General features: G+C 32.0%; 15 protein-coding genes, 1 long non-coding RNA gene and 1 pseudogene across 20 annotated transcripts; 11 read left to right on the forward strand and 6 right to left on the reverse strand.

The window, feature by feature from the left end:
- Positions 1-2,370: 2,370 nt before the first annotated feature.
- Positions 2,371-3,544, forward strand: LOC142556628 (F-box/kelch-repeat protein At3g23880-like). The gene has a single exon (XM_075668110.1). It carries the CDS (start codon positions 2,507-2,509, stop codon positions 3,542-3,544), a length of 1,038 nt encoding a protein of 345 aa, XP_075524225.1. The 5' UTR covers positions 2,371-2,506.
- A 3,186-nt stretch (positions 3,545-6,730) lies between these two features.
- On the forward strand, positions 6,731-7,807 carry LOC142556637 (F-box/kelch-repeat protein At3g06240-like). The gene has a single exon (XM_075668120.1). It carries the CDS (start codon positions 6,731-6,733, stop codon positions 7,805-7,807), a length of 1,077 nt encoding a protein of 358 aa, XP_075524235.1.
- Positions 7,808-13,780: 5,973 nt separating this feature from the next.
- On the reverse strand, positions 13,781-16,394 carry LOC142556647 (uncharacterized). The gene is made up of 2 exons (XM_075668129.1): positions 16,385-16,394; positions 13,781-14,442 (listed from the first exon to the last, which is right to left on the reverse strand). The coding sequence occupies exons 1-2, from the start codon at positions 16,392-16,394 to the stop codon at positions 13,781-13,783; spliced, it is 672 nt and encodes a 223-aa protein (XP_075524244.1).
- A 5,244-nt stretch (positions 16,395-21,638) lies between these two features.
- On the forward strand, positions 21,639-23,384 carry LOC142556653 (putative E3 ubiquitin-protein ligase WAVH2). The gene has a single exon (XM_075668134.1). The coding sequence runs from the start codon at positions 21,639-21,641 to the stop codon at positions 23,382-23,384; it is 1,746 nt and encodes a 581-aa protein (XP_075524249.1).
- Positions 23,385-24,178: 794 nt separating this feature from the next.
- On the forward strand, positions 24,179-25,394 carry LOC142556662 (F-box/kelch-repeat protein At3g23880-like; annotated as a pseudogene).
- A 5,973-nt stretch (positions 25,395-31,367) lies between these two features.
- Positions 31,368-31,926, reverse strand: LOC142516996 (low temperature-induced protein lt101.2). Its single transcript, XM_075619897.1, has 2 exons — positions 31,768-31,926; positions 31,368-31,609 (listed from the first exon to the last, which is right to left on the reverse strand). The coding sequence occupies exons 1-2, from the start codon at positions 31,846-31,848 to the stop codon at positions 31,526-31,528; spliced, it is 165 nt and encodes a 54-aa protein (XP_075476012.1). The 5' UTR covers positions 31,849-31,926; the 3' UTR covers positions 31,368-31,525.
- Positions 31,927-35,626: 3,700 nt separating this feature from the next.
- LOC142517012 (putative RNA-binding protein ARP1) lies at positions 35,627-38,484 on the reverse strand. The gene is made up of 5 exons (XM_075619898.1): positions 38,114-38,484; positions 37,838-38,018; positions 37,147-37,316; positions 36,544-36,778; positions 35,627-35,938 (listed from the first exon to the last, which is right to left on the reverse strand). The coding sequence occupies exons 1-5, from the start codon at positions 38,312-38,314 to the stop codon at positions 35,919-35,921; spliced, it is 807 nt and encodes a 268-aa protein (XP_075476013.1). The 5' UTR covers positions 38,315-38,484; the 3' UTR covers positions 35,627-35,918.
- Positions 38,485-45,825: 7,341 nt separating this feature from the next.
- LOC142517028 (uncharacterized) lies at positions 45,826-47,592 on the forward strand. The gene is made up of 2 exons (XM_075619899.1): positions 45,826-46,402; positions 47,376-47,592. Exons 1-2 carry the CDS (start codon positions 45,859-45,861, stop codon positions 47,435-47,437), a joined length of 606 nt encoding a protein of 201 aa, XP_075476014.1. The 5' UTR covers positions 45,826-45,858; the 3' UTR covers positions 47,438-47,592.
- A 107-nt stretch (positions 47,593-47,699) lies between these two features.
- Positions 47,700-51,456, reverse strand: LOC142537171 (protein RETARDED ROOT GROWTH-LIKE). The gene is made up of 7 exons (XM_075642729.1): positions 50,936-51,456; positions 50,733-50,844; positions 49,944-50,103; positions 49,081-49,229; positions 48,852-49,003; positions 48,213-48,327; positions 47,700-48,051 (listed from the first exon to the last, which is right to left on the reverse strand). Exons 1-7 carry the CDS (start codon positions 51,325-51,327, stop codon positions 47,911-47,913), a joined length of 1,221 nt encoding a protein of 406 aa, XP_075498844.1. The 5' UTR covers positions 51,328-51,456; the 3' UTR covers positions 47,700-47,910.
- A 2,200-nt stretch (positions 51,457-53,656) lies between these two features.
- LOC142556671 (floral homeotic protein APETALA 2-like) lies at positions 53,657-54,948 on the reverse strand. Its single transcript, XM_075668155.1, has 6 exons — positions 54,793-54,948; positions 54,573-54,718; positions 54,377-54,421; positions 54,165-54,273; positions 53,963-54,056; positions 53,657-53,730 (listed from the first exon to the last, which is right to left on the reverse strand). The coding sequence occupies exons 1-6, from the start codon at positions 54,799-54,801 to the stop codon at positions 53,657-53,659; spliced, it is 477 nt and encodes a 158-aa protein (XP_075524270.1). The 5' UTR covers positions 54,802-54,948.
- A 14,489-nt stretch (positions 54,949-69,437) lies between these two features.
- On the forward strand, positions 69,438-70,080 carry LOC142517044 (uncharacterized). Its single transcript, XR_012812810.1, has 2 exons — positions 69,438-69,723; positions 69,754-70,080. It is a non-coding gene; the product is annotated as an uncharacterized LOC142517044 (long non-coding RNA).
- A 1,876-nt stretch (positions 70,081-71,956) lies between these two features.
- On the forward strand, positions 71,957-78,149 carry LOC142537174 (mitochondrial hydrolase YKR070W-like). Of its 3 annotated transcripts, XM_075642739.1 has the most exons (12): positions 71,957-72,061; positions 72,152-72,257; positions 72,631-72,666; positions 73,085-73,158; positions 73,248-73,288; positions 73,757-73,828; positions 73,992-74,193; positions 75,202-75,297; positions 75,640-75,707; positions 77,094-77,301; positions 77,418-77,501; positions 77,929-78,149. In XM_075642739.1, exons 1-12 carry the CDS (start codon positions 71,957-71,959, stop codon positions 77,983-77,985), a joined length of 1,149 nt encoding a protein of 382 aa, XP_075498854.1. In that variant the 3' UTR covers positions 77,986-78,149. The 3 variants fall into 3 exon arrangements, with proteins under 3 accessions (XP_075498854.1, XP_075498848.1, XP_075498850.1); XM_075642733.1 differs by lacking the exon at positions 71,957-72,061 and having other exon boundaries at positions 72,155-72,257; positions 73,029-73,158; XM_075642735.1 differs by lacking the exons at positions 71,957-72,061; positions 72,631-72,666 and having other exon boundaries at positions 72,157-72,257; positions 73,029-73,158.
- Positions 78,150-81,610: 3,461 nt separating this feature from the next.
- LOC142537189 (uncharacterized) lies at positions 81,611-84,814 on the forward strand. 3 transcript variants are annotated; one of them, XM_075642754.1, is made up of 4 exons: positions 81,611-81,679; positions 82,104-82,148; positions 82,549-83,349; positions 83,953-84,814. In XM_075642754.1, exons 3-4 carry the CDS (start codon positions 82,645-82,647, stop codon positions 84,049-84,051), a joined length of 804 nt encoding a protein of 267 aa, XP_075498869.1. In that variant the 5' UTR covers positions 81,611-81,679; positions 82,104-82,148; positions 82,549-82,644; the 3' UTR covers positions 84,052-84,814. The 3 variants fall into 3 exon arrangements, 2 of the variants coding, with proteins under 2 accessions (XP_075498869.1, XP_075498860.1); XR_012818492.1 differs by having other exon boundaries at positions 82,104-83,548; XM_075642745.1 differs by having other exon boundaries at positions 82,104-83,349.
- A 1,109-nt stretch (positions 84,815-85,923) lies between these two features.
- Positions 85,924-89,110, reverse strand: LOC142537207 (leucine aminopeptidase-like). The gene is made up of 4 exons (XM_075642764.1): positions 88,034-89,110; positions 87,150-87,383; positions 86,716-87,042; positions 85,924-86,571 (listed from the first exon to the last, which is right to left on the reverse strand). Exons 1-4 carry the CDS (start codon positions 89,015-89,017, stop codon positions 86,275-86,277), a joined length of 1,842 nt encoding a protein of 613 aa, XP_075498879.1. The 5' UTR covers positions 89,018-89,110; the 3' UTR covers positions 85,924-86,274.
- Positions 89,111-91,905: 2,795 nt separating this feature from the next.
- Positions 91,906-95,326, forward strand: LOC142537218 (disease resistance protein RGA2-like). Its single transcript, XM_075642774.1, has one exon. The coding sequence runs from the start codon at positions 91,964-91,966 to the stop codon at positions 95,309-95,311; it is 3,348 nt and encodes a 1,115-aa protein (XP_075498889.1). The 5' UTR covers positions 91,906-91,963; the 3' UTR covers positions 95,312-95,326.
- Positions 95,327-106,856: 11,530 nt separating this feature from the next.
- LOC142537229 (leucine aminopeptidase-like) lies at positions 106,857-109,951 on the forward strand. Its single transcript, XM_075642782.1, has 4 exons — positions 106,857-107,913; positions 108,492-108,725; positions 108,833-109,159; positions 109,304-109,951. The coding sequence occupies exons 1-4, from the start codon at positions 106,903-106,905 to the stop codon at positions 109,598-109,600; spliced, it is 1,869 nt and encodes a 622-aa protein (XP_075498897.1). The 5' UTR covers positions 106,857-106,902; the 3' UTR covers positions 109,601-109,951.
- A 9,674-nt stretch (positions 109,952-119,625) lies between these two features.
- On the forward strand, positions 119,626-122,404 carry LOC142537239 (disease resistance protein RGA2-like). Its single transcript, XM_075642793.1, has one exon. The coding sequence runs from the start codon at positions 119,711-119,713 to the stop codon at positions 122,387-122,389; it is 2,679 nt and encodes an 892-aa protein (XP_075498908.1). The 5' UTR covers positions 119,626-119,710; the 3' UTR covers positions 122,390-122,404.
- The last annotated feature ends 3,073 nt before the right edge of the window (positions 122,405-125,477 follow it).

A 125,477-nucleotide genomic window follows, 5' to 3' on the forward strand; every position in this document is an offset into this window, starting at 1 on the left:
TGTTAGTTTTAGTTTTATTTCATCCTAGTGTGACGTGTTATTTGACAAGTTACTAGTTTTTTAGTGTCGCATCAGTATTTTTTAGTGTCACGTCAATATTTTCTGATGTTACATCATCACTTTGACGATATAAGATTAAAACCTAACCAAAAAAAAACAAAATTTCATAACACTCATTTTAACAAGTTAAAGGATGAAAATAGAAAACTTGACATTTTACGGGATGAATTTGACATTTGATTGTAATACGTGAAGCTTTTTTTTAAATATATATATATATATATGATGATGATGATGATGATGATGATGATGATGATGATGATGATGATGATGATGATAATAATAATAATAATCTATTTTTTTTTTACAGCAAAAACTTGTAATTTTATTGAGAAAGATCAAGAGTTACAAGATTTACTAGCCACAGAGGAAACTCGCCATTCTTCCAGACAAAGGATGAGTGGGAACAAGAAGAAAAATGAGCAATACTGTGGGCCACATTATTAGCCAATCTATTCTCATAAGTAAGACTTGACACTACCGGCTTCTGGACCAGATCTTTGATTACCGAAGCCCGTAATCCTACATAGATAATGTCATCCTTAAAGGTCGTGACTGCTTGCACTGCCAATAAGGAATCTGTTGTAACTTGGACATCATGGATTTGTTTGTCATATAATAACTTGATACCTGCATGAACTGCCTTTAGTTCTCCCATAAGCACTGATATTGGTTTCGAAATTTGTTTCCCAAAGGCCAGGAGTAGTCTACCTTGGTTGTCTCGTAGTGCTCCACCTATACTGTATCGATTCAGGTGTTCATTGAAGCATGCATCAACATTCACCTTTAAATCATTTGCTTCTGGTGGCTTCCATTTGCTGGTCAGAGCTCGCCCTTGAGGAGGACTTCGAGCAGTCGATTTAGCAGCTTGGAATTCGGTTAGAAAGGTATTGCTCCAAGTAATTACCCTTTCATTGAGTAGCCCGTCATTGCCATGTAAGATCTTTAGCCTTTCTTTCCATACTGCCCAGGATAGTATAGCAAACTTTTCAAAATTCTTATGGGATAATTGTTCGCTCATCCAACAGCACAAGTCCATCGTGCAGGCTCTTTTGACAGATTTTAGCATTGAGTAATATTCTGTGTCCTTCCATAGCTTCTTGACAGCCTCACAAAAAAATAATGAGTGGCATGTAGAATCATGCTGGGATTAGCATAAGTAACACTGCCCACTAACTGGCACATGATGGTGGAGTAGATTTAGGTTTGTGGGAATGATATCATGGGCTACCCACCACCAAAAAATGCGTACCTTCAGGGGTATGGAGAGGCTCCAGATAAAGGACAACCATTTTAGCATTGAATGCTCTGATTGGTTCCCCGGGGGTGAAAAAAGACCTCTATGTAGACGATAACCATCCCTCGCGAAGTAGTGACCTTTCGTATCAAAATGCCAAAATCTGGTATCACCAGTAGTGTTGAGCAAGAAGATGAGTCTGTATTATTTTCTCGGCAATGAATGGATTGAAGTTGTGCAATATCGCCGAAGTGTCCCAAACTCCATTTATAATCAATGACTCTACTTTCGCATCATTCTGCCATATTTCATTGGGAATGCATAATTTTGATGTCAAACCTGGAACCCAATTATCCTCAAAGATTCTTATTGAGTGTCCATTTCCAACTCGCCAAATCAATCCCTTATCAAGAATTTCTCTGCTCCAGACAAGAGATCTCCAAATAAATGACGGATTGGTACCTGTCCCTACGGTCATAATATCTCCATGTCGAAAGTACCGTCCCTTAAGGACTTTGGTTGCTAGGGATTCAGGATTTCGCAATAGTCTCCAGAATTGATTGGCCAACAGTGCTCGGTTAAATTCATCCATTTTTCGAAAGCCGAGTCCTCCCCTCATTAATTATTGGTTCAACGAAATTTATTAAAAATAATATGCTATAATTAAGTACAAAATTTATAAAATTATATAAAAAAAATTTCACAGAAATCTATAAAAATCTTGTAAAGAAGCCTACACGAATCCACATAAATCTGTGAGATTCCGTAAAACTCAATAAAAATGTATCAAATCTATAAAAATCTATCATTTGAAAAAGTCATTACAAATCATCAAAATTCTCAATTGAATACACCCCACTAAATTAAAATTATAAAATTTCTATAACAGCTTTTAATGAAAATTGAACGTATAACGTTATATATGACTCTGTGTGTGGTCTTGTTAAAAAAATTAGAAATTTATTTGGAAAGGTTAAACATCGAATTTAAGTTTTTTTCTAAATTTTTAAATGTAATTTTTATACAGATAATAAATTCCAAAATCAATAATGATCAATAATTTTCCATATATACATCTAAGATTTCTACTAGCTACCAAATACGATGACATGGGGAGGAGTTTTAGTTTAATTCAACTACAATACTTCAATCTTATTTAAACAATATTCACGCAATTCACAATTCCGTGTTCTCTTTTCTTGAAAAACAATGGCGACCCAAGAATCAAATCCTTTCGAAAATCTTCCACAGGACCTTATCACCGACATCTTATCGAGACTCTCCGTGAAATCTCTTCTCAGGTTAAGATGCGTTTCGAAATCTTGGCTTTCCCTCATCTCCAGCCCCGAATTCCAGACCAACTACCTCGAAGTTTCGACTACTCGCCGCCGAAGACTCGTCTTCGGCTCTGCTACTAAACTTTATACATGGCCGCTTCACGGTATCTCTTATGAAGATCCTCCTGTAGATGATGCGCCGTGCGATTTCACTGATGTTCACCGATATCATAGCATTCATATAGTGGGTTCTTGTAACGGGTTGGTCTGTTTAGTTAATCTACACACAGGTCATATCTTCGTGTGGAATCCGGCGATAAGAAAGTATAGGAAACTACCTTTTCCTTTGCGGTTAAGCTCTCGGGAACCCTACGGGTTCTTTTACGATGCGTCTTCAGATGATTATAAAGTCGTGCACATAGTTGAAGAGCCAAATTCCAGACCATATTCCAGAACTTATAGCTTAAGAAACGATTCGTGGAAGTCGTCGGATTGGTCTCATGGCAGGACGCCGTTTGGTGGAACATGTGTGTTTCTCAATGGGGCTATTCATTGGATAGTTGGATACAATGATAATGGTGCCAAAGTTATGGCCGTGGAGGCGCAAAGCTTGGCAACAGGAGAATTAATTTGGAGTGTGGCACTTCCGTTGAAAAGATGGGCCTTTCTGCAAGTTTTGGGGGAGCGTTTGTGTGCGTGTTTCCAATGTGGTTTTCGAATCGAAGTTTGGGTGATGAAGGAGTATGGTGTGGAGAAATCTTGGAGCAAAGTGTTTTGCTTGGACGAATCCGGATTGAGGAGGAGGCCTTTATTAGTCACAGAGAAAGGGGTTGTCACGACCAAGACTTTTAAAAGATCTATTTCATTCATATTTCTTGAAAATGACGACGTTCTTCGACATTTAAAGTGTAGATATGTTACGGCTACTACCTATGGCGAGAGCTTTGTGAACCCTAATAAAACATGGTAGAAATTATTGGTTCATTATACATTGTTATGCTTGATTATTACTTTATACAAAAACATTGAATATTACCTCTTACACACTTTATGGTTTGTTTGCACCCATATGTTTTGTTTTGTTAACTGAGGCGAAGTTCTATTACAATTTATTCCAACATATGATCTATATCCTAAGAGTAGATCCAATGGTCAAAAAATGAGTCACGTTTGGCTTCCGAAGTTTTAAGAAATTAATATTACAACTATGTGATACCTTTTTTTTGGCCATTTAAATTTGGATATACGTACAAAATTGTTACTCTCAAGAATGCTTAAGAAATTTAAATCACAAAATCATTGTATCGGCATCGAAAGTTTGACGTGAAATAGAGAAATATAATTTTAAAAAGAGTTTGAAATTTTTTTTATGCATTACAACCACGCAATTTTAACTCGGTGTATTATTTTGTACTTAAAATTGTATTAAGTTAATATATAATTTTTTTAGGATTGTCAAGATTATCAAAAGATATATGTGAACATTAAATATTTGTGTGCACGTTATCCAAAGAATTCGAATTTCAATGGAAAACTATACTTAATTTTCGATTTTTGGTATTGATATACATAGATCATGATTATTCAAGATTTAAAAATTAAGATAGAGAGATATTGGATATATACATACATGTATTTTGAATTTTATGGGTACAGTTTCAAAATTTGTTGAATTGAAATACAAGATAAAGGGGGATTTGATGGGTAGATAGCGCAAAGTCATTTTTTTCCAAAATTATCGCATATTTATGGATAGATAATTCGGATATATATATATATATATATATATATATATATATATATATATATATATATCAAGAGTGATGGATAAATTCTACACGATAAAAAGAATTAAAAATGAAAATTTCGAAATCCTATTTATCAAAGAATCAAGAATTCCAACCCAGAAGATCAAGAAAATCAAGAATCCTATCTTGAGTGCAAATCATCAAAAATTTCTAAAGGATAATTCGAATTTTGATGGCACGTGGATTAAATTTTTACTACAAAATAAAATATTTATCGGATATGAAAACATAAGCATTAAGATTTCGAATCCCAAGTGAACTAACATGGAGATTTTCGAAAACAATCTACTCGTCGAATAGATTGTTCTCGAAAACTATTCCACGAGTAAAATTATACTCGTGCAACACCCATATTCAAAATTCATACCTAAAATTATTTTCGAGAATTTGCTCCCTGGTGTCGTTAAGTTTCAGAGCTTTTTGTGAGATGAATTTCTGTTAGACTATTGTCAGGATTTAGGCTATTATTTCTTCACGTATTCATCACCCAATAATCAAGATAATTGGACTTGTTTTAAAATTATAAATTTCGTTTATGGCTTATTTCATTTTCGAAAGTTTCGATCGAGCATTATTATTCATCTTCCCCTTCTTGTGATATGATAACCTCTGTTTAGATGGTGTGAAGATTCAATTGTATATGGGTGGGAATCCGAAAATACGATAAGTTTATGGCACGTTAAGAAATTATTATTACTCAAGAATTTTGGTGAGTGACAAAATCAAAACAACACTTCACTGTTTATAGGGTGATTATTAAAATAATTGGATATGATATAGAATAATTATGAATAAATAATAAGATTAAGAATGTAATTAAACAAAAAATTAACAATTTTGGGTTAAATTGATTTATCTACAAAGTCAAGAAATTCGCAAATTTTCGACAACACTAGCTTTAACCACCATCTATTTGGTGTTTTCTGACAAAAAATGGACATTCTATTTATGGCATTTGATTGATCAAAATAACCAAAATTCATAAGTTATTGTATTAAAACCAAAAATTAAAAAGTTAGTGGATCAAAAATGAAGAAGCAACAAGCTACTAAACCAAAAAGTTATTTTTCCTTTTTGTTTGTATTTTTAACTTTTCAAGATTGAGTACTTGAGTTTGATTATGAATGTCTTTTGTTAGTTTTAGTTTTATTTCATCCTAGTGTGACGTGTCATTTGACAAGTTACTTGTTTTTCAGCGTCGCATTAGTATTTTTTGGTGTCATGTCAATATTTTATGATGTTACACCATCACTTTGACAATACAAGACAAAAACCTAACAAACAAACAAATTTCCATAAGACTCATTTTTTAACAAGTTAAAAGGATGAAAATAGAAAACTTGACATTTTACAGGATGAATTTGACATTTGGACGCTTTTTTTAATATATATATATATATATATATATATATATATATTAAACATATAATAAGAGAATCTTGCGATACACACACACACAGACACACATATAATAAGAGAATCTTGCGATACACACACACAGAGACATATACATATATATATATATATATATATCTAATTTTTTTAAACATATAATAAGAGAATCTTGGGATATAAAAAAAAACAGATCTCTTCCATATATTTGAGATTTCTATTAGATAGGATGACATAAGAGTATTAGGTTAACTTAAATACAATATTTCATCCTATCAAATAATATATTTATAATATATTTACAAAGTTGAGGGCTTAGAGTATGGCTTAAAATAACAAACTTTAATGTTTTGGTTTTTTTTTCCTCAAATTCCAGAAACATTCAATTTTTATTTAATGAAAAAAATCATAAAAACCTATTTTAGTAAATAATATGTCTTATCTAAAACTATCATATTCTAGCAAATTATATTATATCTATATTTTTAAATTTTAAAATAATTGTGAGTATAACGATAGAACCTTACAGCAAAGTTGAATAATAGTATAAGGATTTCAAGTTTATAATACATCGAGTGAGTATAAATAAGAACAATTGTTATTCCCAGATATGTTTAAGAAAATAATTTAAATTACAAAATTTCTCCATCAGCTTTTAATGGAAATTGAACGTATAACGTTATATATGAAGGTGTGTGTGGTCTTGTTAAAAAAATTAGAAATTTATTTGGAAAGATTAAACATCGAATTTAATTTTTTCTAAGTTTTTAAATTTAATTTTTATGCAGATAATAAATTTTCAAAATCAACAATGATCAATAATTTTCCATATATACATATAAGATTTCTACTATCGTATGTGAGGAGTTTTAGTTTAATTCAACTACAATACTTCAATCTTATTTAAACAATATTCACGCAATTCACAATTCCGTGCTCTCTTTTCTTGAAAAACAATGGCGACCCAAGAATCAAATGCTTTCGAAAATCTTCCACAGGACCTTATCACCGACATCTTATCGAGACTCTCCGTGAAATCTCTTCTCAGGTTAAGATGCGTTTCGAAATCTTGGCTTTCCCTCATCTCCAGCCCCGAATTCCAGACCAACTACCTCGAAGTTTCGACTACTCGCCGCCGAAGACTCGTCTTCGGCTCTGCTACTAAACTTTATACATGGCCGCTTCACGGTATCTCTTATGAAGATCCTCCTGTAGATGATGCGCCGTGCGATTTCACTGATGTTCACCGATATCATAGCATTCATATAGTGGGTTCTTGTAACGGGTTGGTCTGTTTAGTTAATCTACACACAGGTCATATCTTCGTGTGGAATCCGGCGATAAGAAAGTATAAGAAACTACCTTTTACTTTGCGGTTCAGCTCCCGGGAACCCTACGGGTTCTGTTACGATGCGTCTTCAGATGATTATAAAGTCGTGCACATAGTTAAAGAGCCAAATTCCAGACCCTATTCCAGAACTTATAGCTTAAGAAACGATACGTGGAAGTCGTCGGATTGGTCTCATGGTAGGACGCCGTTTGCTAGATCCGGTGTGTTTCTGAATGGGGCTATTCATTGGCTAGTTTGCAACAATGATAATGGTGCCAAAGTTAAGGCCGTGGTGGCGCAAAGCTTGGCAACAGGAGAATTACTTTGGAGTGTGGCACTTCCGTTGCAAAGTAGGGCCTTTCTGCAAGTTTTGGGGGAGCGTTTGTGTGCGTGTTTCCAAGGTGGTATTCAAATCGAAGTTTGGGTGATGGAGGAGTATGGTGTGGAGAAATCTTGGAGCAAAGTGTTTTGCTTGGATGATGAATTCGGATTGAGGAAGCCTTTATTAGTCACGGAGAAAGGGGTTGTCACGACCAAGACTTTTAAAAGATCGATGGGAGGGGAAGGGATTGTGACGACCAATAATTTTAAAAGATCGATGCCATACATATTTCTTGAAAATGGGGACGTTCTTCGATATTTAGAGCGTAGACATGTTACGGCTACGACCTATGTTGAGAGCTTTGTGAACCCTAGCTATTAAAACATGTTAGAAATTATTGGTTCATTATATGATTATTACTTTGTACAAAAACATTGAATATTACATCTTACACACTTTATGGTTTGTTTGCAATTTTTTAACTGAGGCGAAGTTCTATTCCAGCGTATCTATATCCTGAGAGTAGATCCAATGGTAAAAAAATTAGTCACGTCTGGTATCCAAATTTAAATGGCCAAAAAGGTATCACAGACACCAAAAACTAATTGGATCCTTCCACACTGAACTCAATTCAAATATCTCATAAGCAAATCCAAGTAATTGATCATTGAAAATACATTATAACAAGTCTGCTAATGATTCACCACCAATATTAAATAGATGTATAAATGATTGAATAACTAATTTCGATCTGCTCCATGGAGTAAAATTTTAATCAAATGAAGCAAGCGTACGTATATAATAATCAATCATATGCAGTAACCAAAAAAATTACAAGCGTTTGGCGACACCAATTATTCACAACCTATATTAAATAGAACAACACTATTATTACTAAAAAAAAATAATGGAATTGTAGTTTTTATAAGGGCATCTCTATATAGAAGAGGAAACTCCTTCAACTTACCAAAATAAGCACAAGTATACATTATCAAAATAAAAATTTGTAATGAAATTCATATCATTACAATCAATCATATTTATAATGACTTCTTCGAATGTTTCAGATCAAGATTTATAGATAAAAATGAAATTCAAAATATTATGAATGAAAAATCAAGATAACAAATTGAAAATTTGTTGGCTCTCGGCTATTTCGCATTGTCATCATAACATTATAACTCTGTATCATTTTTCTCAACGTATTTTTACTTTTAGACAATCTTTTATTCGAAGAGAGTCCATAAATTTTTTGGACAATTGAATTTCTTAGATAATTAAATTAGCTAAAACTTAATAATTAATTTTTCTAATCTAAAATTAATATATACTTTATTATTTTTCGGGGCCTTATTAAACGTCTTGGCCTGAGGCGGATGCCTCTTGGGCCTCCCCTCAGGTCGCCATGTTGATGCAACTCTAACATGACATCGACATAGGGACTACTACTACATTAACACTAACGACAAAAAATATATTAAGACTGAAATTTTTGACAACACAATTAGATTAAGTGCACAAAAAAAATGAATATTGTTGTAAAAATAAGATTTGATAATAAAAAATTCCATAAAGGTACATTTTCTATAACTTACATGTTTTTCATTTTAATCATGCTGCTGAATCATTCTACCAATTTTTATTTTTTAAAAAAATTTAGTCATTTTTCACCGGAGTGCTGATACGACGCCAAAAATTATGACTTGTAATAAGAAAATGATGACATGGCACAGAAATTTGTTTACATGGTGTTGTACATTATTGAGATTGCATCGACTACGTCATAAATCTTATGAAAAAGGAATAAAATTACAACCAAAAAAAAAAATCTAAGTAAACTAAAATATAATCAAATAATAACATGACAAAAAATATAAAACATGGAAGTTACAAGACAAAGAATTTAATTTTCTCATAAACTAATCTATCTAGACCACCTTACAATAGCGAGTATTGAAATTCTTTTTTTTTTTTTTTTTGTGTACATAAAAAATTGTGATAATACCTAATGCTCCGTGTTTATTTCAAATGAGTGATTTTCTAACATTTTTATATTGTATACTCTCAAATTATACTATCTTTTTCTTTAAAAAAATTTATGAATCCCATAATAAATATTCAGACATGAGGGGGGGCATTACTTACAACTATACACGACTTTTGTGGGATAAAATTAAATAAATATGAACCATATATATAATTTTTTAGGCCAGCCTCCACACGCTTTCATGCATTTTGTGTCCACCAGCCCAACATGTTTTATATTAACATCGCATTTGCGTATAATATAACAGCTAATCATTATTTTTTAAATATATTTTTTATTCTGAATTACGTGCGGGGTACCTTGTTCCCGTGGAGATGGAATAAGAGTGTTAATTCGAGTGGATTAGGTCGGGTTAAGCAATAATATTTTAAAAAAATTGCTCAACTCGAACCCGAGCCAATTTGAAAACTCTCAACCCGAATCAACATGTATAACCCGATTTTGAATTTTTTTAAATAAAATTAAAAAAAATAATAATATTTTAATTTAAACATATAATAACAAAATCTCTCACATATATATATACTTTAAATTTGAAAGTCTAACTGTAGAAAAATAAAGTATATGTACTAAATCAAAAAAACTTTTGTTTAAAAATTAAAAAAATGTTCAAAATAAATATTAAATTATGAAAATTTATGATATAAATATACAATAAATATTTTTTCAGACATACAATACATAAAAATGTAGGCAATATTTATTAATTATATTTTTTAAAAAAATATATAAAATTTTCGGGTTGACCCGAACCCAACCTAACCCGATCATTTTTTTCGGGTCAGCTATCGGGTTCAACCCGATCTGACCCGAAACCGAAAACCCTAAACTCAAATCTGATTTTTTTTTGTTAAACCGTGTCGAGTTGGTGGGTCGTGTCTGATTTTGACATCCCTAAGATGGACACAAATTTCCATTCATTTAATTTTATGTTTTTTTTTTAAATTTATCGGGTCTAATCTAAAATTATATATGATAGAAATTGTAGTTTAAGAAGTATTTAAATAAATTTAAATTTTTAAAGTGTTTTTATTTTTTTTTAGAAAAAATGATTTTGACGTTTGGCTACAACTCTCATACTATGGCTACATTAGTGGGTGAATGAATCCACCTACTTACTGCCATTAAATCCAAATCACTTCTCGTGAAAATAACATGATTAAGATGCCCTAATTTTGATTAGTCAGATGACCACAATTTAATTATGATCAGTTGATGACAAGATATGAAGAGAATTGATATTTTCCCAATCTTTTATATAATGACATTCAAAATTTTATTCCACAATATACACACAAATAGAAATGTGTCATACGCAGATTAACCGAATTAAAAACATGACACAAAAAATACTATAAGGCGACATCGAAAAAACAACTTGTAATTGTATGATAATCAAGTCGTCTTCCTCATAATTCACAATCTTGATGTCTAAATGGTCATGATGATACCAAAATTTTTACATCGAGTTCGATTTGGTGAGCGGATATTCGAATCTTCCGAGCTTTGTGGGGCGGGTCGGTGATATATGGTCTGCACAGACAAAAATAAAGTTAGAGGGCGTCAGGGATGTTTCTGCCGTGACCTATCTGATGTTTAAATCAGCGCTATGATTATGAATTAAAAACCAAAGAGTGTGATATTATAAGTGTTAGGTGAGCATGAGAGTATGAATAAATAAAATCGTAATAAATTTCTGATATTTATAGTAGCAAGAGGGGCTAGTTACCTTTCTAAAGACTGAAGTAAGATTTTTGTTGAGATACAACTCTGCTTAAGGTAAGATAAGTAAGATTCCGACTTATCTTCAAAGGTCTTTATACTTTCTCGATACGTACTCGTTCTCAGATTGGACCAGGAACTTTTGGTCATTTGGTTGTGGAAGGGTGAATGAAAATTGTCCAACTCAAAATAAAAAATCTAAATTATCCAATTACAAATTATTTCCATACATTGATGTTTATTTAAAGGCAAAAACTTGTGTGAGACGGTCTCACGGGTCATATTTGTGAGACGGATCTCTTATTTCGGTCATTCATGAAAAAGTATTATTTTTTATGCTAAGAGTATTACTTTCTATTGTGAATATGGGTAGGATTGACCCGTCTCACAGATTAAGATCCGTAAGACGGTCTCACATGATACCCACTCTTATTTAAATTGCGTTTACTTTCACGGATAGGTTTGTGAAGATATTAATTTATAGGGTGATTATTAAAATAATTGGATATGATATAGAATGATAATGAATAAATAATAAGATTAAGAGTGTGATTAAAAAAAAAACTAACATATTTTTCCCTTTAAATATGATAGACTGGATGGGATTGAAGGATATATTGTTGGAGATTTAATAAAATAAATCTATAAATCATGTGATTAAATACATATATCACAACACGCGAGGAATTCATGTCGAACTATAGGAAAATATGAATAACAGTAAACACGTACAAAAATCCATTGTTCGATCTAGCGTCAGAGTTATGGATCTTCCAAGGCAACAGAGAATCGACCACCTTATTCTTGCCTTTGATGGGAGAAGGAGAGAGATCTAGAATACGTGTGTCATATATATTCTGTGTTATATTCTCTGTGCCTTGGGGACCATAACCTTATATAACCTTAGCAGTCTTCAACCCGTCATAGAAGACCTAATTGGGCTGGGTTTCTACACATAAGGTGGACCATACCAATTTATTTAATACTTTGAAAACCCATAATTAATTAGATCACTTTATTGAGTTCTTTATTAGACAGCTTGTCCATGTACAATTAATTAAATTATGTGAGCCCACAAAATAATTCCAACAATCTCCCACTTGGGCCACGTAAGTTATCCGGATAAAATACATGCAAAAACTGGATTGAGCTCTTGCTATCTAAACCAAAATATTCCTTAACAATCTGGTCTATCAATTACACCAATATTGAACCAAAGCAGTCATCGCTACATTTAAAATCACTAGACCCATCAATGATCACAATATTAGCATAATCAATAACATAGAGCAAGTATGGATGTGTAGCATGGAAATACATAAATGTGATCCCAGAATAAAACCTGCATTTCAAACTGGTCCTCCTAATGACTCAAAAAGTCCAATAACATATTTTCAACCAAATGCCAAACCGCAATCAAAGTCATCACTTTATTTCAGAGTAATTCAAATAAACTTTAGTCTGTACAGAAACTCAAATCATGTCAAATGAGTCAATGCTTAAATCGAATACAAACTCCCACTGTACATGCATATTAACTATATGGACAACACCAATGTGTGTCACATGCCCAAAAATCTTGGGTGGCCAACCCATGATAAAAGCATCCGCAATTATAGAGTTTGCAATAACATGCTCAATTGACACACAATCACTCTGAATTATTTCCTTCCAACTAGAAACTTCATGTCAATATCTTTTGACTTTGACAAGTTTCAGTTGTGTTTTAAATATAATATAGCGGCTTTATTATTACAATTGATTTTCAATGGTTTCTTAGACCAATGATCATTAACGGTGATAAAATTACGCAACTTTATTCGGATTCCAAATATCCAACTATTTCCAAATGTCAGATTTCGATGTGTGAGCATAAAATCCTCAGTTCACTTTATGTACCGCATAACCCGATTAATAATCCAATATCGGGTTTCTTAAATATCTGCCCAACATTCTAATGATGTTCACAATATCTAAACAATGTTCTCTATAAATCTGAATGAGATTACCACATGATAAAATTTATACCACCACATATATGGACATAAACATCAATATATTCTTCTCAATGTTGACTTTACAATTTACTCACTCTCACTAAAGTCAACATACGAAATTAATTTGCATTTAATTTCAAAATTTCATGAATGCATAATGTCAATGTCATTTAAAATATTGATGTTCAATTTATCAAGTTTATCAATCAAAGAACTCATACCGAATATATTTGAATTTCGAAAAATTAAAAATACCACATGGATAAAGCAAAAACTTGATTTGATCAAACATGAAACTAAAATCAAATTTTTTTTTTCAATTTCAAGTACAAGGAAAAAAAACTCAGTTCCTAAATAAAGCTTAAAAAAACACCAACAGTTTTATTGTCATTTTCCATAAGATGTATCTTTCACCATCAGTTGACAACCGGCTCTTTAGGCAACCCTTTCTTTGCACGCCAATTGGCGTATTAGGGACAATCCTTCTTCACATGTCCATGAGTCTTTTTGCAAAAGAAACAAGTGATCACTTTATCTTGTTTCTGTTGCTCCATATGCTGTGAAGTCCCGAGTTTCCTTCCTTAATTCTCATTTTCTTTTCTTATTGATGCAATTACCTTGATAGTTAGATGTCAAGTGAGCACTTTCAATCACATCTTGTTTCAATCTCTCCTCCTCCTGAACGCACTGCACAATAAGCTCATTCAAAGTCCACTTTTCCTTCTGGGTATTATAACTTATTTTGAATTGATTAAATTGCGCAGGCAGAGAGATCAAGACTAAATGTACGACTATGTCTTCCGACAATTCCAACTTGAATGCTTTTAGTCGAGTCACAAGATTTGACATTTCTATTATGTACTCCTTTATGTTCCCTTTTTCTTTGTACCACATTAAGAAAAGTTTATTCAGAATAGTACTTGTCTCGACCTTTTCGTTTGCAGTGAAACGATCTGCTATTTGAGTAAGGAACTTTTTGGCATCTTTTTCTTCGGGAATTGCACCCCTTATAGTATCTGGAATGGAATGTTTCATAATCATCAGACTCATGTGATTTGATCGCTCCCACTTTTCCAAAGAACCATTTTGATCAGCAGTTCCTGAACTGGTCAAAAGTGCGGGGCGATCTTCCCTTAGCGCATAGTCCAAATCCATGCAGCCGACCACTATCATAACATGCTCTTTCCATTTCTTGAAGTTTGAGCCATTAAGTACTGGAAAGTTGTTCAGATTGGCAGATATAGAAGATGCTATAACAAAATAGAACAAAAAACTCACAGTAAAATATATTTCATGCATATATTTAAATTAAATAAATCACAAAATATAAGCATGGTGGTGGTGGGCCATAAAAAAAAGTACCTAGCACAACATTGATATTTAGTCTTTGATAAAAAATAACAATTTGTAAGTGATACACTCAAACATCATGGTTATTAAATATTGATAATAAATCCGGCCAACAATATGCATTTCTTTGGACCAACAATTGCATGCATGGATAAATCCAAAATTATCACATATTATGAAAAAATTTGGCCAGAAAATGACATTCTTTTGGGCCGATCATTTTTCTCATAAATGTAACACAATTTAATATCATATAATGTGTCTACAATCTGACAAGAAAATAATCTTCCTTTGGGCCGATTAATTTCTGCATAGTTTTGACACGCTGTAAGACCACTTAATAAGTACTTATAATCTGGCCAAAAATAACCTTCCTTTGGGCCAGTTATTTTCTGCATAGATATAAACACATTTTTTGTTCACTTATTATGTCTGCAATCTGGTCAAAAAATAGTCTTCTTTTGGGTCGGCTATTTTTCGCATAGATATAAATGTACTTGAAGAAAATATATTGAATCTTAAATCTGGCCAGAAAATAGTCTTCCTTTGGGCCGATTATTTTCCACATAGATCTAAATGCACTTTAAATTCATCTATTGTGTTTGGATTTTGGCCAAAAAATAGTCTTCCTTTGAGCTGATTATTTTTCGCATAAATTAAAACACAATTTATTTTGAACTTTACCAATATCTACATATCTCAAAATCACTTTATTAACAATAATATAAATTTAACCAAATTTGAGATACAAGACATCAACTTAACTTAAAATTTTCACAAAAAAATTTAATTTACTTTAATTGGGCCAAATAAAACATAAGACCAAATATGCAAGAAATAAAATATTTGCACCTCATAATTATTCACCCACAAATATTTTATCGAAATAAACAAAGGCGATAAAATAACGAATAAATCCATATTAATTTTATTTCATGCAATTAAATTTTGAAATGATCTAATTTAATTTCACAAATCAGAATTGCGGAAGTCAAAATTTAATAAATGGTCAAAATTTTGGATTTCAAATCTGGTTTAAAATTAAAAAAAAACAAAACCAAACAAGACCTTAAATTAAACCAAAAATCCCCAAATCCCGAAACCCTAGCCCTAACTCAGAAAAACGGCGCCGCCACCTTCTCCGGCGATACCAGTGGGCGGCAACCATTACCCAGGCATCGCCTTACCACGGCAGACCACCTCCATACCATCATCGGTCCGTATTAGGCCGGAAATCGGCCAGAATCAATCCAGATACAAAACACACATGAGATCGCGATTCAGAAGAAAACGCGACCGATCCGATCGATACAGAAGCTTTTACGGGAAATTAATGGAGGGTTATGGAGCGTCTTCGTGTTGCGAACAAGACGCCTAATAATAAGCCTGCCGGAAATTGGCCGTAGAACATCCGATTTGCAATGAATTCCGGTAGCTCTTCCCAATTTCGAAAAAATCGAATTTTTCATTTTCGTTTTTTTTTTAAATCGAAAATTAATCTGAATTTTGGATATAAAATTCGAAAATACTAGATTCAAAGAACATGAATTTATTCAGATCCAAATTCAGAAAATTTAAAAAAAGAATCAGATCTGAATTTAAAAATTTATAGGCAAGAAAAACGTTTCAGATCTGATAAGAGAACATATTTTTTTTTTTTGTGTTTCGATCCATCAATAAACAAAATTCTCATAATTCAACATGAACGTGCCTCTGATACCACTTGTTGCAGATTTAATAAAATAAATCTATAAATCATGTGATTAAATATATATATATATCACAACACGACAGGAATTCATGTCGAACTATCAGAAAATATGAATGACAGTAAACACATACCATAATCCATTGTTCGATCTAGCGTCAGAGATATGGATCTTCCAAGGCAACAGAGAATCGACCACCTTATTCTTGCCTTTGATGGGAGAAGGAGAGAGATCTAGAATACGTGGGCCGTATATATTCTGTGTTATATTCTCTGTGCTTTGGGGACCATATCTTAGTGGGGTGTATTCAATCAGAGTTTTGATGCATTTTTAATGACTTTTCAAATGATAGACTTTTATGGATTTCATAGATTTTTATTGACTTTTACAGAATCTCACATATTTATAAACAGATTTACGTAGATTTATGTAGAATTTTTTGCAAGATTTTTATTGACTTTTACAGAACCTCACAGATTTATAAACAAATTTACGTGGATTCATGTAGATTTTTTTGCAAGATTTTTATAGACTTTTGTTAAATTTTTTTATAGGAATTTATAAATGTTGTACTTAATTATAACATATTATTTTTTATTAATTTCTTTGAACTAATAATTATTTGACATATATAACATATTCAGTTTGAAATAATTTTTTAATATTTATATTAATAAATAAATTTACTTATTTAAAGTAAAATCATTTAATACTTACATGTGTATATATGTGGGTTTGTACACATATTTGTAAATTTTTAAAAATACATCAATTGATTAATATGTAATCTTGTTTTGAATTGATAATATACATGTGAAAAGAATATTATTTATCATTGTGTGGATACAATTTTGTATAAAAATATCATAGCTTACATAATAATTGAAAATGCTAAAAAGAAATTAAAAAATCATGGTTGTTGCGAGACTATTCAATTATTAAGAATTAAGCGGCGTTTTTTTTGGGTCATCTTTATTATTATTGAATATTACATTAATTTGTATAAATTAAAAATCACAAAATCAATTCTATAATTTAAAATTTCCTATGATATTAAAATAAAAAATTATTAAATGAACAATCATCTAAAAATGAAAAATTTGAAAGGAAATATGAAAATATATATAGAGACACATTTTGAAAATTTGAGAGAGTGATAAAAATAGATGAGAGGAGAAAAGATAAGATAAGAAGAGATGTGATGTGAAGCGACAGAGGGAAAAATAAATAGCTTGTGTACGAGTTAGAAGTTCTTAAAATCCATCCAAATCTTTGGATTGAACCTAATACAATTTTTGACAATTTATAGTTGTACTTTGGGCTTTAATGTTTGTATATTAATGAATTTCATGAAGTTATTAAAAGTCTATTGAAAATTTAAATACCTCTAGACTTTTATAGAGTTTTAAAAAGTCAATGTTGAATACCTCTAGACTTTTATAGAGTTAAAAAGTCAATGTTGAATACTACTTGATTTTTTAAAACTCTATGAAAGTCTATTTTGAATACCACTAGACTTCTATAGAGTATGCAAAAGTCTTAATTGATTACATCTAGTTTTTTAAAATCTACAAAAGTCATTAAAAGTCAAAAATTCTCCTACATTGAATACACCTCCTTAGATAACCTTAGCAGTCTTCAACCCACCATAGAAGACCTAATTGGGCTGAGTTTCTACACATAAGGTGGACCATACCAATTTATTTAATAGTTTGAAAACCTATAATTAATTAGATCACTTTATTAGGGTTCTTTATTAGACAGCTTGTCCATGTACAATTAATTAAATTATGTGAGCCCACAAAATAATTCCAACATATATTACTATTAGGAGTTTTGTAATTTCCTTTTTCATTTGTACATACCATAGTTATTTATCAGTATTGAAATTAATGATTAAAAATAATGCACAAATTCAATCATTATTATAAATTTTGATTAATTAGATTACAAACTCTTTCGAGTTGATTGTTACAGAAAATTTGTAAGATTATGCATGAATAATCTAATAATTTAATCGAAATATAACATTCATAATATAACATTTAATAAATACATTATAAAAATAATAATTAAATTCAATCAAACTTTAATAGAATTCCACCTTCTTAATCATATTTAGTTTTTATCGAAAAATTTAAAAGTGAATTTTTAACATTTAGGCTAAAAAATATCCAAGTACAAACTCCATCATATTCTAAGTATTTTAAATTTATTTTTTAGATGAGTTTTTTGGTATGAAAATTCAGTAAAAACGAGTTTTCAAACGAGTATATTTTTTGGTAACCGGATCGATATCTAAAAAGGAAAAAAAGTATTTATTTATTTTTTTGTGCGAAGAAGTTGGTTAAAATTGGACTAGAATACTTGTAACCAAACCAATAAATATAGATTTTTTTTTTTATTTTTTTTTATAGATTGAAGGTTAACTCGACCCAACTCGTCCTAACACATGACCTTAAAAAGCTAACCTATTTTGCCCCACTTGTGCCCAACCCAAATTTTTTGAGTGTTGGGTTCACAACCCAACATAATTGATCCATTTTAACATCTATGATTTAGTTATGTTATTTACCACATTCTTTGTAGGTAAAAATTTAGAATTTTTTTGGTTTAGTTCATTATTTTTAAAATTTTAGGCCTTAATACAATAATTTCTAAATTTCGGATATTTTGATCTATCTACCACCGAAATATTCAATTTTTTTCCCAGGAAAACTAATTAGGTGATTGCTAAAACACATTTTGGTGTCAGAATCATTGAATGATTATGATGGAATACATAAAACTTGCAAAGTTTGCTTCATTTTTTGAAATTTTTTTAATGTTAAATTGCTTCCAAATTATTATTCTAATTTTTTTTAAACATATAATAAGAGAATATTGTGATATATAAAAAAAAACAGATTTCTTTCATATATTTGAGATTTCTATCAGATAGGACGACATAAGAGTTTAGGTTAACTCAACCACAATATTTCATGCTATTAAATAATATATTTATAATATATTTTCAAAATTCAGGGCTTAGAATACTTAGAATAACAAACTTTAATGTTTTGGTTTGTTTGCTCAAATTTCAAAAACATTCAATTTTATTTAATGAAAAAAAATCATAAAAACCTATTTTAATAAATAATATATCTTATCTAAAATAGGGATGTCAATGGGTCCGGGTTTTACCCAGACCCGCAATGAACCCGTGTGTATGGGGTGTGTTTCGGCATACTAAATCGGTCATGGGGTGGGTCTCGGGTCCAATTTTTCAGACCCGTCCGGATATGGGGCGGGTCATGGGTTCTATAATACCCGCCTCATACCTGCCTCATATATGTAGATATAAATATTCTAGGGTTTTAGTTTTATTGATTTTCATTTTTTTATTAGCTCACCTCAACCATAACGATCTTAGTTATTCCTATGGCAACTGTTGCATTTGAATCTGCTTTTAGCAATAATGGAAGAATAGTTGGTCCTCATCTTAGTAGACTTAAAATATTGCCTACTCGCTGATTTTATATTGATATGTTTAAATTATGTTATGATTTATTTTTGGGGATGTCAAGATTTTTTTGGAGAGCTAGTAACTCTTTTTTTATGTCGTGAAAATACTTTGTTTGTTATTATTAAGTGTGGTCGAAAACATGAATTAATTTTCCACAAGTTTGTATTTAGAGGCTAGTCTGTTTCATAATTTAGTCATGTGAGAAGAAATATTACTTTTTTATTTTAAAAAAATTCGGGTCTCACGGGTCTACCCGGCCCCGTTTCGTATTCGAGGTGGGGTGGGTCCGAAGAATATTTAACCGGGGTGGGGCGGGTAATGGGTCAAAGTTTTTTTCATGGGGAGGGTCTTGGGTTTAGCCAAACCCGCCCCATACCCGCCTCATTGACATTTCTAATCTAAAACTATCATATTCTAGTAAATTATATTTTATCTATATTTTTAAATTTTAAAATAATCGTGAGTATAACGAAAGAACATTACACCAAAGTTTAATAGTATAAGGATTTCAAGTTTATGATAGAGCAAGGGAGTATAAATAAGATTTTTAATAGAAATTGAAAGTATAACGTTATATATGAATGTGTGTGTGGTATTTTTAAAAAAATTAGAAATTTATTTGGAAAGATTAAACATCGAATTTAATTTTTTTAAATTTAATTTTTATGCAGATAATAAATTTGCAAAATCAACAATGATGAATAATTTTTCATATATTCATCTAAGATTTATACTAGCTACTACATACGATGACATGAGAGGAGTGTTGGCTATAAAAAAATTTTGGTCAAAGTAAAACTTGTAAAGCAAAACTCAAATATAAAAGATAAATATTATGTAGCATTAAAAAATATTTGTAAAAAGATCAGATAGAAGACTTAAATACTGTAAATATTTATTTTAATGCCGTTTTGATAATAAAATACTCGAATTGTAAGGATTTTTTTTTAAAAAAAAAACACGTGGATCTAAATATAATTAATTTTGCAGAAAGTTTTTTATTTTTTAAAAACTTTTATTTTATTCATAGGGGTGTAAGTTGTAACCTGACACAAGATTATCTCATTTTTACCGCTAAAGAAAGCCAAATACATATAGACACTCTTCGCCATCTGTTTTCTCGACGTCACTCCACTGAAGCAGAAACCCATGCAATCACCGCAACGCCAAGTACTCCACTGCAGCGGCAAAACCACGAAATAAGCTCAAGGATAGAATTGCCCGCACACAACAGAGATAAGCCACCGGCAAGAATTCCATGGGTGATAATGTACACTTTTTTGAATTATTGATTGAGTTTCTTTGTTTCTTTCTTTTTCTTCTGGTTTTGCGTTTAATGGGCTCTATCTTGTATGAAAAATTCTAGTCATTATGATTAACTTGGGTTATTTGTTATGCTCAACTGGGTGGATTATAAAGGTTGGCACTATTGATTTAGTGATTTCTTGTTTCTCGGTGTTCGTTAAATCTTGAAGCCATGCTAATGTTTTTATTAAAGATTTTCAAAATTTTCATCATGGTTGGATAATCTCACAAATGCATTATGGCGATTAACTTGGTTGGCTTCACTTTTTGTGAAAAATTTTCCTGGTTAAACACAATTTGAGTGTATGTCTCTTTCATCGTTTATTTAGTAGTGTTCTTTGTTGTACACAGTGAAATCTGTATGTTTTCTGCAACATATTTTGTTGGAGATTGTCTGGTGCATTATGAGGGGTGGTTAACATTCGGTTTTGACTAGCCTAGTGATCTGCAAAAATTATTGTAATTTGTAGTTCACCTTCTGAAATTCAACTGTTAAGCAGAAGTTAAAGTTTCATATATTCTCATACTCGCAATTTTATTTTCATTACAGAAAAAATGTGCCATTTGCTTGGGGCCTATGGAAAGGGGGCAAGGTCAGGCCGTCGTTACTCTTGAGTGCGCTCACTCCTTCCATTCTAGCTGCGTAGGCAACAGTGGTGGTGTTACATATGACAATTACATTTGTCCTGTTTGTCCAGCTGAATGGAATGATGTTCCAAACTCTAACACCGTTACCGATAGCAATTCCAGCCCAAATCCGTTCAATCAAGTTCCTGAATCCCAGTTCCCAGTTCACTCTCATGTTATGTATGAGCCAGAACCAATTCGATTTTCTGATGATGAATCGCTCCCTATGGTCACTGAGGATTCTATGTCTTCTGCTCCACCTGCTGACCTGCAGATTGTCAGAATCAAGGCCATTCCAGAACGGGTCGCTGTAGCTTCTTCGGAATCTGTTTCTGAATATGATGTTCTTATTAACATAACTGGACAGCCACCGTCAAAAGAGTCCCCTCAGTTCCATCGTGGTCCTATCGATCTTGTTACTGTGCTAGATATCAGTGGCAGCATGCATGGGTCGAAATTGGCACTCCTGAAAAGTGCTGTTGTCTTTTTTATCGATAATTTGGGTCCTTCTCACCGACTTTCGATAGTCTCATTTTCAACAAATGCTCGCAGAATTTTACCCTTGCGCAGAATGACTGAGGAGGGACGCGAAAATGCTAAATGGTGTGTGAATTCACTTTCCGCAAGGGGCTCCACCAATATTGTGGAGGCTTTAAAGAAGGGAGTTCAGGTTCTTGATGAAAGGAGGCACCAGGATCCAGTTTCTGGCATCGTGTTATTTTCAGATGGTAGGGACACTTGTTACCGTGACACACATTTTCCACGTACAGGGCATCATCCACAATATTTGCATCTATTGCCTGGTTCTCTCAATCCTGAAATCCGAGGAATGGAAGATCATGACCAGCTACAAACATATCCAGTTTATTCACTCTGCTTCGGTACAGATCATGACCCTTTCTCAATGCATGCCATATCTGTTGTATCAGGAGGTGGTTTTTCCTATATCGAATCTGATGAATGTGTGAAAGGAGCTTTTGATAGCTGTATCGAGAGTTTATCAACTGTGATAGGTCAGGAGCTTCATTTAAGGGTGAGTTCTGCATCACATGGTGTCCGAATTAGATCAATATCTTCAAAAATATATGGAAGTGAAATCTCTAATCAAGGATCACGAGGTTCAATAAACGTTGGGAATATTTGTGCTGATGATGACATAGATATTCTCGTCAACTTAAGCATCCCTGTATTTGGGAGTATTGAAGACGACGAAAATGATTCCAACACTATGCACCTTTTGCATATTACGTATTCTTACACAGAATTCGTGTCAAAACAGTTGGTACAAATTGATGTTCGCCCAGTCACCATAAGGAGACCGAAATCTCTATCCCCACGTGAGATGACAGTACATGAGGATGTTGATATGGAAAAGAACAATCTCCTGGCAGTAGGAAGCGTCACAGAGGCTCTACAAATGGCAGAAACAAGTGATTTAACAGGCGCGCGTACTCTTCTGCAGGATCGAAGTTTGATTCTTACTGCTTCTTCATCTTGGCAAAAAGTTTATGGATTTCCTAGGAGTCTTGAAACCAAGTTGAAAGATCTGCAGGAAAAAATGGAAAGTAGGGAGTTGTATGAAAGTGATGGCCGAAGGTGTGCTCTCGAATACATATACTTGTATGGAACACCTAATATGGTGAACAAATTTCTTCAACTTAGCAAGAAAGTGGGAAGCCCTCCAAGTAAAGAATGAGTGATGTTAGCGTTTTGTTTTCTTCTTCTTCTGGTGCTTGATAATTGAAATGTACAAGTTCAGCAATAACAACACTTTTTCTGTTTGCTGATCAGATGTCTTTCTTGAAACTTGATGAATTGTTTGCCTTTCAAAGCTAGCTGGTAGTGTACGTTTATGAGAGTGTTTTTGATATCTCATGCATTATGAAAGTGGATTCTCATATAATTACGTGTGCATGCCATTAAATACAGGACCTCAAAACGTTCCGTCTTCACTCTTCACCTGGTTCTGCCCTGATTAAGCATAAGTAATTCGAAACTTTCAGGATTTGTTTTCATATTTATCATACAACTCTTATATTTGAAATCCCTTGATCAAAATTTGCAAAATCTCGCACGATAAATTTTTGTTATTTCTCAAATTAAAGATAAGACTAAATTCTTGATAGTGTTTATGTTCCACTATTTAAAAGATGTTAAATATGTTTGGTATAAACTCTTAAATATATTTGATAAGCTGTCTCTTTAAATTTGTTTGACAATTTTTTTCCAAAGAGCTTATAAACTGTCAAAAAAATAAGTTGTTTGAAGCCGCTTTCAAAGAAGTAGTTTCACCCCTATTTTTTTTAGAAAATATCTTATCTTAATATTGTACTTATCAATATTATCCTTATATATTTTCTTAAATGTTTGAAGGTATTGTCATAAGAATAATGGTGTAATATTTAGATCGGTTTTTTGGTATATATGAAAATTTAGTATGATGAGATTTGATGGCATTATTTTCTTCTCTTAAATATTGGGAAATACAACCAAAGAAATCTTGGGAGATATATTCACCAGATATTTTCCATGTATACATCTTAAATTTCTACTACATACGATGACATAGGAAGAGTTTTAGTTTAATTCAACTACAATACTTCGATCTTATTTAAACAATATATTCACTTTGTGAATTTTCACGCAATTCACAATTCGGTGTTCTCTTTTCTTGAAAAACAATGGGAACCCAAGAATCAAATCCTTTCGAAAATCTTCCACAGGACGTGATCACCGAAATCTTATCGAGGCTCCCCGTGAAGTCTCTTCTCAGGTTCAGATGTGTTTCGAAATCTTGGCTTTTCCTCATCTCCAGTCCCGAATTCGAGACCAACTATCTCGAAGTTTCGACTACTCGCCGCCGAAGACTCGTCTTCGGCACTGCTACTGCACTTTATACTTGCCCACTTAACGGTATCTTTTATGAACTTCCTCATGTAGATTATGAGCAGTGTGATTTCACTAAGGATTACCGACATGATAAGATTCAGATGGTGGGTTCTTGTAACGGGTTGGTCTGTTTAGTTTATCCATTCACAGGTCATATCTTCGTGTGGAATCCGGCGATAAGAAAGTATAGGCAACTACCTTCTCTGCGAGTCAGCTATCGGGAACCCTGCGGGTTCGGTTACGATGCATCTTCAGATGATTATAAAGTCGTGCAAATTGTTCATAAGCTAAATTCCACACCCTATTCCAGAACTTATAGCTTGAGAAACGATTCGTGGAAGTCGTCGGATTGGACTCATGGTAGGACGTCGTTTGGTGGATCAGGTGTGTTTCTGAATGGGGCAATTCATTGGATAGTTGCTTACGACGAGAATGGTGCCAAAGTTTGGGCCATGGTGGCGCAAAGCTTGGCAACGGGAGAATTAATCTGGAAGGTGGCACTTCCGTTGCAAAGTTGGGCCTTTCTGCAAGTTTTGGGGAGCGTTTGTGTGCGTGTTTCCGATGTGGTTTTCAGATCGATGTTTGGGTGATGAAGGAGTATGGTGTGGAGAAATCTTGGAGCAAATTGTATTGCTGGGATGAATCCATGTTCATGAGGAAGCCTTTATTAGTAACGGAAGAAGGGGTTATTACGACCAAGACACGTAACAGATTTATGTCATTCGTATTTTTTAAAAATTGGGACCACTTTTATTTAGAGGGTAGACATGTTACGGCTACGACCTATGTTGAGAGCTTTGTGAACCCTAGCTATTAAAACATGTTAGAAATTATTGGTTCATTGTATGATTATCACTTTGTACAAAAACATTGAATATGGAAATTGTTTTTTTTTTTTTTTTTTTTTGGTGAGAGCTATGCCATTTCATGGATTTCTATGATTGTTTGTTTGGAGTTCCAAATTTGTGTTTTGATGCTCAACGTGGCCCTTGAAAGTAGAGACATGAGTTTCATATAACGTGAAATTAGACATGAGAAAATACAAATTGTGCTTTCTGGGATGGTACACGATTCTAAAATTATCCTGTACGTCACATACCAAGGAAGCATTTATACACACACGTCAAATCAAATCCGACCCAACATATATGTACATATTTATGTAATATATTTACCAACGTTTATATGAAAAACTCAACATATATATATATATATATATATATATATATATATATTAACAGGGTTTTTTATTATTAATAAAAAAATTCAAAAAAATTCTATTTTCCAAAAGTACCTCAGTCCGCGCCTTATAAGTGCGGACGTTTCACGTGGACGAGCGTCCGCGCTCCACGTATTATTATTGTTATATTATTATTATTATTATATTATTATTATTATTATTTTTAATAATTAATTTAATTCGAATAAAAAATATAATATTTAAGTTTTATTATTATTATTATTATTATTATATTTATAATTTTGAATAATTAATTTAATTCGAATGAAAAATATAAAATATAAATATTTATAATATATGTTAATGATTAAATATTTTGTATTATTTGGTTGGGTGATTGAAAAATTAGAGATATGAGAGAATTGAAGGGAAAACGTACATAAAATCAACATTTTAAAAATATGAGATGATTGAAAAAATATTTATTGTTCCATTTTAAATTATTGTTCTATTTTAAAAATATGAGAGGATTGAAAAAATATTTATTGTTCCATTTTAAAAATATGAGAGGATTAAAAATATGAGAGATATGATAGGATTGAAAAATATTTTTTTATTTTTAAATTATTGCTTCAAGAAAACGTAAATAAAATCAATTGGACAAAAGGATATTTTAAGAAGACTTATTTCGAATTCTCTCAAAATTATATAAACACATATTTCATTAAAAAAAATTAATTGTAAAACATATAATTATATATAATGGGTTTATAATTATTAATAGATTTATTAAATAAATCAATCTATAAAAATGAGAAGGCCAATAGTGAATAAAGCAAGCAAGCATTAATAATTACTTGTATATTATATTAATATTATATTTTTATGTTGTGATTAATATTTTAATTTAATGTCGTGATTGAAATTCAATTAATAATAATAGCTTAAATAGAAAATAAACAATGTACATTTAGGAATAGAATGAAAATATTGTAATTCAGTGTAAGTTTTATCGATAAAATATGCTAAAGTTAAACATCTTATTGATGTATTGATGAAAGACTACTATTTTTATTCATCTTAATTTTCTCCCTTCAATCATCTCATATCTCTAATTTTTCTTTCACTCAACCAAATAATACAAAATATTTAATAATTACAATATATTATAAATAATTACAATACATAGATACGTCCCCCCATCGATCCTTTCTTATTTATAGTGGTATTCGCGAATAATTTTTCTATTGGAAAAGCCGTGATTTAACTCGGTGTATTATTTTTGTACTCGAAATTTGTTATAAGTTATCAAATAATATTTTAGTATTGTCAAGATTATATAAAGATATATGCACGTGATCATTAAATATTTGTGCATGTTATCCAAAGAATTCGACATTCAATAGATAACTATATTTAATTTTTTTATTTTTGGTATGGTTATACATAGATCATGATTATTTAAGATTTAAGAATTAAGATAGAGAGATATTGGTTGTGTACATACATGTATTTCGAATTTTATGAGTATAGTTTCAAAATTTGTTAATTAAAATAAAAGATAAAGGGAGATTTGATAGGTACATAGTGTAACACCATTTTTTCAAAATTGTCACATATTTGTGGATAGATAATTCGAGAAGATCAGGAAAATCAAGAATCATATATCTCGGGTGCAAATCATCAAAAAATTCGGAAGTTTCAAAAGGAAAATTGGAATTTTGAGGATAAATGGAGTAACTTTGTACCCCAAAATAAAAGATTTACCGGATTTCAAAACTTTGGGTCATCTCGCAATCCCGTTCAAATAAGTTGTTTATAGATATCAATTAAATAATGTTTCATCATTTATCATCATGTGATTGCTAGTGTTTTACTATAGCGTGATGAATTATGTGAATGCCAGAGGCATAGCTAAAGCCCACCCTGAGCACAATGTGTGTGAGGCCCGGGACCGAAGAGGGCGGGGGGTGATCGCCGGTGCCATCAGTTGCACGAACAATGAGCGGCTCCTGGCAGGCTTCTAGGTGGAGGGAACATGAATGAACCCACCCACACGGGAATGAGAGGGATTCCGAGACTGTTCAATGTAATGGACTGTACAGTTGAAGATGGCTTAAAAAGATTTGATTGGTACTACTCATATCACGAAGGTGCATCTTCTTTTCGGTAGCTTATCACATAAGAACTCCAAAATTAAGCGTGCTTGACTTGGGGCAATTTTGGGTGGGTGACCTCCTGGGAAGTTTCTCAGGGTGCGTGTGAGTGAGGACATAAGCACGCTGGAAAGACTCGTCTTGATACAGTGAGGACAGTCGTCAAATCTGGGGCGCTACAATGTGTGTGTATAATTCTGAAGGAAAATATATTTTCTTTATTTAATTGATATAATTTTTTATCTTAAATAATTTTTTTAATATTATCTTTATTTTTTGATTTGATTGTGTAAAATATTTAATGAGATTTTACCTATAATGAGATTTTACCTATAATGAGATTTGTATGTTAGTATTATTATGATATGGTATAATGTTTAAAAGAAGAGTTTATTTGCTAATCAAATTTCACCCTTCCTTATCTTATAGATTTGATTGTGAGGAATTTGATAAATAAGAGAAGGGAGGATAGTCAGGACGGGCGATCGATCAATCATATACTCACGCTCGTGCTTTGTGGAATTTCAGAAGAAAACATTCTTCAAGAGACGTGAAGTTTTGAAGTGTGCAGATACTGCGTGTTGGCTTGAATATTGGAGACATCTACAGACAACATCCGTGACGAAGTTGGCTGAAGATCGTTTTTGTTGCTCATGTTTTGGCATCACGTTTTTGTTTGCTTTCTTGACTATGTTTATTCTAGCTATTTGTTTTAGAAAGCTGTTTATTTTCTCAACGTGTTGAGGAAATTGATTTACGTTAAAATCACTAGTGATAGATTTTCGTGTAAACTATTGGTTTTCTAGTGATTAATATTTTGTCCTGATGTATCGCACAAGTATTTATATTTGTGCATATTTAATTGTGTCTATCGTTTTTATTTAAATTCAATTTGTGTTACAAACTTTAATATTCCGCTGCATGTTGTCTTAAATATCGTAACATTTGACACAACATTTAATCTTGATAAAACACAAATTTATAAGTTACACACATCTGTCAAGCAATATTCCTTTCAAGTGGTATCAGAGCCTTCTCTTGATATACTAAGTGCTGATTCTGGTTTTATTTTTGCTTTGACAAAAAATATCTAATGGACACATCACTTGCAAACGCAGCACTTCGACCACCAGTCCTATATGGAACCAACTACAGTCTATGGAAAGTTAAAATCAGATATTACATAAAATTTATAGATGAAAGGGCATGGCAAAGTGTCATCAACGGGTGGACTTCACCGATGATGATGGATCAAGATGGTGACAGCATGCCGAAACCGAAAACTGACTGGACTGCCGATGAAGTGCATAAATCTAATTATAATTCAAAGGCTTTGAATGCGATATTCACTTTAGTCGATATGAATATGTTCAGTTTGATCACAAAATGTACTTCTGCTAAGAATGCATGGGATACTCTCCAACGACACTGTGAAGGTTCTGAGAGTGTGCGACGAGCAAGACTGAGGATGCTTAATTCCAAATTCGAGATGATGAGGACGGAAGAAAATGAGAACATACTGGATTATGATCGTCGCCTACGGGAAATTGCTAATGAGGCGTTCAGCCTTGGAGACCCCATCTCTAATGAACGATTAGTTAGCAAAGTTCTTTGTTTTTTGCCCGAAAGATTCAACGTAAAAATCTGTGCAATCGATGAGGCTAAGGACACATCTCAGATGGCTCTGGAAGATCTTATCAGTTCACTTCGTATCATCGAAATGAACATGGACATGCAGAAGAAGGATAAGGGGAAGACAATTGCATTCCAAGTCTCAAATGACTCTTATAATGATCTTCTTCAAATATACCAAGAGGTTAATGAATCAGACCTTTGTGAGGATTCCAATTATTTGAAAAGAATCGGGGACAAAAAGAAGTCTGAGCAACCATCAAGGTTTTCGAGTCTTCCAGCACCTAAAAAACCACAAAAGTTTCATGTTCAAAGCCAGTTTCGACCAAGGACACTGAAGTGGAAGAGTCTTCTGGTGAAGCGGATGAGGGGAACTGAGATGTATTTTGGTTTTTGGTTGTGGTTAATGTTTTATGCTTACTGTTTTATTTTACTTTATCAGTTATCAGTGTTGGGATTTGGTCTGCGCCTGATGCAGTGACCCCTGAGGCACCGCAAATTGATTTTACATTTTTCAAAATAATTTGGCCCAAATATCAAGTCAAAACTACTGATATGCAATATGTATTATATATGCTAAATAAATTTTAACGAAATGTATTTATTAAATAATATTTGATTAAATAAGAAGTTTCTCGGGATTAGAGTCTCACTTGCGTGGGTTTAGATAGAGATAGATTTTTCTAACTCTTACTATATAAAAATAATAATAACTCAATAATAAAATAATAACTTCATTGAATAATGTATACTATATACTATTTATTTTTTGTGTATTTAGTTAAAATACTGTCATGATATATTAAATTTAACATGTATGTCAAATCATCAAATTAGTAAGAATGATTTTTTTTTCCCAAATTAAAAATGTATTAGTTGTATATAGTTTAGTTATTCTAAGAAAAGGTCGACGAAAAGCTGCCTAATCGATTTTTATTATATATATATATAAATATTTAATTTTTTGTTCATTTTCATATTTTTTTAATAATTTATCTATATTTATTATATAATTCTTCGATATCGTATTCAAAATCCAAAAATCAACAAGATAGATTAAAATTTCTCTTAACAATTTTATCTATATTTCTCATATAATTTTTCGATGTCGAATTCAAAATCAAAATCAAAATCAAAATCAACAATATAAAAGATATTCATCTGTTCTAAAATACCGCCCTGTCATAAGATATTGGCTGATTCATGTTATTCTAAAATTAAGTGATTATAAAATATTCCCCAAAAGTTACACACTTATTTGTATGATCATATCTCAAATTAAACACGATCGGTGATTAATCAATCAATATATATGATTGAAGTGAGTTTTATTTGAGACTGTCTCACGGATTTTAATATGTGAAACGGGTCAACCCTACCCATATTCACAATAAAAAATAATACTCTTAGCATAAAAAGTAATACTTTTTCATGGATAACTCAAATAAGAAATCCGTCTCACAAATACGACTCGTGAGACCGTCTCACACAAGCTTTTGCCATATGATTGAACACCAGCATATCCAAAGATGACAAGAATATCGAATCAAACGTCAGTTTTCCTATTCGAGATTTTGATTTAGTGATCTTCCTAATTTTGATTTTGGTACAAAACTAAAATTTTTATTTTTTTTTATCAAGTTTCAAACAATTCGATATATATTAGATGAGACAGACTAATGTGGCATCAAAATTAGTAACTTAAATGTTATCCCGTCAACAATCTAATGAAAATAAATCTTAAATTAAAAACCCTTGGAACAAGATCGAAGATAACATACAATTCTTAGTGAGCCGTGCCATAGACCTTGGCACGAAGATCGAATCAAATTGGAAGAAGAGAATCTTATTCAAGATCACAAAGCATCGTCGATTTGCACCAAAAATTGAATACAAACACGCGCACGCACACTAACAGTGAAAAACCGAGTGGAGTAGTTTTTGGGATCTAGATTACAATTGTTAACCCCATCATTGGGACTATGCAACCAACACGTAAAGGGCATATAAAATCCCAGGTATGTATCCCAAGATCGTCAGCAACAAGCATATCCAAAATTCCACCTGCATCAAGGTACAGAAAGTTTGTTGAGAGAAAGGTCACAAATACTGTTCAATTTTATGGCTCACAACAAATCAAATACTAAAACAAGGTCGCTATAAAGTTATACTTGCATAGAATTTATCAAGAAAAAGGAAATGGAATGAGAGAAAATACTTACTCCACAGCCAAATCTGAGGAAAACACCCAGAGGTGGCAAAAATATGGCCAAAATAACTTCGATGAATGTTGCAGAACCCATTGATTTGATTAGTAGAACAACAATGAAGAGAAGCCGGTTGTCTAAATAGCAAACAAAATATAACACAGACAAGGGGAAGGTGTTAAACTGTTATAAACGAAAGGTGTCAACAGTTGAGGAGGGAAGGAGCCCAAATGCAACCACGTGGAATCTGTGGTCACTACGTGGGCAAACTGAAATATAAACTTCTCATATAATTATATGCAATCAAAAAACTCAAACGAGTTGATAAATAGAATTTTAATGCATATTCTGAGTATCTCATTTACGAAATCAAGGTATTTACAAACTCAAACTAGGTACTTCTCAAGTAAAACTAAGTACTTTTAAATTTTCATACTTATTTGAGAATTTTTTTACCTAAAAAAATATTAAATAAGATGAATATGTAATCCATGATTAGTGATCGAGCAAAACTTTCATTGTAAAATTCTTAGTAAAAATTAATAATATTCAAGCTCGAAATAGTCGCAAGTGCACGATGTCAAGTAATAATATAGTCATTGACTTTCAATAATCGCAAGTGCATGATGTCAAAATGTTCCATGCTTAGTGATTGAGCAAAACTTTCATTGTCTAAGGACTGTATTTCTCAATTATTATTATCAGTTATTCAATTTTTAGCAGCGATACTTCAGATGATTGTTTACTACTACGATTATTAAATAAAAACTCAATGAAATGGTTCAAGGATTAAATGATGAAATAAATAAGCTAGAATGATTGATTGAAGTTCAATGATAAATGAATTTGTTGTGAATCTCGATTCACCTACCTCTCGCTAATCTACTTAATTCGTTCGACAATGATCTATGCTTTCGACGAGATTTCATATCCAACTGAACACGTCCTCTCAAGATATGTCAAACTAATTCAACTCAGTGAGTAATTAAATCTCTTTAATTATTTATCAATAGGTGAATTGCATGTCGTTTTATTAAATCTCATAGCTTTCGACCTACTGAACTATGACTATCGACGTGTATCCGATCTTCATATTTCTCTGTAAATTGTAAATCCACGGATTATGCTACTCGTTCCTATCACGGACTATTCTCTCGAAGAACATTGTCCGGAAATCTTCAAATCTTCGCTCTAAGCCTTTTTTTCTCCTTCAAAGCTTTGTGGCTGCTGAAATGTCCTTGAACATGTCATCCAAATACATCTTACGCGAGCACTTGATGAACTTACGTTACATATTCGAATATCCACTATTTTAATACTCATTTTGAGTATCTCATTTACCAAATCAAATATTTTAAAACTGAAATTAGATATTTCGCAAATAAAACTAAGTACTTGAAAAAGTTCAATACTTAGTTGCGAATTTGTTTTTTTTTTTTTAACAATTAAAAAAATATTAAATGAAATGAACATGTCATCAAAATGTATCTTGGATGGAAATGCGAGCACTTGGTGAAGTTACATTGCATATTCGAATATTCAGTATTTTAAGACTCATTCTGAGTATCTCATTTACCCAATCAAGTATATTAAAATTGAAATTAGGTATTTCGCAAGTAAACTAAGTATTTGAAAAAGTTCAATGCTTAGTTACGAATTTTTCTTTTAAAAATAAAAAAATAATTAAATGAAATGAACATGTCATCCAAATGCATCTTGGATGGAAATGTGAGCACTTGGTAAACTTACATTGCATATTCGAATATCCAGTATTTTAATACCCATTCTGAGTATCTCATTTACCAAATCAAATATTTTAAAATTGAAATTAGGTATTTCGCAAGTAAAACTAAGTACTTGAAAAAGTTCAATAATCAGTTACAAATTTGTTTTTTTAAACAATAAAAAAATAATTAAATGAAATGAACATGTCATCCAAATGCATCTTGGATGGAAATGTGAGCATTTGGTGAACTTACGATGCATATTCTAATATCCAGTATTTTAATACTCATTCTGAGTATTTCATTTACCAAATCAAGTATTTTAAAATTGAAATAAGGTATTTCGCAAGTAAAACTAAGTACTTCAAAAAGTTCGATGCTTAGTTGCGAATTTGTTTTTTTTTTAACAATAAAAAAATAATTAAATGAAATGAACATGTCATCCAAATATATCTTGGATGAAAATGCGTGCACTTGGTGAACTTACGTTGCAAATTCGAATATCCAGTATTTTAATACTCATTCTGAGTATCTCATTTACCAAATCAAGTATTTTAAAATTGAAATTAGGTATTTCGCAAGTAAAACTAAGTATTTGAAAAAGTTAAATGCTTAGTTGCAAATTTGTTTTTCTTTTAAAAATAAAAAAAATATTTAAATGAAATGTACATGTCATCTAAATGCATCTTGGATAGAAATGCGAGCACTTGGTGAACTTACATTGCCTACTAGAATATCCAGTATTTTATTAATTTTTATGAGTATCTCAATTATCAAATGAAGTATTTAAAATTGAAATTAGGTATTTCGTAAATAAAAGTAAATACTTCAAAATGTTCAATGCTTAGTTGCGAATTTTTTTTTTAAAAATAATTAAATGAAATGAACATGTCATCCAAATGCATATTGGATGGAATGCGAGCATTTGGTGAACTTACGTTGCATATTCAAATATCCAGTATTTTAATACCCATTCTGAGTATCTCATTTACCAAATCAAGTATTTTAAAATTGAAATTAGGTATTTCGCAAGTAAAACTAAATACTTGAAAAAGTTCAATGCTTAGTTGCGAATTTATTTTTTTAACAATAAAAAAATAATTAAATGAAAAGAAAATGTCATCCAAATGGATCTTGGATGGAAATGCGAGCATTTGATGAACTTGCGTTGCATATTCGAATATTCAGTATTTTAATACACATTCTGAGTATTTTATTTACTAAATCAAGTATTTTAAAATTGAAATTAAGTATTTCGCAAGTAAAACTAAGTATTTCAAAAAGTTCAATTAGTTGCGAATTTGTTTTTTTAAATTTAAATTCAATTTACATGTCATCCAAATGCATTGGGAATGATGAGTGGAAAGAGAAGATGACCAATAGAAATAGGTATTTATATCATTTTTTATTAATTAAAAGGGTAAAAAGGTAAAAATGCATAAAACATGTATTAAAAACTAAATTGATCTTTTATCAGGTATTAAAATACAAAAAAAAAACTCCTGGGTACTGAATCTTAAATAAATCATAGACATATTTATTTGTCTCCAAATTGCCCAAAACTCAAACGAGTTGATAAAAAAAAAAATCTAAAAAACTTTTTAACGAGAATATTGACGTTAATGGTGTCTGTCATATTTCTTGTTCGTATTGTAAAAATTAGAGAGTTAAAATAAATTTATAAAAAGCTATAATGAATTTCTATTTTCGTAAAACCAAACGAATACACAGTAATTATTACAAAGAATCATTACAGACATTGGCTCGAGCTCAAGACATGACAGTGTTGCATTGATTTCACATCAACAATATATATATAAAAAGATCGAATTAAAAATAAAATTTAACGTCATAAAAATCTAAATCCCAAATGAACAAAGGTACGTACCAAACAAACAACTTTCCCTGATATTTTATTAAGGATGGTGAAAATGAGCATTTAAGTTGTAGACAGATAAGCATATAAGAAAACCATGGAAGTTGGGAGAAGTTGGTACTTGGTAGAAGGATTATGAAATTATATAGTATGATCTCGAATCCTTTTGAAGTCCCTTCGAGCAGCGTCCACGTGTTAAAAAAAGAAAAAGAGAGTTCGAGGCCTTACGAGTCAAAATCAGAGTGGTCCTGATATTAGAAAGTGAGCCTTCGCATGCAATTTGGTCCAATCAAGGCATGAAAATCAACTCATGCAATGTGAGAAAATATTCATTACAAGAACAATTGAAGTTAAGACATTTCTTGAAATAGATGACAATGAATAAATGTGAATTCTAAATACCTAAAAAAAATTAAAAAAAATAAAAAAAAAAAAGTCGGAAAGAAGAGCCACTGCAGATCTTTGATAATAAACTTGTTCTGAGAAGCCACCAACCTTCCCTTTTTATCATTTGCCTAACTGCTCTTATCCACCATTCTTCAAGTGCCCCCAAACAGTACCTCATATTATTCTACAGCCAAGCAAACTGCAAATTGGAAGTTTTAAATTCTTGTGAAATATGACAGCTATTAAAGTTCCAAATGTAAAATGACAAATTTTTTGCATTGATTCCATAAGCTATTTCACATGGTCAGGTTAGGCCTTTTTGCACCATGTGATTCAAGATTCTTCTTCTCTTATACACATAATATATATACTAGTGCATCATTTGTCGCAAAGGTAGTGTAAATCGAAACCCTATTAATAGATATGAACACATTCCAACGCGTTTTGAGTGTTTGTACAATCTTTTTTTATAATTAATTTGATTTATGTTCAAATAACGGTTATATCAAAATTGTAAAAAGTAATGAAATGTACTACTCCAATTTGAATTGATTATATTCATACAATGCTCATATCATAATCGTAAAAATTAATGAGGAACTAAACTGCAATCTAAAATGATTAAATAACAAAAACAAAGGAATATGAGCCAAAATATGATATTTTGATTTTTTTTTTCTCCCTCTACATAAGATAAATTATCATGTTTAACTTAGTTTTTTTTATTTTTTTTATTAAATTACCAAATGTGACATGAATCTTGAAAATAGGATGATGAGGCCACAAATGAGTTGATTCATTTACCTGCATTAGGATGGGGAATAGATGTGGGTTTGGACATGAGAGGTGGGATAGTAGTGGATATTGGGCTTGCTGCTGCTTGTGAAAACATATGGGCTGGAAGGCCCAATGTATGTGATTGCTGGAGATGATAGAGAGGGTACATGGGCATATATGTGTTTCCACCAATAATGGCCTGACCTGGATACACTTGAGGGAAATGCCCATTCATGTATGTCCCACCATGGAATCCCAATTTCTGCACCCAAAAATAAAACAAATAAATAATAATAATAATAATTATAATAATTATAATAAATTACTCAAAATAATATATTAAGATATTTGGCATCCATTATTCCATGTTCATTTGCACCTTCTATGAATTCATAAAAGCATGTATATTAGTAATGACCAGTGTCATCTAAACTCCGAATTAGAAATTGCTCTATGTAAATTAAACTCTTCTATCGATCCAAATGCGATCTAAATAGAAGTTCATCGGTATGTATATGTATAAATTTATTGGTTGGATTTGGAAGAATTTTAATACAAACACGTAAAAACATGTATAGAACGGATTTTTCAGATCAGAGAAACACATTATGTAAACATATACGTACTTACATGATTGTAGTTATAATCGGTGGTTGCGACATAGGTCGGGGTGTAGCCATAGTAAGGGATGGCTTGGTGCGAAAAAGGCGAAGCCATGGCTTGAGCCCTCGAGGGATAGTACCATTGCACCTGATTTCCTTGTACAAATGGTACCGTCACTCTCGATCCAATATTTGGTCCTTCAAAATTAACAAAAATATAATAAAATAATAAGCGATATATTTTGCTGTTTTGTTTCATGCAAAATTTATTATTTTACCAAAATCATGTGCATTTTAAATTTTTTTGGGTTATTTTACCGTAAGAAATTTATAAAAATGAGTCAAATATTGCACAATTAAAGATATTAATTATTGAGTGTGCATGTGATATTACAAAAATGTCTGATATATACAATTACAACTAATCTATAATTCTCGTGATGACAACTCACCTTATGGTGGCAAATCGATCCCATTAAATATATTATCTATTCAACTCTTCTTGAAAGTTGCTATTTTGACGTGGCACATAGTTTTGAAATAATTTTTTAAAAAATAAAAAATTTTATTACAGTAAAATGTATGACTTACATTTAAATTAAGTTTTGTATTAAAATCATTAAAAAAATTGTTATATGTTTCTTATAATTTTTACCACCCCTCTTCCTTGCTGAATTGTATATGGTATGTGTATAAAATGTACATATGGCATTGTTTACCTTGTTGAGGCGGCAGAGGAGGAGGGGGAGGATTTGTAGCAGCGGGGACGGCGGCGTTGGTGGCAGACTTAGGACGTTTGGCGCCGAGCGCAGCCAGATTGCAGTTGGCTCGCCGCCCGTTAATGATCGGCGCGGCGTCTTCGCAGGCCTTCCTAGCCGCCTCCACATCCTTAAAAGTCACCTACATTGTTGAACCACATTTGCAAAACACAAACGTTGGCAATTTTATTATGTAAAAATACTTTCTAAGGATAAAAGATTTCGATTAGTACGTACGAAGCCATAGCCTTTGGATCTGCCGGTGAGCTTGTCGGAGATGATGACAGCTTCAAGAATCTCCCCATACTTGTGGAAGTGATCTCTCATGGTTTCCTTGGGAGTCTCCCACGCCAGCCCTCCGACGAAAACTTTAGTCAACGTCGTATCCACGACATTCCCGCTGTTATGGTTGTTGTTTCCACCCACCATCATCGTCATCGTCGAAACAAACCTCGATTAACCGATTTCTTGAACCGTTGGAATGAGAAGATAGTGTGTGGAAAATGGATAGATACAAGGGCATAAATATATATGTTATAATGTGGGGATTTATATTTGAGGGAATATAATAAAGCGTGACAGATGGATTCTGTTCAATCTGGGGTTGAGGCCAACATCTAACCCCAACGTGCTACCTTAATGCTTTCTTTTCTTTTCCTATTTTTTTTTTTTTTTTAAATTTCCCAACAAATTGATACTAAATATGTAGATGTAGTCGAGTTGATACAACAAGTTTAGTGTATGTTTGGGTTAAGTTGTAGTGTCAATTTTTATATATAAAGTTGATGTGGTAGAAAATTTATGGTGCACGAGCTCGCTCGATATATTCATTTGAATCATGAATTTTAAATGACTACGACTTATATATTAGGAAAAGAAATTAGTCGGGTCCATGATTTTTAAATTATTCAAACGTACAATTTGAATGGATTTAAGTTAAGGATTCGAAATTTAAATATATACTTATATGTATAGCAAATTAGTCACTACAAATTTACATGAAAATTGTGGAAAAATAATAATAACGATGTTTATGCAGCAGGCATGCTGTTTCTTTTGTTTTTTTGTTTTTTTTTTTTATTTGTAATGAGTTTTTACCAAATGAATAGCATTTACCATCTTATATGAACCCAAACAATCACATAATTCCTTATGTGAAATTATCGATCTTTTAAAAGCATGCTTTTTTAAAAAAAAAATTAGGTATAAAACCTAAGCAAATGTGCCTGATTATTAAAATTATGGGGGTCATATTTATGAAATTCCATATTTTTTTATATTTCACGAGGTATTTATTACTGTTTTCCCGAGTTTTTTTTTTCCTGTCAAGGGTAGTTTTGAAAAGAAAAAAAATAAAGTGGTGAAACCTATATCGAGACTCTATACATATTAAATATCGTAAATAATAATTATATGAAATTGGACTTGAGAAATCAATTTCATCTATCTACCATGCATCTCTTCTGTTAGCTACATATGTTATCACCACGTTTATTCAGCGTTGAATTAATTTGATATTAATTTTAGCATATTAATTTAAGATATTAAAAGATTTTATAAATGGTGTAATTTTCCGGTCGCCATGAGTTGATGATGACTTCATGACCTGGTGGGCTAATATGAAATACAATTATGGGCCTGGGCATGAAACGTGTCCACGATACAAATTTCCCAGCCCAGTATAAACTAATTTTTTTAAATAAGTATAATTTTTATATAATTTTCCTTCCTTTAATTATTTAGTATTATATAATTTATTCTGACACAAATAATACTACTGGTGTGAGGAGTAGACAGCTTTTAGATCCTCCATGCTTTGTCTCCTTTTTTTATCCCTCCAGAATGTAACATGGCCAGCTGTTTCCCAAGCAAGTGCATTCTTGTCAATTCACCCACCCCACTTTGACCGTTGACCAGGGTTTTTTTAAATAAAAATAAAAATAAAAATAGAAATTTACTCCAACAATGTGTCATAAATTCAAAAAATCACGCAAAGGTTCTTGTCTGTCATTAGACAAATGCGTGGATGTTAGCTGGAAACCCTCCTGGCTTAGGTTGGCAAATATTAAAGTGAGGGCTTGCGAATGTGTGCTTTGCATATCGGTTTCTATTTCGATTTCGCTCATGCATAGGCCCGATTACTTCGAAAAAAGGGATTCATATGATATCCGATATATCGAAATTCGGTGAAAATCAGATACCGTTTAAACAGAAATATCATGTGATACATCCTTTTCGTTTTTTATTAATTTATTATTTCCTGGGATATGTTTTAATCAATTCTAATTTTTAATACTTTATATAACTCATAGTTTTATTGAGTTTAGTTTATATTATTGATTTTATAATTTTAATATTGATATATACACATGTATTGACACATTAGGGTAATGATTAATTAATCGGCTTGGATTTGCAAGATCACAGATCCACTCTGTTAATCATTCAAAGGATTCATATCTGTCTCAATCCGTTTAAATCTAAACCTGCAAAAACTTATGTGAGACGGTCTCACGGGTCATATTTTTTGAGACGGGTCTCTTATTTGAGTCATCTATGAAAAAGCATTAATTTTTATGCTAAGAATATAACTTTTATTGTGAATATCGGTAGGATTGATCCGTCTCATAGATAAAGATTCGTAAGACTGTCTCACAAGAGACCTACTAATCTAAACCTTAACACATTTCAATCTACACGAATTTTGATGGCTTCAACCCCATCCGATAATTATATTTGTAATAATTTTTTTATATTCTTAATTATAGCAGAAATAAAATTAAATAGCTCAAATTAAAGTAATTCTGGTGACAAAGCAAATACAGTAAATTAACTAGTCGATATCTACTATCATAGACGAGTCAGTAAAAAAAATCTCTAATATGTAAAAATTAAAAAAAAATACTACTTAAATGATTATATATTTTTTTAGCTTTATTTTTATATTTCGATGTATACCTACAAATTTGCTTTTGTAAAGTATTCAATAATGGGAAAAGAAAACTGATCACAACTTATTATTTGATCGCAAATTTTTAAAATTCGACTCAGACCCAAAAATTATCAGATACAAATACAACTGGTCATCCTATGTATAATCGTGCATCTATCATGTAATATCTCAATTTTTCATTTCTTTTTCGAAATCTGTCATTAAATTATTTGGAATTTGTGATAAATACATATGAAATGCAGCATGCTGCATGCATGCATGTACGTGCTATTACATAATTTAATCATATTAAAAACGTAATAGAACTAATCTTAAAGTTATTTATATTTTTTTTTAAAAAAAAGTATAAAATGCTATTAATTTTAAAAATAACAAAAAAAAAACATAAATAATTAAATGATAAAATAAATTTTTGAAAATTTATATCTAAAATTATTTTTTTTCGTAAATATCATAATATATGCCAATTAATATAGAAGGCAGTAGAGCTCGTGCGGGCAAGAAATGATGGGAAGGACGTGAGAATGCGTGTTTTACAACTGTATATCCTCAAATCATGCCTCCCTCTCACATTGCCACGTGACTCACTGTCGATGGACACGTGATTGCCACGCTGACAAATTATGCAAATTGACTCCTTTTTTAAAAAAATAAAGATTTGTTGTTCAATTTTAACCAAATTTGATATAACTTGGAAGGAAAGTTTGTTATACGAAATTATAATTCAAGTTTGGCTAGAAATAATCGAATATGTATGTCGGCTAGTTACTCGAACCATTGCTTGAAAATGAACACTCTAAATTATGTAATATGTAATTATATTGTATTAATAAATATTAAAGTTTGTGGGTATCTCACAATTACAAAATATATATATATATATATGAGCTTGAGTTTGGCTTAAAAAATTCGAATATATTCGAGTTTTGTTCGACTCGGCGGTCCTACATATATAAAGTAACTTGAGGAAAAAAAAAGAAGAAATTTTAATATTTAAGGGTTCATGAAAACCCAAATACATGTGATGGGGTTAAATCTTTGATTTCAATTACTCAAACCGATCGTCGAAGCAAATAGAGATAGTAGGCCATTTGCCCATTTGAGATGGTACGATGCGAATAAAAGGTTTGAGATCGAGTCCATTGTACTTTGTAGGCCTAATTGATAAAGGACGAGGTCCAATATGAATGAATAACCGATTTAATGCTGGTATTTAGCTTGAAATTTTGAGTCCAATTCAGAGGGAAAATTTCTAATCATTCAAGTGTTAACTACATTACTTGAAAATTTGTCTTTCAATCATGTAAACTGAACTTTAGATTTTAGTCATATAACTTGTTAATGTTTGATTTTCATCTAATAACTCGAGTTTTTGGTATCTTTTAGTTTTTTCACACGAAGTCACTAAATCTACCAAACATTGCTTATTTGACATTGATGATCTCATGCATGGATAATGAGAAAAAAAATAAGTTTATATCACACACAATAAAATCTAGCGATAAAATATAGATGAACAAAAATATATAGAAACAATAAGCATTATGGCGAAGCAAAACTAAAAAACAAAAACAAAAAATCAATATACTTCACCAAGACCAAACTTTGACTGCTTAGAGGACAAGAAACGGAAAATAAGCAAACTTACAGGACCAATTTGGCTATTTTACCAATATATAATGATATATATGTTATAATCTACTAAAATTATAATTGATTATCATATATTATTAAACAGTATAATAAAATACTTCAGAAATGTGTGAAACATTATCTTCCATCAAAATAATCAAGACACACAAGTTTTCAATTGTTTTGTACATTGAAAATCACTTGCTGGAGATGAGTTTAACAAATACGTTGTGTTTTTCATTTTATAATGGAAAATTTTCCTATTTTTAATTCCTTAAACTGTAAAATAATGATGAATATACATAAATTTATTGTTTAGCTATCACAATTTTAAGGAAAAAAATATTAATATGAATTATTTTTTTAGGAAAAAAATTGGATAATAAAAATATGCGTAGTGGGTATAATTACATGCACCACAAATTAAATGAGAGAGTTCTGCTTGCTGCAAATTTTATGGGATACATGATCATCCATCAATATATAATCTTGTAGATTTACAAACATATTCATGTGGATTACTGTAAACGTTTTTACAATATTTTTATAGACTTTTGTAAAAAATTTATAGAGTTCTATAGATTTATAATAGTAAATAAAGTTATTTTTTTAAAAGTTAAATCATTTAATCTTTACATGTATATATGTGGATTTGTATGTATGTTTATAAATTTTTAAATATAAATCATTGTATTAATTTGTAACAATATTGTGTTTGAATTGATAGTATCACTACAAGAAATTTCAGAATCAACAACACACATACGACAACAGTTTAATTTTAACCGTCGCTAAAGTTAGCAACAGTATCATGTACAACCGTCGCTAATTTGAACTTAGTGACGGTTTAAATAAAAACATTTGCTGATATTTGCGACGGTTGAAAGACAACCGTCGCAAATTTCAAAAATTCGATCCCGCCCAACTTTCCCTCTATTTTCTTCCATTACTCTCTATAAATACCTGTAAATTCGCTCCATTTTCTTCCACTTCACTTCACAACACTTAAAATTTTTCTCACTTACACGATTTTACAACTTCACAACACTTAAAATTTTTATGTCTTACACGATTTTACTACTTCACAACACTTAAAATTTTTATCTCTTACACGATTTTTTTACCACTTCAAAACAATTAAAATTTTTATCTCTTATTCGATTTTATCACTTCACGACACTTAAATTTTTTTATCTCTTATACGATTGTATCAATTCACAACACACATTTATTAAATTCAAATTTTTTTTATTTTACCTAAAATATTAGCGACGGAACTCGTGTAAACCGTCGCTAAGTACCGACGGTTTTTCACATAAATACTGTCGCTGCATTTAGCGATGATTGTGTGAATATAATTTTTTTTATAAAAATATGATAGCTTACAGATTAATAAAAAAATGCTAAAAATATTTTTTAGTCAAAAAGTAACAAAAAAGTTAAATTTATTTTTAAAAAAATCAATATTAATTTCAATTCTATGAGCCAATTAAATTTTATGCTTTTCTTATGACTAGTGTAATAATTTTATTAAAAATTCATAGTTATAAATTTAAACCTTGTAGAATTTCAAGATTAACAATCATAAAATTAAAAAATAAAATGTAACTTTTAAACAACAAATTATTTGATCAGTTACATCATAAAATTTCTTAATAAATTAAAACTTGAAATCTTAATTTTTATTTTATTTTTTATCATACTTGTTGCAAGGCTATTCAACTATTAAGAATTAAACGACGTTATTTTTTGGATCATCTTTTGTTTACGTTTGTTTGTATATATTGTAAAGCTCATGGGCATGCCCCTTTTGGGTCCTGCAATCATAACCCTTGTGATTGCCCATGATATTTTATTCACAGAATTCTCCACTCCTGGCAGTGAAGTACGTGCGTCCCCAGTCTCGAACTCAAGACTTCTGTATGGGCCATAAATACCTGGTCAATAAATTAAAGAGTAATAAAAATAGATGAGATGAGAAAAGATGTGAAGAGAAGAGAGGCGGTGTGAGGTGGAGGGACAAAAAGAAAGAGCTCATGTATGAATTAAGAGGTTTAAAAATCCATCCAAATTTTTGGGTTGAATCAAAGACAATTTTTGACAATTTATAGTTGTACCTTAGACTTTAATGTTTGTATGTTAATGAATTCTATGAAATTATTAAAAATCTATTGAAAATTCGAATACATTCATACTTTTATAGAGTTTTTAAAAGTCGATATTGAATATCACATGACTTTTTAAAATTCTATGAAAGTTTATTTTGAATATCACTAGATTTTTACCGAGTGTACAAAAGCCTTGATTAAATACCTCTATACTTAGAAAATCTACAAAAGTCAAATTATTAAATCTCCTACATTGAATACACCTCTCAGTCTATACGTCTCCAACAGAAGATAAAAATATTTAAAATTAGTGGTTTGCGATAATAAACAAATTAATAAGTAAAATTCATATTTATCGAAATTCGATTATTGTTTACTATTAAAAAAGTCAAAATCCATTCAAACAATAATCAAAATTCAATTGATTTGTATGAAAAGTAATAAGGGAGTTATTGGATTTTCCTTCATAAGTCGTAAATGGATTGCAAATCACATTTAAAAAAAATGATTTTAAAATTATTTTATGTATTATTTTACTTGAGATAATTAATATTATGTTAAAAACTATATATAGTACTTAACCTTGAACCTTCACCAGCTTCTATACAATTTTGTTTATGTATATTTGTTTTTTTTTTTATTTGCAATTTGTATCGGTTTTCCTTCTTAGTTTTGTATAATTTTTTTATCACAAAACTTCTATGATATTTTCTCACGAGTCAATGTTGTAAGAAAAATCTCTTATCCGACTCAACCCGTGAAAATTATTTTTTATTCTAGGTATTGATCAGATCTACCCGTCTTACGGATATAGATATGTGAAAAATCTGTCTCATATGACACCTTCTCGTTTTTTATTGTTGACAATTTTACTCCTCTTTTGGTGATGTGCTGACATGAAATTGCACATTTAAGCGTCACGCCAAGGCTGCACCGGATCCACAGCGAGAAAATGAGTGAAGTTGCAAAAAAAAAAAGCTCAAATTTAACGATATAAAAAACCAAAGTTAAAAAAAATTTAAAAACCAAAATTACAAATTTCCCCGACTTCTAAATATCAAAAGATCAGCATACAAAAGGATAATGGGACGAGTTTTAACTTTTAATAGGTAAGTTACCATTTATCCACAACTCTTAGATTTGAAAAAATTATACAAAAAAGAATCAAGATTCGCCCACGTATCACGCATGATCGGAGGCCCAAATCTCAACAAAAAACCATAAAACCCTACGACACCAAACCCCTGCGCCATTAGAGAAAAAACTTCAAGAGTTTTCAACAAACAAAGATGAACCGGCCTCTAATTAGACCTTGTGCACCTCTCTTGGAAATCCCTTGCGCGCCGCTCACCGAAGAGCAATTCAATCTGTTCCACTCCTTAGACCGCGAACTCTACGCCCGGCTAGCCCTTTCCCTGCGTCGCGAGCCGTTCGTGTCGGTAAAAGTTGTGGCATTCTGGATGTGGCTGGAAAGGGAGAGTCACGACATGAGATTGATGAGGAGAATCTTGTTTCTTCAGCCGGCGGAACTAAACAAGCTCGCGGATGAAACAGTGACATGCTTGGAATGCTTGGGCTGCAAGAATGGGTTTTTGCTTGGGAATCATGATATTTCTCTATTGCCGAATCTTCTGAGTTTCTGGTTTAGATTGATGTTTAGCCTCCGGAGTTTGCATGAGAGACGGGTGGAAATAATTATGGAGGTTGACAGGATTATTGATACTATTTGTTTCCGGGCTTTTAGAGACATCATGCAGCAGGTTTCGGATGAAAATGCCACCATGCAAGCCGTGGCGGCCGCGGCTCAAGGTGGTGGAATCAGTCTGAAAGAAGGTGGGGATATTCAAGGTTCTCGTACACAGCCAGTACTAGGAAGTTCATCGTAAATTAATAAATGTATTTTTGTTTTTACAATATTGTTAGCTTTTTTTTTTCAGATGATTTGTTTGTCTTGTTTGATATAAGGATGATAAGTTAATTTGGTAAACCTTTTTATGTGTGTAGATTTACCTACGACAAATTTAAATCAGGTGGGCAGAATTTATTTCCATGTACAAGTATATGCTGTAATTAACATTAAAATGTCAAAGACAATTCTTATAATTTTGTGTGATAAATATGTAAAACAATTATTTAATTTGAATAATTTTTTTTGTAATTTTAAAGTTTGAAGTACTTTTAAAAGAATTATTTCGTAGATTAAGAGTGAAATGCTCATTGTGAATGCACGAGAAAACCAAAAAGATTATTACTATATACCCCTCGTATATACAAGATAGATAGTATGGATACACATTTTTGAATTTCTTATTTTATTTTTGTAGTTAGCATAGTTTATTTATTAATTTTATTTTCTAAAAGATACCCCATCTATCGTTTTAAATGATTCTTGATTTTTTGTTTATCTTGATTAGTAAAAGTTATTAACTCCACCTCATAAACTAGGGTAAGAGTGCAATTTCTATCTTACATATTGTATTTTTTTTTTCAATTTCAGCACTTGATATCGTCAGATTTCAGTTTTAGTCTACTATCTTTCTATTTTTTTTGTAATTTTAATCATTTTTCCAACACGTCGTTGATGGAACAACATGATTCTGATCTGATATCAACGTTAAGCTCAAGCCTTGCAATCTTAGCATCAAAATGGGGTGGGGTCGTTTGGCAAATAGCAGAGATCAACTTATGATATTATTATAGTTCATACTTGTTCATATATTTGCTTTTAAAACATCAATTAGTACTAAATGAATCAAGTAAATAATTTTATAGAACAAATAAGTGACTTGTTTTTTTTTTTTTTCAGGTAATGGAATTGGAGGGCATGCACCTAAATGGGCGCAACTGTTATTGGAGCTGCTATACTGATGGGAGTTATATTGTGCTTTTTCATAAGTCATTTTGTAAGAAAAGGGATCGTAAGTTATATCATGCCATATTAGAGCTTTTGCATAAGCTGAATTTTTCTTGATAAAATAATTTTAGATTGTTTCGTGTTTTAGTTGGGTGCAATGTATGGATCGAAGCAAATATTTCTATATTGTTGAGAAGAAGTTGGTTCATGGTTGATCTTGAAAGTACACTATTTTCTTTTATTTGTTTTTTTTTCCTTCCTGGTATAGAAGTAATAATGTGACTTATCGTCAATGTAAAGGGTTCTCAAAATTGGAGAACATGGAGGGAAAACTCATATTTGTCAGCCCTGGTTATGGCAAAATCAAATTTCAAAATTATTAAAAGTATACATCAAACGGAAATGAAACTAGATGGTGATAACACTTGGTGTATATACACAAGAAATCCAATTCAAAATCGTATGTTATCTCTAAAGACTGTTGGCTCTATAAAGATGTAATTGAGGACTTGTGAAGTATGTCATAGAGAGATATGAGGATTTCAGCACCTATAAGTATGATGATCAACCATTCAAGAAAATCTGATTTCCTGTTCTGCAGAATCTCCTGAAGGAACCGAATGTTATGCTGCAATGGGGAAAAAAAAAATCAACTACGAACGATATAGCAAGTTTCCAAGAAAATGTTTTTCGAAAAAATTGTTTAGTTTCATTGAATGTCATGTATGTGGTTGAATGAGAAGTCTTCTCTAAAACAAATTATTCAAAAGACATGTTTTTGAAAAATACCTCGACAAATTTCAACTTGAAATCAAGGCTTGCAAATCTTTGGGTTAATTCAAATTCATCGCGGAGGTACTCCCAAATCTGGGCATACTTAGCATCCTTCCACGCAATATCCGATCTGGGATCAAATAAATAACTTAACGTCAGCAGCTAAAGCCATAGAACATCCCACACAGGTAGATCATGAAACAGAGAAGTGTATTTAAGAGGAAATCAGCAAACTACTCTTATAGTCTGTGTACATGTTTATCTTAAAATATATAATAGAAATGAAGTAGAAATTTATAGATATAAAGGTGCCTCGTGTTTTTTCCAGAGAGTGGAAAGTATTTATAAACGGCAATTTAAGAGAGAGAGAATACAAACAAACTCCCCTGCATTGATTCACAAAAGAAAGAATACTAACATAGATTGCTATATCAAAATCCTAATCTCACTAGCTAAAGGCTTGTTCTCGTGCGTTAACAAAACACATCTTTCAGAAATTTCTATATGGCTTCTCATTCAGAAATTTTTATGCAGCTTCTCATTCCTCTATTGCAAATTTCGAGAAGAGTAGCTTCAAAAACAAGTTCTACATGTGTTGCTTACTGGAGGAGGTTGGTGAAGTACACAACTCTTACTAAGCATTTTGAATATTACCTTTCGAAAAGTCCTAGCTTAAGAATTACATCAGCGAGATTGGAATTTGCCTTTCCAACCAACTGAAAGAGCTTTTTTCTTTTCATAGTAAACGTTCCGGTTTTCTCCATCCCCCTATTTATGTCTGTAAATTCTGCAACCATTCCATCAACCTGAACCATCATAGACAAAGATTCTCAAAAATAAAAATCAAGGAGCACTGTCATAAAAATTTGAAGTTAAAACCAACCTGGCGGACGTAGTAATCAAGAGCAATACTTTGGCCGAGAACACTACCAATTGTGCGAATCCCATCAATGTTTAGGTACTGGAGCATTATGTAATCAAGTCCACCTTGCATCCAGGTGTTCAAAGTTGGCTTTTCTCTCACCTCATATTCTATTTTTCAGATCCAAACCATAAAGTCAGGGCATCGATCGAAAGAGATACAAAAAAAGACGATTCGACAAAAAGACACAACAAATTATTATCATGCATAACATTAAGTGGTGTCCATGAATCAACAGTTGATGCATAAGTTCACAACTTCAATTCAAAAGCATCAATTAGATGAAATCAGTAAAGCAGACAAGGCAGTGAATGTTTTGAATTTCAATATAGATGTTGGTTTAAACTTAAAAGTTAAAACAAAGGTACAACACTTTAACTTAAGGATTACTGCATCCAACAGGTATATAAGTTATACAAATAAGTTATATCACAGTATCCCTTCAAAGTAAAAGCAATTACTTGTTAAAGTCAAGGTCAAGTATCGCATCCTAAATCAAGTAAATCGTTCTTTGTCAACAGACCTGACTTTTCATTTCTATTGGCAGGAGAAACCAAGTTGGTTAGAAGGCTATGCACATTACAGAGGATAAAGATTATGCATGAGAATCATGTATTATACCGCTCACAACCCACTATTAATTGGAATAAACTTATCCTGCAAGCAATATAACAGACCCCATTAAATCAAACACAACAAATCAACAAACCTCGGATAACCCATCTTGCATAATCAAATTCTTCAACCATGGCAACAAACATGAAAAAAAGAATATAAGGGGCCACAAGTGATGCATTTAACATTATGATTTCAAATGGGCTTACCATCCTTTCTCATCTCAGGAAGCAAGCCTGAAGCATGTCTTTCGACAATTTTTAGATACCCATCAACTTCATGATCACCAACATTGAATAGGACAATTGACCCGTACTGAAAAACTACCATGTAACAGCAATCGTTTCCACCTAAACTAGAACTCAAGCCCTGAGATGACAACAGTGCAATATACAATTAAAAAGGAACTAAGAATAATACGAATCAAAGTTATCTGCTCCTAAAGAGAAAATATGCATGATACTGAAAATGCTGACTTGACTTCACTTCAAATAAAAGGGAAGCCCAAGTTGCACTCAGTATTCTAAAGAAAAAAGGTTCATCTAAAATTGAAACCATGTTTATGTCCTCAAAATAAAGTAGCTACTTTATACTTTTTATCATCACTCTACTTAAGAGTTGGAGAATGTTGTTCCATCAGCATCACAGACTGGGGAAAGCTAGCAGGGGAGTGTCTAAAAATACATCCTATTGTTGCCTCTCGACCACTCGAATGCTATCACAAGAAACCCATTTCATGTTTAGCATCACGCTATTACAAATAAATTTCTTGCTTCGCCTTGATGACACTCGAATGCCATCGCAAGAAATCCGTTTCATGTTAAGTGTCAGGCTATTACAACAGAGTACCATTTTTTAATCTATATTATCCTTCATACAGCCATGTTCTTGTAGCAGTAATTCAATTTACACAAATTGATGCCAACGAATGACAACAGATGATAACACATATCAATCGATAATCCAATATAATGCAGACAGAAATGGCTCCAGCTTACATGAGGGTCAGATTCTAGATCACCAAATCTCAGAACCACATAATTAGTCATTCGAGATGAAGGTGGAATAAAATTCTGCTTATTCTGTTCCAACAAGGTCCTTAAATCCACACTGTCTCCACAAACACACAAGCCATGATCTCACAAAGTTAGAGTAAAAACTGATTCATTACGTTTTTATAAAAACTAGAAAAAAAAAGAACCTAGTGGAGAAGAAAAAAGCCTTGACTGAAATACGAGCCTTGAAACCCTCATTCACATCATCCTCCTCCTCCAATCCCACCTCAGTCACTCCAGCACCAATCTCGGAGCACGAAACTACGTCATTCCATTCAATCATGTCGGCAGCCGACGACGAAATCGACGAGGTGCATTTAGAAACTGCGAGCCCGGGGTTCCTCTGCAGAAACGAAACCTTGCGAGAGGAACTCAACGAGAGAGCAGACTGGAATGAACACGATTCCCGGCGGAAGATAATCGAGTAGGATATAATGGGTTGGGGTTTTCGGAAGAAAGAGGAAAACTTTAGCGGGGAGTTAAGAGTGGGCAATGTAAAGATAGCCTTTCCCCGGGAGGTAAGAACAGTAAACCTCATCTTCCGACCAGCTCTGCCGCCGCCGCAGCTATTCGTGCTTAGCTCTTTCCGGTGCTGATTGTTCTCTGCTGTAACTTGATTTCCAAGATTCTACGTTTTACACACCAGTCGTCAACAATATATTTGATTTAGTAAAAATTGGGATTTGGAAGCTTTGGATTTTGATTTTAAATTATAGATTTGGAATTCCATTTTGGTTTTGGCAAAAATTTAAAATGTATTCAATTTGATTTAACAATTAAAAATAATTTATTTTATATCAAGAAATTTTTTATTGCATATTTTAAAATGATTAGTGTATTAATAGTTTTATATAAATATTCATAAAATTTGAAACTATGAAAATATTTTTTATTAAATAGCTTTTTTACAAAATGAAAAAATATAAAGTTTTTCAAGATTAAATTAAAAATAAATTTACAAAATTTGATAGATTAGGTTTTGAGTATTAAAACAATGAAATTTTAAAATATAAATAAATGATTATCAATTTTTTTAATAAAAAAATATGTTTAATTGATTTTGAAATAATTTTCTCAAAAAATACATAATATAAGTGTGTGAATTGCTAGTATAGATTTTTTGGATAAAATCATAAATGATACTTTATAAAAAAGACTTTATGAGCAAGTTATACAAATTTATTACTAAAAATAATTTTATTTTCATTTAGAACTCAAATACTATGAAATTCTACAAAATTTCAATTAGGTAAATTTACAAACATAAAAATAGTATTTTCAATTCCAAATTTCCTCAAACTTTTTACTACCAAATACAACGTAAGGAATACAAAGAATTACATTAAACTGTGGTGTCAACTCAATAAATTAAAAAATTAAATAGTAGCGTCTGTAAGGATTCGTTTTCTCTGTTTTATTGTTTGTGCCAAAGTTGTCAAGGATCACACTAAACCGGGTGGTAATGATCAAACCTAACGAAATCTTATGGTATACCATTTGAAATTGTGCTGCATTTTGTTCAAACAAGTCTCGTTTGAATAATTTATTAAAAATTAAAGGTACTAGACATTATGAATGAAAAAAATATAATTAATCGATAATTATTGTAAGTTAAGATAGTTTATCCAAGAAAGTGCTAATTGTTGTGGTAAAATGTAAAAATTTAAAATGAAATTGGCATATTTTTAAAATTATTTCAATCCTAGTTCATTGTTTTTTTTTTTACTTTTATTTATTTTTACGACGTGGGATTAACATAACATATGCATTGTCACGTCAGGTCCAAAAAATATTTTAAAAATATATTTAACACAGAATAATCAAATATCAAAATTGTAAATTTCCCCTTTTGTTAAACTAGTTGATTTTTAAAATTTGTTGGGCATTTTAAATGTAAAACGAGGATAAAATTCTTTGCATCATAAGACTTAATGTGCTCAGAATTTCACACAGACAAAAATCACAATCCAAGTTATCCATGGCATTAAATTCCTCAAACAAACCAAAATCGAAGTCCGTTACAAATAGCAGATTTCTGTAGAAATAGTTGCAAATTTCCCACCATGGATGAATTACTTATCGTAACAGACAAAATACAGAAAATTATTTATACCAGCTATACATGATTTCATGTGTTCTGTGACATGTTATTCTACTGGAGGAGAAACATACCGGGGTGGTGCGCGAGTCTAACTGGAATAGTCACGGTCTGTGGCGTTTGCACAGGTCAATGAAGGATGTCGACCTTAGTTGCAGGAAGATACAACCTGGATGTCGAGGAAACGAGGGAATTCGAATTAGGAGTGGCGGTGGTACTGGTAGAGAATCCTGATGATACTGCTGCAGAAGATAAAAGTGGCACAGGAGAGGTCATGATGCCGGCACTTCGCATTTTCCATGGCCGGTTTGGGTATGGAGGCGACGTAAAGGCCATTAATAATTTCTGTCCGTAGACATCTATAAATTATTATACCATACATCTTTGTCAGTAATTGCATAGGACAGAATGTAAAGAATATGCGAGAAGATCAATAACAAGAACTTGGTCGGTAGACAAGAAATGAGCAACTTATTAAGGAAAGCTAGTGTCAGAAGTTTATTGTGGTGTCATGAGTCCCAGGAGCTCGAGTACATCGAGCATGTGTATGCATTTTATGCTTCTTCGACTGAACTAATGTGGGAAAAACATCTTCTGGTCAAGAAAATTGTTGCTTGCTCTCTGTTTACTATATCACCAATCATATATTTCATGTAGGCAAAATTCATAATTCGAGCAAGTCCAAGGTTGAAAAACAATAGCAGATGAGAAAATTCACCTTATTATTTGGGGCAAAACCAGAGTACATGCCAGCCCACATGGGGGAATACTAGGATGAAACTAATCCATGAGGGGAAACGAACGGTGTTCCAACCTGTGAATTTGTGGAAAGGGTATTAACACCTACATATGTACAAGAACATATGTTCAGGAACATGACACTCGACAGGACATTGAATCCCGGGAACGCATGTGTAACAAGAGGAGTAATTGTTTCTTTCCCATGTTATTTACAATCTAATTTGTGTTACCCACAATAGACTTACATGTACAAAACTTGTTCATAAAGTTGAGTGCACGTGACGAAAACTGAGAGCAAATAACATCACTCTTGAAACAATATAATAGGTCAAACAGCTTTTACCCAACTTTGCTGTAATGTCATCCCCATGCGGACCATTTGAAGCTAAAGACATTCCAAGATTGAGATCAAGATTGCCGTCAACTACCTAAAAACATCATCAGTAAATCCTTTTACACTGAGTCTATTTTTCGCACAATATAAACAATGGCAAAGCAATTGGAGAAGGACGAAATTAGTAAAGCAATGTTTATACTGTACCTGCATCTCTGTGGTGAATGTTTCTGTCTGTCTCATAGATACTTGGCTCAAAGTTGGTCACAGCTTCGGTGCCATTACGTTTGATGGCTGCTTTATCATAAGCCCTGGAAGAGAAATTAGAATGGAGGATCGTTGGATGAGATCAATCTAATAAATTGGTCCTACTCTATACGAAGTCTAAAATGGTATGATCGCGATCACAAGAACCTTGCAGCTTCGACTTTGCTGTCGAATAACCCAAGATACATACACCTGCAACAGACCATGATAAATTTTCAATATAAATGTAGATTTATACTTTTTGAATTAACTGTCTAAACTTAGCTTCAGAACCTATCAGAGATCAATCACTGCCCAGAAGAACCATCAAAACAACCTGTACAATGTAAAAGTAGATTTATACTTTTTGCCGAGGAATTGGCCCATTCGTGCTTCCCAGCGACCACATTTGTGCAGGGTTACACCTCTGTACTTTGAGCTTCCTCGAGAAAACCCGTTGCTTCGGCGGCGAAGAATGTGAACAAACTCTTCTTTTGTCAAGTCTTTCATCTACAAAAAAAATCAACTAAATAAGATTCATTAATTGGAACTTTACAAATCATCAGTAACTATCAGAAGCGAACCTGTTTCATGTCCTCTTCATATTCCCCTAGTTTGAAATTTATTTCAGCATCAACCCCACGAAACTTGATTGCAGCACGATCATATGCTTTGCATGATGAAAATCAGTAAGAAGAGATCAATGTTACAAAATGTCCACAAATCTCTAATGCACAATAGAAGTTTTTACCTTGCTGCTGCATGAGCCGTGTCAAATCCTCCTGAAACAAATTAGACTGCTGTTAGATTAATTTATTTAAGTTCATAAAATAATTTAATTATGATCAACAAATTTTATTATGATAAATATGTAAGACGTCTCGTCTCATATTTAAAGGAAAGTAAATTAAGAAAATATTATTTATATTAACATGATAAATATTTTGAGATTTGATTTACGTTCGGCATCCATGAGCAGTCGACAACTTCGCCGTGGGCGGCAGGTGAATTGAAACTAGGACTAGGGTTTGTTCAAAATTGGGGTTTAACTATGGGGTTTTTTGAAAATTGAGGATTTTTTTATTTAAGACTATGTTTGACTTTTGGGATTTGATCGAAAATATTGAAATATTGACTTCAAGTTTAGGGATTTTGATTTCCCAAGAAATTTGAATTTTAAAAATTAATTTTAATAGCCAAAATTATTAATTTGATAATTTAATTATCAATTTTCAGTCTTAGGTATTTCCAAAAGAATTATCAAAATTTTGAATTATATATATGTTTGGATGGTTTATGCAATTTGTGAAAATTCGAAAAGTACTTGATTTTAGAAATATTATTATTCCGAATTATACATAATGACATGTTGAGAAGTTATTTGGATTAGATGTATCAAGCCAAAATTATGTGTAATTAATATTTATCTGGCTATTATGAAATTTTTAATATTATGATTATATTTATTGTCATAATCATGCATGCAAATAAAAATTAAGTAATTGTAATATTGAGATTAACATTTTGTTCATATTTAATTATTTATTTTGTTTCTTATAATTTTATATGAATAAATTTATAAGTTAAAATGTAAATTATAAAGTTACCAAAAAAATTGGCTGATAAAGATCAACATTATGGATCATTTAATTTGGATAATAATTATAAAGTGACGACATATGTAAGCATCATCTGATGAGTTGTTCATAAACCGTTTTAAATTGTCTGGACTTGTCTCTGTGATGAATGTTGTTCTAGTCTAGGAGTTAGGTATTTAACAAGTCTTAGCTCTACCTATCTATCCTGATAGCATTCTTAGAAAGTGTTGATTGTTATATTAAATAATTATATATAAAGAATTGAGTAAAAGCTAAAATTACGTCGAGTGAACCCGTATAATTTTAATAATTAAGTTTTAACTACAACATCCTTAGTTATCCGAAATTATACATCAAGTGGTTGAGGATCGCACGACTGACTTTTATTATGGTAAATATTAAAAGCATAAATATTTATGAGTTTGTGGTTTGAATGTCTTTCGTACAAGTGTGCATAAGTTAAATCGGATTCCAATTGATGTTGTCCGTAAGATAAAATTTGAATTATGGGAAGGTTGGAAATCGAGTTTGAGAAATATACATATTTGGATATGATTGTTTAAAGTAAGAGTCGATATTACACAAGAAATCATGTAAGACCCAAGGACCACTCATGGATAATTCATTGGATATGCCAAAAGGTCCGAAAGATGTAAATTTTTCCAAATGATAAGGTTGTGGAATCAAGAGATGCAGAATTTCTTAAGAATGACTTGATTAGTGAGAGCAATCAAATTCAGAATATTGATTATTATGATGTTCATTCATTTACACTAGGTATATATATTAATTGTTATTCACAACATCCATCAAGTTTTTGATTATGATCCCATGTAGATCTTAATTCTCACCCAGGTATCAAGCATTGAGTTGAACAAACACAATCTAGCTACATTGAAAATGTTGATATGCAAGCATTAAGAATATCTAGTTGAATTAAGATATCAACAATTTTAAGTGTTTATATTATGTATCTTGAATTTTACTATTTATTTGAAGCCGAAAATGATTCTGAAACATTTTCTCACAAACCATCAACATAAAAAAATATAATTTGCGTTATAATTATTATGAATGATAAGGATTTAGATAGCAAATAATGAAGTCTAAAAGTTAGTTCAGTTGTCATTTATTGTAGACGAATCTTCAAGACAAATAAATTCTCATTATGAAACATTGAACAACATAAAGATAGACTCGCTTATAAGGTATTCCGTAAATGATTTAATTCTGCTCCTATTGTTAGAATTATTATTCTTCATTTTTGTCAAGTCATTTATTTATAATATTTTGGTTTTTTTGGCAAATAAAAGAAGTTTACCAATTTCTACTTTAACATATATTAATTTAACAAAAGTTTTGCGGTATTTTACATTTGTTATTTCCTTTCAAAATCTGAACTTTTATCTGACACATTTGCATCTTCACTGATATGACATATTTGAATATATGTTGCATATGTATTTAAATCTGGAGATTCATACATGGTGAACACGGATGATGAAGGCGGGAATCCAACCAATAGTGTCCATACATAGCCAACGTCGCTGGCTTTTAAAATTTTTGAATTACAATAATAAACTTGACCTAAGCATGGATTTACTAATTTATTATTTCCTTTGTTCTATATATTTAATTTGTTTATTTCTACTTCAACTAAAACAAAACATAGTTTGTGTATTCCGTAAATGATTTAATTCTGCTGCTATTGCTAGAATTATTATTCTTCATTTATGTCAAGTCATTTACTTACAATATTTTGGTTTTTTTGGCAAATAAAAGGAGTTTGTCAATTTCTACTTTAACATATATTCATTTACCAAAAGTTTTGCAGTTTTACATTTTGTTATTTCATTTCAATTTGTAAATAGAACGCGTTAATAGATTGTTCTATTTATTTTATATGTTTATGTTGTACTTGGGTATGATTCTATAAAAATGAATATTTTCTTATTACGCTAGAACAGAGAGGGTTTAACTTATGCATAAAATACATAAAGAAAAATACATCTTTATTGTTTTATTATCAATTTATTAGCTGAGATGATATTACGGCTTCAAAAAAATATTATTTTTTATGATCAAAACCTATATCATGTAAGGTAAAAAATTGAGTTTGACAGATTTATTAAAGCTTTGGAATTCACTGTCTTTCATGATTCAAGTACAAAATATTTTGTTGTGATGATGGCTAAGTGTCATGAATGTTTAATATATTAGCTCTATATATTCATGACACACGCAACGCGTGTGCCTCAGTGGCTAGTATATATATAAATGTTTGCTCCTCTGGGCCAACCGGCCAAGTCATTCTTATTTGGGCCTAAGCGGATCCGAGAGATCCAAAGTAGTCCTGATATGGGTTATATTTGCTACTGTATGACATTATTTTATATACTCTTAATGATGATATAAATGAAGAATTTAAAATAGTATTTATTTAAATGCAAAAGCTTAGTTCAAATAATATCATTTTCAACCATTTATTTATTCGATCGATGCATTTCCCGATTTCTAGATTTATCCTTTACTAAAATAGATTGAGTCAACATTCCTAAAATCCATCTAATTTAAGATCCAAAACTAACATTTGTTCTTGGGTTAATTGAATTATATAGCTTTCGATTAAGTTTGGGGCAAAATAATTGATACAATAGAAATATATTATATAAATATTGAAGGTGATCCTTTAATAATATATGCTTTATTCGATCTAATCAAATTTGAATCTTAAACCAAGGGATTATAAAATAGAAATGTTTCATAAGTCTGTTTATACCTTTTTTTTTTCCATAAATTAAAATTAAACTTCTTAGTGATATGTTTAAGTAACTTGCCTTTTCATTCTCCTTAATTTTCTTTCTTTGATACTTTTCTTCTTTTTCTAATATTCAAGGCGACGGTAAAACCTCGTTCGTAACGCTATACAGACATCACGATATAAAGTTATTTCATATATAAAATCAAGGTATGCCGAATACATAACGAATATTAACATCTGAGTGAAAGTCGTATGTGCCAGATCGATTCTGATGTTAGCTTATTGAGAAATAGCAAATTGTGATCGCACATTGGCTATGAAAATAGATGCACAATGAATAATAAGTTTGAGAGTTTCCCTTCAACCAATTTAATGTACCCATAGAGTGAATGCTTAATTTTGCAATTCATTAACAAATATACGTTTTTAGTCAAACATATATATAGATGACTCGTAACATTTCTTATAAATTTACTAATATGTAATATGATTTGCATGAAAAAATTCCAAAATAAACTAAATAATGAGGCATGACGTCTTCTAGTAAATGTTAGACTTTTTCATCTTTTATCATCACACGGGAAACTCACTCACAATTTCAACACATAAATTGACTAATCATATGTGATGACAAAAATACCAAAGTTTCTTGATTATTTCTGTACTTTTCAAAACTTAAGAAATCCGTTAATTTTCATTTGGTGCTCTTGAATAGGCTAAAATTTATTTTATATATATATATTAATACTTCTGTACATTTTAATATGTTCGAACCCACGTAAACGCGAAAAATTATATGTCCCAACGTCGTAAATTGCCAATATAATTGATATCGGAAAACCCTAATTTGTTTTTTTTAATATTTTTAATACACATTGTTAATTATTTTCTTTCTTTGACAAAAAAAAAAAGGCTTGGACTTTTGTCAATGTCACATCTAGGCTTGATAATTTAGTCAAAGTGCAGAAGTGTTGTTTGTGCTGGGAATTAGCTGTCTGTATGTGAACAACTTTGAATTTTTCGAATCACAATTCTATGTTCACATTAAGGTGTGAAGTCTTTTGACCAAGAGAAATATTTTCACTTATTAATTTATTAATAAATATTTTGAATTAATATGCTTTACTAGTATATAAATAGATGGCATATAATTCCCTTCCCTATTATTTAATAAAACTTAGCCTCATTTTGATCATCCATTTACGTGTGCACTTGCACTGAAAGTCTGAAACTACAATGGCAAACGAAGACACAAATTTGCTGAAGAAACAGAGAATAAGGGTTCCACCAAGAAGGGGGAAGATTAGAGAAAAGATTTTCAGTGAATTGGTCAAAAAACTCAAGGATTGTTGGAGAAATATCATTTTTGGAAGAAATTGAGATGGTTTGTTTTGTGCAACTGCACTCTTCATTTTCTCTGAGTTTACGATCGAGCAAACATACTGTTTCTATGTAACACGGCTTATAGTCGATATGATAATCGGTTTACGCGGGTTTTGGGATTTGATGTTGTCTGCTTGATATGGTGTAATAAGCTATGTGAAAGTAGTTTGATGATCATCTTGTAGTTGGCAATTCTCAAATACATATGAATGCGTGAATGGTTTTGATTTTAATTGCATTTTCCGGATTACTGCTGAGAAAAAAGTCACGAATTTAAATTATAAAATATTCCCGTAAAAATTATCGTTAGGCCTAGCTTTCTATCGTTATATTGAATAATTTATCTAACAAAAAATATACATAATTTATTATTATTATTTTTGCATTTTTAAAAAGATACAAAAATTCAAATTTTCTAATAAAAAGAAAGCGAGCCGCCCTAAATATAATATATGCGGACTTCCAAGTTTCTAATGTCTTTATTTGTTTATTTATTTTTCCGAATTATGATCGCTTTCCTCGCTCGAATATTACTACTGTATGATGGTTGGATGAATTGATTTTTTTTTCCATTCACACGTGTGTGATAAAAATAAGAGTAATTTTGTTTAATAAATACTTTTCAAGTAATAATTATTTTGCTTTGTTGTGGTTTCTTTCCGCACATAATTTTTTCACGCAAGCAAAATAATTTTTTTCTTCTCCACTAACTTACGATTTTGGGTCAATTATATTTTTAAATTTTGGTTTTAGTATTCTAAATTTAAATTTTCAGCCATTTCGATCAAATTACTTTTATAACATCAAAAAAAATCAACAAACTTATCATGCAACATTTGTATTTTTTCTGATGTCATATCAGTATGTTTCAGTATCACGTCAATACTCATTCCAAATATGACTGGAAAAAAAAATTATTTTTAAAAAAACGAATTTGGTGTATGAAAATCAAAATATGAAAACATAGTTGACCAGACCCTCAAATAGGAAAATTTAGGGGAACAGAAAGTTACTCTTTCCTAAAAAAATTATTATTACAAGTATATTTTTTAAGAGAAGAATCGTGTCTTCTTTTTTCTTTTGTCACATTACAACAATTTAAAATTATTTTATTCTAGAAATATTTGCGTTTATATTTTTCAACTCACACGTGTATAGATATTTAAAAAAATTATAATTTATTAGCTCACAACTTGTTTTCAAGCTTGACTCTGCAGTGCATACTTCTAGTTCAACCAAACGATCGGGGGCACAAAAAGCACGAGTACTAATTAATAATACACGTGCCTTATTGACCGCCAATTTTCAAGTGAAAAGCCCGGAATTTAAACAATTCAATTTGCATTTACTTTGGAAATTAAATTAAATTTTGTGTTTTTAAATTCAAATGATTTTTTATACCTTTTTTTTTTAACGAAAGAAGTTGTATTGATGATTAACTCAAAAGATCAGTAAGTACAGCATTAAAAGGGAGTATATGTATCCTCCCAATCAAAATCATGCTTAGCATCTAACACAAGTTTCACCACCAAGTGAGTGAGAACATCAGTTGAACATCCGTGAGACGGGTCGACTCGATCTAACATGAAAATTAATATTTTTTGGGATAAAAAATTATATTTTTCACGAGTTGAATCAATTTCGAGAAATTGTTGAATAAATACTTGTGGTGGTTGTTGACTTAAGCGACAAAGATATGCAATGGTAGAAACTTAGAGTTGCAGGTTGAGGAAAAATTAGAGATGTCATTTTTTATACTATAAGGATGCGTTTGGTAGAAGTATAAAATTAACTAATGATTAGTATGTAAATGAAAAAAAATGATTGTGATATAAATGTAATATATGATGTAAAATAGTATTATGTTTGGTACGATTTTTAAATATGGGATAATTTTGAATTTTATGATTAAATGACAAAATTGTCATTTTCTTTATTTTTTCTTCTTTACTCCGGCGACAGCCCGTCAACGGAGGTGGTTCGACGGTTGGCATCGAAGGCGGTGGTCCGGCGGCCGGCGGCGGCCCGGCAACGGCGATGGTCCGACGGCCGCCGACGGAGGTTGGCGGCGACCCGGCAACGGAGGTAGTCCGACGGCCGGCGGTGCCCGGCAGCGGTCCGGCAGTGGCTCGACGGCGGTCCCGTGGCGGAGATGGTCTGAAGTTGGTGAAAGAGAAAGGGTAAAATTGGAAAGAGGGTAGAGATAAGAGGAAGGATAAATAATCCTAGGAGGGAATGAGGTGTTATTTAATCACAGCTAATACAACCTAATCATTCATAGGAGGGATTGAGTTGGTTAAATAAAAATCGTACCAAATATTGGATTAGGTGGGTTTATGATTTTTAAACCCACCTAATCACTCTAACCAAACGCACCCTAAAAATATGATTTTGTTTATGTGGAACTCACTTGAGTTATATTACAGTAATAATTTTGGGGCCATATATTTTTTCCCCAAACCTCAATTTTTTGACATAGGCTTTATACCAAAATAGCATAATTTTTGCACCGAAAACGAAACTCAACCACTTCAAACTTTATTATGATAGTAATATCTTCAAAATTCTCCACATTATCTTACTTACAATAATTCTTTTATCTAGAGAAATATATATTCAGTAATTTACTATTATAACCACATATTATGATAAATACATATAACTCTTTATTTTATCTATAGAAATTAAATCAATCGAAACAAATTAAATAAATTATTCTATCAAAATTATAAAAATAAATAAAATATTGCATCGATAAGCTCTATAGTTGTACGATCGTCTCGTCCTATAAGTTGTTATTTCCAGATATTTAACGGGGTCTAATTCTCTATACAACTTTGAAAATATTTAAAAATAATGGGATACATTAAACTAAATTAATTTATTTAAAATATAGATTTTTTAAAAAAAAAATATATATAGTTAATTATGCATATTATAGTTATGTAACTTAAATATCTTAAATTATACAACAGTACACGTGCAAACGTACCAAATAGAGTCCTGATCGAGATAATTATCTCACCCGACTGTCAAGTATCTATCATGCTCGTGCTTTATGATATTATTATCTAACATAGAACAATTCAATTTTTAAAAATATTGACATCACCAACCGATTGTGCTTTGAATGGAGCCTTATTTGGGAGCTATCGCCTACAACTAGTATAACACCCATTGTTTATAAAACATTTTTAACTTATAGATATAATTTGAGAAAATTATATTTTTGATTTTATAATTTTATCATTTTGGTCATATATGTTCTCAAATTTTAATTTTTATCCTAAATCTTCTGATATATGGCAATTGTAGTATTTTTTTTAGGTGAACTGATGTTATATTACACACGTCAACATCATACCTATGTTGAATTGGTGTCTCATCGACGTCATGTCGGAATAAAGATTAAAATTATGACACACGAAATGATAGTGGACTAAAATTGAAATTTTATGATGTAGAAGATTAAAATCACAAATAAACAAACATAAATGACAAAAAAAATTCTCTCATTGAATTTTAATTAATCTAATTTACAAAAATGATTGTAATACAATATTGATAAATTGATAACAGTATTTTATTATTTATATTAATTAATATAAAAGTAGTTTATGCTAATTTACTAAATGTATAGTTTGGTATTCAACGAGTTTAAATTTTTTTCAAATTAAATAATGAAAGATATTACTTCCATGTTGGAAGTTAATATGTTGGAGATGAGTTCTGTATTCACTACAAAAAATTACACTGTTTTATGCAAAATCTACATTAGAACAGAATTTCGGGTTAGACATGACTTAATCCTCCTCAAATTTTTTGCAAGTGTTCAATTAGAATCTGTTTGTTTTAAAAGTTCAATTTTTTTAAAATCGTGATAAAGATATAAAGTCAACAAAGTTTTGGAAATCTTAATTTAGGCCGATAACTTTTACTCATAAATGCGTAGGAAATCGAACATTTTCTACTTGCTGCACGTGGGATATATCTCCAACCCATAAATCTATTTTGGTGTAGTTTCTGCACCAAATATAACATTCATCTCCAACCCATTTACTTCAAATCTTACACTAAAAAGCATATTCCTAGAATATTTCATTTGTTTAATATTTATTTATAAATTTAACAATATAATTATAATTAATGTTAATATTAGTTATTAATTGTATAATTTTTAAATTTAGTGATATAATTATAATTACATTTTATAATTATTGATGATTTAGTTTGTTTATCCTTTATTATAATTATATATTCTCGGATCCGATTTTTCAAATTATTGATGATTTAGTTTGTTTATCCTTTATTATATTTGATTTAAATTATCTGAATTCGAATTTGTATTTTTATTTTAACTGTGTACTTGAATGTTTAAATATTATTCAATAAATTTGTGTGTTAAATATTTAATTATAAAATTATTTAAAAATATATTTATAAATTTATATAATTAAATATTTTAATTTTTATTATTAAATATCTAATTATTAAAATAATAAAAAAATGTTATTTAAATATATCTAATTATTAAATTAATATAACAATAATATCATATTATTAGATAAATAATATTTATAATTCTTAAATATTTAAAAAAAACAAAAAAAAAAATTTAAAAAAAAAGAAATTTCTCTGCGCCAATTTGACCTCTGCGCCAAATACGGCGCAGAGGGAATGGGAGGTGCGCTATTTTTGAAAATAGAGCACCTCCCATTGGAGCTTCTCCCCAGTTATAAGTAGATAAAATGAAATGAAAACTGAAAATCAATCTGATATATATAATAAGTACAGTTTTTTTAAAATATATTTGTCTCCTTTTATGGTTCTTCAAAGATTAAGACGGACAATTGTTTCTCATGATGCAATGGTTAAACCTGTAGTAATCTAGCATGAATGTAATACAGTGATGACCTCAAGAAGTACCAAAATTTTATCACGAAAACTAAGGTAGCATAAGTAAACGAGAAGAAAGAATGACATATTTGTTTCCACGTGTTTTGAGAAATGTGAACACCTCTATTTGTAGGTGCACAATATCAATGAAGACAATCACATGAAAGGCATCCGAAAGGCTAAAATTCTGCCAGCCAAAGCACCAAAAATCTGTCATCCGAAGCACCAACAAATAGCCAGACGAAAGGTCTCATTCAGAAGGTTTGGCCAGGGCATGTGGAAGGTCTCACCCGGAATGAAAAATAAAATAAATATAAAAAATTGGGTTAGCGTAGGTTGGCGGTTTTTGCCTTGATCGATCTAACATTTTATGCACCAGGTCGTGCTCGCACACAACTCAGGTCTTTTCAGTGCAAATTGGGCACTTGATTTGCACCTCACCCACGCAGACGCACGCTAGAGAGTCTCCTGACTAGTTAATGTTACACCTTCATAAAATGTAAATCAATATAAGGTTATTCATACCAACTTTCTTTTTCTATTTTAGAGTCACGTCTCAATCAAAAGTCATCTTCAAGATCATTTTCTCTTGTCCCTTGATATATGAGGTAGGAGAGTTCCAAATAGTTTTTCACCATTCTATGAGTCATCCAAAGTTGCAGACATATCCTTATCGGAGCAAACATGACGATTGTCACTAGTATCGATCCACCGCTCCCGTGAATTCGAGCCAACTAGATTCGCTTCAGAAAGACATCGCATGGGTTTTTATTTGAAACTTCCTTAGATATGTCCTCCATGAAATTGGCCTCATGGTTATTTTTCGAATAATGGAGTAGATAAGTGTTTTGCCAATGACCATAAGTTCGTTTATCTTTATCAACACTTTATCGAGTGAGCTTGTCGCACAAAGTTTGGTCAGTGCAATTTACATTATTAGCTTAGCGTGTTTTTGCAAGCAACTGTGTTATCCATGAATTTACGCAATGCGCATGATATCGAAATGTTACATCGTCATAAAAAAAATACATGTCTTTCATACATGTGTAATTTAATATATGTTTACTTGGATATTCTATGATATAATTATTTTGAAATATTTCTTGGCACATCTATGTACTCAGATGAATTTTATATTTGATTTAAAATTATTTCTTTTTTTTTGTTTTTTGTTTTTTTTTCAAACATGCTCTAAAATAATGTTTAGGTTGAAGATGAAGTATAGTAAAAAATGTTATGAAAAGTCCGAGTAATTATTTTAAAATTACAATTTTTGTTTAATATTTAAAACTTTTATGGTCCTCTCAATATCTTATTGTATTATTATAGTAGATTATCTTTGATTAATTGTTTTTCAATTAATTGGTAAAATTTGATATTGAAACGACGATTATATCATAATTTAATTCCCAACAAAACTAAAACTATTAGGCAAATTAATCATTTTATATGACCGAACGCTTATCATTTTACCAAAAAATATAGTTGATGATAATGATGTAAGTTAAAATTTTTAAACAACATAACAACACAAGTGTCATTGTTTGATCGTTCTACCCAGTCGGGACATGAATGATTGTACCTCAACAATCTATCTCACAATAGTTGCACTCCTTGCAATCAATGAGAATCGAACTCATGACTTTGACTCTAATATCATTTGTAGGACGAGCGTTTGTCGTTTTATCAAAAGTTATAACTGATGGTAACGATATAACTCAACTATAAATAGTGTAATCGTCCGATCACCATCTATTACATCTAAACATTGTATGTATTGATGATATAACTTTTCAAAAAAAGATGGTGGCTTGACTTGTTGTAAGCTTTTTCAAGCAATCAACGAGAATTGAGAATTCCCAACTGTAAGAGAACTTTCCCACGTTTCGATGTAATATCAAAAATTATTTATTTCGAACTATGATAGATTTTTATGTTAGAGCTATAAACAAAAATATATATATTCAAAAACATATTATTCAAAGCGGAAAGGAGTATAAAAATTATTATTATTATTATTATTATTATTATTATTATTATTATTATTACCTACTTGCTCACTAATTAAATATAGTAGTATTCACTCGATAAAATGAAACTAATCAAATTTTATTTGGGAAGTTAAGACGATCTCAATATCTGTATTCAATTTCATTCCACTTTGGCGTGCTACCACAATGGATAAGGATGAAAATTTATTCTTTATCAACAGCGGTCCCCAATATTCCATTCACTCCATTTTAATTTTTCACTAATATATATAAATTTTTTATCTTCCAAGATATATATATTCAAAAATATTGATATGTTTGTACATTGCTTCAATAATGGTGATTACTAAAGGATATAATATCATGTAAATAACACAAATGAATTGTTAGGGTATAAAGATTGGCCACGTTATGAGAATGGTCGACACATATATAGTTGTAAGATCGAGTATTTGTCGCTTTATCAATGTTAAATGTAATAATACAACACAAATATTTTAAACCTTACAACAGATCAAGTGGTACGTGCCAATAATTCTCTTAGCATGAGCAATTATTGCACCAATAGAAAATATATATCACCCAATAATTGTATTTCTTGAAATCCAAATAAATGAACACATGATTTTGGACTCTGATACCAATATTTGGATCAAACATTTGAAGTTTGTATAAAAAAATATAGCTAACATTAAAAATAGCAAGTGTTTGTCACTTTATCAATGAATTGCTCCAACCAAATATGTGAAATAACTTTAACACAAACAAAGGGTTATATTTATCAAAATTATATGTTACAATTTTATGGTTTTAATTATTTAAAAATAAAATATTAACCCCCAAGCAGTTAAATAAGCATGAAGGTGTGGAAATGTTTTTTTAAAAAAATAAAATTTGTGGTGAAGTATATGATAATAATTAGAATTACCAAATTGCACACTTTATCTAATTTTTTCTTTATTGAGTTGGGGTTAATTTTGGAAATGTATCATAAGTACACTATACCACCATCGATAAATTGTTAAAAGAAACAATTGGGTTTCAAATATATTATAACTGATTAATTAAATTTAATCAAAATGATTTCAAATTCACATCCTCCCGATTTCATGATATAGTATTTATAAAGGATCTCAAGTACACATCATCATTTCAACATTACATCAACACTACGAAAAATAAGGTTCAAATAAAAAGATACAAATTATTTGACAAGATTTTAAATTAACCGATAACATGAATAAAGAAAAACAAAAAATATATATACAAGTTAAAGACAAAAAAACTATAATTTAGAAGAGTATGTCTCTTGTGAGACGGTCTCACGAATTTTTATCTGTGAGACGGATCAACCTTACCGATATTCACAATAAAAAGTAATGCTCTTAACATAAAAAGTAATATTTTTTCATGGATGACCTAAATAGAGACCCGTCTCACAAAATACGACCCGTGATACCGTCTCACACAAGTTTTTGTCAATTTAGAATCCCATGGTTTCGTAAACAGACATTCTCAATTATGAGTGTCTCTTATATGAGACCGTTTCACGGATTTTAATCTGTGAGACAGATCAACCCTACCCATATTCACAATAAAGAGTAATAATTTAGCATAAAAAGTAATATTTTTTCATGGATGACCCAAATAAGATATATGTCTCATAAATACGACCGGTGAGACCGTCTCACACAAGTTTTTGCTCTCAATTATAAAACATAAGACAAATTTTGTAAAAAAATTTAATATATTTAAGAGAATGTAAAATGCTATTTGCGCAAAAAACAATATACCACTCACGCGCTTTGAAACAAGTTCGGATATCCATTTCCAGTTAATTCCTATGTAGCAGCACATGACTCAATCATTATCAAATGACCGCAAAAGATAAAATAATAAACACAACCAAACAAAACAAAATTTACCAAAAGATACTACTTCTTATATTATTCCATAGCACGTTATGATGTTAGAAAACCATAAATTAATTGCTTGTTCAGACAAGGTGGAATTAATAAACAATAAACTAATGTCCAGTAAACATTCCGTCAATGATCATGAATTCAATTCTATTTACCAAAACTTTTTTCGGACGAACCTGCTGCACATAGTTCGTCCAATATGGTTTATCTGACTAATGTGATTCACAAGCTACCGCATTAGTCCCTAATGTTTATCTAATATACATTAAAAGATAACGACTGCGAATTATATGATTATTAAAAAAAATTAATTAGTGGATATTACTTACTCGCTCACTTCACAAATCAAACAACTATATAATAACAGCGAACATTTAAAGCTTTACTAAAAATTACGGCTGATAATAATAGAACAACTCAAATCTTTTAAAGCGCAGAACAGTCTAAACGCCATGGTTCAATCGCTCCATCCAACATAAACAATTAAAAAATAAAATGTTGTTTTATATTATCACGGGACAAAGCCATTAACGTTACCAATGATTTTTTTTTTTTTAAAGAAAAAGTGAAATCATTAGTTTGCTTGGCAGCCAGTTAATATACATTTAAAACTATAAATTATGTGTTCAAACGACGTGGAATTCAGATATGACATCACATCGCTGACTTCATGCTTTGCACACACGTCCAAATTTCAAGCAATCAAACAACTGTATAATAATCCCAAATCAGGGGCCAATGTTTCTTCAGTTTTCAAGCCGAATTCATCAAGTCACTTGAAACATTCCCACTCTCCCTTCAAAAAAAATTTCAACCTGAATTTTCTTGCCAGCCATGGATAATAACACAAGAAAGAACACAGAGAAGAAAGAAGAAAAAAACCGTCTCCCACCAAGGAGGGGACAGCTCAAAGAAAGGATACTCGTGGAGTGGAAAGAAAAACTAATGGGTCCGGCAAGGGGTCGTTCCGAGTACAGGGGCAGCACTGACCAAGAAAGCGGCGGATACTATCCGGCACCGGGTCATGATTTCCACCCGGCGTAGTTGCTCAAGTACGACGAGTTGGAACCCTACTTGGCTCCACCACATACCACGTACTTTGTACGTGGAACCTATAATGTCTCCGATAAAGCTATGCGAACAAGTATTAATCTTGTATTTCGATTTCTGCCTACGAATATGCAGCAAGCCCATGCTCTGGTACTTGATCATCAATAAATTGTGTGTGGAGTGTATGCATATTATGTATGTTAGTGTTCTCGTCTTATGTAACTTCAATGTTTGATTCAAAGCCATCTATCTATTCCCAAAAGTTTTTCCCTTTTTGTTTGTCAATTGAAACTAGAAAATTTGATCCAAAATTGGTGGGATTAAATTTGGATCGATATATAAAACCCAATTTTTGTTCCAATGGGTTCCTTTTTAGGGTTTTTTGCTTCGTTTTAATTTGGATCGAACACATGTCTCTGTTTTATAACGAAGAGATTCATACAACTTCGTGGTGACGATCGATCCAAAATTGGTCGGATTAAATTTGGATCGATAAAACCCAATTTATGTTCCAATGGGTTTTTTTAGGGTTTTTTTTTTTTTGTTCTTAATTAGGATCGAACACATGTATCTTTCTTACAACGAATGGATTCATACAACTTCATCCAAGTGGTGTTGATGATTGATCCAACTTTTATACTCGATGATATAAGTTCAAATATTGTTCTTTGATTAATTTATGTACCTGAAAAATAAAATTATTCATTTACCATAAAAAAAATTATATTTTCTTTAAGGACGCACACTAGTTTTACATGTCAAACTAACTATTAACATATAGTGCCCAATAAATTTAGTTGAAACCCAATCTAGTCGAAATCTTGTGTTACACAATTTAAATGTTGTAATAAAAATTATATAAAACGATAAATACTCGATTTTAGTTTTGATGTTGGATCAATCTATTTGTTTCTCATAACAGTTATAGTGCCACTGTTGACATAGAATGTGATTTTCATTGAAAAGTTTTTAACAAAAGGCAATATTCGTTTTAAAAAAACTAATTTTTTTTAAAATTAAATACTTGTCTTCGAAAATAACCTATTGTACAGTTGTCATAATTGTAATATGACAAATAGCTTTGTGACCAAACCCCACGTGGTAGTCAAATCATATATGTCATTTTAATTTATAATTTAAAATATTTAAATTATATAAATTACTTAGTTGAATTTAGAGAAATTGTATTATTTATATATATTAATTGTAATCTTCTTATTGTCGTCATCAATTTTTTTCCAAATACATGTATTTTTCATAGTATCATTATTTGTATATAAAAAATAATATAAAAATTTTATATTAAAATTTGATGCATGTACACAAAAATTCATGAAACTGTTACAAATTTGGTAAATATTGTAATAATAAGACTGCTATATTTTTCTTTTTCTTTTTAGAAGTAGGACTACTAGATTTTAATGAACCATAAGAAAAAATTTATTCATTAATATGAGAATAAAGCTTGGCTCAATATACAATATATAAATAGAATTAAAACACATTTGTATCTATTTATTTATATTATAATTATACTATAAGCGCAATAAATTTTATATATTTAAAATCATCGTGATTACTAAATAATTTGAAAATAAATTTCAGTTTCTTTATTTAAATTATTTAGAGTAAATCTATTGTGATGATTCATGGGTTTATAATTGTAAGATGAGTATATTTCTTGTGAGATGGTCTCACGAATCTTTATCTGTGAGACGGGTCAATCCTACCGATATTCATAATAAAAAAATAATATTCTTAGCATAAAAAATAATATTTTTTCATGGATGACCCAAATAAGATATTCATCTTACAAAATACGATTCGTGAGACCGTTTCACACAAGTTTTTGACTTGTAAGATTGGTTGATCCATTTTATAACTGTCATAAATAATAATGTTTTTGACACAAAAAATAGTATTTTTTTATGAATTTGATCAACTTGAAAATCTGTATCATATAATTGAAATATAAGATAGTCTCACATTAACTTTTATGAATTATTTAATAATAAAAATAAATTTGAAATCATTCAGGATATAGCCTTAATTCTGGAATGCGTTTTACTTCAACTCCCGACAAAGAAAAACGCGCTTCTCGTGTATTCTTGTGGATAGTGAACAAGTCATTAAAAATAATCCGAAAAATGAGGTTCCGATTCCGGCAACCTGTATCGACGTGTCTCCTCCGACCGCCTCGAGCTTCGGCGGCGCTTCATTCAACCTCCACACAGTTCAGTAATATTTTTCAGACTCCCAAAGAGTGATGATAGTTATTCACGTGAAAGCGACTTATCTAAAATTTGTATTTTCGACTCATTTTGTATGTGTTTTTGTTTTTTCAGAAATTCATTTGGGTAGCATTTGACATAGATGGAGTCATACTTAGAGGTAAAAATCCGATTGGAAATTCGCCGAGGGCTCTCAAAAGATTGTATGATGATTCCGGTAATTTCATTCCCTGATGAGCAAATTTGTTGGTTTCTAGTGTACTGAGAATTGTGTATGAGTATTCGCGTGCTGAATTGAATTTGTGCACGTCTCATTGGGCATTACTTGGTGAGCTGGTGGTTGGTTTGGCTTTCAATCACTTCTAACTAAGAAATTTTTAAATTTGCATTGTTGTACTTTTCGAAGTGTGATAGAGAAGCAATATTGGAATTAACCTGATGTGTTATTACTTGAAATTTTATTTGGTTCAAAATGAGCTAGATATTTTAAATTTTAAAATGTGGTTGTGCATTTGAATTTTATGGGGTTTGATCATGAAGGTTAAAGAAAATAAAACTGTCTGATATAGGGCTTGTTTGATCACTTGCAGGTGCTTTAAAGATCCCTTTTCTGTTTTTGACGAATGGTTTGTACTCATATTCTTCCTTTTCTTCCAGCTGTTTGGACCTGTGGTTATTCGTTCTGCTTTCTTGGAATAGAAAGTAGAGGTTTCCGGTTGTTAAATGAATGTGCATTTGGATAAAGTTTCATTTACTTGATAATATTTTCAAATTTATATTTACTTTTCCGGTGACATGTGGTTCATATATCTCTACTTATGATAGCATACATTTCCTTCTATGGAGTATCTTTTTCTGTTGTAGTATTTATAAGATTTTTATGCTTAAGGATTTCAGTGCATTATACATTTTCATTGCGTCCAAGCATCCTGAAGTAATTTTTGTTGTAATTTGTAACCAATAATTTCAATTGCATATGTCTTGATAGGCAAAACACTGGTAATAAATCCCTGGAGGAATTAATACATCAATGTATGTCCATAGGTGGTGGTATACCTGAATCCAGAAGAGCTTTGGAGTTGAGTGATCTTTTAGGAGTGAAAATTTTACCTTCTCAGGTATATTTTAGTACCTTATCAAGTAACCATGTAACATTTGGTCAATATATGTTTTGTGGAAGAGTTATGCGCCTTTGTGCTGTGTGTAGGTACTGCTAGGCCACTCACCTTTTAGAAATTTGCTAAACAGGTATTGTATTAATCTGAGATACATAGTTTAACTTTTATTTGACTGCCAACTTCTATTTCTGTCTTTTTTTTTCTTTTTCTGATTTAACTTTCAATTTTTATGTTGAATCTTTTGGCACTATCACGTTCAAGCATTTTCATCAGATTTATTTCTCAAAAGCAACACAGGATCTTTCCATTGACATTAATCTTTTCCTACTTGCTAGATATCTCAAAGACGAGGACAGTATATCTCTTTACTTTTTTTCGTTTTTCTTCACAAGTCAGTCATAGAGTGATTAACTTTCTGCTTATTGTTTCGACAAATGAATACAAAGTCACTAGAATTAACAAGGAATAGTAGAATTCTCAATTTGTATTTTGTCAATGGATCAATGATTTGAAGATAAACTGAGATAGATTTTAATGTGGCACTTGTTTCAAAGAGAACTGATCAACCAGTTTAACTGAATCCATAAATTTTTTGTAGATTTGAAAATGAATTCATTGTGGCTACTGGAAAGGGGGAACCTGCTGTAGTGATGTCTGAGTATGGTTTCAAGTAAGTCTAAATCTGTTAATGTGCCCCTTTGCCTCATTTTGAGGTTTCAAGTAAGTCCTAAGTGATAAGCCTTCACTCCATCCCCCCTCTGTCTCTCTCTCTCTCTCTGACTGTTTAAAACTTTCCTTCTCTCCATTTAGTCCTCGGTCATATCTTTGTACAGGAGAGTTGTCTCACTCGATGAGTATGCATCATATTTCGATAACATCGATCCTGTAGCCCAGTACAAGAGGTGGACAACTAAGCATGAATCAGAATGTGCTAGAAACTCTGAGAAGATTGTCTCAAGCAGTTATATGTTGTCCACCAAAGTGAAAGCTGCATTTGTTGTTAGTGATCCAGTTGACTGGGGAAGGGATATTCAGGTTATTTTTTTATTCTTCTAGTGACCAGCAGGAGGTCAGCTTAAACAAAAAATAAAAAACTGCCGTTTCTTTTTTATTTTTCCTTCCTATTTTCTCTGATTCAGCAATTGATTTTTTTGTTCTTTGTATTGAATATTAATTTTTATTGGATATGCGTGCTCAAGAAACTTTATCCAAATACCATGACCTGTAAAGTCGGCTCTGAAACATTGTACCTTTGTAAGAGCTTTCTTTGTCTGATGGAAATTATCTGAAAGTGTCAGAAAGGAATGTCAGTGAGTCGCATCGCTGGAAGATCATACTTGAAATTTCAGAAGTTGTTAGTTGAAATGGGTATTAGCTGGTTGGTTGGGGATGTTGGATTTTGCTCAGGCTTGATCTGCATTAGACTAATGCAAGATGGTAGAACAGGTTTAACTGTTGCTGTAAATGCTTGGATGCACCGAAGTTAATTTCTTTTCCGAATTTTAAAATATTCTCTATTGATACATTTTATCATAAATCTTTTCTCCGTTTATGTTGTATTTGCAATGGTGCATCACCGCTTAAATATGCCCCAAAGAGTTGAAAATGTTATTCCCTGTGAATCAAGAAAGTATCCTCCAGGTAACTGGCTTACTTCCCAAGCGATGTCAAATACTGAGGACTTTGAAAAATTGAACGTCCAGAGCCTTTCTATTGCAGCATGGGGAAATTTGTTCTGGTAGGTAGTGAGGAAGGATGATAAAATATTTTGGGTGACTAAGGAATGAAAATGGAAATGTGACTCAGGAAGTCATCTACTCTCCAGGGGGTTAAACTCACTACTTTTGCATGCATATGTTGCATTTAAATTACATTGATATTCATTGTTCATAATAATGCAAATCACCCGCAATTTTGGGATATTGGTAGGATTAATTCAATTCATAAATGTCTGTGTGTCGTGTTGTCTCTTCTCATGGGATTAATCTGTTGTTCTCATTACAATTACCCAGCATATGTGAAATGAGTAACTGATAAATTTAGGTGCTGTGTGATATTTTGACATCTGGAGGTCTTCCTGGACAGCAGAATGAGCATCAGCCACCTTTATATTTTGCTGCGGATGATCTAGAATACCAGGTTTCTGAATGTTTCTTCACATATTGTATTGCAAAATGATGATAATAAATTTACAGCGAACAACTTAAATGTTTTCATGTTTTTAGGGAATGTCGAGAATTTCAACCTTGATTGTCAGAGTGACTTGAAACACAAATATTTCTTACATAGCTGATCATAATATGTTGTAAAGGTTAATATATTAATCCTATTCAGATTCATGATGGTAGCATCATTCAAGCCTGCATGAGGATGATTTAATTTGTAAACTGTACTCTGGATCTACACCAGAGCTACTTTGTTGACCTCTCAGAAGGCATCATTTCATTCAGAACATACTGATTTCTTGTCAACTTCTGACAGGCAGCATTTCCTCATGAACGTCTAGGCATGGGTGCCTTCAGAATTGCTCTTGAAAATGTCTTCAACAGGTACCTGCAACGGTTGTTCTATTTAAACTTGTGATTAATTTTGAGAGATAACTACACTAGAGCCATTATTAGAAATGTACAAGGTCTTTATGTTTCATCTATTCAACCCCACAGCTCTCCCATCTCACTCGCACTCAGCCACAGACCAACCAACCTAAAAGTGTGGTGATCTACTAAATATAGGATGACTGGTTAGTGAAAGGATTGAGTTCTGTGGTCAATCTCTTCACTTGGAGACACAAATATCTGTTTAATTTCTTGGGAAGGGGTTGGCCTCTCTCATCTAATCTTTAACTTAGGAAGTTTTTTTCTTTTCTTTTTTTTTTTAATAAAGATTGTTTTCTCTAATTTCATGGACCTTGAAGTGGGAATATCATTTATGCTCCGGAAAGAAAATTTGTTCTAGTATAAAGTAAAACAAGAGGCAGATTAAAAATGAAAAATCTAAAGAAAAAGCAACATGCTTGGGTGGAACTTCAAACTATTTTTCAAATTTGAGAACCTTACCGGTATCATTTGCGTGAAAAGCATTTTTTGTGATCTTCATGGAGGATTATTGTTTGAAATTTTCAATTAAGAAATAGATTCTGTAAAACAAGAGGCAAATTAAAAATGAAAAATCTAAAGAAAAAGCTACATGCCTGGGTGGAACTTCAAACTAGTTTTCAAATTTGAGAACCTTACCAGTATTATTTGCGTGAAAAACATTTTTGTGATCTTCATGGAGGATTGTTGTTTGAATTTTCAATTAAGAAACATATTCTATAAAACAAGAGGCAGATTAAAAATGAAAAATCTAAAGAAAAAGCAGAGGCTTGGGTGGAACTTCAAACTATTTTTCAAATTTGAGAACCTTACTAGTATCATTTGCGTGAAAATCATTTTTGTGATCTTCATGGAGGATTATTGTTTGAAATTTTCAATTAAGAAACAGATTCTATAAAACAAGAGGTAGATTAAAAATGAAAAATCTAAAGAAAAAGCAACATGTCTAGGTGGAACTTCAAACTTGTTTTCAAATTTGAGAACCTTACCAGTATCATTTGCGCGAAAAGCATTTTTGTGATCTTCATGGAGGATTATTGTTTGAAATTTTCAATTAAGAAACTGATTCTAAGTGTCTCATGGATTTTCATACCTCTTATCACTTTTTTTTAAGTCACAGTCACAGTCATGAGTCTCTTGAATAAATCTCAGAAATATTCGTCTTTCCTTCGCTAAAATATAGATAATCTGCTGTGTTAGACATTCCTTGATGGCTGTTATCATAATCTCTGTTGTTGCATAATTCTCAATTTGTTCTGTAAGCACATTATAGAGCACAGCCAGTTCGAGTTTCTTGTGCAATTTATAGTTTGCTTCATTTTCACTTGCTGTGTTTTGCAGAATTCATGAAAAACCTTTGCAGTATACCTCTTTTGGGAAGCCAAATCCATCGGTTTACAGACATGCAGAAATGATGTTAGGATACCTTCTACAATTTTCGTCTTCTAGTAATGATGTCATGAAAAATGCGGATGTTGAGTCACATTCCTTGAGAACTCTGTATATGATCGGTGACAATCCTTTGGTTGATGTTAAAGGAGCAGTCCAGGTTTGTCTCTCTTGGCATCATTGCTAAAATCGGTTATTTATGTGTGTATTATCTACAACAGTTCCATTATCCTGCATATAACCATTTATAGAAGTGTCTTTTATATTTTTCCTCAGGCAGGGCATCCGTGGTTTTCGATTTTGACTAGGACAGGCGTTTTTCGGCAGAAAGAGAACCATACCTCGCATCCAGCTGATATGGTATGGTTAATCTTTATTTTGTTTCTTTTTCTTGCCTAGTTCAGTATCGGGTGCGGGTGTTCACGTAGATCAATTAGTCACAAACCCAGCGGTTTGGTCGGTCATATTTGTCGTTAGCGCTTTTTAGTTATTCCTACTCAATTCCTAAATAAATTTGTGTCAAGATACAAAAAGATAGATTTCGCCTGCAAAATAATTGAACTTGAAAATTTGAAAGTATGACATAATACACGAGTTTGCATTGCCTCATTGATATAAAGGTATATGTAGTGCTCCTGCGCACAGCTACCATGTACAACTCGTTCTTGCGTTGTATAAATCAAAAGCAACCCAGCCGAAACTGGACGTGAAATAGTGTGTTGGGTGTTGGCGATTTATCGTTCCACATGTGTAGTCAGTTTTACTTTGTGCATGCAAACGGATGCAGGTTGTTGATACCGTAGAAGAGGCAGTGGACTTCATACTGAAAAGGGAGAATGCTTAAACAGCCCAGTTATCAATCTTTCATAGACGATAGAAGCGTGTTATTGGTTGCACCAAAATACCTGTATTAACTCTGGCAGTCATGTTGGTGACTACCTCGTTGCCAAGTTTTGGAGGACGTCGAGATCTAATTGTAACAAACTTCTCTCATTGCTCATATATATATATATATATAACAGAAGAAGAAAAACTTTAAGTCTTTTGATCCGTAACATTTCTTTGATTCATTTATATATATATATATATATATATATATATATATATAACAGAAGAAGAAAAACTTTAAGTCTTTTTGTCCGTAACATTTCTTTGATTCATTTATTAATTGAATCCAACCTTCTAATGAGCAAAATCACTTGTTGATTTAAGCCAGAACGTCATTAAAAAAAAGTGGTACTATTTATTATTACAATTCATTATATAGATTCAGAACTGAGAAGCTCTAGCACATAATCTTACAATTAATCGTTAGTTTTGTTTGAATATCCAAGGTTACAATAACAAAAGTTTGTATTTTTGGATATGTACTTGACCTGCATACTATCAGAAAATGTAAATCTCTCTCCACAAACACCAAACATTTTTTTTAAAAAAAAATTAACCAAAAAATATGGGATTAGAACAAATATAAACAAAAAAAAAATTATATTTACCCAAAAAATATTTAAGGAAATACAAACAATGTATATTTAACTTATTGAACGAAAAATAAAAACATCTATTCAGACACCGATTTTTTTTTAAAAAAAATTGAACATTTGGGATTAGAACAAAGATAATAAAAATAAACTAATTCACACAAAAAATTCCATTTTTATGATGAAGTATGTGTCGGGCGCGCACACATTAAAAAAAAAAAAAAACTAGTTACTCTGTGGTACAAGTGTACAGTCTTTTTATAATTACTGAGGGACTAAAGTAAAATTTGACAAATTATTGAGATACTAAAATGCAATTTGAATTGTTGAAATTTTAAAAAAATAAAAACAAAATGTAATATTGATATGATTTAAAAAGTTGGTGTCCATTTTTGTCGATATTAGGCCCAACCTTTATATATAGTATAAATGTAATAAAATTATTTTACAAGTGAAAACTTTTGTACTTCCTCGTAAATTAGTGAAATTTTTTGTATATTTTGCACTAATCCTTAATTTTAATTTTTTAAAAAATTAATTGGTGTTGGTATGGATATTTATTTATTGATAAATTCGTTTATTTCCCCACTATATATACATTTAGCTGGATAATGAACATTTTTGTTTGTTTCCACATTTTCTGTCCAATAAATAAAAATCTCAAATTTCCTATTTAAATGGGCCCAAATCGTACCGATTATGGCGCAAGGATCCGTGTCGGGTCAGATGGGTGTTTACTTTCATTAATTAATCAGTGAGTTAGATTTTACTTTTTTTAAAAAATATTTTTTAATTGATATATCCCTCCTCGATTTGAGTTTTCATTTATTCCCGTTATTTTTGTATTCTTCACGACAAAATAATCAAAAATCATTTGAAAATTTGAAGATTTGTAGAGAAGTAAGTATATATTTGAATGCTCTGTATTGCTAGATTTGTTTCAGTTTAGTTCTGATTGTTTTTTTTTAGAATTTTTGTGAATGGAGTTAGTGTGAGTATTTACAGTCGAGGAACGTGTTTATTGTGTGGGTCGAGAAGGTGGATGGAGTGTGATTCGAGTATGATCGTATGTGCTAGGGCTGGAGTGTGAGTAGAGAGTGATAGGTGGAAGGAAAAAACAAAATAGATTTCCATCTGTAAGAGAATTTGGTAGAATATAAGATTGAATGATATGTAATTTGTTTTAATTTAAAGACAATCGATTTGATTTTATTAATATGTAATGTGTTTGTGGTGAATTTTTAATTTTGGTGTGGGTCGAGTGGACAAGATTGTAATGTGTGTAGTAGATTTTTAAATTTGAGTCGCGCGGGTGGTAAATTGTTTCAATTTTGGGATGAGTGGGTCGAGTGATAATGTTAGAGGTTTGGTTTAGGGTTTTGTTTAGGGTTTAGGGTTTGGGTCGAGTTTAGGTCGAGATGGGTCGAGTGGGTTGGAAATTTTTGATATTTTTGAGTTTTGATCATTTTATAATATATAATTAACTTTATATATTATTAGAATGTAAATATATATAAAAAATTTATTTGTGTAAACATTAGTTATAATTTAAGTATGTTAGTTAAAAAATTCATAACAAGTAGAAGAATGTATCTCTTATTCTAACAATGTGGGTTGAATTTGACTAAAAATCTTAACAAATTTTATAATTCCACCAAAATTCATAACAAATTTTATAATAATAGAACTAAAAAAATTCATAACAAATTTCATTACATATTCACTTTAATGAATGTATATCGAAGCATATGAAATTAATATTTATTGTATATAAACATTAACAAATTTTATAATTCTACTAAAATTCTTAACAAATTTTATAATAATAGAACTAAAAAAATTCATAACAAATTTCATTATATATTCACTTTAATTTAATGAATGTATATCAAAGCATATGAAATTAATGTTTATTGTATATAAACATTAACAAAATGTATAAATTTTATAATTATACTAAAATTTTTAACAAATTTTATAATAATATGTTTCTCCACTCATCTATTACAATATATTAAAATCTATATAGATTTTACAATATATATATATATAGCTTTATGGGTCGAGAAACCAAAATTATGCTTCTCGGCCCATCTCGACCCACGCGACCCACCAAAATTAGGTCGCGTGGGTCGAGTATAATCCCCAATTTTTTGACGAGTCATAACCTTCAACCCAGTTTTGATTGAAATTGTTATAATTCTTAGCATATAAAATTAAATTACCAAATTGAGTGTACTGCACCAAATATTCTATCAATTTGTCATTTAAAAATGATACAATCTTCTTACAGATTTCAACTTATCTTGATCCTAAAATTAACTTGCATTCAAAAAATTGATTTCTTCCAAGTTTAGCGGAAAAGTAAACCTGTAAAAAAAACAAACAAAAAGATTATTAGTGGTATAAATTTAAAACAAAACAAGTATTATTAATTGTAAAAATTTAAAATTAATGGATCGTGAAGAGATCGTGAAGTCTTCACGTGAAGCCCACGATCACGACCCAACAAGTGCTTCAGCACTTGGGTTGTGAACTTGGGTTGTGAAGCACTTGGGTTGTGAAGCACCAAGTGCTTCACGACCCTGGGTCACGAAGCCGTGGGTCGTGAAAGTCGTGCTTCACGACCCTGGGTGAAGCTCTTCACCCTGGATCGTGAATACTGACGAGAGCTAATAAATTTTATATCTCAAAATAAATTTTTTATCAATACGTGATTTTTTTGTTGGATTTGTTGCAAAAAAATAACTTGTAAACTTATGGTTAATTGTTAGTCAAAAAATGAGATGATGGAAGATTGAGAAGAAAAATATTTTTTGTGAAGATAAAGAATGAAATGAGATCTGAAGTTGAGTGGGAAAAAATGAAAAAATTGAGTGGAGTAATTATAAATTTTATTATATATAAAATTAAAATACACGGATAAAAAAATTAGTTTTTAAACAAGGATCGGTCCCTTTTTCTTAATAAACTCTTCTGTGACTCCCTTTTTCCTTGATTCCCCCGTCCCATTTGTTTTCTCTCCTGAATATTCATTCAATCCGCTTGATTTCTCAGGTAATTCAATCATCATTTTGTTGATTATAATGCTAGATAACATGGAAAATTCTACGCGTTTCCGTTCGATTTTCTTGAATCTCGACAGCTCAATGTTATCTGTTGTTGGGATTGCGATGATATAAGATTGAAACGTTATTTCTTTCCATGATTTTCGATTCATTGGTGCTGAAATTTTGCTGAATTTAGTTTGTTTTCTTCGTTAGATCCGATCATATGATGTGATTTGAATTTTTAAGTGTTTGTATTGGTCTTGGAGTTGTTTCTTTGCTTCAGAATTCTACTTTTTTTTTTTATGTTCTTCTTCCTCGAACATGTATGGATTTTCACCACGTTGTAGTGACTAATTTTGAGGGTAAATGGATTCGCGTTGATCGATATTTTTTGGGAGTATAATGAATGTGGAATATTGTTTTGTTTGGAGATTTACATCGTTAATCAGGTGATCTGACAGGGAAGAGGAAGAAAGGCAAGAAGTTAAAATATATGCTTATGAATGACACATTTGTTGTTATTTCTTTGAACATTGTAGCTTTGGAACCTTGAATTGTTAACATTGTAGCGTTTAAAGTATTTGACCATAATAAGGTGGCGGATTTATATTTCTGTGAATTAATGGTCAAACTAATTTTCTTTGCAATAAATCCTGGGATCGGGGATTAATCAAGAGCTCTTTTATTGGATGTTTCCTGGTCTTTGTTTCAAGTCCTTAATTGGCAGTTGGCATTTTAAAGTTGTTTTCTTGCATGATGAATCCACCTGTTGATGACAATGAGTTAGAACCAGAGAAACTTGAAGAAGAAAAGGAGGGAGGTCCCTTTGTTCACTGTGATCTTTATGATACCGATATAGTTTATAAGATAGCGCAGGAATTGCTTCCTGGATTGGCCTCAGCATGTATTGACAACACAACTGGTGGCCTCTTAAAAAGCCCAGCTTCAGTGGCTGTCGATATAAGAAGAGAAATGGTGGATTATCTTATCCAGCGAAGCGAAAATTACTTGGCCGAGTCTGCCCTAGAAGGTGGTTTGAATGAAGAAATATCTGAAAACCCATATGATATTCTCTCTGATTTGATTGACGATTTTTCAAGTTCTAAAAGGAACTTTTTCAGCAGAGTTTCAGGATGGCTACTGAGTGAAAAAAGAGAAGATTGGATAGATGATCTAGTGCAAGAGATGGAAATAAATGGTTTTTGGTTGTTGAATAGGAGAGAATCGGTTGCGCAGACTCTCTTGAAGAATGTTGATTACAAAAACAAATATCACTGTGGAAAGAGCTTTAAATCTGTGGATGATCAAGAAGTGCATAAATTGCACTGCAGTTTTAGGACTATGACCTGCACAAATGAAGGGTGCAATTCTAGATTTAGTGCAGCTCAGATAGGCCATCATGATTCCACCTGTCCTTTTAAAATACTTCCGTGTGAGCAAAACTGCTCTGACAGGATCATGAGGCGTCAGATGGACCGGCATTGTATTACCATATGTCCCATGAAACTTGTGAAATGTCCTTTTTATTCAGTAGGATGCCATTCTACTATTCCTCAATGCACTATCGACCAACATCGATCTGAGGGTCTCCATTCTCACGTGCTTTACATTCTTCAAGCTCTTCATGGTGAAGGATTGGCGGAGACTTTGAAGGAAAGGGCAGAAGATGTGGTAAAGGTAAGCTTAAAAAAAATGTAGGTTATTCCTTGATATTCATTGACAGGTAAGGACCATGAAAATGCTGGAATAATAAGTTCGCTCATGATTTATTCATCGTATTGTCTTTACATATTGCCAAATTCTGATCAGTCCTTAAGTTGTAGATAATGATATTTGCTGAATGCAGCAAACATTTGCGGAAGCACAATTAAATGAGGTAACGACAATGATCAAAAAATCTAATGTTTGCCATGAGTATTTTTTCTTAGAAGTTGTCGGCGCTGGTTGATTTAGTCTTTTTTCCTTTTTATAATTTGTCCTCGGCCCTTATCTTCTGCTATTAGTCCTCTATGTTTTACATGGGTTGGCTTATAGATGGGTTCTTATGTGGTAATTTCTTGATATTGCATGAATTATCTTCCCAAAATTTTTATCTTTTCCAGAACGAGATTAAATATAGGTTTAAACAAATTACCAGTAGGAAAATTATTATGATATGCATCTTTTCTTCCCTTGTTGCCTTTTGGCTAAAGCTTTTAACCCACCAGCTCAGTTCTTGAGTTTATTTCACATGATTTAATTTACTGAAACTCAGTTTTCTTGCCTCCAACCTGATGACAGCTATCATCTCCTGAACAACTAGCATCAGCTCGTGATGCAAGAGCTTTAACAATTTCTGTCAAAGATCTTGATTCAAAGTTCGGGCCTTTAAAAGTTTAAGTAAATGCAAATCACTCTGAAGAATTGACAGATTCAACTGACGAGCTGGAGATCCCCAGCTTACACATCCAAAATGATGGGTTAGAGGAGTTCACGAAAAAAGAAGAAAAGCAGATCATGTCGCCCTCCAAAGGTAGTGACCATGATGAACCCTGCCATGAGAAGGAGACATCAGTGGACTCACCCGCTAAAGTAAGTGCACAAATTGAGTCAAAACTTAGGCAAGAAAAGTTGAATGAGTCGCCCTGTCAAAGAAAAGAGGATATACACTCACCAGACGAAGTTGAAGAGCAGATGAGGAAATCATCCATAGCTGCAGTGGTTGATCCAGATACAGAAGAACATGCTACATTACAAATCAAGAAAGAAGAGCTCTCAGAATCAATTCATGAGAGGGAAAAGCATAACGAGTCAGCTAACTAGAACGAAGGGTTTGATTACTTTATCCAGAAGAATTTTTTGGTTTCTCTGATAGAAAAGTTGTTTTTAAGTATGAGAAAAGGGTATAATTCTTTTGTTTTGTTTTTTTTTTTTTATCGCTCGGTTCGACCTTCTATTTAAATTCCTGAATGATTTGCATTAGGAAAATGACCGCGGCTCTAACATGCACGTCTCCTTATTTGGTTTGTGGACTTGGGCTTAACACTTGCAGGTTCAGTTTTCAGTTTTTCGTTGTCGCCTGTTTAATGAGAGAAATTCATTGGTACATTCAAACTACCTTATTATATCATGTCTAATTTCCATGTTTCTTGTTATGATTTTATTGTATTGCATCGTTCATTGGTTACTCCTTAAATGAGAATAATGAAAGTAGTATATAATGATTCATGATATATGAGACGAAGCAAAATTATAAAGGAACTTGATCATGCTAGAAACTTCGAAAAAAAGAATCCAGTTTACATGCCATGAAACAATGTCAAGTAGCATAACATTGAACTTCTTGTATCGATAGTATAGTATGGATTTGAATCTGTCAAGTTAGAGGGTTTCCTGTTCTGAAGTTTCAAAATGTTGGTTCTTACCTAGTTCATTCATATGTTGCATCAAGTGTGGCTTTTGAATCTTTAACAAAACCAACATGCCCGGAGCTTAAACTGGTGTTTGGTTTTACTTTTCATAGTTGATAAACATTTTGAGAAAACTATATTGCAGATTGGCAAAGTATATTTAAATTTATTTTCGAATGACACGGTTTTTAGATCATAACATTTTGAGAAAACTATATTGTAGATTGGCAAAGTATATTTAAATTTATTTTCGAATGACACGGTTTTTAGATCAAGTAAAAACCGGTGGACTCCTTAGTTTCAATTTCATCGAAAGAACCCACTTATTTAGAAATTCAATCAGGTTAATCAATAACTCAGTTTTTTTTTTTTTTTTTGTAAAAAAATCAGTTAAATCGTTTATTCGGATAGGTTTCCTTATATATACACACACATACATGAGTTAAAATGAATCCACTGATTTTTTAAGATAAAATTCGATTTTCTTAAAAAAATTAATTATAAAACTATGGAAAAAGAGAATCGGAAGAAAATAGACATTATATTACAGAGATTGAACTTCAAAAACTAAACTTGGAGTTGTATCAATTATTAGGCAAGAACTCCGATGAGACCGTTTCTCGGATTAATTTTGGAGATGGATTTTCAACCCGACCAAATCATGAAAAATAATATTTTTCATACCAAAAGTATTATTTTCACGGTAGATATAAATCGAATCGATCTGTTTCACGAATATAAACTCATTTGACTATCTCAAGACCTACTCTTATTATATGTAGGAAAGTTTAGTTAAGGATGATCCAACACATAAAATCGAGAACGCAAAAATATTTTTCTGTTTTCTCAAACACCAGAGAAATATTTCCATTCGTTCTCATAACATTTTCTTTCAACTATTTCAAAATAACAGACATACAACCTACATGTTACAAACCAGCCAAGCAACATTGTATTTTAAGCAATAAGTTCTTAAAATCTAAATTACGCTTAAAATGCATTCACGTGCAACGCGGGTATTTCTTATCAGTATAATTAAATGTATCACAACTCTAAGTGGATGATGGATAAGAAAAGTTAACCTGTAACCCACCCACCTACATGTTGACATTAAGCATTGAGACTATATCCCAAATATAGGAGCTTGCAAGAGTCATCCAAAACATTAGTTGTCAGAGTAAGGTGCTCAGCCTAGACAAATACACCAACCTTTTTACATGTGTTTGGCCAAAATTGCCTCCACAACACTCTGAGCTATGGGGTGATAACAAGCACGTGCTTCTGAGAACACCCTCTTCGCAAATATCTTCTCTTCTTCTTTTCCAGGACCTTGGACGAGTGCGGTATACAGTGGCCGCAGATACTTCATCCTTCCAACTTCTTTAAGTGTTTTCTCGGCCTCGCCGTAGTAATTACTGCACCTAGACAAAATGGCAAGCTGGAGAAATGCTACCTTGACCTCGTAATCTTTCGATTCAGAGAGCCTGTAGCGTGCATCCAAAGCCGACACCTGTATTACAAGCAACGTCATAAAGTTACATCAGTTTTACAATAATACATCTAATTATTTGGATCAAGTTCAAGAGCATCGTGTCTACCTAACTATTGGCTCCTAGTAACAAGCTAAACATTTTAAGGAGTTAGGCTATAGTACCTGTGAAGCTTCTACAGATTTCGGCAAATTTTCGAGGTAAAGCTCCCATTCTTGTCCACCCCAATCAGCAACTTCATCTTCATTTGGCATCCTACCTAACTTAAACTCATTTGCCAGAAACACAATCTTTTTGTAGATGTCGGAAGCAGGCTCCATTGCATCTGGAGGTATGCCAGTGCCCTCAGTCCATACTTTTAAATCAATATGATCTTCTATACCAGGAATGTTCACTTTGAGGAAATCAAGAAATGTATCGGTGTCGATAGATTGGAACTTGAAGGTTGCGATATACTTTTGCAAGAACTCGTCAAAAGCAGGCCTTCCAATCTATACGTATTAGACAAAAAGTAAATCGGTTTAATCCCTTTTTGAAGTTATATCCATATAGATTAATATAATCTCAAAAAGACAGGACCACAAGTAAATAAGCGTACTTGTCTCTCAATGCGCCACAGAAACTGGAATCCTTTCTCATAGGGAACTTGAGAATATACATTATCAGGGTCCACTCCTTCCTGATTAGTTTTCAGTTTTGTGAATTCCATGTTGTCCTTAAACCTGTCCATTTCCTCAACAAGCCCTCTCCATCCAATCCCAATATTCAGAACAGCCCTCTCCTTTCCTTGCACAGCCTCAACTATTCGCCGCTCTGCATATGTTGTGAAACCCTACAATCTCCAAACATAACAAAGGATGAGAGAACAGGCCAAATGAACCCAATCTTCATTCAATCAGAATAGCTCAAAAGAGAGTTTGTACAACTTTACCAATTTTCTCTCATGGAAAAACCGTTTTGGAAAGATATATAGAAACCACTTGCATGAATATTACGTGACTATCTTTTCAAGGAATTATCTCAAAACCATACAGACAAATAAATCCAGGGTATGAGATGCAGGTGAAACTGCGACTTTGAAATTTTTTTTTTTTGATAGGAAACAAAGACTTCGAAATTAATAACATATAACAAGTTAACTTGTCTCATACTCATAAAAAACTTCCAGAAAGAAGGAAATTTTCCATAAAAGTGGAGAAAAACCAAACCACTTGCCATAATCGGCCCATAAGATGATCAGAATAAAAGATGACTAATTAAAAAACTTTACAGGCGGTTAATTTACTGCCATTTAGAAAATTAGCCAAACGTCAAAGCTAACAAAATCTTTATACAACGCAACATGGCATTACTAAATCTTTTCACAAAAATGCAATAGCGACATGTCTTCTAAATAACTGCATACATGATTCACGAACAGGCATGAACCAACACAATAGAGTAATAAAACCAACATTGATGTAATTTAAACAAGTTTTCCACCTCATTCAACCAAAAGTGATCATTAGACTTGTTGGTAATCAAATTCCCAGTCCAGCTATGAGCAAGCTCATGAGCCACAACTTGGGCGCCCGTAGCATCACCTTTAATCACGGTGGGAGTCAAAAACACCATCCTTGGATTCTCCATACCTCCATATGGAAAACTAGGAGGCAAAACCAACAAATCAAACCTCTCCCATTCATAAGGCCCAAACAATCCCTCTCCTACCTTAATCATCTCCTCTGTGCCAGCAAATTCCCTGGCTGCCGAATCCAAAACACCCGGGACAGACTCAGAATACACCCTAGTCCTCGGTCCCATCTCCCGAAAACCCAACTCTCCAACTGCAAATGCAAACAGGTAAGGGGGCACTGACTGCTCCATCACAAACTTTTCGACGATCCTCCCATCCCCACACCATATTGAATCATCACACACTCCCAGACACTCCCCCGCAATCGGGTTCCTCCTGCCGACATGCTTCGCAGCCATCACAGCCGACAAATAATGGGGGATGTTCAGTTTCGCGGAATATCTGATCCGGGCAGCCGGCGTATCTTGGCAGGGGAAAATGGATCTGGCGTGAATGGACTGGCATTGGGTGTATACAAAAGGAAAGGCCTTGTTAAACGTCTGTGGAGGGGAAAGCCACTGAAGAGCCGTGGAGGAAGGAGACGTTTTCGAGATGACCAAGAATTGGGAGTGGTTCGCAAGCGTCACAATCAACGATTGCCCCAAAACGGCGTCGGGCGATGCAGGGTGGACGGAGAACGGGAGAGCGGCGAGGGTTTGGGGATCAAGAACGGCGGAGATGGAGAGGCAACGTGTGTCTAGAGCGAAGGGGCCGGAGTGAGTGGCGGAAAGGGAGAAGAGAGCGGAGGAGACGATGGTGGAAGAAGGGAAGTCGAAGTAGAAGGAGAGTGAGATGTGGGTCGTCAGTGGGTGAGTGGAGTCTGTGTAAGAGTGTGGATCTATGGGTGCCATCTTTCTTGGTGGTTGCGGAGGAGGAGGAGCGGCGGCGGAGAGAGATTCGTTGGAAAGAAAGGAGAAATGGAGGGTGGAAGAGTGAGTCAGCAATTCAACACAAAATAGGGTTTTAAAATAAATTTGGAGGGAGAGGAATAAAGTCACTGAATTTAATATCTAATTTCTTTTAAAGGAAAAGATATAATATTAAACCAAATCTGAAACGGTTACATCATAAATAAATAAAAGAAAGCCATGGAGAAATCCGGCTTTCGATACCAATCATACAACTAACTGTTCGAACCAAAACATGAACGACATGATTCGCTGATCGACAAGCAAAAAAAAACATAACGATACATTAAAAAGAATTTAAAATCTACTTAGTTAACCTCAATAAATCAAATTACATCAGTTCTTTTTACCTAAATCTTATCTTACTTATGATATGATACCATGTATATATATTAATCGAAGAACGAAAATAAAACCTCGTCAACAAGAAACAATCCAAGGTTACTCTAAACATAGAGGAAAAAAGTTTTTTTTATTGAAATCAGAAAAATGTAAGCAACGTCTTGTTGATGGGGTTTTATTTTCGTTCTTCGATTAACTGAGCTGCCAAACAAGTGAAAGTCCATTTTGCTAGATTTTTGTGAGGTTTTATGCATGGAAGTATATGTCAGCAAATAGCCAAGCACCTTGTTTCTTAGTGATAAACTTACAAACGAACTCTTTCATTTATAGGATTATCTTTTCCAGATTACTTTTATGCATCGATTTGTACGTTAGATATGGATGTATTGAAAACACCTGCTTGCAAGTAGTTGAATCTGTCTTGATTGTTTCAGGTTTTTGTTGCAAGCAATACTGGCTCTTCTTATGATCCATAGTAATGTGGGAGTATTGGTTCTCGGATCAGTCTTTTTTTTTAAAAAAAAAGTTTTTTATTTTATTTTATCATGTATCTGGATGAAATTTTTGATGTTAAATGGGACTCAAATTGACGAGTTGTTCTATTTTTAGCATTCAATAATTTAAAATAATAATAAAAAAATAAACAAAATTGGTATGTTTCTATGTTTATATATTATTTTTTTGATTTTGATGGGAAATTAATTTATTTGGAAACAACTTAATATAAAAAAATTCAAACAAATCAATTTTTTTTACAAGTTTTATGTCTGTAACCATCCAAATAGCGTTTTCTGACGAAAATCGAACATTCTGATGATAAATGAATCAAAATAATCGAAATTTAGAAACAACTGCATCAAAACCAAAATTTGAAAAGCCAATGAACTTAAAAAAACAAGTTATCGGAAAAGGAAAAAGAAATTAAGCATTTCAAAATGAAATATTGTATTTACTATCAAACAACACAAATATATATAATGTGGTATAACTAATCAATATTTATTTAATACAATAAAGAGGACTTGGTGAAGACTTTATCAGTTTTGCTTTATTATTCTTTTAATATAATATGAACATTACAATACTTTTAAGATAAAAAAAGGGAATAATTGCTGAAAAGGCGCAACAAATTGTAAGCATCAAAGAAAACAAATTCATGTATGTACAGAGTAGGTCGGATTTATGTATTTAAAATAATACAAAAATTATTGTGAGACGGTTTTATGATTCAATTTTATAAGACGAATTTTTTTTATTTGGGTCACTCATGAGAAAAGATTATTTTTTATGTCAAAAATAATAATTTTTTATTGTAAATAAGAACAAAATTAACATGTCACATGAGATCTACTATTAAAATAAACTCGACGATGATATCTTCATATGTGAAGCTGAAAGCAAAAAATTACATTTTCATAAATTTCTTCGTTGAAAAAAGATTTTGAATCTATTTCAAATTTTTGGATAAAATATGTAAAACAAATATAGAAGTTTTGTTATAATTTTTCAATTTCTCAACATATAGTATTTATCATTTTTTGGGATTTTCATTGTGCCCTTGATTAATCAGAAAATTCATCTCAGACTGTTTAAAAGTTAAAATACAAATCAACATCAAACAGTAGGAAACTCAATAATTGAACAAAGTGCGTGTGGAGCCTTGATTTAAAAATAATTAATAAAAAATAATAACATTTTCAACAAGTCGTCTTTAGATCTCAATCTGTACAGCTTTCATTTCATTTTTTCCATTAAGCATTTCAAAATAAAATATTATATTTACTATCAAACAACGCAAATATATATAATGTGGCACTGCTAATTAATATTAATTTAATAAATAAAGAGGACTTGGTGAAGACTTATCAGTTTTGCTTTATTATTCTTTTAATATAATATGAACATTACAAGAATTTTAAGATAAGGAAAAAAAGGAATAATTGCTGAAAAGGCGCAATAAATTTTAAGTATCAAAGGAAACAAATTCATGTACAGTAGGTTGAATTTATGTATTTAAAATGACATAAAAATTCTCGCAACGGTTTCATGGGTGAATTTTGTAAAATGTATTTTATATTTGGATAACTCATGAAAAAATATTATTTTTTATGTAAAAAATATTACTTTTTTATTGTAAATATAGATAAAATTAACCGTCTCACATGAAACATACTATTAAAATAAACTCGGTAATGATATCCTTTTATGTGAAGTTGAAAAAAATATTACGTTTTCATAAATTTCTTCGTTCAAAAAAAATTATATTAATCTATTTCATATTTTGGATAAAATATGTAAAACAAATATAGAAGTTTTGTCATAATTTTTCAATTTCTGTATTTATAATTTTTTTGATAAATACATCGAACAGTAGGAAACTCAATAATTGAACAACGTGCATGTGGAGCCTTGATGAAATAAAAAATAAATAATAATAATAATAATCATGAATAAATAACATTTTCAACAAGTCGTCTTTAGTCTTAGACTTCAATCTCTACTGCTTTCATTTCACTTTTTCCATCTGAAAATCTTGAGCTTTGAAATATGGCAGAAGCACTTGTTTCGGCGATTATGCAAACAGTAATTGGAAACTTGAACAAAGCATCGCTGCGAGGTGTTGGGCTCCTTTGGGACTTAGAGGATGATCTCAGGAGACTTGAAAGTGTATTTAGCACAATCCAACTTGTGATCCAAGATGCCGAAGTCAAGCAAAGAAACAATTTGGTGCTGCAGAATTGGTTGCTAAAGCTCAAGGATGTTGCCTATGATGCTGATGACGTGCTGGACTTGATCGCTACCAAGGGCCTCAGACGGAGATTTAATTCCGAAAGAGGTAAGCACGGACATCTAACTTCGTTTTTCTCGAAAAGAAACCCGTTGTTATTTCGTGTTGAAATAGCAAGAAAAGTGAGAGATATAAGGGGAAGATTAAATGATATAGCGGATGAGAGACATAAGTTCGAGTTGAGGGAGGGTGTTATGAACAATCAAGTTGGAGTTGTAGAGAGCCGACAGACCAGTTCATTGGTGAACGAATCGGAGATTTTCGGAAGAGATGAGGAGAGGGAAACGTTAGTCCAGAAACTGCTCCATGACATGGCTGATCAAGATGATCTTTCTGTCTGTGCTATGTGGGGAATGGGAGGAATCGGTAAAACGACGCTCGCCCAACTGGTCTATAATGATGAAAGGGTGGAGAAGCATTTTGAGCAGCGAATCTGGGTCTGTGTCTCGGAAGATTTCAGCTTGCAGAGGCTGGTTAAAGCAATTTTAGAATCTGTACAAGGAGGTGGATGTAGTGTCACAGAGTTGGATCCATTGCTGCGTCTTCTTCAAGAAAAGTTGAGGGGCAAGAAGTTTTTACTAGTTATGGACGATGTTTGGAATGACGACCAAAGTCTGTGGGATCCTCTTAAAGAAGCGTTAAGATGTGGGTCAAAAGGCAGTGGGGTACTTGTGACAACTCGAAATGAAAAAATTTCTCGAATGATGGCTACAGCTGAAATCATGTCACACCGAATTGGCTATTTATCAGATGCCGATTCTTGGTCTTTATTCAAGAGAAGAGCATTTGCATGTAGAACAGAAGACGAAAACCTAGTCAGAATTGGTGAGGAGATAGTGAAGAAATGTGGCGGTGTGCCTTTGGCGATAAAGGCTCTAGGGAGCTTGATGCGATTTAAAAGCCACGAAAGCGAATGGTTGGCAGTTAAAGAAAGCGAAACATGGAATCTACCGGATCATGGAAACGACATCTTTCCTGTATTGATGTTGAGTTATGACAATTTATCTCCACAAATGAGGCAATGTTTCTCTTATTGTTGCGTATTTCCCAAGGATTATTGGATGGATAAAGACGAGCTAATACAACTATGGATGGCAAGCGGCTTCCTTCACGAAGAAGGCCAAAAGGACTTGTATCTCATTGGCCAATCGATCTTTGAAGAACTGGTTCGGAGATCATTTTTGCAAGATGCCGAGAAACACCAGATAGGGAAAATGAGATGTAAAATGCATGATTTAATGCATGACTTGGCAGAATCGATCATGAGACGAGAAACTTATAGGATGGTGGATGAGAATGTGCAGAAAATTCCACCTAGAGTTCGTCACTTGTCATGTGATTCGTGGTCACTTCAGATGATTAAAGAGAAAAGGGATAAGCTCCGACTACTGAGCGTGGATACTGTGCACTCGCTTATTCAGATGAATCTTTATGCTGATGATGTTAAACATAGAGGATTTTTGTTATCCTTTATCTCAAACCAACAACATTTAAGAGTGTTGGAATTTTGCGGGATAATGAATTTTCGGAATTTTGTTGACAAATGGGAACATCTTAGGTTCCTTTCAATGTCATGCATTGAGCTCAGGACGCTGCCGGAATCCGTTACTCGTCTCCACAACCTTCAGACCTTGAAACTTACATCTACACACGATCTTCGCAAGTTGCCTGAAGGTTTGAAACACATGAAAAATCTTTGGTTTGTGGAAATTGATAGGCCTGATTCACTTATCTGCACGCCACCTGGACTTGGAGAATTAACTTCCCTGCAAAGACTAAGCATTTTCATCGTGGGTGAAGACTCGGCACACCAAATCATCCAGCTGAAGGAATTAAATCTTGGAGGGAAGTTGAGCATAAGAGGACTTGAAAATGTGAGAAACCTAGAAGACGTCAAAGCCGCCAACATGATTACGAAGCGGAATCTGGCATCTTTGAATTTATCGTGGGCAAGAGGAGCAAACAAGATCTCCATGGAACATTTCGAAGCGACTCTAGAGAATATCCAACCACATCCTAATCTAGAGCAGATCTGCATTTCGTCATATCAAGGTTCGAGGTTCCCAAATTGGATGTCTGCTCCAGCGTTTCATAATCTAAGTGAAATCACTTTGGAAAGATGTGAAAAATGTGAACACCTTCCACACCTCGGGAAACTTCCAGCTCTGAAGGTTCTTAAACTTGTTGGATTGGATTCCGTAAGAAGACTGGGTACTGAATGGTGTGGCGATGGAAAAAGTTCATTTGTTGCATTGACACAGCTCCGGTTATTGGAAATGCTGGACTTGGAGGAATGGATTATACCAAATTCACATGAGAGTTTTATTCGCTTACAATATCTAGAGATAAAGAGATGCCCCAAATTGATCAGACTGCCTTTTCTACCAGTTCTTAAAGATTTCCATATACACACCAACCCAGCAATCCTTGGATCCATGATTGCTACTTCAATCGAATCACTTCGCTTAATGGACGATGCCGATGAACTTAGTCTCCTTCCAGGAGGTTTAGTTGGTGCTCAAAAGAATCTAAAGAAATTGCAGATTCACGAGTGTCCTAATCTCAGGAGGCTATCAATCATGTTGGATGGACTATATGGTCCGAAGAAGTTGAGTTTTCTTTCCTGCACAAAACTTGAATATCCACCGGAAGGACTCAAGTTTCTCAATTCTCTGGAGGAATTAGATTTCTTTGGCTGCGATAGCCTTAGATTATTTCCGGCAGCTATTTTGGAAAATATGCCTTCCCTGAGATCCTTAACGTTTGAACGTTGCGAGAAAGTGGATCCATTATCAGGGCCGCTACAGGGAGTGGTCAGTAGCCTCCATGAATTGGCGATAATTGGTTGTCCAGAGCTCAAATGTTTGCCAGAGAGCATTCAACAATTGAGTGCCCTTAGAAAGTTGAGGATAGAGTATTGTTCTGGATTATGTTCCTTGCCTGACTGGATCGGGAATCTTCAGTCATTGTCAACATTTACTCTTACGGGTTGTAGAAATTTGACGTCATTGCCAGATAGTTTCGGGAATCTAAAATCACTATCGGTACTTGATATAAGATATTGCAGTCCAGTTTTGGCGAAAGAGATGCGAGAGATCAAAGGGTGAGGATTGGCCTAAAATCTCACGTATTCCCCAAATATACATTTGAAGTTTGATTTTAGCCAAGAGAGGAGTCATTGGCAGACATCGGTGAAGTCCATATTTACTGGAGATCTAACCACATATGAGATTTGTGTGCTTAATTTAATGTTTTCAAACTTTATCAATTATGTATGAATGATTGATTATGATTCAATACTCGACATATGTGTTACGTGGTGAGTGGATGAGATCACTACACATATGTGTAACATCTACCAAATCGATTTGACGAGTAACATAAGACAAAATTGGGTGATAGCTTCGGGAATCTGTAATGACTATCGATGCAGTCCGTATTTACTCAAGAGATGTGAGAAATCAAAGTACGTATGATATTTACAACAATTATATAATGATATTTTACTATTATTTCTTGAGATTTTGTATTGAATTTATCATGAGATTTTGATAAATGAAATTTTTGTATTGAATTTATCATGTTGTAAAAATTATAGTACAAATTTAGTTGTACAAGTAGTATTTCTCTTACTGCTACTAAGGATGAGGCATGTATGCCATACTCTCCAACATATCCCTACCCCATAACTATCATTATTATTATTTTTTTTTAAAAAAAAAGCATAAATAGTGATTATAAAATAAAATTTATAACATTAAATATAAATTACTTTAATCTCATTATAAAAGCAATTACATAATATTTGGTATTTCCATTAAAAATATGAGTATTTCCAGTGGTCGTTGATATTTTCTCTTTTGATGTTTGTCGCTACCATATGTAAGCATTAGAAATTTGCGTAATCAAATTGGCAAGGATCATCCATTTGTTTGGTTTTCGATTTTAGTAATATATAACATGATATCCGAACAATTTTCCTGAAGTTCGATTTTCTACCAAAAAAGTCCGATTATTTTTGTCAGGTAATTCAGTTTTGATATAATTATTTAAATTAATAATATAAACATAGTGCAAAATATAATATATTGTTTTTTACATGAATTATTATTAAATATCTAAATATAAAATCTAAATCAATTAAATAAACAAAAATCGACTAAAAATTATTCAGAATGATTATTCATTCACTAAAGATCATCTCAAAAAATATATAATTATTCAGAATGATTATTCATTTACTAAAGATCATCTCAAAAAATATATAATATACATAAAATTATTTATTTAATGAAATTTCGATTTTTTCGGTCGGTTGGGTTTTCATATATATAATACAATACTGAATCAAATAAATTTCGATTTTAACATTTATATCCAAATTACAGAATTCAGATTTCAATCCGATGTTTGGTTTTTTTGATTTAGATTTTCGGTTTTATCCGAAATTAATAACCTTAAGCACATGACTTCCGCACGGGTTATTTAGAAGGAATAAGCTATACACTAAATTTCAAGGGAACGTGCATGAAGTGACGTGACAATATTGTGGTTCCGATTGGAGATGCAGCCAATTAAAATGCTTGGTGAAGAATGAAATTTGGATTACTTAAGGTGGCAATGAGTTAAAGGCTTAGAATGAAAATTTCCCCTAGAAAATACTTATATTTATATAGATTAATATGAAAATTACATTGAATAAATCATGTAAAATGCGTTATTATTATAAGCTAATTTATTTGCTTAATATACAAAATATGAGAATCGAAATTTAGACACCAATAAATTAAAATTGTGATGTTCCTTGAGTCATCAACACAAATACATAATCAAACACTGCATATATTTGTTGTATATTACATATTCGTAACATATCATTTACTTTCTACGACGCAAAATTCGATATTGAGATAAGATGTGGATTAGAATTTACTCTATGATATTCTCAAATAATCAAGCATTAACATCAAAGCCAATCCAATTTCAAACTTAAATTCACATGATTTATTATTTAACTTAGACATTATATTTAATCTGGGCAGGGAAATTGTAATTTTAGTCTTTGTAAGTTGACATTTTTTTAGTTTTAGCTTTATAATTTGTCAAAATTTGATTTTCTTCCAATAACTTGATTTTTTTGTTTTTTTCGTCCGAAATTATTAAGATGAGATATCCCACGCTTAAAAAAAATTAGGATAAGATCCTCGATGGTTTCTTTGATAAGTTTTTCAATGGCAATGGATTTAGATATTTCATCCTTAGATTGTTGTTTAATAAAAATTTATACATAAGATAAACATTTGAAAGAACTTTTATTTTCTTAAAAAACAAGCTTTATTCAGCATTATAATATTGTTTTGTTGGTTAAAAAAACAAGCTTTATTCATGCATTATATCTCTTAAGGTGATGTGAACCGGTATTAATTTTTTTCCGCGATGCTTGATCAACTTATGTGAGTATATAAACATTTCGACTCCGATTTACATATACCAAAATAGAAAATGATTAATTATGGTATTGTTATTTATCATTTATCAAAAAAATATGGTTGATGCTAAGATTGCAATTCTATGTTATAGCTGTACAATGAATCAAACGTCGTGTATCGATTACACTCACAACAAAAATAATTATTCCTCTCATCTATACTTTTGCGTATAGTAAGTATTATTGCAAAGTCGTGTACCGAACACATTTTTTCAATCGTAATACAAACTCTTGAATGAGTTAAAAAATAATAATACAAATTGTTTTTAAAATGTATTTCCAAATTTCCAATATATGTTGTGGATCTAGACCAATTAATTGTAAACAGTTAATACGACAAAGATCGATCGATCAATCATGCGTGGCAAAGTCTAAATTTATATTTGACCAAATCGGTCCAGACGGTGACGTACTAATCTTTTTTTTTTTTCAAATTTTATAGTTATAATATGTAATTGTCCAATAAAAAAATCATAACTTAATTGATTGTTACAATTTTTTTAATGTCAGGAACGGGAAGAAAAAGTACTTTCGGAAACATGATTTAAAAAATTGACAAATGGTAGTTTTATCATTTAGATAGAGCAATAATTTTATAGAAATGGTAACTTTGTTTTATTTTCTGAAAAAGAAAACTAATTTGCATATATTTTGGATTTTTTTCCCATTTGGGTCCATAAAGAGAAATTATCTTTACACCCCATTTGTGAGCGCTCGCTCTCTCTAAACTTACATATGAATGAATCTTGCATCTGATATCTTGAATTGTTATATAGTTTAAAAAATGTGTTTTGTGCTCGGTTATGACTTTCAGTAAAATGGAATTAAACGTTTGAGTCTATAGTTGGCATAACAACCATATTCGAATACTTGATTTTCAAACATTTTTAGATAATACAAGAGAGAAGATTGTTGGAAATAATAACAGGTGCCTTCGTCTGTGTGAAGCTCATTTACTCTAATGATAATCAATGATCAAACAATAATGATTTGATTTAGATTTGCAGCGGAAATGGTTTAAAATAATTTAAAACGGACCTCAGGGCCTAGAAAAATTTTGGCATGACCTCCCCGTAAATAGGACATCCCGAAAAATTCAAGCATCAGAAAATAGTAAAATGACTCAAAACTGACGCTGCGATAAACATATACAATCACATACAAGTACCAGCCAAACACACATCAACAATTCTCAACATCAATTCAAATAAGCCGACAAGACTTTAAAATATACTAAAACTGATCCAAACTAAATAATAACATATCAAACACTCATACAGATACTCGGGACATCTCTCCGGCAAATAAAATACGACACAGAACTGACACAACTCCAAGACAACCCATAAAGACTAGCTGGGAGACTTCAATGAAATAAAACCAAGCAATCCAACCTCAATCCCAAGCTCCACTGGCGGAGCCTCGGCCTAATGCTGCAAAACGACTCGGGAGATCTACCATGGTGCCCAATAGCAACCACATCAGCCCCCCAGAAAATAACTGAGGTTAGGATTCTGGTATGAAACAGTCCAACAATAACAACAATAACATAAATCATGCATAATCATATAATAAAATGTAATATGCAATGAATGAAAGGCTCAACGAATAATCGAGATAACAGGAGCCAACAAACGGTACGATAACAACTGGAATAATGCTCGAGTAACAACACAGGGGAGCTACATCGTCATGCAGCTAAACCGCCCTGCCAAGTATGCGAGGTATGTCAAGCTGTGCTGAATAACACCCCTGACTCGGTCTCCATACAGCTGATACGCTATAACAGGATGGCACAACAGAACGAACTAGATGACACAATCCTAGCGCTCATCTCAAAAGGCTGCACTAACCACGGGATTGTTCAATCACATCTACGGTCTCATGTGTATAGGCCTATCAGCCACACAATGATCCCGAGATAAACAACAGTGCCAGATAACAACGGATATCAACAATGGGCTAACAAGAACGATAGGGCTCAACATGAATGTCATAACTGTATGCCCGATGCTAAATGCCAATAATATGTCATAATAATAAACATAGATCACAACGAAGGCATTTAACAATTTACAACAGTCAACAAGTCATAAACACGATCCATGTAACACAGAATGACAATTAAACATAATTTATGTTTGACCGTCGTATGTTACCGAGCTGTAACATACCTATACCAACTTGACAATCCAATAACACTTCACTTCAAGACTCTCGGCCTAAACAAAACAACAATAAGCCGATCATGAAAACTACATTCCACACCAATGTCCGATTTGACACAAAAGAGCATAAAATTCTTATATCGCTCAATATTAACTCAAATCAATATCCGCCAATTGGAAATGAAAGATAACTCGAATATCTAACTTTTTCTAGAAGAACCATCTTCCAAATCTCAGTAGATAAATCTCAGAATTATCAAGAACACACTGCCAATCAACAGATTTTCGGACAGAATCTCGTACTGAGCAGTTTCGGCAAAATGAGTATAACTATCTCAATTCTTAATGGACTTTAACGAATCTTATATCATTACGAAGATAACACATAATTCTACAACTCTTATTTGAATCACAAGTCCAGAATCCGAGTGCATAATTGACAAAAACTCGAATTACAGTAGCTAATTTACGCAGCTCCAACACAGAATTCCATTTGACACATTTTGGTAGAAAAATCATATCAAATTCGTTTCTTATCAAAATTCGATGATTCCAGCGGCTATAAACATAAAACTTAAACCACTACAAAGTTTATTTAGGTCATCTCTACAAATTAAAGCTGTAAAAATCGCAGAAAACAAAAACTCTAATCCCAAAACCGGATGAATTCGTGAAGAAACAGAGCACCGGAACATCATCTTCAATCTACCCGAATCCTTGCTCAAACTTTGTGATTTCTGACTTAAATCGAAGCTTAGGATGTTAGGAAGACATCCCTTTAGACCGATCGAGATTTAGACGCCGGACGGAGGAGATATCGCAACTTTGCCGCGGCTGCTACACAATTGACGGGAATGGAGTTTGGAGGAAAGCTTCTTTCTTCTTATTTCTTTTCTTCCTTCTATCACTTCACGTAAGTTATGTGTGTATGTATATGTATATTTATATATTGTGTATTTGGTTACTAAAATAGTAACTCAAGCCCATTTATTTCGGTCTGTATTAATTTTGCTCCCGTCTGTTATTTAAACTCTATATGTATTTTATATCGTTAAATTCTCAAATATTCTAAAATACATATTTTGAACGCACTTCTTGAATTTATTTGACATAAATAATTATTTTTAATTTACAACTCAATAACTATTCTAATTATACCAAATTACCGAATAATTAATTACATGGCCTTACAATCTGCCCCATGATATAATGCATGCATATGCTCTGAAAAGAGCAAACATTAGAAAAGCGGAAAACCTGAAAGTATTTTCCTTGGGCTCTCTCTCGAGTGGGCATTTCTTCGCTGTAAAGTCAAGCAACTTGTCATCATCAATCTTTAATGTGAACTTTTTTTTTCATACATATATATATATCTTAAAATTTCAATATATTTTGACAAAATATATAATAAAAGACTCCGATATTTTTAAATATGGATAAATTATTGTTGGTCCCAAATACCAAACAAGTGATTGATCCGTTATACATAACTAGGGCTTTTTAACCGTTTACCGCACATTTTTTAATTCTTTAATAAAATAAAGTAAAAAAAAATTGACAAACTAACGTGTCTTACAATTTTATTTTTTTTAAATGCAAGTCATGCCATCTCAGATGGAATAATTTCGAATTCATTATAATATTATACTTTTTTTTTCTATAAATTAAATACTTCATTGTCTCATTTCATTCACCTTTCTCATATTTTTTATCGATAAGTTCTCGTAAATGTTTGAATTTATTTTTTCACTTCCTGTAGATTTTTATTAATTTGATTTTTTTTTTTGTTTTTGCAGGTTCATTTTAGTTCCAACTTATATTAAAGTATGTATACTAACATAAATTATTATGTTAAATATTAAATTTATAAATGAAATTATTATTTATGTTAGACTAATTTTGTAGTGTTATTTAATTTTTTTTCAATTTTAATTATTACGTGATTTTTTAGTCATTACTAATTTTTGTAAAGAAATTTCAAAATCGTTGTGTCCCCGAGCGCGGTGCAAGTGACACTCGGGGACAGAATGTCTCGCGCTCGGGCGTGAGAATTCTACCGCCCGAGCGCGAATGCGATGGAGATAAGAATAAGTTTTGTTCGTTTCTTTCTTCATTTCCTTCCTTGAAGTTTCGAGAGAATGAGTTAGAAATTGATTTCTTTCGTACGAAATCACTTCGAAACGTTGTCCAAACTCGAAACAAATTATATATTCAGAATCCTCGCGTCGAGAGCTTCCTTTTGAGGTAAGTTTCTTCTAGTTTCGGCACCTTTAATTATTGAAGTGCTGGAATATCATGTATTTGAAGTTGAGATTCATATATGTGGTAGAATAACCGACAAGAAACTAAGTTTTGAAGTCGGAATTGAATTATGTTATGATTTCGATTTGATATGAATCTTCAAAGTTTCAAAGGATATTTGAAACTTATATTGATGATTTTGAATTATGTTATTGATTGAAATGAATATGTTATTGATGCAGATAAAGTATTATATCGATATCTTCAGGCTACATCAATTGGAACGAAGAATTGAGGTATGTTGCGATCGAGTAACATACGACAGGTATCTGTATCATATGATATATGTTTGATTGATTTGATTGAGAATATGTGTTTATATACCTTATGTGATGACTTGATGTGGCATACATGGCATTATGATTGGAATATCGATGTATAAAATAAATATTTTGTTAACACACATCGTTTGATGCATATATCGATACATGACATGCACGTTGAGCTATGATCCTTGGATACCCTGATATGATTTGATTGGATTCTGGGGTTTGTGAACACAATGCTATATTTGGTATTATATGACCCTTAAAGCATAGTCATTTGTGGCCCCGATAATTGATTGAGATTTGGAATTTGATGGCGCTTTGTCGACGCTATCATACGAGTATCCCTGATTGAGACCGGTGTGCCAGCTCGAGCATTGATTTGATAGAGATTCGTTTGATTCTGACATGTGCTCAGTGGATGGGCATTTGACCTGATACCTCCACGACATACATGCATTGAATATCATATATCATCGTGTAAATATCTGTTGTATATATGATGGTTGTTCCATTCGGAGCTTTGCTCATCCCCAAGGGGGGCTGTTGTTGTCTTTGTGTGTGGACAATGGCAGGTACTCCAGGATATCAGGAGACCGAAGATGGTACTTCTGGAGAAAGTCACAGTTTGAGCTGAGGTTTTATGTTTTGTTCCCAGTATATATATATGTATTTATATACCGGGGCATGTCCCGAGGATATGAGTTGTTTGTATGTGGTTTGGATTTGATTACGTGTGGGCATATTTTATGATGTGAGTCGAAATACTATTTTTAGTATTCAAATAAGATGTTTTGGGCTCATTGTAAAGAAAAATTTAAACTCGTTTTCCGCTGTAATTAATTAACCATAATCAGATTGCATTGTAATAACGATTAGGATTTAAGGGCCCTACATTTTGTGTCACTGTAGACAGACTTTAGATCAAAGAATTTAAAGTTGACTACTTTGTACTTACACTGTACACAAACGGTAATTGGTGAAAACAGTACATACATAGAAGTCGCACAATACTCCCGATGTGTTGCGCTGATGGTTATTGGTGGTTGTATGCTACCTGATTCTGAAGGGTGTGCGGTCAAATTGTTGTACTTACATTTTTTGCAAGATTTGCATAAGATTCGTAGTTAAATTACAATTGAATAACAAAATGTGGAATATCATTAAATAATACATTATAAAATTAATTTACATATGCTTTCATTTTTATTAGGATTAATTATAATAATGATGATGATAATGCTGAATTTGTTTTACTATACTACTACTATCAATAATAATAAAAATAATAATAATAATTTTTTAATAAGTTAATAATAATTATGATAATCAATTTCATACTGTATTGGCAAAAATATTAATAGTAAAATCATTTAAATATATATTTTTGTAATAAATTTTTTTATAATAATAAATTTTATATTAGTTCTGTAAAATAAATGAACGATCATACTAAATACGAATAAATTTAATAATAAAATCATACTAATTATTTTTATTTAATAAATTAAGAACAAAATGTTTTTTTATAACAATAGATTTTATATTATTTGTGTAAAGTCAATCAACTGTAATACTTATTTTTTTTATAACATACCTAAATAAAACAACAACAATAATAATTACAATTATAAGTATTATTGTTATTCTAAAATAAAAAATCGTATTTCTTATTTGTATTTTACAAGTTAATGATAATAAAATAATATTTTTATAATAATAAGTTGTGAGGACCATTTACTCTAATAAAGTTTTATATATATATATATATATATATATATATATATATATATATATATATATATAAACACGCACATAGGTGACATTCATGTATTGAATATGATGAAACATATCAAAATTATACATATAATATGTAAATTTTACCATTGAAGTGCGGACTTGTTGGACATCACAAAATATATTCACATTAATTTCGTACCAAATAGTTACTTTATAAAGTTTAATTTTATTTAATAGTATATATATTATGGGCGTATCTTGTTTGAACATCACAAAATATATTCACATGAACTTCATGGAAGTATTTAATGCAACACGTTTCTCGATACCCGAAAAAAATACGTGAGATGATGATTAATATGACATTCCACGATATGTGTCTCAAAATTATATACACAAAGTTTTTAACTTAATAAGCTTATTTCAACTTTAGCGTAAGAAGTAAATATCATCATGTTTAGTAATGCTCTCTGCTCTTTTTATACACATATTTAATTCCAATATCATCGAATATATGGAAGAAAACAATTGGCTATTAAAATTCCTCCTTCTATTTTTATTCTTTGACCAAAAGCAAATACGCAATAATATCCACTCCAAATCAATCCTCTTCCAAATGCGAAGTAGTCACCTATACCGGCTCATTGATAAATAGTTTTTCTTTTGATGGAGTGAATATATACTTAAACATACTTGTCATGCATTGAGCACAAGACAACACGATCGAACACGATTGACTAGCTCAAATTGTTATAAGAATATTGTGTATGATTATAAATCTACTTAAATATTTAATTTTTACCTATGTGACATAATGTACTGCAAAACTTGAGTCCGTACTCAATTTAGCTCGTGTTGAATTGGCTCGACTCAACCTAGATCCTTAATTTTCAAGATATTTATGCATCGATTTTTGCAAATCAGCTCTTGAATGAAAAAAATGCTTAATTTTATTTATTTTTTTGTTGAAAAAACTAATATTTGTTCCATAGACCTCCATTTGCTTTGTAGTATTATGAGTATAGTTTTTGTATTGTGACTTGAATGGTATTTTATTGAGAGAGATTTTAGGTCCAAAATATATAGTATGTGTTTATGTATTATAAACCTTGCAGGCAAATACAAATGAAAAGGTTTAAAACGTGTTCCCAAATTCACTTCTGGATACTCTTACAAGTTTCTAGAGAAAATAATCAAATATTGTAAGAACAATTTGAAAATATCAAATAAATTTAAACTTATATCTTAGAAATTTCAAATTTCATTTTAAATATGTTTCAGAAATTCCAAATTTTCATTTAGTTTGCGTTTTATTATTATGTATCTAAAGATTTAGTATATAAATGCTCATAACGTAGCAAGAGTAAGTCTTACAGATCTATATTTGGAATGAAAATCAAACTTTTGATATAAAAAATAACATTTTTTATGGTCAAGTATGAGATCTGTCACAAAAGCGCCATGTGAGACGATTTCATAGACTGAAATCAGCAAGACTGATTTTAGCATACCTCATCAATTTGGTTCAGTTGAGCAAACGAGCAAAACTAAACAAAAACATCAAAATCAGTTAGGCCTGGGAAAAATATCCAGCAAGGCAAAAATGATCGTTTCAATATCAGAAATAGTACAAAAACTTTTCAAACGGTCATATTATTTTGTATCTAATGTATATATCATTCTTAGAGCTTATAAATATAAAAGATCAAATACAAGCTTTGGATTGGGATTCAAAGCATGTGCAGCCTACATGAAGAAATGAACTAGAACGAGAGCAAGCCCAATGTGTGAGAATACATTTGAGAGATAAATACAATGTAAATGATTAAATTCTCACACATATACACGAGAGTTGAACTTCAAAATTTAGTTGACTGAGTCTTCACACAAAGACAATAAAGATTGTGTTTGTTGTCTTGACATAAGAGACATTATGCGGATTGTGAGGTTGAGACCTACAATCAAGAGTGTGTTAATATCCGAACATCCATAAAAAATTTGTGTATATTTATTTATTACATTTAATTATTGCTACTGTTTTTAAGATATATTGTTGAAGTATTTTATGTGTTCTTTAGATACCCAAACATGTCATACCAATTGTTTGACAAAATGCTTCAACCAAAATGTTTTTATTCATTCAACTTCCGTATATTTTAAATGTTTTACAAAATATTTAATCTATTCTTACGAAAGATTATTTTGAGTGTCTTCCATTTGGTTTGAAAACCAAACTCGATTTAATTAATCGTTGTTCAATATTTTAATAATCGAACTATTGGAGCTCAACGTGTTTTATCCCACGGTTCCAATCGATCCTATCCACACGTTTTATTTATTTTATATAGCATCCACTTATATCAAACGTAATAATAAATATTATATGAAATTAATTTTTTACCGTGTAATATAAGAATATATAATAATTAGATAGATTTTTAGAGATGGAAGACCGTAGAAATATACTATAATACAAGAACTCATCCATTAGTTTGATGCATCGCGTTGTAAAGATTGAAAAAACCTCGGAATTAAATTTATCAAAACAACTAAAACACATTGGTTTCGATTAAATCTCTCTCACCTTCATATAAGCTGATTGTTTATAATTTGTTCGGAAATTGAGACAAACGTTAATTAGATGAAAAAAAGAAGATAAAACGTCTAGCTCAATCTCATCCCTCCATCAAACCATCTCCTTGTCCCAAACTCGTGTCTGTCGGCTGGATCACCAAATGCAAGCAGTTCAACCACCAAGAAAGATGGCACCCATAGATCCACACTCTTACACAGACTCCTCTCACCCACTGACGACCCACATCTCACTCTCCTTCTACTTCGACTTCCCTTCTTCCACCATCGTCTCCTCCGCTCTCTTCTCCCTTTCCGCCACTCACTCCGGCCCCTTCGCTCTAGACACACGTTCCCTCTCCATATCCGCCGTTCTTGATCCTCAAACCCTCGCAGCACTCCCGTTCTCCGTCCACCCTGCATCGCCCGACACCGTTTTGGGGCAATCGTTGATTGTGACGCTTGCGAACCACTTCCAATTCTTGGTCATCTCGAAAACGTCTCCTTCCTCCACGGCTCTTCAGTGGCTTTCCCCTCCACAGACGTTTAACAAGGCCTTTCCTTTTGTCTACACCCAATGCCACTCCATTCACGCCAGATCCATTTTCCCCTGCCAAGATACGCCGGCTGCCCGGATCAGATATTCCGCGAAACTGAACATCCCCCATTATTTGTCGGCTGTGATGGCTGCGAAGCATGTCGGCAGGAGGAACCCGATTGCGGGGGAGTGTCTGGGAGTGTGTGATGATTCCATATGGTGTGGGGATGGGAGGATCGTCGAAGAGTTTGTGATGGAGCAGTCAGTGCCCCCTTACCTGTTTGCATTTGCAGTTGGAGAGTTGGGTTTTCGGGAGATGGGACCGAGGACTAGGGTGTATTCTGAATCTGTCCCGGGTGTTTTGGATTCGGCAGCGAGGGAATTTGCTGGCACAGAGGAGATGATTAAGGTAGGAGAGGGATTGTTTGGGCCTTATGAATGGGAGAGGTTTGATTTGTTGGTTTTGCCTCCTAGTTTTCCCTATGCAGGTATGGAGAATCCAAGGATGGTGTTTTTGACTCCCACCGTGATTAAAGGTGATGCTACGGGCGCCCGAGTTGTGGCTCATGAGCTTGCTCATAGCTGGACAGGGAATTTGATTACCAACAAGTCTAATGATCACTTTTGGTTGAATGAGGTGGAAAACTTGTTTAAATTACATCAATGTTGGTTTTATTAGTCTATTGTGTTGGTTCATGCCTGTTCGTGAATCTTGTATGCAGTTATTTAGAATACATATGTCGCTATAGCATTTTTGTGAAAAGATTTAGTAATGCCATGTTGCATTGTATAAAGATTTTGTTAGCTTTGACGTTTGGCTAATTTTCTAAATGGCAGTAAATTAACCACCTGTGAAGTTTGTTAATTAGTCATCTTTTATTCTGATCATCTTATGGGCCGCTTATGGTAAGTGGTTTGGTTTTTCTCCACTTTTATGGAGAATTTCCTTCTTTCTGGAAGTCTTTTACGAGTATGAGACAAGTTAACTTGTTATATGTTACTGGATTTATTTGTTTTTATTGTTTTGAGATAGTTACTTGAAAAGATAGTCACATAATATTCATGCAAGTGGTTTCTATATAACTTTCCGACACAGCTTTTCCATTTGAGAAAAATGGAAAAGTTGTACAAACTCTCTTTTGAGCTATTCTGATTTAATGAAGATTAGGTTATTTTTTCTGTTCTCTCATCCTTTGTTATGTTTGGAGATTGTAGGGTTTCACAACATATGCAGATCGGCGAATAGTTGAGGCTGTGCAAGGAAAGGAGAGGGCTGTTCTGAATATTGGGATTGGATGGAGAGGGCTTGTTGAGGAAATGGACAGGTTTAAGGACAACATGGAATTCACAAAACTGAAAACTAATCAGGAAGGAGTGGACCCTGATAATGTATATTCTCGAGTTCCCTATGAGAAAGGATTCCAGTTTCTGTGGCGCATTGAGAGACAAGTATGCTTATTTACTTGTGGTCCTGTCTTTTTGAGATTATATTAACCTATATGGATATAACTTCAAAAAGGGCTTATACCGATGTACTTTTTGCCTAATACCTATAGATTGGAAGGCCTGCTTTTGACGAGTTCTTGAAAAAGTATATCGCAACCTTCAAGTTCCAATCTATCGACACCGATACGTTTCTTGATTTCCTCAAAGTGAACATTCCTGGTATAGAAGATCATATTGATTTAAAAGTATGGACTGAGGGCACTGGCATACCTCCAGATGCAATGGAGCCTGCTTCCGACATCTACAAAAAGATTGTGTTTCTGGCTAATGAGTTTAAGTTAGGTAGGATGCCAAATGAAGATGAAGTTACTGTTTGGGGTGGACAAGAATGGGAGCTTTACCTCGAAAATTTGCCGAAATCCCTAGAAGCTTCACAGGTACTATAGCCTAACTCCTTAAAATGTTTAGCTTGTTACTAGGAGCCAATACTTAGGTAGACCCGATGCTCTTGAACTTGATCCAAATAATTAGATGTATTATTGTAAAACTGATGTAACTTTATGACGTTGCTTGTAATACAGGTGTCGGCTTTGGATGCACGCTACAGGCTCTCTGAATCGAAAGATTACGAGGTCAAGGTGGCATTTCTCCATCTTGCCATTTTGTCTAGGTGCAGTAATTACTACGGCGAGGCCGAGAAAACACTTAAAGCAGTTGGAAGGATGAAGTATCTGCGGCCACTGTATACCGCACTCGTCCAAGGTCCTGGAAAAGAAGAAGAGAAGATATTTGCGAAGAGGGTGTTCTCAGAAGCACGTGCTTGTTATCACCCCATAGCTCAGGGTGTTGTGGAGGCAATTTTGGCCAAACACATGTGAAAAGGTTGGTGTATTTGTCTAGGCTGAGCACCTTACTCTGACAACTAATGTTTTGGATGACTCTTGCAAGCTCCTATATTTGGGATATAGTCTCAATGCTTAATGTCAACATGTAGGTGGGTGGGTTACAGGTTAACTTTTCTGATCCATCATCCACTTAGAGTTGTGATACATTTAATTATACTGATAAGAAATACCCGCGTTGCACGTGAATGCATTTTAAGCGTAATGTAGATTTTAAGAACTTACTGCTTAAAATACAATGTTGCTTGGCTGGTTTGTAACATGTAGGTTGTATGTCTGTTATTTTGAAATAGTTGAAAGAAAATGTTATGAGAACGAATGGAAATATTTCTCTGGTGTTTGAGGAAACAGAAAAATATTTTTGCATTCTGGATTTTATGTGTTGGATCATCCTTAACTAAACTTTCCTAGAGTAGGTCTTGAGATAGTCAAGTGAGTCAATATTCGTGAAACAGATCGATTCGATCAATATCTATCGTGAAAATGATACTTTTGGTATGAAAAATAATATTTTTCATGATTTGGGTCAGGTTGAAGATCCGTCTCCAAAATTAATTCGAGAAACGGTCTCATCGGAGTATTTGCGTAATAATTGATACAACTCCAAGTTTAGTTCTTGAAGTTCAAACTCTGTTATATAATGTCTACTATCTTCCAATTCTCTTTATCAAGAGTTTTTTTTTTTTTTAATTAAGAAAATCGAATTTTATCTTAAAAAAATCAGTGGATTCATTTTAACTTATGCATGTGTGTGTGTGTATATAAGGAAACCTACCCGAATAAACGGATTTAACTGATTTTTATACGAAAAATAAAAAAACTGAGTTATTGATTAACCTGCTTGAATTTCTAAATAAGTGGGTTCTTTCGATGAAATTGAGACTAAGGAGTCCACTGGTTTTTACTTGATCTAATTTTACTTGATCTAAAAACCGTGTCATTTGAAAATAAATTTGAATTTACTTTGGCAATCTACAATATGGTTTTCGTAATGCAAATCATTCAGGAATTTAAATGGCAGGTCGAACCGAGCGATAAAAAAAAAAACAAAACTTAAGCAAGAAAACTTGAATGTGTCTACTTGGGTAGCTAATGGGTCGGGCTGTTAGGCCTATGAGTCCGGGGAGGTGCACTCTGCGCTATCACAAGTATAAGGACCATGATGAACCCTGCCATGAGAAGGAGACATCAGTGGACTCACCCGCTAAAGTAAGTGCACAAATTGAGTCAAAACTTAAGCAAGCAAACTTGAATGTGTCTATCTGCTGGTGCTGTCTCATATCTCTTAGAGATCAGTCTTACCCTTTCTCTACCGTCGGCCCTGTCCTAGCAGAGACATTATTACCCGTTAAGATCTGGTGTCACTCTTTTACAGTCCACTTAGCCAATCAGATCAAGCGGCGCAACGTCAGCAGCTTGACGCATGAGAACTTCCCAGGAGGTCACCCATCTCAGTACTACTCTCACTCATGCACGCTTAACCCAACAATTTAGTTAATTGATCACATTTAAGATTAGATGTTTAAAAAAAAAATCTAACATATCTTTAAAGACCAATAGATGACGAAATTAAATTTGAAATCAAGAGAAAAATTTTAAAAATGTAGAACACAACAGTGCATGAACTTTCGCTTTATACGGTGACAAAACATAATGTGAGACCAAGTGAGATACTTATATATATGAGTCTCATCCAACTTAGTCCATTATAATATTTTATTAACACAATTTGTCCTTCGTTTTTAATTCACTAACTTTGCAGTGTGACTCATTCAAACATTATCTTTTTATTTTTTTAGTACATAGTGGCCTCCACTCTCACCGACTTCAATCTTTAGAAGTCGATATTAGTAGTTTATAGGTAATAGACAATTATTTAATTTTTATTTTCTGTCTTTTGATTAATTGTGCAATTTTTTATGTTCTACCTAATTCATTTTTAGAATTTTTATAATCATGATTAGAAGTGTTGCACGCATACAATATAAAATTAATATATATTTTAAAATGTTAATATTGAAGTGTCGAATAAATGTATTAAATCATTATTTAAGAATTTTAGAAAACCAATATACATCGTAATTCAAATTTAAAGATTAACATATAAATAAATAATTGCGATGAATATATTATGAATAAATGGTGTTAGCCCAAAAAGATTAAATATGATTATTGTAAATGAATTTTTCTTAATTAATTAGAAAATTAATAGCAAATGCGCTGAATTATTTAGAATGTTTTCAATATAGTATGTTGATAAATGTTTTTCTATCTGAGTTAGTGATTGAGTCCTTATGAATATTTAAAAAAATATGTCTTTAATTATAGTAACGGTGTCTTATAATTTAAAATATTAAATGGAACAAATTATCGAGATAAAAAAATTAATTAATTAGGAAATTCAAGAATATTTGATTACTAAATTAATTTAATTGACACGTTTTTTAGTTTGTTGATTTAATTTAATAGATGTTAAATCCACAATCACCGAGTTTGACAAGAATTCTTATAGAATAAAATACAATTATAATAAATTACTTGATTGCATATGTGATTAAATTTTGTATATTTCATATATGTTTGATTTATTTCATTTATAAGATTGAAATTTTATATATCATGATATAAGATTATTTATGCATCTTAACATCGATAAATTCACTAAAAATTTATATATTAATTTCCGCTACCATATAATTCTGGTTTCACCCCATAATTTTGTGTATTCGTTTGCTTGAATTTATTGTTCCTCATTTTACCAAGACCCATGATATGTCAAACATGTGGATATTAATTTAAAGAGATGATAATATTTATATATTGTAATAAACATATTTACCCCTCAGGATACTAATAAAAATAACTTAAAAATAATATGTTGACGAACATATTGTCAGGAATCCAAAAATACAACTCAAATGTCAACTTTGACACTTAATTTTGAGTGACTGCCAAAATGTCTCCACAACCCACATTTTTTGGACAAGATAGTAACATCACAATTTTAAAATCAAAATGATATTTTCCATTTTATATCAAGAATTCATTATTGAAAATCGATAATATTAGATATATAGATATTTAATATAAACTCGTGCGAGCTTATTTAGGCTCACCTTTAAATGAGTCGACAAAATTTCAACCCAACTCACTTAAACTGTTTGGCGGTGCAGGCCAAACCGACAGACCCAACCCAAATTGACGGCTCAGATCACAATGATCTTTTACCGTGTTTTATTTAAATAATTTATAAATATAACCGCAAAAAAAATTTCGGTTGCAAAAAACTTTTATTTAAACACATAAATTCGAGCAAACTATCACATGAGGACATGAAAAAAAATTAATAAGATACCAAAAAAAATTCACAATTCGATAATTAGTTATTTATAAATTTTAATTAATTTAATTTACATAAAGATAAATAAAAAAATCTAAATTATTGGATTAAAAATAACATATTATAATGTGGGTAGCATAAAAAACCAAATACTAATGTACATAATGAAAAGATATCATTGAATAAAAATAAAAAATCTAAATCATTTGATTAAAAATAACATATTATATGTGGGTAGGCATAAAAAAACCAAATACTAATTTACATAATGAAAAGATATCATTAGAGAAAAATAACATATTATAATGTGGGATAGACATAAAAAATTAAATTAAATACTAATAATCACACATATTTAAAATATGAATAAGAAAAAAGAAAAGACACATTTAAAGTAAGCAATTAATGTAAAACAAGCAATTAATAAGGATATAATTGAAAATTCACATATAAAGTCACATATTTATAGATATATATAAAATATAATAGATTATATTAATCTAATTTATAAATGAAAATTCACATATTAAGTCACATATTCTATTTTTCTCTTTTTTTAAAATTTGTAAATATTAATCTTTTACAATTTTTTTTTTAAAAAAATTGAGATAAATTTTTTTAAAAAATTTGAAGTAAATATGATTAGTTATTTAATTCGAAAAGGAAATTGGGCCGCCCATAGCTCTCGCTTTCACCGACCGGATCGGGAGAGTGGTCCATCAGCCTCCGCCCAACTATTTTGCTTCATATAAAATAATAATTATTTGGATTTATTGTTATATAAAATAATAATTATTTGGATTCATACAATAAAAGTTAACTTAAATAATGCTACTGAATTTATGAATTTAAAAATAATATAAGTATATTTGGACATTATTAATATAAATTATAATAGATCAAGAGACGCAAATCAATCGTCCTGGATAAAATAAACATTTAAATGATAGATTATTATACAGACTAAGAAGTATCGGTTATTCTCCAAACAGCGACAGAAAATAACAATATCATCTATATTTAAAGTTCGTAATGTTAATAAAATACAAAAAAAAAAAAAATTAAAGGAAAATATATAATATTAAACTAAATCTGAAACAGTTATATCATAAATAAAAGAAAGCGATGGAAAAATCCGGCTTTCAATACCAATCATAGAACTAATTGTTCGAACCAGAACATAAACCACATGATTTGTTGGGAATATTTCACCCTACCTCATGGGGTACCGGCCCCATGAGAAGATCAAAGGCCCAAATTTAACCACATATATGCGGGGTCCACCAATTCAACGGCCCAGATCTTGTGGGGGCACTGCCCCATAGGTAGCATCGACAGAGTATGATTTGTTGATCGATAAGCAAAAAAACGATACATTCAAAGAATTTAATATCTACTTAGTTAACCTCAATAAATCAAATTACATCATTCTTTTTACATAAATATTATCTTATTCATAATACGATACTCGTTGCCAACGCATATCCATATATATATATATAAAGAGAAAAAAGTTTTATTGAAATCAGAAAGATGTAAGCAACGTATGTTTAGAGAGTAACCTTGGGTTGTTTCTTGTTGACGAGGTTTTATTTTCGTTCTTCGATTAACTGAGCTGCGAAATAACTGAAAGTCCATTTTGCTAGATTTTCGTGAGGTTTTACCATGGAAGTATATGTCAGCAAATAGCCAAGCACCTTGTTTCTTAGTGATAAACTTACAAACGAACTCTTTCATTTATAGGATTATCTTTTCCAGATTACTTTTATGCATCGATTTGTACGTTAGATATGGATGTATTGAAAACATCTGCTTGCAAGTAGTTGAATCTGTCTTGATTGTTTCAGGTTTTTGTTGCAAGCAATACTGGCTCTTGTTATGATCCACAGTAATGTGGGAGTATTGGTTCTCGGATCAGTCTTTGTTTTTTTTGTCACATATTTAATTTTATCATGTATCTGGATGAAATTTTGGATGTGAAATGTGATTCTAATTGACGAATTGTTCTATTTTTAGCATTCAATAACTTAAAATAATAATTTTTTTTAAAAAAAATTGTTATGTTTCTATGTTTATATATTATTTTTTTATTTTGATGGGAAATTAATTTATTTTGAAACAACTTAATAAAAAAATCAATTTTTTTTACAAGTTTTATGTCTGTCACCGTCCAATTAGCTTTTTCCGGCGAAAATCGAACATTCTGATTGTAAAGGCCTCTAAATTCGTATTTGAAAATTTGCGGAAAAATTAAATTTTTTTTTATAATTATAATGTCTCATTCATAAAATAAACTGATAAATAAAGTTTAATATTCAAAATAGCAGCGGAAGAAATTATTGTTTGCAAAAATAACCGTTTAACATAATCCAACGACGGGTAAAAATATTTGAGCAATAAATGATAAGTGCTGAAAATGAGGTCCTCAGGTTCCACTACTGCCGACCCAAGCTAGCTCACTGGTCCCCGCCCTCGGTCCCGACATCATCAGTACCTACAACAATCAAGTCTACTGAGTCTAAAGACTCAGCATGCATATATCGTAAATAACGAGTAAATAAATAATAAAATCACACATGCAAGTGAAAATATCATGTCATGAGACATAAAGTAAAATATCGTGTCATGATTAATTATAATACGTGCATAACTGAACTGAAATTCATAGTGAAAATGTTTGCTCCTTGGAGCCCTGTAATGAAATAGCATGTAATAATTTTCTAGTGAGATTATGGTCTACGCAAGTGGCCCCTGCACTGAACTGAACTGAACTGACCGGTAAGTGACCACCGGGTGAAGTAATAATCGTCTGATCAGACTAATGCCACAGTATACTGGGTGGGACCGGTAAGTGACCACCGGGATGAACTGAACTGAACCGGTAAGTGACCACCGGGTGAAACCATGATAGTGAAGTAGTCACAAGCAATTTCGCATAAATCTCCAAAAATGAATATTTTATATTTTTTGCACGTAATATAATTAAATAACATAATTAAATGTCCTGTATTAATTTTACCATATGGGTTGGACCGTTCCCAGGCTCACTGCAACCTAATTATAACATGGAAAATATGCAAATGATTTAATTTGACCAAACTTTGTAATTGAATCCAAAAACGAGACAATTACGCCCAATGACTTAGTATTTAATCATGACTTCTTACCAACCCGAACCAACATCGAACCATCAATTATTCATGATTAAAATACGCCAAAAATGATGAAATAATGATCCTAAAATGATACAAGTCGAAATTTTGGTGAATGGAGGCCAAAACATGAAACGTTCTTTCGAGAGTCAACTTGGCACATCGCACCGTAATTTCTCGTACGACCTCTAAACTTAACCGAATCATGAACGGCCAAAAACACGGCCTTCCTAACTCGATGAGGTACTGTCCAGTCCAAGGCCAGAGGCTAAAAGCCAACCGAGAACTCGAACGAGCCTCTGAACCGACGCACCACTTGCTGTCCACAAAATACAGCAGCAGCGCCTTCGTTTCCTTGCGTCGTTTTCGAGACTACCGTCCATTGGGGCTTGCACCACCAACCAGAGCCTCTTACCAATATCCTAGGGTATGGTTTGAACCATGGCTAAGGGCCCTAGGCCAGCCACAATCCAAACCACACCATGAATCAACCGAAACTTCCCACCGAGAGCCAAACCTGTGCGTGGGCTGTTGCGATCGTTCTTGCTGTCATGGACCATTCCAGTGGCCATTTGATTGACCATGGCACGATCTAGACATCCAGAGGTATGGTGTGAACCAGGGCTAAGGGCCAGAGGCCAAACAAGGTCCACCCCAAACCACCAAAACCGAAAGGGACACATGCAGAATTCAAAAGGGCCGAAAGGGGGGGGCTGTTCTTGTTTCTTTTATTTGAAAACCGATTCCACCATGGACCAAGCCTCAAAAGGCCGACTTGGTCACGTCTTAGACATAATGGGGAGATGTTCTAACCATGGCTATAGCCCATAGGGCAGCCAAGATCAGAACCATCAACCTTGACAGCAAAACCAACAAAATCGAAGCACCATATGACACTAGAGGGGAGTTGCTGTCATTTATGAATTTCCAGCAGGTATGGGGCTTGAAAGAATGGACCAATATGATCCTAACATGTCCTAGTACATGTCTAGATGCAGCCTTGGGAGCCTGGACACGAGCCAACCACCTGAAAACATCAAACAATACCCAAAACCGTGAAGCAATGAAGTGACCTTAAAATTCTGCACATGATTTTCGAAAAGTGCTGCTCTGTATTTCGGTTTTCATGCAATTAAATCATGTACATGTGATGTTTAAAAATACCTATATGGCTTGATTGAAGAGTAAAAGAAAACATATACATGCCTTGGTTTGTTTTGAAGGAAAAACAAACGAAACGACGACGCGGCGCGGAGGAGACATAGTGCTCTTTTCTTTTCTCACTTTCTCTCTTATTTTACTCTTGAACCTCACGATTTCTTGGCTGGGTTTTCTTCTGAATAATGCTCTGAATTTCGAGATTGGGGGAGAGGGAAATGTCTAGGGAAGAGAATGGGAAGTTTGCAAGATAAAAGGGAGGAATGAATCTTGCTATCTTAGTTGTTGGTGAGATAATGGAAATGATTTGCTATCAAAAAATTTTGAGGAATATTTTCTAGGGTGAGGGCCGAATTCTAGCTTAGTAAAGTGAGGGAGGATATTGCTTAATTGTTAATTAGTGGTGATTAAAAATGAAGGGTATTATCTACTATGCAAAGAATAAGGAAATGAATCAAAGGAATGAGTTGCCAAAAGATTTGAATCTAGAAATGGGGATGGCCGAAATTTAGTAAAAAAAATGGGTAGGAAAATTGCTTAATTAATTATTATTGAAGATTAAATGTTGAAGGATTATCTATCTAGAAAAGATTAAGGAAAGATAATAAAGAATGAGTTGACCAACTAATAAAATGTTTTAAAATGAAGGATGACCGATTTATGCTAGCAAGGTGGGGTGGAAAAATGTTTAATTAATAATTATTGGGGAATTAAAAAGGTGGAGGATTTCTCCTAAGAATGGATAAGGAAAGAAGTTAATTAAATTGTGAGTTGTAAATTAAATCAAATCTTCTAAGGGTAGTGGCCGATTTTTATTAATTAAAAGGAGGGAAATATTACTAGATAACATGGTAGAATATTGCTTAAATAATAATTAAATGAGGATTAAATGTGATGGAATTATCTCCCAAGAGAAGATAAGTAAATAAATTAAAGATGAAGAGTTGACAATATTCAAATCTTTTTAAAGTGCTATGGCCGAAAATTTTAATAAAAATGGAGGGGAAAATATTTCTTAATTATTGAATTTTAAATCTCTAGTGTTTTATCTATCCATTAAATATTTTAGTGAATTAAGAAGTTGATTATTGAACTTTATTTACTACTCTTCTCAAATTATTTAAATAATTCCTTAACCATTCTTTTACATTAAATCAACTTATTATTTATCTTAAATAAATTCTAGGAATGTTTTCTTAATATTAAATTTTATATCCAAACTCCAATTTCAGTCCGGCCCCACTTAATTAACTGAAAAGATAGCAACTAAACTACTACATAAAATAATTAAATTCAAAGAAAAATAATTAAATACTCATGCAATAAAAATTATTTTAATTTAAATACTAGAAATTATGCATGGCTTATACGTAGTCTGATTTACGGGTTCTACACTGATAGTAGATTAACCAAATTAATCAAAATTTAAAAATAATTGCATCAAAACCAAAATTTGAAAAGCCAGTAAGCTTAAAAAACAAGATGCTGGAAAAGGAAAAAAACACTTTCCCTTTTTTGAAATATTGTCCTAAGCTTGAAATCATATTTAAATCGATTGTTACAAATTATTTTTAAATAGTTATAACATTAAGCATTTCAAAATGAAATATTATATTGACTATCAAACAACGCAAATATATATAATGTGGTATAACTAATCAATATTTATTTAATACAATAAAGAGGACTTGGTGAAGACTTATCTGTTTTACTTTATTATTATTCTTTTAATATAATATGAACATTACAAGACTTTTAAGATAAAAAAAGATAATAATTGCTGAAAAGGCGCAACAAATTGTAAGCATAAAAAAAAATCAAATTCATGTATGTACAGTAGGTTGGAATTATGTATTTAAAATAACACAAAAACTAATGTGAGACGGTTTTATGATTCAATTTTATAAGACGGGTTTTCTATTTGGGTCACTCATGAGAAAAGATTATTGTTTATGTCAAAAATAATAATATTTTATTATAAATATGAACAAAATTAATCGTCTCATAGGAGACCTACTATTAAAATAAACTCGACGATGATATCATAAATTTCTTCGTTAAAAAAAAAGATTTTGAATCTATTTCATATTTTTGGATAAAATAAGTAAAACATATGTAGAAGTTTTGTTATAATTTTTCAATTTCTCAATAGTATTCATCATTTTTTTGGGATTTTCATTGTGCCCTTAATTCATCAGAAAATTATCTCAGACTGTTTTAAAAAAAAAAATTTAAATACAAATCAACATCAAACAATAGGAAACTCAATAATTGAACAAAGTGCGTGTGGAGCCTTGATTTTTAAAAAAATTAATAAAAAAATTTACATTTTCAACAAGTCGTCTTTAGATCTCAATCTGTACTGCTTTCATTTCATTTTTGCCATCTGAAAATCTCGAGCTTTGAAATAAGGCAGAAGCACTTGTTTCGGCGCTTATGCAAACAGTAATTGGAAACTTGAACAAAGCATTGGTGCGAGGTGTTGGGCTCCTTTGGGGCTTGGAGGATGATCTCAGGAGACTTGAAAGTGTATTTAGCACAATCCAACTTGTGCTCCAAGATGCTGAAGTCAAGCAAAGAAACAATTTGGTGCTGCAGAATTGGTTGCTAAAGCTCAAGGATGTTGCCTATGATGCTGATGACGTGCTGGACTTGATCGCTACCAAGGGCCTCAGACGGAGATTTAATTCCGAAAGAGGTAAGCACGGACATCTAACTTCGTTTTTCTCGAAAAGAAACCCGTTGTTATTTCGTGTTGAAATAGCAAGAAAAGTGAGAGATATAAGGGGAAGATTAAATGATATAGCGGATGAGAGACATAAGTTCGAGTTGAGGGAGGGTGTTATGAACAATCAAGTTGGAGTTGTAGAGAGCCGACAGACCAGTTCATTGGTGAACGAATCGGAGATTTTCGGAAGAGATGAGGAGAGGGAAACGTTAGTCCAGAAACTGCTCCATGACATGGCTGATCAAGATGATCTTTCTGTCTGTGCTATGTGGGGAATGGGAGGAATCGGTAAAACGACGCTCGCCCAACTGGTCTATAATGATGAAAGGGTGGAGAAGCATTTTGAGCAGCGAATCTGGGTCTGTGTCTCGGAAGATTTCAGCTTGCAGAGGCTGGTTAAAGCAATTTTAGAATCTGTACAAGGAGGTGGATGTAGTGTCACAGAGTTGGATCCATTGCTGCGTCTTCTTCAAGAAAAGTTGAGGGGCAAGAAGTTTTTACTAGTTATGGACGATGTTTGGAATGACGACCAAAGTCTGTGGGATCCTCTTAAAGAAGCGTTAAGATGTGGGTCAAAAGGCAGTGGGGTACTTGTGACAACTCGAAATGAAAAAATTTCTCGAATGATGGCTACAGCTGAAATCATGTCACACCGAATTGGCTATTTATCAGATGCCGATTCTTGGTCTTTATTCAAGAGAAGAGCATTTGCATGTAGAACAGAAGACGAAAACCTAGTCAGAATTGGTGAGGAGATAGTGAAGAAATGTGGCGGTGTGCCTTTGGCGATAAAGGCTCTAGGGAGCTTGATGCGATTTAAAAGCCACGAAAGCGAATGGTTGGCAGTTAAAGAAAGCGAAACATGGAATCTACCGGATCATGGAAACGACATCTTTCCTGTATTGATGTTGAGTTATGACAATTTATCTCCACAAATGAGGCAATGTTTCTCTTATTGTTGCGTATTTCCCAAGGATTATTGGATGGATAAAGACGAGCTAATACAACTATGGATGGCAAGCGGCTTCCTTCACGAAGAAGGCCAAAAGGACTTGTATCTCATTGGCCGATCGATCTTTGAAGAACTGGTTCGGAGATCATTTTTGCAAGATGCCGAGAAACACCAGATAGGGAAAATGAGATGTAAAATGCATGATTTAATGCATGACTTGGCAGAATCGGTCATGAGACGAGAAACTTATAGGATGGTGGATGAGAATGTGCAGAAAATTCCACCTAGAGTTCGTCACTTGTCATGTGATTCGTGGTCACTTCAGATGATTAAAGAGAAAAGGGATAAGCTCCGACTACTGAGCGTGGATACTGTGCACTCGCTTATTCAGATGAATCTTTATGCTGATGATGTTAAACATAGAGGATTTTTGTTATCCTTTATCTCAAACCAACAACATTTAAGAGTGTTGGAATTTTGCGGGATAATGAATTTTCGGAATTTTGTTGACAAATGGGAACATCTTAGGTTCCTTTCAATGTCATGCATTGAGCTCAGGACGCTGCCGGAATCCGTTACTCGTCTCCACAACCTTCAGACCTTGAAACTTACATCTACACACGATCTTCGCAAGTTGCCTGAAGGTTTGAAACACATGAAAAATCTTTGGTTTGTGGAAATTGACAGGCCTGATTCACTTATCTGCACGCCACCTGGACTTGGAGAATTAACTTCCCTGCAAAGACTAAGCATTTTCATCGTGGGTGAAGACTCGGCACACCAAACCATCCAGCTGAAGGAATTAAATCTTGGAGGGAAGTTGAGCATAAGAGGACTTGAAAATGTGAGAAACCTAGAAGACGTCAAAGCCGCCAACATGATTACGAAGCGGAACTTGGCATCTTTGAATTTATCTTGGGCAAGTGGAGCAAACAATATCTCCATGGAACATTTCGAAGCGACTCTAGAGAATATCCAACCACATCATAATCTAGAGCAGATCTGCATTTCGTCATATCAAGGTTCGAGGTTCCCAAATTGGATGTCTGCTCCAGCGTTTATTAATCTAAGTGAAATCACTTTGGAAAGATGTGAAAAATGTGAACACCTTCCACACCTCGGGAAACTTCCAGCTCTGAAGGTTCTTAAACTTGTTGGATTGGATTCCGTAAGAAGACTGGGTACTGAATGGTGTGGCGATGGAAAAAGTTCATTTGTTGCATTGACAGAGCTCCGGTTATTGGAAATGCTGGACTTGGAGGAATGGATTATACCAAATTCACATGAGAGTTTTATTCGCTTACAATTATCTAGAGATAAAGAGATGTCCCCAATATGGGGCAAATGTATTTCCAAACTTATGTCTATAAATCAATATTTAATTTTTTTTACGACATTATTATATTCTCTAATCAATTTTTTTTACTTAGATTGATAGAAGGCATTTTAATTTGAGTTTTTATTTTCTTGTTTATATTATTTTTGTAATATTATTTATTATGAAAATAATAGGTGAACTACAAAATTTGGTAGGTCTAAGAGTCCTCTGATGAACGACAAATATGGATAAATTATTAAAATATATAATATCCAGTAGATTTTGGCATGCGATTTTGTTCTAATTCAATGATTATGCATGATTTCTAAATTTTAATTATATCACAAGTTAACGCATGCTTTGTTGTTGCTATATATATTTTGTCAATAGTATAATATTTTTCTATGGTTTAAGAAAAATTGTGTGACTTTGAATTATATTTTTACGGCTGCTTTTCTAAATGGTTTTATTATGATTTCAAGGCACCATTTTTCATTTGTGTTTTTTTAAAGAAGTGGAATGAATATCTATAAAACGATGACATTAATAAGGTGTCTTCTCTTTATTTGAAAAAAATATTGGAAAATTTATACAAATTGTGAATAATATGAGTTAATATTTAATTTGAGAGTGATTTATGCTTTTTCTTGCTCGTATATACTTCAATTTCTTTATTATTATACTAAATAAATTATTTTTAAACTTTGAGTTATCATTTTTTTTATCGAGGTTGTTTGTGTTATGATTTTTTTATTCGTTTTGGTTAGTATTGTTGGCGATAATTGATTTTTCTGATATTATATGATGTGTCTTGTTGTTTATATAAAAATAAGTATGAAAGTATACCAATCAAAGCCACGTATTTTGGGTCTTCTGTTCTACGAAGAGAATAATAAATGGTTTCTGTAAATTATATAATTTCTTGGTTTTTCATACATATAGTCTACGAAATGCGTCAAATTTTGAACAAAAAAGTTAAGACAAACATAGTGGATGAAAAAAAAAGACATGTTAAATAAAACAAATAATGTTGTGTATTACTATGTTGGGTGCAATAATTGTCTCTGCTTGGTAGAGCGGCCGAACCGTGGTGTTTGAGCTGCTATGTGGTTTAAAAGATTTGAGTTGCACCATTACTACTATCTATAGATTTTGGTAAAGCGGCAAGCGCGGTCCTATATACTATGTCCTAATTTCTGTATGATATAATTCAAGCACATTTTTTTTATAGATATTTGAAATTAAGTCCAACTAAGTAACATGAAACATATACATATATATTAAATCATATTTAAAGCGAAATATTAAGATCAAGAATGATTCAGATTTAAATTTAAACGAAGCACAATGAAAAAGAAATTGAAGAATTGTATGTGTACGTTAAGTGTTATATATTGATTATGTTGTTACTTCATGGTTGTGCGACATATGGATGTCATATAAAATGTCAATATTTCTCAATAAAATAGTTTTCAAAAAGAAAAAATTCTTCATTCAGAAAAAGAAATACCTAAAAAACAAATTGTGCATAATTCTTATTCTATTTATAATGGTATGAGAACAATTCTAAAGTTTTGTTGACACAATATAATAGATCAATTTTGTGCATTTTATTGAGACATTAAGCCAGTTTCACTTTATTTCCTCCAATATTATCTCGATATATTTCGATGTGACTACGAGATTGTTTTTGTCTCTTTTTTTAGTCAAAGTGTCTAACCAGCTAATTCATAACATATATGATGGTAGCATAGAAAACTCCTCGTCAAATAAATTCACTTAGCCAACTATTGAAATTCAAATAAAATTCTACAATATTTCATCAAATTAATTTTGACTATCATAAAATGCTCATGAAATCTAAATGGTTATATTATTAGATGTGATATTGAATAAGACAAATACTTTGACATATATTTGAATGATATCTCATATGCATATCTTAATTACATTATTCGTATCTCTTCTCAAGATTTTTAAAATACAATAATTAATTTTGTATATCGTTCCACAAGATATAAAATATTATAAAACAAAATATAAACTCGATAGAAGAAAATTTGTTTTGTTTCAATGAATAATACAATATTATGTTCTAAACGCAACAAATGAGATTGAAACTATATCATCCTTATGACATGATGCACGCAATCATTATTTCAAAGCTTTCAAAAAATGACGATCAATATGACTTTCTTGAATTGCGTCAAATTAAATGAGGACACAATTTTAAAATATAGCCATTTGAAGAGATTTCAAGTATTTTTCTCACAATGATTGAGAAATAGTTGTTAAAAATTTATTAACCTTATAGCTATATGTTTATAATATTGATACTAAATATATAAAAATGATATCACAAATATCACAATATTTGAAGAAGGTGCAACACCATTCATTGATTTTGTTGTTGAAGAATATATAAGTTATGCATACTTTTAGTCACAGTGAAAACTTATCGCGAGTAAAAGCATTTTTTATTAGGATTTATAGTTGATGATTGTCAAAAGCTGAAAAATCATTTAACAACAAAAAAGATAGTCGGAAAAATAAGATTATCAGATAAAAACAATGTAGAAAACCGAAAAAATGTCGTGATAAAGAAGCAAACTATGAGCATGTCAGATCCCGGATAAGGATTGTAAATAACATAATATATGTTAAAGACGATCAGATACTTGCTGAGCATACCAAAATAGTTATATGCATATTATAACAAAATACGACAAAGAGTTGTTGAGTTCTCAAAATCAACCAAGAAGCATATTGGAAAGTGTTTCGAGTGGATAAGATAATTTCTCTTATTCATATACCGTCTATGGTCATGATTTTTTATTTTTTATGGCTTAGTTTGTTTCAGTTGATAAATGTTATTACTCATGTTTTAATTCATTTAAATATTATCAAAATTTCGTACATATATTTTCAACAGTTTAGGTTTTTACGTGCAACGAACGTGCATTTTTCTAGTATACAAAACTATGAGAATCGAAATTTAGGGACCAATAAATTAAAATTGTGATGTTCGCCGAGTCATCAACACAAATACTTAATCAAATACTACGGATACTTGTTGTATAGTCGTAACATATCATTTAATTTCTGTGACGCAAAATCCATCCTTTCATTTTTCAATTTTATTTAGAGGTTACATATGAACCTTGTGCTCATTCTATTCTTAATTCTTTTATAAATATTTTGATTT

Source organism: Primulina tabacum, chromosome 1 (assembly GCF_025594145.1).
Source record: "Primulina tabacum isolate GXHZ01 chromosome 1, ASM2559414v2, whole genome shotgun sequence".
Classification (NCBI taxonomy): Eukaryota; Viridiplantae; Streptophyta; class Magnoliopsida; order Lamiales; family Gesneriaceae; genus Primulina; species Primulina tabacum.

Coding starts and splice junctions, on each gene's coding strand:
- LOC142556628 (XM_075668110.1), top strand. CDS start 2,507: ATGGCGACCCAAGAATCAAATCCTTTCGAAAATCTTCCACAGGACCTT.
- LOC142556671 (XM_075668155.1), bottom strand. Junction 54,274..54,376: donor AGCAAAGTCGAAGCTGCAAG/GTTCTTGTGATC, acceptor TTTCTCTTCCAG/GGCTTATGATAAAGCAGCCA. Junction 54,057..54,164: donor ACCACAGAGATGCAGGTACA/GTATAAACATTG, acceptor TGATGTTTTTAG/GTAGTTGACGGCAATCTTGA.
- LOC142556653 (XM_075668134.1), top strand. CDS start 21,639: ATGGAAAGGGGGCAAGGTCAGGCCGTCGTTACTCTTGAGTGCGCTCAC.
- LOC142517028 (XM_075619899.1), top strand. CDS start 45,859: ATGAACCGGCCTCTAATTAGACCTTGTGCACCTCTCTTGGAAATCCCT. Junction 46,403..47,375: donor TGGAATCAGTCTGAAAGAAG/GTGGGGATATTC, acceptor TTTTTTTTTCAG/GTAATGGAATTGGAGGGCAT.
- LOC142537174 (XM_075642739.1), top strand. CDS start 71,957: ATGAGGTTCCGATTCCGGCAACCTGTATCGACGTGTCTCCTCCGACCG. Junction 72,258..72,630: donor AAGATTGTATGATGATTCCG/GTAATTTCATTC, acceptor GATCACTTGCAG/GTGCTTTAAAGATCCCTTTT. Junction 77,502..77,928: donor CCTCGCATCCAGCTGATATG/GTATGGTTAATC, acceptor AAACGGATGCAG/GTTGTTGATACCGTAGAAGA.
- LOC142517012 (XM_075619898.1), bottom strand. CDS start 38,314: ATGACGATGATGGTGGGTGGAAACAACAACCATAACAGCGGGAATGTC. Junction 37,317..37,837: donor TCCTCTGCCGCCTCAACAAG/GTAAACAATGCC, acceptor TTAATTTTGAAG/GACCAAATATTGGATCGAGA. Junction 36,779..37,146: donor CCGATTATAACTACAATCAT/GTAAGTACGTAT, acceptor TTTTGGGTGCAG/AAATTGGGATTCCATGGTGG.
- LOC142516996 (XM_075619897.1), bottom strand. CDS start 31,848: ATGGGTTCTGCAACATTCATCGAAGTTATTTTGGCCATATTTTTGCCA. Junction 31,610..31,767: donor TCCTCAGATTTGGCTGTGGA/GTAAGTATTTTC, acceptor ACCTTGATGCAG/GTGGAATTTTGGATATGCTT.
- LOC142537239 (XM_075642793.1), top strand. CDS start 119,711: ATGCAAACAGTAATTGGAAACTTGAACAAAGCATTGGTGCGAGGTGTT.
- LOC142537171 (XM_075642729.1), bottom strand. CDS start 51,327: ATGAGGTTTACTGTTCTTACCTCCCGGGGAAAGGCTATCTTTACATTG. Junction 50,845..50,935: donor GCTTTTTTCTTCTCCACTAG/GTTCTTTTTTTT, acceptor TTGTGGAGACAG/TGTGGATTTAAGGACCTTGT. Junction 49,004..49,080: donor TTGATTACTACGTCCGCCAG/GTTGGTTTTAAC, acceptor ATGATGGTTCAG/GTTGATGGAATGGTTGCAGA.
- LOC142556637 (XM_075668120.1), top strand. CDS start 6,731: ATGGCGACCCAAGAATCAAATGCTTTCGAAAATCTTCCACAGGACCTT.
- LOC142537229 (XM_075642782.1), top strand. CDS start 106,903: ATGCAAGCAGTTCAACCACCAAGAAAGATGGCACCCATAGATCCACAC. Junction 107,914..108,491: donor ATCACTTTTGGTTGAATGAG/GTGGAAAACTTG, acceptor TGGAGATTGTAG/GGTTTCACAACATATGCAGA. Junction 108,726..108,832: donor TGTGGCGCATTGAGAGACAA/GTATGCTTATTT, acceptor TAATACCTATAG/ATTGGAAGGCCTGCTTTTGA.
- LOC142537189 (XM_075642745.1), top strand. CDS start 82,426: ATGATGAATCCACCTGTTGATGACAATGAGTTAGAACCAGAGAAACTT. Junction 83,350..83,952: donor GGGCAGAAGATGTGGTAAAG/GTAAGCTTAAAA, acceptor ACCTGATGACAG/CTATCATCTCCTGAACAACT.
- LOC142537207 (XM_075642764.1), bottom strand. CDS start 89,017: ATGGCACCCATAGATCCACACTCTTACACAGACTCCACTCACCCACTG. Junction 87,384..88,033: donor ATCACTTTTGGTTGAATGAG/GTGGAAAACTTG, acceptor TGGAGATTGTAG/GGTTTCACAACATATGCAGA. Junction 87,043..87,149: donor TGTGGCGCATTGAGAGACAA/GTACGCTTATTT, acceptor TAATACGTATAG/ATTGGAAGGCCTGCTTTTGA.
- LOC142537218 (XM_075642774.1), top strand. CDS start 91,964: ATGGCAGAAGCACTTGTTTCGGCGATTATGCAAACAGTAATTGGAAAC.